The sequence below is a fragment of the Bos taurus genome, chromosome Y, assembly GCF_002263795.3.
Source record: "Bos taurus isolate L1 Dominette 01449 registration number 42190680 breed Hereford chromosome Y, ARS-UCD2.0, whole genome shotgun sequence".
NCBI classification, from domain to species: Eukaryota; Metazoa; Chordata; class Mammalia; order Artiodactyla; family Bovidae; genus Bos; species Bos taurus.
Genome location: NC_082638.1, coordinates 25690048 through 25834226, shown reverse-complemented (window position 1 = coordinate 25834226; position 144179 = coordinate 25690048). Strand labels below are relative to the sequence as shown.

Below are 144179 nucleotides of genomic sequence, written 5' to 3'. Positions count from 1 at the left end.
AATGCTAGAGACGTCTGCTCCAGTATCTAACAGCCCTATTTCATTTCCTTGAATTAAAAGAACTTTTGAAGGCCTAGAAGCTGTAATTTCCTGAACCCCAAAAGCTAGATCACTAGATCCAAATACTCTGTGGCCCCTAGCTTGAGAAGTCAAGTTTTTTACCTTTCTGATAATAACTTAAAAACAAAAGCTGTGTTATTTTTTGACCTTTATTAATTTTCACAGTTTTGGTAAGTGGCAAGATCAAAACTTTAATTTCCCCAATATAATCAGAATCTACTACAACAGGCACCAGTGAAATTCCTTGAAAAGAAAGCGAGCTACGCCCAAGCACAAATCATACAGTACTCTCAGGTAGGGGGCCAGCCACTCCGTTGCAATTGGAGTAACCAGCATGTCCGGGGTTAATATTGTTGTTAAAACCCCTTACCATTCCGCTTCTCTCCTAGCCTGGGTGAGGCCCCCCTGAGGGGTTTTCTCCAAGGAGTATGCTCTGCATATTGTGTATGTGTATGCTTTAATAGTTCTGTTGTGCAAAACACTTTTTATCTTCTTCAGCTTTAGGCAAGACCTTTGGAGGCTTTGGGAGGCGCAAACGGAGGTGGCAGCAATCACCTTAAATCAGAAAGTGGTGGATAAGTCTTTAAAGGTTTGTGCAGAGGGGGAGGGGGCTCACCAGGGCACCTGACCGTAGCGTCCTGTAAGCCCCCTCCTGTTCATCAATGGCAGAAAATATGATCTGCGCAAAAGTGGAGACCCACCACCGACCGCTATAGCCTCCCACATAGGCTGTCTAACAGCCTCATGACAAGGGTCCAGGACATTTCTAATCATGTTTCACAGAGCAAACGCATCTAAAGGAATATTTTCTGGCCTATGCAAAGTATAAAACAAACAGAAATTTAGACAGTCTTCCTGTGGTTTTTTTAATGCCTCTATTGACCAACATGTGAAGTAATACTTCAATAAACATTTGTCTATTCTTAGATGCAGAGAAACCTATTTTTCTAGATAATATTCTTATTCATTCTGTACCCTCTTCACCCTGCTGGCAGTTAGGCAGGTACAATCCTAACCGCCCCACATTATGGTCTCAAATTATTTACTCTTCAGATTTATGAGCAGGATCTAAAGAATCCTTAATCATATTAAAAAGAGAAAGGGTGTCAGTGGTTACTTTTTCTGGGCAATGCAAAGTGTAATAAATTTTTACCTGTTTCCCTACATTTTCCCAGGTATCTAGGATATCAGTGCCCTCTTCTGGAAATCAAAGACATTGCTCTTGTACAAATGTAAAAAAGGATTGAATACTAGCCTTCTTAACTTTAATTCCTCTTTTATTTAACAATTGCAAGATTACTCCTATAAAGAGTTGTTGTTCTTTTGATTTGTTGTTACCCGTGTCAGTGATTTCTGTCTTCAAGGAAAGATTCAACACTATCCACTCTTCCTCACCCTACCTATCTTATGCAAAGTGGTTTGCAGCACCCTAAGTGGAGTCCTAGCCGTCCCAAAAACTGGACAATGGGGAGACTTAACTTCAGGTTTCTGTTCTGGGTGCCACTTGCCGGGGTCCAGCCCCAGCAGGATTCAGGGATACCCTCAGCAAGAGAGAAAGTAAAGGAGAGAAAAAGAGGCTGATACTCCTTGGTTTACACAGAAAGGCAATAAAGCCCCTGACACAGCACTTGCTGTGTTCATGGAGGTCACAGGCACCCTCTCGATGGAGCGAAGTTGCAGAGCACCTTCTCGATTGGGTGTTCGAAGCCTGGGCAAAAAAGTGAACTCAGAGAGCCTCTGTGCTCTAGGGAATCTGGCTGAGAAAAAGAGAGAGAGAGAAAGAGAGAGAGAGAGGAGAGAGAGAATGACACAGGGGAGACCCAGCTTAGGTGAAACGGGTCTTGCAGCTTTATTTTCAAAAGGGGCTTTTATACTCTGAGTTACACATTTCCAGAAGTGAAAGATACAAAGTCATGCAGAATCAGCTCAACATTCCATCAGTTTTACCTTTATCGAAACCAGGACATTTTTTTGCAAAGCTTTCACAAACAAGGGTCTTATGTTATGTACATTATCTTCTGGCCCCGTGGCCTGTTAACATTTTGTGACTCTTTCTTGATAAATGTTGGTCAACCTGAAAACCTACTTTCCCTTTATCTTTCCAGTCTGTAGTCCCCCCTCAGGAAACAGAGTTACATTCTTATGGAGCAAAGGTGCAGTGGGTTACAACAAAGAAAGTACTTATTAACTCAAGGGTCTAATGTTGTAAATACCAAGGCTACTGCTTGTTTTTCTTGCATACCAACTATATTAGCTAATATCCTCCCAGGCGCAAATTGGGTAAAGGACAAGGAAATTCAGGAGGAAACATTGGCTCAACACTGCAGTATTATTCTAATAAAGGTTTTTTTTTTTTTTTTTACTCAAAGATTATGCTTGGGGTGTTGTGAACAATCATGTGCATTAGTTACAAGAGTGTAGATAAACCTGCCAAGGAAGTTAAAATAGTAACAGAGGGGTTTGAATTAAAATGTTCCTTTCAAGCCCAGGAGACTTATTAACTAGAGCCTTAAGTTGATTTTCTTCAGAGAAAGGTGGTCGGGGAGAGCCCCCTGTTAATGTCAAAATAATTGGTGAAAGGCCTAATATAGTAAACAGTAGAGACAGATTTTGGTTTCGGGCAGATGCTTGAGCAGGTCCAGGTAATCCCTCGAGTCCTGATCCACCTTTGCCTGTCAGGTCTTCTCTGCATGACCTTTGCATGAATGGGATCTCCTGAGGTGGTTCACAGCAAATGTGGTTCTGTTCTCCATGTGAGAACACACCCAAGCCTGCCTAGTTGCCCAAGCCTGTGGGGCCGGGAGCAGTAAGAGGATCAAGCTAAGCCATCCATCCTGTAGTCCTGATACCAATATATGTGTTCTGCAAAGAGTTCAATTAGTGATGTTTCAAACTGGAAGACTCTGCAGGTAGCAGGTCCTTATGCTGCACTTCTGGTCCATCACTGAAAGCACACAAAAAAGGCAAACCTTACTCATGCTCATGGCAAGGTCAGGGAAAGTATGCCTGGCACTTCAGAAGGACAGAAAGGCCCTTGTAGCCGGGTGGTCAAGGGGTTGTGTGGTCACCCACTTTGGCTTCTGTGTCTGAGGCTGCTGTCTGTTCTGTGGCTTGGAATCTTTGAACTCTCACTGGTCGCCCACAGGCACTTTCCTCCTGCCTCTCCTTTCTGCCAGGCATCCTTGGTGCACCATTCTGACTCCACTTAGAACTTGCTTGCTCGGTGGGATAACAGAGATTGGTACCCTGACTTCAGTGCTTCTGCTGGCTGGAGTCTAGGTGGAGTCTTTCCCTATGACGTTCATGCTTTGCTATTCAACTCCCATTACCTGGTTAGGTCACTTCCGACAGCTTATACTCATAAGCGTACTGGCAGGTGGTTCTTTGTGTGCATGTGCATGTACACAGTAACATCCCTGAGAGGAAACTTGCAGATATGCAGAAGTACACACTTTCTTCTCCAGGAACATGAACTTTGGTAAGCATCCAACTTTCTTTGTCCTGGTTATTTTCTTTCACTTGCTCATCTCAGGTTGCACTTCTGACTCTGTACCTTAGCGCCAAGAGGGTTTGAACCACCCAGACTTCACTGATTGACTAAATGCCAAGACTCCCTTTCAGTTGCTCTCATTAGGCCCAGAGCAGTCTTCATACAATCAGGTATATCTGCTTTCCTATACAGCCAAAGTGCCAATGAAGCCTGTCCCTGGTTGGGCCCAAAGACATCCAAGACAGTCACCTGGAAGGCAGGGTCCCACTGAGTGTCACCGGGTGCAAATCCCCTATGATAAAATCAGAGAATCTGCTCCAGAGAGAGAGAGCCAGAATCCTCTCTCAGATGCAGATGCACACCTTTGCCCCTCTAGACCCCAGAGCCAGGGGCATGACCCCAGAGGAAAGAAGGAATTCACGTCAGGACTTTCAGCACACACCATGGGGTATCTTTGGCAGGACGGCTATTGCCTAGACCCTGGTCCCTGAAAACCAGCAGGCTTCAAATTACCCCCAGGGGCTTCCCCATCTCCCACTCCCCCGAGTTCCCTTGGGACATGCAATAAGCTCACCACCCTTGCTTCCTCCCTGTTCCCTCCCTCACAGGCACAACACAGTGGAGGGCCACACACGTACACTAAGCCCTGCACTTTCTTTGCCTACCTGCACTGCCAGGGAGGCTGGAAGTGCCTGGAGGCATGCCACGCTCACATCCTGTCTCTCCTAGGATGCCTGTCGTTTTGCACAGACAGCCTGCCTTAACTTATCTTCTGTTTTGTGTCACATCGTGTCAGTGTGTGCCACTCTCATGGAGACAGCATGCTGGCTTTTGGGCAGATCCTGGGCAGCACAGCCCAGGACCTTTCCAGTTCTCCTTACGTGTGTGGAACAAGTCTCCAGTGCAGCAGACAATCTGTGGCTCTTTCTCCTTCAGGTCTCTGCCCTTTTCTGCAGGACCTTAGCCTCCTCACCATCCCAGTCCTGCCATAGCCACATCCACCATTTCCAAAGGCCGGCCCATGTGACCACAGGCTGAGGGCTCTAAAGCCAGTGGTCTCAAAGCCCTACCCCACCTGATTTGTCCTGGGTGAATCCTCAGGCCATGCATCCCCTCTTCCCGGTCCAAAGACACACAACAACACAGTAGAAATGGTGAGCTTGTCTTGTATTTGGTCTAATTGCAGATTTCTGGAGCCACGGTCTGGAGTTATCACTGGCCATCTTTTCCTCGTTCCCATCCTGTACAGGGTACTGCAGATATACGGCGACCAACCTGCCTTAAACTGGGGACACCTCGTGCCTCCTCTTTTGGTTGCTTGGCACCTCCTCTCCTGTCTCCTTCATCTCTGTGTCTGCCCTAGGCCACACACACACACACACACACACACATAAACACAGCTCACACAAGCACACACATGTATACACACAAATGCTCGGCACAGGAACACAAATGCAAACAGGAAACTCATGTGTTTCAGAAGCCCGTGTTCCCTGATTGTGTTTGTGTCTCCGTGCCGAGCATGTGTGTGTATACACGCATGTGCTTATGTCGGCTGTGTTTGTGTGTGTGGCCCAGGGAAGACACAGAGATGAAGGTGACAGGAGAGGAGCAGCCTAGTTACCATAAGTGGAGGCATGAGGTGTCCCCAGTCTAAGGGTGGGTGGTCTCTGCAATATTAGGGATGTAGTCGGTGGGCACCATGCCCTGCCCTTGTGGCTCCATGTTCACGTCCTCCACGAGCTCTTTCCTGTTCACCTCCTCCACGAGCTCTTTCATATTTTCCCAAGGTAGCCTGAAGCCGCTTCCAGCACAGCATGTGTGGTGCTTGTGAGCCACCAAGCGGTGCATGTGGAAATTCACAGAAGAACCCAAAGTCAGCACACAGGTGCACTGGGATCCCAGACAGGATGCCCTTTCAATGATAGATCTTCCCAGGTTAAGGGGCGGGAATGAAGGGCCCAGGCAATGTCAAACTCAGTGAGCAACAGGAGGCCAGAGGACGGGAGGACCCACAACAGGATGATTCTGAAAAAGAAACTTACTTCACCCTGCCTCTAGTAGTATCACCTAGGAGTCTTATGCTGCAACCACAACTGATTTGAGGGAGACTTGTTTCACTCACGGACACACTGAATGCTCAGGCCCTAGCCTCAGCAGGCGACCTGCTATATGCATGGCCCAAATTCATGCTCCTCAGCCAGCTTGCATGAGCCTGAGCATCCCCATTTGGGAAAGGAAAGTGTCACGACTCCAACATGGCTGTCCCTTCACTGCCCACCTCCAGACACTTTACCTCATGTGTCTCTGTCAGTTACCACTCACGGAAGAATCTTCCCTGCTGGGGTAGTACTTCAGGGGATCGTCCTACTCGTCTTAGCTGATTATCTGGTGGCAACACAAGCCAGGTCAGCTCTGGGCTGACCAGGACCCGAACCTTCCCATGAGCAGCCAAGAACTCTAACATCAAGCATCAACTGTATGCAGGACCAAATCTAGTCTACCTCAACAATCCTGTTTGATTCTGGGCAGTTGTGGCCTGACAACCAGTTGAGAAAATTAAGGTTCCTGGTGACCAGCCTGCAGCTGGGTCCTCTCTGTTCAAAGTCCCAGAGCCAATGGACTGGTGTGGAATGATGTGCCCTTTACCCTGAAGAATGACAGGGGAGACAGGTGCGGATCCCGCAGGTGAATCATACACACCCTTGCACACCCACACTCATCATCCCAGGAGCCACGTTTTACCAGTGATATCAAGGTAATACTCCTTAATGATCACTGTGTTCAAAAATTAGGGGTTATACCGAAAGGAAAAGATCAACTTGCTGTTGGACCAGGGATGGCTCGCACCTGTACCTGCTAGGATAGGGAGAAGAGAAAGGTGCAAGATTCTAGGGACCTCAGCTTGCCTCCCATTTACAGCTTCCACGAAGCCTCTCCAAACTCTCACAGTGTAGGAACATGGATAACATGATCCTCTCACTCCACACCAAGTCCCATACCCACCCGTCTTCAGTCTCCCTCACTGGCCTGCAAATTGATCAGGTAGCTGAGAAAGTCTTTATCTTGGTCGCTGATGATGACAGAAACTTGAGAGTGGTTCATAATCTGCTTTAGGTCAAGGAGCCATATTAGCCACATACTAGGCCAAGAAGAGCCAGGAACATCAGCCCTAGTCTGGGGTGGAAGGACACTGGAACAGGCATTGTCAAGGATGCTGGGCACTTCTGCTTGCCCAGCCACCACGGTTGTCCTCAGGCCCTGCCATACCATCAGGCACGCTCATGGCTCTGGATTCCTTGTGGTGTTCTGTATCCGAGGTGGTCTGCATTCCCCAAGAAGGGGCTGTTTCTGATCCCTACTCTTCTCCAGACTTGTGTATGCTGAGTAGTGGCATGTCATTGCTTACGTGGTCAAACAACTTGCAGTCGTTGTAACAAATCATGTCCGAAAGCAAAGGAGTTGGTGTGTGTTTGTGTATGTTTATGTGTGTGTGTGTGTGTGTGTGACTCCCATGTCAGTTATTTTTGGGATCATCCACATTTATAATAACTGTCCGCTGAGGCTGCTCTGGGGTACTGACTCTGGTCATTCCTGACTTAGAGGCTTCCGAGCTGCTCCTCCTCAGATGCAGGCCTGAAGTAGACACACAAAGTCATGACTGCAACACTCACAGGTGAGGCCCTGCCTGAACTCTACTCAGCTGTGCCTTTGGGGCCTGCCAATTGCCCAGTACCACACTTCCTTCAGGGTCCACCAGCACGCATCCTGCGCCCTCGCCCCCACCCATCCTCCTGCTCCTGCCCCTGCACCTCCTCCTCCTCCTCCTGAGCAGCAGACCCCAAGGAGCAGCAGAAAGGATACCACTTTGACCCAGAAGCCAGGGATGCCCTGGATAATGGCACTCCTCTGAGCCAAGTCACACTTCCTCCTCTGATGGCTCTTGCACATGAACTAAACTTAGGCCCTGCAGTTTTTCTCATGGTCAGAGCTCAGTTCCACTTGCAGGGTGGCCAGAGCCTGAAGCGCATCTAGCGCCAGAAGTTCATTCAGGCCTCCCGGACGTTGCTGGCCTTGATCCTCTAATATCTTCTCATCCAAGTCTTGGGAGGACCCCTGTTGCTGCTTCTCAGCAGCCAAAACCTCCACCTCCTCCATGATGTCTTCGATAAGCAGCTGGAACATCCGCCTGATCCGCACCATGTCTCTGTCCACCAGGGCAGAGGTCCTGTCCAGCAGGTCCCCTGCTGCCTCCACACTGAAGAGAGTGGCATCTTCGCCTGGTGTGACAACTGGTGGCTGCAAGGTCGCAGCCATGCACAGCATCACAAGGGCAGGCTTCAGGGCCCCATCCCCATGAGCACCCGGGCTCACAATTAAGAAGGTCTGGGGTCCCAGGACACTCCAACATTCCTCTGACCACCTCTCATGCTCTTCTTGGCCCTGACCATGACCCCAGACTGGGTCAGATGTGAAAGGATGGGACATAAGAGCACCAAAGCAAGTGGTGTGCAATGGCGGCCCAGGCTGCAATAAACCTGTGGGGCCAACTTGCTTTTTCGGGGTGGGGAGTGAGAGGCATGGTCGGGAGGCAGTGGCTGGTGTGTCTGTGGTGGACTGAGGCTGAAGAAAGGGGTGGTGGTCAGCCCAGGACCGGGTGAACAGGCTCTGGTACATCAGCCAAACAGGCACGGCCCTAGGCTGTGAGCCACGCACATGCTTCTGGCCCAAATCTAGACCAATGGCTGAGAGGGTACTGGACGGCACCCTTATGGACACGCCCCTAGACCGGAGGACATCTTCCGCGGTCCCGGGGCTCCAGCTCCACGACGTGGCCAGATTCTGCTCTAGGGAGCTAGCAGATTTTGCATCTGCCGCTACCCCAGGCGCTGTCATTGACCTGCATTTGGAAATTTCAACCACGGGTTCCTGCTCCGCAATCTGAACAACACACTCCTGTGTCCCACAGGACCTTCAATAACCAAGAGCTCTCCCTGAGTATCCAAATGATACACAGGGGCTTCAAGTGGCTGGATACTTTTCTCCATGGGACAGAGTACCTGTTGCTGTCCAGATGCTAGCGGAGTAGGGAAAAACCCAATGGTTTGCAACAGTTGATCCCCATTGTTCAGGGACACCAGAGCCTTAGGGTACAGAGTTCACTCTGTGTCTCTTTATCTCTGCTTCTGGCATAGCACTGTTTTGGGCAATCCTTCTATGTATGTACCAGGGCTGGTGTCTATGGGTCTCTGTCTCTTTAAGTGGTGCTGTTCCCCTTTGCCACTGTCTGGACACCAGCACTCATAAAAGAAGCTTATCCTTGCCGTGAAGGCAAGCCCTTCTCCTCCTGAGTGATTTGCACTAACCTAAGATCAGACTTTTTTTTTTTTATTTAAATGTATTTATTTTAATTAGAGGTTAATTACTTTACAATATGGTATTGGCTTTGCCATACATCAACATGAATCCGCCACAGGTGTACACGGTCTGACTTTTTTAGTCCACACGTTTGGAGAGTGCTTTCTCAAACTTGAAAGCCAACAGTGGGCGGTCACTGCTAAACCTCAGAAGGGGTCGTGTTACCCTCCCTCCCTCGCTGGACAGACATGAACATTGCAGAGGTCTGCAGCGTCTTGGCCACACTTTGCACAGAGGGAGAAATGGGGCATGCTCTGCTGGCATGAGGAAATTCTTTGAACCTTGTTCAAACACCTACCAATGAGACACGAAGGACAACTCCCTGTTAAGTTTCATGACTCCCTGGTGACCGAGACATGCATGTCTGCCCATTTACCCTATCGAGGCCCTTTCAAAGTGCTTCTGTTATCCATGTGAGAACACGTAACAGCCTGCCCAGTTGCCCAATCCTGTGGGGCCAGGAACAGCAAGAGGATCAAGCTAATCCATCCATCCTATAGTCCTTACCTCTGATATATGCATTCTTCAAAGAGTACAAACAGTGATGGTTCAAACTGATACAGGTAGCAGGTGCTCATGCTGCAGTGGTGGTCCATTTCTGAAACCTCAGAAAAAAGGCAAAGGATGCTCATGCTCATGGCAAGGTCAGGGAAAGAAAGCCCAGAGTTTGATAAGGATAAAAAGGCCCTTGTAGCTGCATGTCCAAGGGGTTATGGGGTCACCCACCACGGCTTCTGTGTCTTGGGAGTGCAGCCTGTTCTGTGTCTCGGATCCTCTGCACTCTTACTGCTCACCCCCAGGCACTTTCTTCCTGCCAGGCATCCTGTGTGCACCACTGTAATTCCACTTAGAAATTGCTCACCCAATGAGATAACAGGGATTGGTACCCTGGCTCCAGTGTTTCTGATGGCCAGAGTATGTATCTTTCCCTATGACCTGCATGGTTTTGCTATCCAACTTTCATCACCTGGTTAGGTCAGTTTCTATACCTCATACTCACAAGCGTACTGTCAGGTGCTTTTCATGCACATATGCACACACATGCTTGTGTACACACCAACATCCCTAAGAGGAATTGCACATATGCAGAAGTACAAACTTTCTTGTCCAGGAGCATCAATTTTGGTAAGCACCCTATTTTCTTTGTCCTGGTTATTTTCTTTCACTTTCTCATTGATCATTGAAGGTTGCACTTCCAGCTCTGTGACTTAGCCTCAAAGGTTACAAAATTTTGGCATTTGCTCCTGACAGGGACCGATCTGCAGAGCATTGTGCAGGGTTGGAAGACATGTGCCTGCATTCTGCATTTTCCCATCACCTTGGACAGCTTCACAGTACCAGTCATGCTGGCCTGATCCATTGCCTGTGCATTCCTTCAGGAGACCAGAAAACAAGGATGTCTGGGCTCAGCTGACTTGGAGAACTGCTTTCTCAGTGTGTTCCTATCTAGGTCATTCCTGGTCAAAGTTGTGTCCCGATTGCTAGCCTACTACCCCCAAAATTCTGAGTGAGGCCCCCTGTTCTTTCTACCTGTGTAGCTTTCTATTTCACCTGTCTACCTGTGCCTCCAAGAGCTACCTCCCTTTAACAGGAAAAGGCCAAAGAGATGCCCGAGCCTCCAAGGGCCCCCAGAGTCTGTGACAGGCCTGGGTGTGATCCAATATTGTGAAGAAGGTGTACATAGATAGAGGGTCTCTTCTGATACAAGGCATGAAACCCGAGCCATAATGGTAAGGTGGCATTCCTACAGGTGGTCCCTTCTGTTTATTCCTACCCAGACCCATGGAGTCCCCAAACAGATGATGATCTGGGAATCCTGCCCTTTCTGGGCCCACAGCTCATCCCTCCCTTGGGCAGAAAGCAGCTTTTCTATCTCAAAAACACCAAGAGGGCTTGATTCCACCCAGGCCTCATTGATTTGCTAAATGCAAATACTCTCTTTCATTGGGTTCATTAAGCCCCGGTAGGACTCCCTACAGCCAGGCATCTCTGCTTACCTACACAGCCCAAGTGCCAAGGAAGCCAGTCCTTGGTTGTGTACACGGACATCCAAGACGGTCACCTGGAATGCAGCTTCCCTCTGAGTGTCACCTGGTGCAGATTGCCTACAACAAAATCAGAGATTGTGGTCCAGAGAGACTGACAAAATCCTCCCCTAGGTGCAGACACTCACCTTTGCCCCTCAGGCCCCCAAAGCCAAGAGAAAGACCCAGAGGAAAGAAGGAAAGAGGGAATTTATGTCAGGGTTTTCTGCACGAGCCATGGGGTATCTTTGGCAGGACTGCTATTGCCTTTCCCCTGGACCCTGAAAACCAGCAGGCCCCGAACTGCCCCCAGGGGCTTCCCTGTCTCCCACTCTCTTGAGTTCCCATGGGACATGCAGTAAGCCCACCATCCTTGCTTCCTCCCTGTTCCCTCCCTCATAGGCAAGGCACACCCCAGCAGAGGAGCACACACGTACACCAACACCTGCACTTTCTTTGCCTTTTTGCACTGCCAGGGAGGCTGGAAGGGCCCGGAGGCATGCCACGCTCACACCTTGTCTCTCCTAGGATGCCTGTGGTTTTGCATGGACAGCCTACCTTAGCATGTCTCACATTTTGTGTCACATCGTGCCAGTGTTTGCCACCTTCATGGAGAGGGTGCCGGCTGATGGGCTGATCCTAGCAATCACTGGCCCAGGACCTTCCCAGGTCTCCTTCTCACGTGTGTAGGACAAGTCTCCAGGACAGCAGTCAATCTGTGCCTCTTTCTCCTTTGAGTCTCTGTCCTTCTCAGCAAGACCATAGCCTCCTCAACCATCCCAGGCCCTCGGTATCCACATCCACCACTTCCACAGGCCAGCCCATATCCACACAGACTGTGGGCTCCACAGGTGGGGGTTTTAAAGCCCCACCCCACCTGATTTGCCCTGGGTGAATCTGCAGACCATGCATCTGCTCTTCTCGTCCAAACACATACAAGAACATGGTAGAAATGGTGAGTGTGTTTTTGTATTTCATCTCGTTGCAGATTTTTGGAGCCAAGGTCCTGAGTTATCTCTGGCCATCCTTTCCTCATTCCCATCCTGGACAGGGTCACTGCGGAGATAGGGCGACCTACCACCCTCAGACTGGGGACACCTTGTGCTGCCTCTTCTGACTGCTTGGCTCTTCCTCTCTTGTCGTCTTTATCTCTGCTTTTTCCCTGGGCCGGACACACACACACACACACACGCGCAAACACAGGCGACACAAACACACACATGTATACATACACAGGCTTGATATGGGGACACAAACGCAAACAGGGAACACAGGTGTTTCAGGAGCTGAAGACTCCTGTGTCCAGCAATATCAGAGATGACATGAGCAGGCACCATGTTCTGCACTTTGAGCTCTCTGTCCACCTCCTCCCCAAGCACTTCCATATTTTCTGAAGGCAGCCAGAAGCCTCTTCCAGTGCAGCAAGTGTGGTCATGGTGAGACGCTGATTGGTGAATGTGCAAAATCACAGAAGATCCCAAAGTCAGCACATAGGTCCGCTGGGACCCTTGAGAGGACGCCCTTTCAATGATAGGCCTTCCCATGGTAAGGTTAAACTCAGTGAGAAACAAGAGGCCGGGGGATGGCAGGACCCACGGAAGGATGATTCTGACAAAGACACTTAATTCACCCTGCCTCTAGTAGTATCACCTAGGACTCTCACACTGCAACCACAGCTAAATTGAGGGAGTCTTGCTTCACTCATCGACACACTGAGTCCCAAAGCCCCAGGTCTCAGCAGGTCATCTGCTATATGCATGACCCAAAATCTGGCTCCACAGATAGCTTGCATGTGCCTGAGCATCCTCACTTGGGAAAGGACAGTGGCCCAGCACTATGCTACAGGGCACACCTCCAGACCCCTTTCATCACATGTGTTTCTGTCAGTTACCGCTCATAGCAGAACCTTCCTTCCTAGGATAATATTTCACATGATCGTCCCCCACATCACCAATGATCTGCTGGCAGCACAAGCAAGATCAGCCCGGGGCTGACCAGGGCCCCAACCCTCCCGTGAGCATCCAAGAACTCCAACATCAATCGACACCTGTATGCAGGCCCAAAGCAAACCCACCTCAGCAATCCTGTTTGACTCTGGGCAGTAGCGGCCAGACAACCAGTTGAGAAAGTTAAGGCACCTGATGTCCAGCCTGCGGCTTGTGCTCCTCATTCAAAGTCCCAGAACCAGTGGACTGGAGTGGAATAACGTGCCCTATAACCTGCAGAAAGACAGGGGACACAGGGGCGGATTCCACAGGTGGATCATCCACCTCCTTACACACCTACACTCACCACCCTGGAGCCACATTTTACCAGTGATGCCAAGGTAATACTCCTTAATGATCATCGTGTTCCAGAAGTAGGAGTTGTCCCAAAAGGAAAAGATTGGCTTGCAGTGGGACCTTCTCTGCACCTGCACCTGCCAGGATAGGGACAAGGATAAAAGTGCAAGCTTCTAGGTGCCTCAGGTTGCCTCCCAGGCAAGCATTAAAAACTTCCATGATGCCTCTCCAAAGTCTCACAGTGCAGGAACATGGCTAACACGATCTTCCCACTCCCCACCAGGTCCCATACCCACCCATAATCAGTCTCCCTCAATGACCTTAAAGTCGATCTTGTAGCTAAGAAAGTCTTTATCTTGGTTGCTGATCATGATGGAATTGAGGGTGCTTTAGGTCAAGGAGCCATTCAGGCCACATGCTCGTCCAGAATATCCAATAGCAACAGCCCTAGTCTTGGTTGGAAGAAGCACACTGGAACTGAGTTTCCAAGGATGCTGGGTACTTCCACATGCCCAGCCAGCACTGATGTGCTCAGGTCCTGCCATACCATCACACAAGCTCATGGCTCCATGTTCCCTGTGGTGTTCTGCATCTGAGGTGGTCTGTATCCCCTAACCAGGGGCTGTTTCTCACAGCTACTGTACTCCTGACTTGTGTGTGCTGGCAATTGTCATGTCACTGCTTACCTGGTCAGGATTTAGCAGTCCCTGTTGCACACTGTGTCTTCAAGCAAGGGGGTGGTGTGCATGTGTATATGTGTGTGTGTGTGTGTCTGTGTGTGTCTTCAGCAAGAAAACCCTGGGTCTCTGACCTGTTCCCTGTCTTCACAACGGATGGCAGGCATGTGTCTGAATTCGTCTGGCACTCAGAGGAGATGAGAACAGCAGCCCCTTCCAGTTCCACCTTGCTTGTGGGCCACCTCATGCCTTTGCACTGCTCTAGTGAGTGCAACTACAGTGAGTCTGACTGATGGGTATGGGTCTTGGGACTCCCGCTCTCTCAGCTATTTCCTGGGATCATCTATATTTACAACCATAACTGTCTCTGGTGGCTGCTCTGGGGTACTGTCTCTGGTCATTCCTGACATAGAGGCTTCGGGTGCTGCTCCTTCTCAGATGCAAGCCTGAGGGAGACCCCCAAACTCATGGCTGTGACACTTACAGGTGTGGCCCTGCCAGATTCTTCTCAGCTGTGTCTTTGGAGCCTGCCTCTCCCCCGGACCACACTTCATTCAAGGGTCTCCCACACCTTCCCTCTTCCCTTGCCCTGTGGCCTCACCTGTTTTAGGAGGATCTTTAGCACAACCATCTTGAAGGTGTTTTTGCCATTCTTTAATTTGGCTATAAAGCTCACAAATTTTAACAGCACAGTAACACAATTTTTCTAATGTGCTCTGTTACAGTTTGGTGAGCTCTTGGTGAGTTTCTTGGTTTCAGTTAGAAAGCCCTGCATTACTCTTAGGGCTGTAAAATCTTCTGAAACTGAAGGAAAGATTACAAATATTCCAGGCTAAATTGATTATGATACATTTTTCTAAAGACTTAAACAGTTTCTGCTTCCCCACCTCCCAAAAAATTACCCCTAACTCCTTAGGATCTTCATGATTTTATTGTGGGAATCTGGTAGAATTGAGATTTCTCAGTGCTTTGTAATTTCATCAGTAAGCTTTTCTGAGGTAAAACCACATTGGAATTAGTTTTTAAATTAGTCCTAGACACAGCAAACAGGGGGAAAGGAAATAAAAGGAATACATATTGGAAACAAACAAACAACAACAACAAAAAAACTATTCCTGTTAAAAGATGGCATGACCCTTCACACAGTGAATACTAAGGATGCCAGCAGAAAATTACTCGAGCTAATCAATGAATAGAATATAGCTGCAGAATACAAAATTAATCCTCAGGAATTGCTTTCATTCTGATACACCAGCAATGAAAAATGAAAAAGAGAACTTAAGGAAAGTATCTCATTCACCATCCAATTAAGAGACTCAAATATTTAGGAATATATTCCCCCAAAGAAAGTAAGGACCTGGTACAGAAAACTATAAAACCATGTTGAAAGAAATCAAAGATGGCACAAATTGATGAAGAAGTATACCGTATCCTTGGATCTGAAGAATCAATATAGTGACCATCAGTATACAACCCAAGGCAAACTATTGGTACATTCATTCACCATTGATATTCTTGGATTCAACTGTGGAATCCCTATAAAAACACCAACGGTGTTTTTCAATGAACTAGAACAAATAATTTCACAATTTGTGTGGAAATGCAAAGGATCTCCAATGAGCAAATCACTCTTGAGAAACAATGGAAATGGAGGAATCAGCCTTCCTGATTTCAGACTATACTACAAAGCTACAATCATCAAGATAGTACGGTACTGGGCCAAAGACAGAAATACAGATCAACGGAACAAAATAGGAAGTCCAGAGATGAAGCCACACACCCACGGCCATCTTGTCTTTGACAGAGGGGGCATAAATATGCAATGGAGAAAAGACAACCTCTTGAACAAGCAGTTCTGGGAAAACAGGTCAACCACATTAAAAGAATGAAATGTTTTCTAATGGCATACACACAAATAAATGCAAAATGGATTAAAGACCTAAGTGGAAGACCAGAAACTATAAAGTTCTTAGAGAAAAACATAGGCAGAAAACTCTCTGGCAGAAATCACAGCAAGATCTTCTCCTCTATGTCCCACCTTCTAGAGTAATGGTAATAAAAACAGAAGGAAACAAAAGCGACTGATTGAAACTTCTAAGCTTCTCCAGAGTGAAGGAAACTATAAGCAAGGTGAAAAGACAGCCTTCAGAACTGGAGCAAATTACAACAAATCAAACAACTGCCCAAGAGTTAATCTCCCACATATACAAGCAGCTCATGCAACTCAATACCAGAAAAACAAACAACCCGATTAAAAAGTGGGCAGTAGAAATAGACATTTCTCCACAGAAGATATACAGATGGCTAATGAACACAGGACAAATGCTAAACATCACTCATTATCAGGGAGATGAAAGTCAATACCACAATGAGATGTCATCTCACACTGGTCACAATGACCATCACCCAAAGTCTCAAATAAGAAACTCTCGAGAGGGAGTGGAAAGGTAACCAGCTTACACTATTGGTAGGAATGAAAACTGGTATAGCCACAATAAATCGTATGATGTCTAAAAAACTTGGAAATAGAACCGTTGTATGACCCAGCAATCCCACCGCTTACATACACCCCAAGGAAAGCAGAACTGAAAGAGACGCATGTACACCAACATTCATCCCACGACTGTTTATGATAGCTAGGACATGGAAGCAATCTAGATATTCACTGCAGATGAATGGACAAGAAAGTGGTGGTATATCTATACGATGGACTATTACTCAGCTGTGAAAAGGAATGCATTTGAGTCCATTCTAAAGAGGTGGGTGAAACAGGAGCCTGTTCTACAGAATGAAGAAAAGTCAGAAAGAGAAATACAAATACTGTGTAGCAATGCATATGTGTGTAATTTGAAGAGATGGTCACAATGATCCTACATGCTGGGCAGCAAAAGAGACAGAAATGGAAAGAACAGACTTTGGAGCTCTGTGGAGAGGGCAATGGTGGGATGATTTGAGAGAATAGCACTGAGACATGTACATGACCATACGTAAACAGATAACTGGTGCAAGTTCAGTGCATGATGCAGGGCACCCAAAGCCAGTGCTCTGGAACAACAAAGGACAATAGTCTGGGGAGTGAGGTGGAAGGAAGGTTCTGGATGTGGGAACACATGTTTACTGCTGACTGACTCTTGTTGATGTAAGGCAAAAACTAACCCGATATTGTAAATTTAATATCTTCCACTAAAATAATTTGAAAAAATGAAAAGGTTGCTTTCTGGGGTTTCAGTGTTGGGAGTACATGGTACAGCATATCTTCTGAACCTATGTAACAATGTCTGATTTGAATGAGGGAAGTATCAGATTTTGATGCCAAGGACTGTGTTCCAATACTCTCAAATCCCACAAAACAGAACTGTTAGGTTTCCATTAAAATAGTACTTTGTGCTCCCCTTCAGGACATCTAACAGAATGTTTCAAGTGACTGGAGAGGAAACAAAAGAGATTACTCACTTTTTAACACCAATTAATGTGGGACATTCAATTGGAATAAAGTTTCTAGGCCTAACAAAAATGTACCTATACAATTTCTACATGACATGCATCAAAATAATTCTTCCATAGAAAATTACACATAAGCAACTCAAGAGGAACACTGCCTCATAGTTACTAGACAGTGAGAATGAAACATGTTGTCACCAGTGTGTCACTTCATTCAAGTTCTTACGACAAAATACTACAAACTGGCTCCTCAACAATGGAAAGTTTCATTTACAGTCATGGGAAGTCTAGGATCAGTGTGCTGGTAGGGTTAGGGTTCTGGTGTAGATCCTCCTCTGATTTGCAAACTGCTGAGTCCTTGCTGCCTCTGCTCATGGCGGGCCCTCTGAGGTCTCCTTCATACGCGGAGAGATTCCTTTCCCAACAGTTCCTCTATGGTGGCATAAGGACATCCCAGAGGATCTGCTTCCCAATACTATCATCTTCTGGGGTTAGGGCATCAGTATACAATTTTTAGGAAGATAAAAACAAACAACAACAACAAAACAAGCATACAACAATCAAATTTCCAGTTCTAACTTTCTTCCTGGCCTGCATACAGATTTCTCAAGAGGCAGGTCAAGTGGTCTGGTAATCCCATCTCTTTGAGAATTTTCCACAGTTTATTGTGATACACAATACACAAGTCAAAGGCTTGGCCATAGTCAATAAAGCTGAAGTAGATGGTTTTCTGGAACTTGCTTGCTTTTTTGATCATGCTGCAGATGTTGGCAACTTGGTCTCTTGTTTTTCTGTCTTCTTGAAAACCAGCTTGAACATCAGATAGTTCACAGTTGAAGTATTACTAAATCCTGACTTGGAGAATTTTGAGCATTACCTTTCTAGTGTGTGAGAAGAGTGCATGTGTGCGGTAGTATGAACATTCTTTGGCATTACCCTTCTTTGGGTTTGGAATGAAAACTGACGTTTTCCAGTCCCCTGGCCACTGCTCAGTTTTCCAAATTTGCTGGCATAATGAGTGCAGCACTTTCATAGCATCATCTTTTAGGTTTTGAAATAGATTAAGGGGAATTCCATCACCTCCACTACCTTTGTTCATAGTCATGCTTCCTAAGGTTCATCACATTCCAGGATGTCTGGCTCTAGGTGAGTGGACATTCTATCATGATTATCTGTGTTATGAAAATCTTTTTTGTACGGTTCTTCTATGTGTTATTGCCACCTCTTCTTAATATCTTCTGCTTCTCTTAGGTCCATACCATTTCTATCCTTTATTGTGCACATCTTTGCATGAAATGTTTCCTTAGTATCTCTAATTTTCTTGAAGCGATATCTAGTCTTTTCCATTCTATTGTTTTCCTCTATTTCTTATCTGAGGAAGCTTGAGACAAAAAGTCAATGTGGGTATATATTTTACTTTAATACAAAACTTACCTTTGTGAATTCTTGAAGACTTCAAAAATAGTGATTTATGTGGCAATATAAATCCATAAAATTAGAAAATCCTCGATAACTTTCATAATAGGATTTATATTTAGAAAGAATGATTTGTGACACCTAGGCTGGATTTATGCCAGATATGTTTGCACTTGAGGAAACAGACAAATTCTGTGTATGAAACAAATGTCCTAGACTCTTAACAAAAATATTAACCCATGAAAGAAAAACAGAAAATTATTTTTAAGACAAAATGACTCTAATTGCTAATTAACTATATAGAAAAGGCAGAGGAACCAGAGATCAAATAGCCAACATCTGCTGGATCATGGACAAAGCAAGAGAGTTCCAGAAAAAAAAAATTTATTTCTGCTTTATTGACACTGCCAAGCCTTTGACTGTGTGAGTCACAATAAACTGTGGAAAATTATGAAAGAGATAGGAATACCAGACCACCTGACCTGCCTCTTGAGAAATCTGTATGCAGGTCAGGAAGCAACAGTTAGAACTGGACATGGAACAACAGACTGGTTCCAAATAGGAAAAGGAGTACATCAAGGCTGTATATTGTCACCCTGCTTATTGAACTTCTATGCAGAGTACATCATGAGAAACACTGGACTGGAAGAAACACAAGCTGAAATCAAGATTGCCAGGAGAAATATCAATAACCTCAGATATGCAGATGACACCACCCTTATGGCAGAAAGGAAAGATGAGCTAAAAAACTTTTGAGGAAAGTTAAAGAGGAGACTGAAAATGTTGGCTCACCATTCAGAAAATGAAATTCATGGCATCCGGTCCCATTGCCTCAGGGGAAATAGAGGGGGAAACAGTGGAAAGAGTGTCCGACTTTATTTTTTGGGCTCCAAAATCACTGCAGATGGTGACTGCAGCCATGAAGTTAAAAGATACTGACTCCTTCGAAGGAAAGTTATGACCAACCTAGACAGCATATTAAAAAGCAGAGACATTACTTTGCCAACAAAGGTCCGTCTAGTCTAGTCTATGGTTTTTCCGGTGGTCATGTATGGAGGTGAGAGTTGGACTGTGAAGAAAGCTGAGTGCCAAATAATTAATGCTTTTGAACTGTGGTGTTTGAGAAGACTCTTGAGAGTCCCTTGGACTGGAAGGAGATCCATCTAGTCCATTCTGAGAGAGATCAGCCCTGGAAATTCTTTGGAAGGAATGATGCTAAAGCTGAAACTCCAGTCCTTTGGCCACCTCATGCGAAGAGTTGACTCATTGGAAAAGACTCTGATGCTGGGAGGGATTGGGGGCAAGAGGAGAAGGGGACTAGGGAGGATGAGATGGCTGGATGGTATCACTGAATCGATGGACGTGAGTCCGAGTGAACTCCGGGAGTTGGTGATGGACAGGGAGGCCTGGTGTGCTGCTATTCATGGGGTCCCAAAGAGTCGGACATGACTGAGTGACTGAACTGAACTGAACTGAACTGATAGTGTATGGTCCATCGTAAGACTTGGATTTGTAACAACAGCTGTAGGTCCTGTTAGGAACATTTGAAATTGAAACATGATAGACCATCTTATTTAGTAACTTTGGCATATTTATTGACCACTTTGTTTAAAAATTCTTTCAACCCTAATTTTTTGGATTAAAAAATCCTTTTGTTCTCTTGAATCATTCTTTTCCAGTTAGTGATTTGGGGCCTGAACTGATGTAGATTGGTAATGGATGGCTATATTTGTGTCAATGGGTTATTTTCATTTGTTTAAAATAACTAAAAATTCGCAGAGCGATTTGTGAATAAAAGTCATTTATGTGACAAGAACTATGATTTTGTAATTTTAAAAGACTTTAGTTGAAGTAAAATTATTGTATTTATTAATAGACTAAATTAGAAAATTTGACCCAAACTGAACTGCCTAACTTTAGTTTTTGCTTAATATATTGTCTCTATCTATAACTAGACTTTGTCTCATAGGCATGAACACACACACACATCATATACACATACCTGCACATGCACACAAGACACATACACACCCCCATACACACCCCACACATCTGTAGTTTTCCCCTAAACCTTAGCAGACAGTTTTCACACAGTCTGTGAACTGTACTTTTTGTATCACGTTAAGTATGGCTTAACACCAAACACTATTTTTTGTTTGTATTTTAAATGTAATATACTGTGAGTTTTATTTAAATACTTCAGATATTATATTGATTGGTCTTTGAGACTATCAGGTAACAACTACACTTAAATTTATATTGTTCTTGAATTTAGGAATCATTAATATCATTATTTCTCTGATGTGATAAAATGCATTTGACCTGTCCTAGCCAGTTATGATTCTCATCCTTCTGGCATAAAAATTTGTTACAATTCACTTATGTTTAAGATGATAGGATTCTGGCTGACTTACGGTATACGTGTTCTCTGGGAAGACTGGTTGTTTCTTTTCTTATTTTAAATATAATATGCAATACATATTCTCTTATCATTTTGGATAAATACTACAGCTCATCATTCTGTATACATTTAAAGTCCAAGTGTATTCAAAGCTTCGTGCTAGATTTTCAGGGTTTATGCTGCAGGCTGACTTTTTCAGGTTTCTGTAGTAAAACAAGAAGATATCATTGTATTTTATGAAATATATTTCACAGAGCTAGATTATTCATTTTCCTTTCAATTTTTTTTTCTTTAATTTTTGACAGCACTGCAAGCTTGTGGGATCTTAGTTCCCCAGTCAGGGATTGAATCCAGAATACTGCTGTGAAAGCCCTGAATCCTAATGTTTGGACCACCAGAGGACTCCCTCCAGTTTTACATTTTAAATATTTTTGAAAAATGACTTTTGCTGAAATAAGAACAGTAGCATATGACAATGATTTTCATTAGTATTCTCATTCATCAAAAGAAAAAAATATTAGTAAGTTTATATTGGGTTCTCAGTTATGATTTTAAAATTTAAAGATCTCATTTCCAAGTTTGAGAAACCACTGCTGTAGATGATTCAATTAAATAAGGCAAAACCTCTATCTCCAAAAAAGGTTTTTTGGGGCTTATAGGAGAAAGGTAAGTCATAGACTAGAGCTTTTAAAGTGTAAGTTATAAATCTGAGATGGATACTTAGAGAACTACTTGGTAGTTGCCCACTATTATCTCAATGTTTGAAATATGACTTGTGAGACAGAAATCCTTCTGATTTCTGGGTCAAACCCATCACTTGTGCTTAAGTAAATTTTGAGTGAAATAATTACTGTTTCTCTCTATTTTGTTATCAGGTCATGTTTTCTGTAAATACCTAAGACTTTCTGATTTGTAAAATTTCAGTCTTCTCTTTCCTTGTTGATTTTTTGGTGTGGTTGTTCTATTAGTGATCTACAGAGACAGTTTGAAGTCAGCCACTCCACTTTTCATCTCCACAGGTTTTCTTTTAAAGAATCTGTATGTCCTGGTTCTCTAGTGAAATATTCTTGACAATTTAAATACACACACATGAACACACACACACACACGCATATTGTTTCTCGTATTCTTTTTATCTATACTACCTGATGTAAAGTCTCCGTTAAGTCCAGCTTCTAGGCTTTCTGAGCCATGCTTTGTATTAAGTACTTATTTCCTTATATGTGACCAGACACCTTCTCCTATTTCTTTGTGCATCTCGTGTTTTGTTGTTGTTGAAAACTAGAAAATGCAGATATAACATGGTGAGATGGAACATCAGATTTCTTCTCCCTGAGCTTTTTCTTGTCATCATTTGTTGGATGATTTCTGAAACAGATTCTGTATGGTATGTATTTTTTCCTTGTGTGTGGCCACTGAATGCTTGTTTATAACCTAGCAGAAAGCCCATGTTTGAGGTTTCATTAAAAACCAGCAGACCTCTCAACCTCTGTTTTTAGGCTCTGTGCATGGTGAGGCATATCTTATATACTCAGCCAGGCAACTGATAATCCTTCTCTTCATTTCAGGCTTGTGCAGAAAATCCAGGTCACTCAAAGCTGAGCAATTAGGAGCATCCCTGAACTTTGATGAGTTTGTGTTCAGTCCTGATTCCACATATAAATGAGGTCCTGCAGTGTTTGCTTTCTCTGTGTGACTTGTTTTTCTTAGCACACTACTTTCCAGGTTCATCCATGTTGTTGCAAATGGCAGGGTTTATCTACCTTGGATGTTAATCCCTTATCGGTCATATCATTTGCAAATATTTTTACCGACCTAGTACACTGTCTTTTGTTGTTGTTGTTGACAGTGTCCTTTTCCGTGAAAAATCTATTTAGTGTGATATAGTTTCACTTACTAGGTTTTGCTTGTGTTGATTATGGGTTTGGTGTCCTATACCAAAAGCAAAGAGCAGGGTGGAATTTGGTAGTTGTACACTGTGTTCTCTTGTAGTAGTTTTATGGGTTCAGCTCTGTGTTTAAATCTCTGATCTATTTCAGGGTAATTTTAGGTAGATTCTAGTGTAACAAAGGGGGTCTACTTTTATGTTAAGTATTCTGTTTCCAGTCCTGTCTCTTGGAGAGGATGTGTTTTCTACACTGTGATCTTGGTTCCTTTCATAAGTGTTAGTTGGGTGGTTTTGAAAAATTGTATTTCTGAGTGTTCAGTTTTGTTCCAGGATCTGCATTACTGCTGGAATGTCAGTGCCATATTGTTTGAACAGTTGTGTTTCAAAAGCAGGAAGTGTGTGTCCTTGAGCTTTATTCTTTTTTATTTATTTTATTATTGTTGTTATTATGTTTTTAATTTACAATATTGTATTGGTTTTGCCATACATCGACATGCATCTGCCACGGATATACATGGGTTCCCCATCCTGAAACCCGCTCCCACTTCCCTCCCCATACCATCCCTCTGGGTCATCCCAGTGCACCAGCCCCAAGCTTCCTGTATCCTGCATCAAACCTGCACTGGCGATTAATTTCTTATATGATATTATACATGTTTTAATGCCATTCTCCCAAATCATACCCCCTCCATCTCCCACAGGGTCCAAAAGACTGTTCTATACATCTGTGTCTCTTTTGCTGTCTTGCAAACAGGGTTGTCATTACCATCTTTCTAAATTCCATATATATGTGTTATTATATTGTATTAGTGTTTTTCTTTCTGGCTTACTTCACTCTGTATAATAAGCTCCAGTTCCATCCACTCATTAGAACTGATTCAAATGTATTATTTTTAATGGCTGAGTAATATTGCATTTTGATATGTACCACCACTTTCTTATCCATTCATCTTCTGATGGACATCTACGTTGCTTCCATGTCCTGGCTATTAAAAACAGTGCTGCGATGAACCTTGGGGTACACATGTCTCTTTGAATTCTGGTTTCCTTGGTGTGTATGTCCAGCAGTGGGATTGCTGTGTCGTATCGCAGTTCTAGTTCCAGTTTTTAAAGGAATCTCCACACTGTTCTCCATAGTGGCTGTACTAGTTTGCATTCCCAACAAGAGTGTAAGAGGGTTCCCTTTTCTCCACATCCTCTCTAGCACTGGTCAACGACTTATGAAAGAATGAATCTAGAACACTTTCTAACACCATACACAAAAATAAACTCAAAATGGATTAAAGATCTAAACCAGAAACTATAAAACTCCTAGAGGAGAGCATAGGCAAAACCTTTCCATTTTTTGTATTGCTGACTAAAAACATAGAATCTGTCCATAAAACTGTATCATTTTCATGTCCATTTATTTTAGTTTAACTTCATATAACCCCACAAATGGATCAAATGATAGTTAATTCCCAGTTAAATCCTCTGTTTGATGGGTGGTGTAACCACAATTATATTAATCCCTTAAGGGATTAAAATATAACTGTAAAGTGATAGCCACAAATAGCTCTTCTGATTTTTAATCAGTTGTGGATAATTACAAACCCTTGGTACTCACATCATAATCTAAAGATAATAGCAGCATCACTACTCTATGGAATTGTATGAGCAGGTTATTAGCTTATCTCTTCACTACTGAGTTACACTCAGAGTTTTAACAACATACCTATGTGTTTTTGGTACACATTGTAGTGTGAGAAGCGTTGGTTTGTATTACACTGCAGTTTTATGACTGATATTTTCAGTTGTCTTTCTTTAGGCCTTTTCTAGCTTAATTGTAAGCATTCAGAATGTTTTCCTCTGTCAGTGACTCAGCTTCTTTAAAATGGAGAACAGTGAACTCCCTAAAATGCAGTAATTCTCAAGCATATTTGCATCATAAACATACAAAAACTTCACTTCAGGCCTCTCAGGGTTTAGGAAGATATGGTATCTTTTTTAAAAGCACCACAGATAATTCAAATCGGTAAGATACTCTAAGAACTATGGGTTATAGAAAGATATCTCTTAGGTAATAATACCACTTTCAGTTTGAACTACAGTGTTAGAGTGTGGACAAGGACCGCATTGCCACCCCACCTGTTTTCTTTTCTTTCTTTGATTCAGTGCATTGTATACATAACTTTCCTAGTCTATACTTTATTTGGTCATGCATGCAAACTTCATCACGAGGATTGTGTGTGTGTGCAGATGACAGAGGAGGTCTAAGTGTGTTTAATTTGAAAGGAATTTATGAGACAAATGATGATTCTTTGCATATTCTTTGCATTGATTCTTTGCAATTCTTTGCATTGATTCTTTGATCCTTCCTTGTTTTTCTCCAAGGACCACAAAGCTGATGTAATTTTAAAGTACAATGCAGATGAAGCTAGAAATATGAAAGCTTATGGAGAGCTTCAGAAATATGGTAGTTAATATCAAAGTTATTACATTTCCCTGTCTTTTCATAGTATTTGCTACTTGGTATTTAGGTGAAATGGTCGTTTCAGAATTCTCTTTTCTGTATTTTTGCATAGATGCTTAAATTTGCTTTAAGTAGGTATTAAATACTTCAGAATATTAACAACTTAGTAATGGATTCTCTCCCTAATATATGTTCTTTTGGTGGGGAATTAAAAGCTTACAAGTCCTAGACTTGTACATAATAATTGTTAAAGGAATGCCTCTTTTACACTCTTAAAAACAACTCTTAAGAGATCATACCTGTTTTCAGCTAATCAAGGACAACATTTATGGTACTGGTATTGATTTTTTTGGAAAAGAGTATTCAGTTTTTCTTAGTGTATAGAGTACTGTTGTGGAGCTTTGTGGACAGTGTTTTTAAATCCCTTTTATTTCTTAGAGACAAAAATATTTTATTCTTCCTCTAGTAAGCTTGGGAAAATTAAAATAAGTTTTTAGTAGAAAAAAAAGAGGAAGTGTACTAAACTCACATTTTGAACATGATAGCATTTTTTTATTCTGTTACAGTGCATTTTATTATATAAATTATGAGGTGTTTTGTTTGTTTTGTTTTGTTTTTTTGCTTCCCTTGTAGCTCAGTTGGTAAAGACTCTGCCTGCAGTGCAGGAGACCAGGGTTCGATCCCTGGGTTAGGAAGATCCCCTGGAGAAGAAAGTGACAACCCACTCCAGTATTCTTGCCTGGAAAATCTCATGGACAGAGAAGCCTGGTGGGCTGCAGTCCATGGGGTCGCAAAGCGTTGGGCACGACTGAGTGACTAACACATTAACGTGAGTTTTTGAGTAAGAGTGAAGATTCTGATGATGTATAGGTCATTTAAGAAATACTAAGATAATTGGGAATCAGATAAATAATTACTTGGCAGTGAACTTCTTTTAGCGGTTTCATTGTGAGTTTGTTCTCTGTGATATTTGTGTAGTTAGGAAGATTTTTCTGGAATAAAACTGTTGAACCGAAGATTTATTACAAGTAGTTTCTTGTACAGTTCAGTGTTTTAGTATTAATCCAGTATTATTTCCTTAAATAGACAATTAATCTAATAACATCTAGATTTTATATCTTTAAGAGTATGCTCTTACTCTTTTTAGCTGAACTTAATGAAACAGACACCTTTGACCCTGAAGATGATGATGAAATCCAGTTTAAGGACCCCGAAGGTGAGGATGAAGACATTAACTCCAGGCTGGACCATGTGTATGTGTGCTTTTTACTGTTTTATATATGAAAGTAGTCAATTCTCTCACCGTCTTTGGTCTCAGAAGGTTGAACATTGAATTGAATATATATTGAGGATTATGTATCCATGATGGAGAAGGCAATGGCAACCCACTCCAGTACTATTGCCTGGAAAATCCCATGGACAGAGGAGCCTGGTAGACAGTAGTCAATGGGGTCGCTAAGAGTCGGACACGACTGAGCGACTTCACTTTCACTCTTCTCTTTCATGCATTGGAGAAGGAAATGGCAACCCACTCCAGTGTTCTTGCCTGGAGAATCCCAGGGACGGGGGCGCCTGGTGAGCCACTGTCTATGGGGTCACACATAGTCGGACACGACTGAGCAGCAGTAATAATCCATGAATTTGAATATTCATTAATATTCAGAAGCCAGCTTGGCAACCTTCCTAAATTTTCTAAAACTTTATAATTCTTTGGATCCTCTTTTTTTTTTTTTAATCAGTTAGGTCTGACACTGGGTACTCCATAATGACACTTTATTAGACAAGGGGGTCTACAGTGATAGTAGTAAGAAGTTTAACAGGCAGTTTTAAAATGTATCATCTCCCAAGGCTGGTATATTAAAAGAGGAAAAGCAAACTGCAGCCATCTTGCTGAAGTATTGGAATTCCAGTGTACTCCAAAGCATTCTTAAAATGAAGGCCTGTTTTGTTGCCCATGGATTTAGAGGTTACATTAATTGTCTGGTATCACTCTAGGACAAACGTTTGGTTTGGAATTTGTGGGAAATGGTTGTTTATCTTGGTAAGGAAATAGTGATGGTAGGAGTTTAAATGCCTCACTTTTCTGCTATGGACATATTTAAGTAAACATTTTATTGATTTGTATCTCTTGATTAGACAGGCATATCAAGTAATTGGAATGACAGTATGGCTTATACTCTTGTAAGCCCTGTTAGACTTCTTCTTATTCTTTTGGTACTTCTGTAGTAAAAATGCACTGTAGAAACCAAACACACAAAAGAATCAATGAGTGTTTGATTGAAAAAGCAGAAGTTTAGAATTCCAGGAGCAGATTTTACGAAGTCTAAATTGTATCACTGACCTAGAACACGGATTTCAAGATCTTTCAGTCACCAACATTCTTATGAAGAGCATTTTCAGACACTCAAAGTGAATTTTAATTTGAAGTGAGCAATCACATATTCACCAAGATTATACAGTTTACAATCTTCTACTCAGTGTGTCCCATCTATCCTGTTCATATCAGTCCATATTATTTGTTGATGGATTTCCAAATCATTTAAGAAATAAAACCAAGACACTACCCTGGTGGTCTAGTGTTTTAAGATTCTCACTGCAGGGTTCATGAGTTCAGTTCCTGGTTGGAAAAGAATGGTTCGCATCCTGCGGTGTCATGGTCACAAATAACAATGAAAACCCTAGTTGTTTCAGATTACTCACAACATGAATTAGAACAGCTGAATATGTATCTTTAATAGTGGAACTGTTACCAGAATTTTTTTAACCATATTTTACAGATTTTTTAAAATATCATAATATTCTACTGAAGTGAAAGTGAAGTTGCTCAGTCGTGTCTGACTGTTTGTGACCCCGCAGACTGTAGCCTCCCAGGCTCCTCCGTCTGTAGGATTCTCCAGGCAGGAATACTGGAATGGGTTGCCATTTCCTTCTCCAGGAGATCTTCCTAACCCAGGAATGGAACTCGGGTCTGCATTGCAGGCAGACATTTTACCTTCTGAGCCACCAGGGAAGCCTAATACTCTACTGATGTTATAATGCATTCTAAAGCACACGAGAACTATGAAATGAAAAAAGATTAGAAAAATATTGTTGAAATATCATTAAATGTTTTGAAAATTTCCCTGTTCCACTTCTGCTATCATTTATCAGAGGCTCTAAAAATTTAACATACCTGTTTATTTTATGAATTTATGATGTTTTTGTCATCATCTTTTATGTATTTGGAGTTATGAATTATGTAAATGTTAAAATGAACATCTTAAAGACGTCAGTTAAATCTTGGCTTTAAAAAAAAGGCACTTTTATTTGAAAAAGTGGACCCCAGGTTTTATGAATCAGTTGCAAATCAGAAAGTATAAAACGATTATATACAAAGAAAGAATCCAGTAATGAAATGCGTATTAAGATGTCTATTTAGTGACGACTTTGTAGTTTATATGTCATTTGTAATACTGACAATGGATTTCATAGAAGTGCTCTCCTCTCTCTCTAACATTTTGTTCAGTTTTTCCAGAGATTCCTTGTGGCTAAGTTAATACTGTGGAGGTACAACTGACAGTTATTTTCTGTGGTAAGAATGTAAAATGCACCAGTGGCATAGTATGTTATTTGAGACCTGAAGGTTGTCACCACTGAGCTGGAGTTGAAAGCAAGGGATCTAACCAAAGGGAACACGTGAATACCAAGCCCCACAGAAGAAGGAAAAGAGAATAGCTTTCTGGAGCTGTGACTAAGCAGCTCAGTTGGGGAAAAGACTAAAGACAATAGTAATGAAAAAAGTCTGCGTTAGTTTGGAGATTTTGTTTATCTTTATAAGTTTTATGTCAGAATCCCAGTTCTTGCCAAAGTCAGTTATCCTGGTGATTTACTAGAGTACCACTCTTGTGATGAATTGAGTCAGAAGAATTTGATTGATTACCACCTTCTCTCTTTATGAGGAAATAAGATGCCAAACTCCAATTAAAATGAATGCTGTTGCTGCTGCTGCTTGTAAGACGATTCAGTAGTGTCTGACTGTGTGACCCCATAGATGGCAGCCCACCAGGCTCCTCTGTTCTTGGAATTCTCCTGGCAAGAATAATGGAGTGGGTTGCCATTTCCTTCTCCAGTGCATGCATGCATGCATCCTAAGTCGCTTCACTCGTGTCTGACTTTGTACAATCCTATGGAGAGCAGCCCTCCAGGCTCCTCTGATCACAGGGTTCTTCAGGCAAGAATACTGAAGTGGGTTACCATTTTCTTCTCCCATTAAAATGAATGTTTATTTAAAACATTAAAAAAAAGAATAGCGTGTATAACATGTGATGTTCTCATGTCAATCATAGAGATTTGGTGAAAACAGGAATTGAGAAAACAATCTGGTTGGTGTCCTTAACTTTAGTTCAAAAGGACTGATTTTCTAAGTAGTGTAAAGAAGATCCCATATGTATTATTAAAAGAATTAATTTTTATGTAGATCAGGTGTTCTTGTCACTTACAGATCTGAATTGAACTCAGAGATCTGAGCATCGTGCTACAGTTTGAATTTTGGTCATCACCTGTGAAAAAGAGTAAAACTTCAATATGAATGTTGTTTAAAGCACACTGTACCTTAAATAAACAACAGTGTGTTTTCATTGTTTTAAAGTATCATATTTCTTTTAAAAACGAATGAGGCTGAATTATTTTGAGGAAAATGTCAACTCTTGGTTCTTTCAATATAATGGAACTTAGGGGTAAAACCAAAATATCTGCTGTGAAAACACTGGGAAGAAAGAAAGAAGAGAAAAGATTTCTCTCCGGTTTTGCCTCCAGTCAGTCACCAGTACACATGTGTTCCCACATCCAGAACCTTCCTCCCACCTCACTCCCCAGACTATTGTTCTTTGTTGTTCCAGAGCACTGGCTTTGAGTGTCCTGCATCATGCACTGAACTTGCACAGGTCATCTGTTTACGTATGGTCATGTACATGTCTCAGTGCTATTCTCTCAAATCATCCCACCATTGCCCTCTCCACAGACTCCAAAAGTCTGTTCTTTCCATCTCTGTCTCTTTTGCTGCCCTGTATGTAGGATCATCGTGACCATCTCTCCAAATTGCATACATATGCATTCCTACACAGTATTTGTATCTCTCTTTCTGACTTTTCTTCATTCTGTAGAACAGGCTCCTGTTTCACTCACCTCTCTAGAATGGACTCAAATGCATTCTTTTTCACAGTTGAGTAATAGTCCATCGTGTTTATATACCACCACTTTCTTATCCATTCATCTGCAGTGGATATCTAGATTTCTTCCATGTTCTAGCTATTGTAAATAGTCGTGAGATGAATATTGGTGTACATGTGTCTCTTTCAGTTCTGCTTTCCTTGGGGTGTATGCAAGCAGTGGGATTGCTTTGTCATGCTGCTGCTGCTAAGTCGCTTCAGTCATATCCAACTCTGTGAGACCCCATGGACTGCAGCCTACTAGGCTTCTCCGTCCATGGGATTCTCCAGGCAAGAACACTGGAGTGGGTTGCCATTTCCTTCTCCAATGCATGAAAGTGGAAAGTGAAAGTGAGGTCCCTCAGTCATGTCTGACTTTTAGTGACCCCAGGGACTGCAGCCTACCAGGGTCTTCCATCCATGGAATTTTCAAGGCAACAGTACTGGAGTGAGGTGCCATTGCCTTCTCCCTGCTGCGTCATATGACAGTTCTATTTCCAGGTTTTTAAGAAATCATATGGTTTATTGTGGCTATACCAGTTTTCATTCCTATCAACAGTGTAAGCTGGTTACCTTTCCACTCCCTCTCCAGGGTTTCTTGTTTGAGACTTTGGGTGATGGTCCTTGTGACCAGTGTGAGATGACATCTCATTGTGGTATTGACTTTCATCTCTCTGATAATGAGTGATGTTGAGCATCTGTCCTGTGTTCATTAGCCATCTGTATATCTTCTCAGGAGAAATGTCCTATTTAGTTCTTTTGCCCACTTTTTGATCGGGTTGTTTGTTTTTCTGGTATTGAGTTGGATGAGCTGCTTGTATATGTTGGTGATTAACTCTTGGGCAGTTGTTTGATTTGTTGTAATTTGCTCTAGTTCTGAAGGCTGTCTTTTCACCTTGCTAATAGTTTCCTTCACTCCACAGAAGCTTAGAAGTTTCAATCAGTCACTTTTGTTTCCTTCTATTATTTCCATTACTTTTGGAGGTGGGACATGGAGGAGAAGGTCTTGCTGTGATTTCTGTCAGAGAGTGTTCTGCCTATGTTTTTCTCTAAGAACTTTATAGTTTCTGGTCTTCCACTTACGTGTTTAATCCACTTTGCATTTATTTTTGTGTGTGCCATTAGAAAACATTTCATTCTTTTGATGTGGTTGACCTGTTTTCCCAGAACTGCTTGTTCAAGAGGTTGTCTTTTCTCCGTTGCATATTTATGCCCCCTCTGTCAAAAATGAGGTGGCCGTGGGTGTGTGGCTTCATCTCTGGACTTCCTATTTTGTTCCGTTGATCTGTATTTCTATCTTTGGCCCAGTACCTTACTATCTTGATGATTGTAGCTTTGTAGTATAGTCTGAAGTCAGGAAGGCTGATTCCTCCATTTCCGTTGTTTCTCAAGATTGATTTGCTCATTGAGGTCTTTTGTGTTTCCACACAAATTGTGAAATTATTTGCTCTAGTTCAGTGAAAATCCCCGTTGGTGTTTTTTATGGGGATTCCACAGTTGAATCCAAGAATATCAATGGTGAATGTATGTACCAATAGATTGTCTTGGGTTATATACTCATGGTCACTGTATTGATTCTTCTGATCCAAGAATATGCTATACTTCTTGATCTATTTGTGCCATCTTTTATCTCTTTCAACATGGTTTTATAGGTTTCTGTACCACGTCCTTGCTTTCTTTGGGGGAACATATTCCTAAATCTTTGAGTCTCTTCATTGGATGGTGAATGAGATACTTTCCTTAAGTTCTATTTCTCATTTTTCATTGCTGGTGTATCAGAATGAAAGCAATTCCTGAGTATTAATTTTGTATTCTTCAGCTATACTCTATTCATTGATTAGCTCGAGTAATTTTCTGCTGGCATCCTTAGTGTTCACTGTGTGGAGGGTCATGCCATCTTCTAACAGTAATAGTTTGTTGCCAATCTGTATTCCTTTTATTTCCTTTCCCCCTGATTGCTTTGTCTAGGACTAATTTAAAAACTAATTCCAATGTGTTTTTCACCTCAGAAAAGCTTAATGATGAAATTACAAAGCACTGAAAAATCTCAATCCTACCAGATTCCCACAATAAAATCATGAAGATCATCAGGAGTTCGGGGTCATATTTTGGGTGGTGGGGAAGAAGAAACTGTTTAAGTCTTTAGAAAAATGTATCATACTCAAATTAGTCCGGAATATTTGTAGTCTTTCCTTCAATTTCAGAAGATTCTATGGCCCTAAGAGTAATGCAGGGCTTTCTAACTGAAACCAACAAACTCATCAAGAGCTCCCCAGACTCTAGCAGTGCACATTAGAAAAATTGTGTTACTGTGTTGTTAATATTTGTGAGCTTTATAGCCAAATTAAAGAATGGCAAAAACACCTTCAAGAGGGTTGTGCTAAACATCCTGCTAAAACAGATGAGGCCACAGGGCAAGGGAAAAGGGAAGGTGTGGGAGACCTTTGAATGAAGTGTGGTCCGGGGGAAAGGCAGGTTCCAAAGGCACAGCTGAGAGGGGTCTGGCAGGGCTACACCTGTAAGTGTCACAGCCATGACTTTGGGTGTCTCCCTTAGGCCTGCATTTGAGAAGAAGCAGCACCCGAGACCTCTAGGTCAAGAATGACCAGAGACAGTACACCAGAGCAGCCATCAGAGACAGTTATTGATATAAATGTGGATAATCCTGGGAAATAGGTGAGAGTGGGGGTGTCCTAAGACCCATGACCGTCAATCAGAGCCCCTGTAGTTGCACTCATTATTGCAGTGCAAAGGCACCAGGTGGTCCACATGCAAGGTGGAACTGGAAGAGGCTGCTGTTCTCATCTGCTCTGAGTGCCAGACAAATTCAGACACATGCTTGCCATCCGCTGTGAAGACAGGGAGCAGGTCAAAGACCCAGGACTTTCTTGCTGAAGACACACACACATACACACATACATACCCATGCATACCACCCCCTTTTTGGAAGACACAGTGTGCAACAGGGACTGCAAATCCTGACCAGGTAAGCAGTGACATGACACTACCCAGCACACACAAGTCAGGAGGAGTACAGTAGCTGTGAGAAACAGCCCCTGGTTGGGGAATGCAGAACACCTCAGATGCAGAACACCACAGGGACATGGAGCCATGAGCGTGTCTGATGATATGGCAGGGCCTGAGCACATAGTGCTGGGAGTTGAAGAACCCAGTCCTTGGAAACTCCTGTTCCAGTGTGCTTCTTCCACCCAAGACTAGGGCTGTTGCTATTGGATCTTCTGGCCCAGCATGTGGGCTGAATGGCTCCTTGACCTAAAGCAGATTATGAACCACTCTCAACTTTCCATCATGATCAGCAACCAAGCTAAAGACTTTCTTAGCTACAAGATCAACTTGAATGTCAGTGAGGGAGGTTGAGGATGGCTGGGTATGGGACCTGGTGGGGAGTGGGAGGATCATGTTAGCCATGTTCCTGTGCTGTGAGACTTTGGAGAGGCATCATGGAAGCTGTTAATGCCTGACTCGGAGGCAATCTGAGGCACCTAGAAGCATGCACCTTTACCCTTTTCCCTATCCTGGCAGGTGCAGGTGCAGAGACATCCAAGGTCCCGCTGCAAGCTGATCTTTTCCTTTTGGGACAACTCCTACTTCTGGAACATGGTGATCATTAAGGAGTATTACCTTGACATCACTGGTAAAACGTGGCTCCAGGGTGGTGAGTGTAGGTGTGTAAGGAGGTGGATGATCCACCTGTGGAATCCGCCCGTGTGTCCCCTGTCTTTCTGCATGTTATAAGGCAAGTTATTCCACTCCAGTCCACTGGCTCTGGGACTTTGAATGAGGAGCACAGGCCGCAGGCTGGACATCAGGTGCCTTAACTTTCTCAACTGGTTGTCAGGCCACAGAATCGAACAGGATTGCTGAGGTGGGAGTTGGCAATTGATGTTGGAGTTCTTGGATGCTCACAGGAGGGTTGGGGGCCTGGTCAGTCCTGGGTTAATCTTTCTTGTGCTGCCAGCAGATCATTGGGAAAGATGTGGGGGATGATCCTGTGAAGTAGTACCATAGGAAGGAAGGTCCTGCCATTAGCGGACCACAGAAACACATGTGATGAAGGGGTCTGGAGGTGGGCCCTGTAGGGACAGCCGTGTAGTGGCCGGGACACTGTCTTTTCTCAAATGAGGATGCTCAGTCGCATGCAAGCTGTCTCTGGAGCCAGATTTTGGGTCATGCATGTAGCAGATGATCTGCTGAGACCGGAGCTTAGGGACTCAGTGTGTCCTTGAGTGCAGCAAGTCTCCCTCAATTTAGCTGTGGTTGCAGTGCGAGAGTCCTAGATGATACTACTAAAGGCAGCGTGAATTAAGTATCTTTGTCAGAATCATCCTTTTGTGGGTCCTGCCATCCCCTGGCCTCCTTTTGCTCACTGAGTTTAAGATTGCCTGGGCCCTACACTCAGGCACCTTACCTTGGGAAGGCCTATCATTGAAAGGGCGTCCTCTCCAGGGTCCCAGTGCACCTGTGTGCTGACTTTGGGATCTTCTGATTTTGCACATCCACCGATCAGCGTCTCACCATGACCACACTTGCTGCATTGGAAGAGGCTTCAGGCTGCCTTCGGAAAATACGGAAGTGCTCAGGGAGGAGGTGGACAGAGAGCTCCAAGTGCAGGACGTGGTGCCTACTGATGCCATCTCTGATACTGCTGGACACATGGGCGTCTTCAGCTCCTGAAACACCTGTGTTCCCTGTTTGTGTTTGTGTCCCTGTATCGAGCCTGTGTGTGTATACACGTGTGTGCTTGTGTCACCTGTGTTTGCGTGTGTGTGTATGTGTGTGTGTGTGTGTGTGTGTGTGTGTGGCCCAGGGAAATATCAGAGAAAAAGGCTACAGGAGAGGAAATGCCAAGCAATCAGAAGAGGAGACACAAGGCACCCCCAGTTTGAGGGTGGTTGGTCGCCCTATCTCTGCAGTGACCCTGTCCAGGATGGGAATGAGGAAAGGATGGCCACTGATAACTCAGGACCTTGGCTTCAGAAATCTGCCATGAGATGAAATACAAAAACACACTCACCATTTCTACCGTGTTCTTGTATGTGTTTGGACCAGGAAGAGTGAGTGCATGGTCTGTGGATTCACCCAGGGCAAATCAGGTGGAGTGAGGCTTTAAAACCACCGCCTGTGGAGCCCACAGCCTGTGGGGACATGGGCTGGCAGGCGGAAATGGTGGATGTGGATACAGAGGACCTGGGATGGGTGAGGAGGCTAAGGTCTTGCTGAGAAGGACAGAGACCCGAAGGAGAAAGAGGCACAGATTGACTTGTGTACTGGAGACTTGCTCTACACATGTGAGAAGGAGACCTGGGAAGGTCCTGGGCCAGTGCTTCCCAGGATCAGCCCATCAGCCAGCACCCTCTCTCCATGAGGGTTTCACACACTGGAACGATGTGACACAAAATGCGAGACATGCTAAGGTAGGCTGTCGTGCAAAACCACAGGCATCCTAGGAGAGACAAGATGTGAGTGTGGCATGCCTCCAGGCACTTCCAGTCTCCCTGGCAGTGCAGAAAGGCGTAGAAAGTGCAGGTGTTTTACGTGTGTGCTCTTCTGCCGAGGTGTGCCTATAAGGGAGGGAACAGGGAGGAAGCAAGGATGATGGGCTTATTGCGTGTCCGAAGGACCTCATGAGAGTGGGAGACAGGGAAGCCCCTGGGTGCAGTTTAGGGCCTGCTGGTTTTCAGGGTCCAGGGGAAAGGCAATAACGCTCCTGCCAAAGATACCCCATGGCTTGTGCTGAAAGTCCTGATATAAATTCCTTCTTTTCTCTGGGTCTTTCCCCTGGCTTTGGGGACCTGAGGGCAAAGGTGTGTGTTTGCACCTGGGGGAGGATTTTGGCAGTTTCTCTGGAGCATAATCTCTGATTTTGTCGTAGGGGATCTGCACCAGCTGACACTCAGAAGGAAGCTGCATTCCAGGTGACAGTCTTGGATGCCCCTGTGGCCAACCAAGGACTGGCTAACTTGGCACGTGGGCTGTGTAGGTAAGCAGGGATGCCTGACTCCAGGGAGTCCTACCTGGGCTTAATGAACCCAATGAAAGAGAGTATTTGATTTAGCAAATCAATGAGGCCTGGGTGGAATCAAGCCCTCTTGGTGTTTTTGAGATAGAAAAGCTGCTTTCTGTCCAAGGGAGGCATGAGCTGTGGGCCCAGAAAGGGCAGGATTCCCAGATCATCATCTGTTTGGGGACTCCATGGGTCTGGGTAGGAATAAACAGAAGGGACCACCTGTAGGAATGCCACCTTACCATTATGGTCTCGGGCTTCATGCCTTGTTTCAGAAGAGACCCTCTATCTATGGGCACCTTCTTCACAACATTGGATCACACCCAGGTCTCTCACAGACTCTGGGGGCCCTTGGAGGCTCAGGCATCTCTTTGGCCTTTTCCTGCTAAAGGGAGATAGTGCTTGGAGGCACAGGTCTTTTCCTGCTAAAGGGAGATAGTGCTTGGAGGCACAGGTAGACAGGTGCACACAGAAAACTACACAGGTAGAAAGAACAGGGGACCTCACTCAGAATGCTGATGTGGTAGGCTAGCAATAGGGACACAGTTTTGACCAGGAATGACTTAGAAGGGGCACACTGAGAAAGCAGTTCTCCAAGTCAGCTGAGCCCAGACGTCCTTGTTTTCTGGTCCCCTGAGAGAATGCACAGGCAATGGATCAGGCCAGTGTGACTGGTACTGTGAAGCTGTCCAAGGTAATGGGAGAATATAGAATGCAGGCAGAACTCATTCAGCTGTCCAGGGCGAGCATTTCCAACCCTGCCTGAAGCTCTGCAGATCGGTCCTTGTCAGGAGCAAATGCCAAAATTTTGTGACCTTTGAGGCTAAGTCAAAGGGTTAGAAGTGTAACCTGACAGGATCGATGAGAAAGTGAAAGAAAATAATCAGGACAAAGAAAGTCAGGTGCTTACCAAAATTGATGTTCCTGGAGAAGAAAGTTTGTATGTCTGTATATGTGCAAGTTTCCTCTCAGGGATGTTAATGTGTACACACGCATGTGTGTGCATATATGCATGAAAAGCGCCTGATAGTATGCTTGTGAGTATGAGGTGTAGAAACTGACCTAACCAGGTGATAGAAGTTGAATAGGGAAAACATAAAAGCCATAGGGAAAGGTACATGCTCTGGCCATCAGAAGCACTGGAGCCGGGTTGCCAATCCCTGTTATCTCACTGAGTGAGCAACTTCTAAGTGGAATCACAGTGGTGCACCCAGGATGCCTGGCAGAAAGGAGAGGCAGGAAGAAAGTGCCTGGGGGTGACCAATGAGAGTGCAGAGGATCCGAGACACAGAACAGGCTGCAATTCCAATACACAGAGGTCATAGTGGGTGGCCCCACAGCCCCTTGGACATGCAGCTACCAGGGCGTTCTATCCTTCTAGAACACTGGGCTTTCTTTCCCTGTCCTTGCCATGAGCATGAGCACCCCTTGCCTTTTTTTGAGGTTTCAGAAACGGACCAGCACTGCAGCATAAGCACCTGCTACCTGCATAGTCTTCCAGTTTGAAAAATCACTCTTTGTACTCTTTGAAGAAGGCATATATCGGGAGTAAGGACTATAGGATGGATGGATTAGCTTGATCCTCTTGCTGCTCCTGGCCCCACAGGATTGGCCTATTGGGCAGGCTGGTACGTGTTCTTACATGGAGAACAGAACCATTTTGAAAGGACCTTGGTAGGGTAAATGGGCAGACGTGCATGTCTCGGGCACCAGGAAGTCCTGGAACTTAACAGGGAGTTGTCCTTAGCATCTCACTGGTAGGCATTTGAACAAGGTTCAGGGAGTTTCCTCATGCCAGCAGAGCATGCCCCATTTCTCCCTCTGTGCAAAGTGTGGCCAAGACGCTGCAGACCTGTGCAGTGTTCACATCTGTCCAGTGAGGGAGGGAGGATAAACCGGCCCCTTCTGAGGTTCAGCAGTGACCGCCCACTGTTGGCTTTCAAGTTTGAGAAAGTACTGTCTGAAAGTGTGGACTAAAAATGTCTGATTTTGTACACCCGTGGTGGACTCATGTTGATGTATGGCAAAACCAATATAATATTGTAAAGTAATTAGCCTCTACTTAAAATAAATAAATTTAAATTAAAAAAGAGTCTGATCTCCCGTTAGTGAAACTCACTCAGGAGGAGAAGGGCTTGCCTTCATGCCAAGGATAAGCTTCTCGTATGAGTGCTGGTGTCCAGACAGTGGCAAAGGGTAACAGCATCACTTAAAGAGATGGAACTACATAGACACCAGCCCTGGTACACACACAGAAGGATAGCCCAAAACAGTGCTATGCCAGAAGCAGAGATAAAGAGACACAGAGCGAGCTCTGTACCCTAAGGTTCTGGTGTCCCCGAACAATGCAGATCAACTGTTTCCTCTCAGGGATGTTAATGTGTACACACGCAAATGGTGGGGATTTTCCCTACTCCCGTAGCATCCGGACAGCAACAGGTACTCTGTCCCATGGAGAAAAGTATCCAGCCACTGGATCTTTTGGATACTCAGGGAGAACGCCCAGTTATTAAAGGTTATTAAAGGTCTTGTGGGACCCAGGAGTGTGTTTTTCGGATTGCGGAGCAGGAACCCGTGGTTGGAATTTCCAGATCCAGGTCAATGACAGCCCCCGGAGAAGCGGCAGATGCAAAACCTGCTAGCTCCTTGGAGCAGAATCTGGCCACGTGGTGGAGCTGGAGGCCAGGAACCAGGGAAGATGCCCTCCAGTCTAGGGGCATGTCCATAAGGGTGCCGTCCACTACCCTTTTAGCCATTGGTCTAGATTTGGGCCAGCAGCCTGTGCGTGGCTCACAACCTAGGGCCCTGCCTGTTTGGGTGATGTCCCAGGGCCCGTTCAGCCTGTCCTGGGATGTCCACTACCCCTTTCTTCAGCCTCAGGCCACCCCAGACACACCAGCCCCTGCCTCCCAACCATGCCTCTCACTCCGCACCCCGAAAAAGCAAGCGGGCCCCACAGGTTTACTGCAGACTGGGCCTCCATTGCACACCACTTGCTTTGGTGCTATTATGTCTGTCCTTTCGCTTCTGACAGCCAGGGGTCATGGCCAGGGCCAAGAGGAGCGTGAGAGGTGGTCATAGGAAGACGGGAGCGTCCTGGGACCCTGGACCTTCTTAGTTGTGAGCCCAGGTGTTCAGGGGGATGGGGCCCCGCAGCCTGCCCTTGTGATGCTATGCACAGCTGGGACCTAGCAGCCACCAGTTGTCACACCAGGCGAAGATGCCACCCTCTTCAGGGTGGAGATGGCAGAGGATGGCAGGGCCCTGGTGGATGGAGATGTGGTGGGAATCAGGTGGGTGTTCCAGCTGCCTGTGGAAGACATCATGGAGGAGGTAGAGGTTTCAGCTGATGAGGAGCAGCAACAGGGATCCTCCCAGGAGCTGGAGGAGAAGATGTTGGAGGAGCAGGGCCAGGAAAGGCCTGAATGAGCTTCTGGTGCTATATGTGCTACAGGCGCTGGCCGCCCTGCAAGTGGAACTGACATCTTAGCATGAGAAAAACCGCAGGGCCTATGTTTGGTTCATGTGAAGAGCCATCAGAGGAGGACTTGGCTCAGAGGAGTCCACCATCCAGGGCATCCCTGGCTTCTGGGACAAAGTGGTATCCTTTCTGCTGCTCCTTGGGGTCTACTTAGGAGGAGGAGAAGGAGGTGCAGAGGCAGGAGCAGGAGGAGGGGTGGGGGCGAGTGCTGGTGGACCCTGAAGGAAGTATGGTACTGGGCAATTCGCAGGCTTCAAAGGCACAGCTGAATAGAGTCCTGGCAGGGCCACACCTGTGAGTGTCGAAGCCATGACATTGTGTGTCTACTTCAGGCCTGCATCTGAGGAGGAACAGCTCCGAGGCCTCTAAGTCAGGAATGACCAGAGACAGTACACCAGAGCAGCCTTGGCAGACAGTTATTGTTGTAAATGTGGATGATCCCGAAAATAACTGAGACATGGGAGTCACACATACACACACACAGACACACATACACATACGCAAACACACACCAACACCTTTGCTTTCAGACACGATGTGTTACAACGACTGCATGTCTGACCATGTAAGCAGTGACATGCCACTACCCAGCATACACAGGTCTAGAGAAGAGTAACAATCAGAAACAGTCTCTGCTTGGGGAATGCAGACCACCTCAGATGCAGTACACCAAAAGGAACCCAGAGCCATGAGCGTGTCTGATGGTATGGCAGGGCCTGAGGACATCAATAGTGGCTGGGCAAGCAGAAGTGCCCAGCATCCTTGACGATGCCTGTTCCAGTGTCCTTCTTCCACCCCAGACTAGGACTGTTGTTCCTGGATCTTCTTGGCCTAGTATGTGGCCTAAATGGCTCCTTGACCTAAAGCAGATTATGAACCACCCTCAAGTTTCTGTCATCATCAGCGACCAAGATAAAGACTTTCTCAGCTACACGATCAACTTGAAGGTCAATGAGGGAGACTGAGGACAGGTGGGTATGGGACTTGGTGGAGAGTGGGAGGATCATGTTTTCCATGTTCCTACACTGGGAGAGTTTGGAGAGGCTTCATGGAAGCTGTTAATGGGAGGCAAGCTGAGGCCCCTAGAAGCTTGCACCTTTTCCCTTCTCCCTATCCTAGCAGGTACAGGTGCGAGCCATCTCTGGTCCCACAGCAAGCTGATATTTCCTTTTTGGGACCACCCTTACTTCTTGAACAACAGTGATCATTAAAGAGTATTATCTTGACATCACTGGTAAAACGTGGCTCCTTGGGTGATGACTGTCAGTATGAAAGGGTGTGGATGATTCACCTGCGGGATTCGCACCCTTCTCCCCTATCTTTCTGCAGGGTAAAGGGCACATAGTTCCACACCAGTCCATTGGTTCTGGGACTTTGAACAGGGAGGAGCCAGCCACAGGCTGGTCACCAGGAGCCTAAACTTTCTCAACTGGTTGTCAGGCCACAACTGCCCAGAATCAACAGGATTGCTCAGGTGGAGTTGTTTTGGTCCTGCATACAGTTGATGATTGATGTTGGAGTTCTTGGCTGCTCATGGGAAGGTTCGGGTCCTGGTCAGCCCAGAGGTGACATTCCTCGTGTTGCCACCAGATCATCAGCTAAGACGAGTGGGACGATCCCCTGAAGTGCTACCCCAGGAGGGAAGATTCTTCCATGAGTGGTAACTGACAGAAACACATGTGGTAAAGGGTCTGGAGGTGGGCTGTGAAGGGACAACTGTGTTGGAGCCGTGACACTGTCCTTTCGCAAATGGGGATGATCAGGCTCATGCAAGCTGACTGAGGAGCATGGATTTGAGCTATGCATGTAGCAGGTGGCCTGCTGAGACTTGGGTCTGGGCATTCAATGTGTCCGTGAGTGAAACAAGTCTCCCTCAAATCAGCTGTGGTTGCAGCATGAGACTCCTAGGTGGTACTACTAGAGGCAGGGTGAATTAAGTATCTTTTTCAGAATAATCCTGCTGTGGGTCCTCCCATCACCCGGCCTCCTGTTGCTCACTGAGTTTGACATTGCCTGAGGCCTTCATTCCCGCCCCTTAACTTGGGAAGGTCTATCATTGAAAGGGCATCCTCTCTGGGATCCCAGTGCACCTGTGTGCTGACTTTGGGATCTTCTGTGAATTTCCACATGCACCACTTGGTGGCTCACAAGCACCACCCATGCTGCGCTGGAAGTAGCTTCAGGCTACCTTGGGAAAATATGCAAGAGCTCGTGAGGAGGTGAACAGGGAAGAGCTCGTGGAGGAGGTAAACAGGGAAGAGCTCGTGGAGGAGGTGAACAGGGAGCCACAAGGGCAGGGCATGGTGCATACCAACTACATCTCTGACATTGCAGAGACCACCAACCGTTAGACTAGGGACGCCTCATGCTTCCACTTATGGTAACTCGTCACCTCCTCTCCTGTTACCTTCATATCTGCGTCTTCCCTGGGCCACACACACAAACACATACACACACTCACAAACACAGCTGACGTAAGCACATGCGTGTATACACACACATGCTCGGCACGGAGATACAAACAAAATCAGGGAACACGGGCTTCTGAAACACCTGTGTTTCCTGATTGCATTTGTGTTCCTGTGACGAGCATTTGTGTGTATACATGTGTGTGCTTGTGTCGGCTGTGTTTGTGTGTGTGTGTTTGTGTGAGTGTGTGTCTGGCCCAGGGCAGACACAGAGATGAAGGCGACAGGAGAGGAGGTGCTGAGCAACCATAAGAGGAGGCACGAGGTGTCCCCAGTCTAAGGGCGGTTGGTCGCCATATCTCTGCAGTGACCCCGTACAGGATGGGAACGAGGAAAGGATGGCCAGTGATAACGCCAGACCATGGCTCCAGAAATCTGCAATTAGACCAAATACAAAAACAAGCTCATCATTTCTACCATGTTGCTGTGTGTGTTTGGACCGGGAAGAGGGGGTGCATGGTCTGAGGATTCACCCAGGACAAGTCAGGTGGGGTAGGGCTTTGAAACCACTGGCTATAGAGCCCTCAGTCCGCGGTCACATGGGCAGGCCTTTGGAAATGGTGGATGTGGCTATGGCAGGACTGGGATGGTGAGGAGGCTAAGGTCCTGCAGAAAAGGGCAGAGACCTGAAGGAGAAAGAGCCACAGATAGTCTGCTGCACTGGAGACTTGTTCCACACACGTAAGTAGAACCGAAAAGGTCCTGGGCCTGTGCTGCCCAGGATCAGCCCAAAAGCCAGCATGCTGTCTCCATGAGGGTGGCACACACTGACATGATATGACACAAAATGCAAGATAAGCTAAGGTAGGCTATCCGTGCAAAACGACAGGCATCCTAGGAGAGACAGGGTGTGAGCATGGGATGCCTCCAGGCACTTCCATCCTCCCTGGCAGTGCAGGTAGGCAAAGAATGTGCAGGGGTGAGTGTACGTGCGTGGCCCTCTGCTGGGATGTGCCTGTGAGGGAGGGAACAGGGAGGAAGCAAGGATGATGGGCTTATTGCATGTCCCAAGGGAACTCAGGAGAGTAGGAGATGGGGAAGCCCCTGGGGGCAATTTGAAGCCTGCTAGTTTTCAGGGTCCAGGGTCTAGACAACAGCTGTCCTGCCAGAGATACTCCATGGTGTGTGCTGAAAGTCCTGACTTGAATTCCTTCTTTTCTCTGGGGTCAGGCCCCTCGCTGTGGGGTTTAGAGTGGCAAAGGTGTGCGTCTGCATCTGAGGGAGCATTCTGGCTCTCTCCCTGGAGCAGATTCTCTGATTTTGTCATAGGGGATTTGCACCAGGTGACACTCAGAGGGACCCTGCTTTCCAGGTGACTGTCTTGGATGTCTTTGGGCCCAACCAGGGACAGGCTTCATTGGCACTTCGGCTGTGTAGGCAAGCAGGTATACCTGATTGTATGAAGACCGCTCTGGGCCTAAGGAGACCAACTGAAAGGGAGTCTTGGCATTTAGTAAATCAATGAAGTCTGGGTGGCTCAAACACTCTTGGTGCTAAGTTACAGAGGCAGAAGTGCAACCTGAGATGAGCAAGTGAAAGAAAATAACCAGGACAAAGAAAGTTGGGTGCTTACCACAGTTCATGTTCCTGGAGAAGAGAGCGTGTACTTCTGCATATGTGCAAGTTTCCTCTCAGGGATGTTACTGTGTACATGCACATGCACATGCAGGACCACCTGCCAGTACGCTTATGAGTATGAGCTGCCGCAAGTGACCTAACCAGGTAATGGGAGTTGAATAGCAAAGCATGAACGTCATAGGGAAAGACTCCACCTAGACTCCAGCCAGCAGAAGCACTGATAACAGTTCCTGTTATCTCACCGAGAGAGCAAGTTCTAAGTGGAGTCAGAATGGTGCACCAAGGATGCCTGGCAGAAAGGAGAGGCAGGAGGAAAGTGCCTGTGGGCGACCAGTGAGAGTTCAGAGGTTCCAAGACACAGAACAGGCAGCAACCCCAGACACAGAAACCAAAGTGGGTGACCACACAACCCCTTGACCACCCGGCTACAAGGGTCTTTCTGTCCTTCTGAAGTGCCAGGCATACTTTCCCTGACCTTGCCAAGAGCATGGGCAAGGTTTGCCTTTTTCCTGTGTTTTCAGTGATGGACCAGAACTGTAGCATAAGGACCTGCTACCTGCAGAGTCTTCCAGTTTGAAATATTACTAATTGTACTCTTTGCAGAACACATATATTGGGTATCAGGACTATAGGATGGATGGCTTAGCTTGATCCTCTTATTGCTTCCCTCCCCACAGCCTTGGGCGACAAGGCAGGCTTGGGTGTGTTCTCACATGGAGAACAGAATCGCATTTGCTGGGAGCCACCACGGGAGACCCCATGCATGACAAAAGTAATGCAGAGAATATCTGACAGGCAAAGGCGGATCAGGACTCGAGGGATTCCCTGGACCTGCTCAAGCATCTGCCCCCAAACCAAAATCTGTCTGTCTACTGTTTACTATAGTATGCCTTTCAACAGTTCTTCTGACATTAACAGGGTGCTCTCCCTGACAATCATTCTCTGAAGAAAATCAACTTAAGGCTCTAGTTAATAAGTCTCCTGGGCTTGAAAGGAGCATTTTAATTCTAACCCCTCTGTTACTATTTTAGCTTGCTTGGCAGGTCTATTCATACTCTTGTATTTAACGCACATGATTGTTCACAACAAAACCCACGTATAACCTTTGAGTGATAAAACAGCATTATTAGAATAATACCGCATTGTTGAGCCAATGTTTCCTTCTGAGATTCCTTGTCCTTTACCCAATTTGCACCTGGGAGTGCATTAGCTAGTATATTGGAATGCAAGAAAAACAAGCGGTAGCCTTGGTATTAGCAACGTAAGACTCTTGAGTTAATAAGTTTGTTCTTTCTTGTAACCCACTGCACCTTTGCTCCATAAGAATGTAACTCTGTTTCCTGAGGGGGACTGCAGACTGGAAAGATAAAGGGAAAGCAGGTTTTGAGGTTGACCAACATTTATCAAGAAAGAGTTGCAAAATGTTAACAGGCCACAGAGCCAGAAGATAGTGTACATAACATAAGACCCTTGTTTGTGAAAACCTTTGCAAAAAATGTCCTGGTTTCGATAAAGGTAAAACTGATGGAATGTTGAGCTTATTCTGCATGACTTTGTATCTTTCACTTCTGGAAATGTGTAACTCAGGGTATAAAAGCCCCTTTTGAAAATAAAGCTGCAGACCCGTTTCACCTAAGCTGGGTCTCCCCGTGTCATTCTCTCTCTCTCTCTCTCTCTCTCTCTCTCTCTCTCTCTCTCTCTCTCTCAGCCAGATTCCCTAGAGCACAACGGCTCTCTGTGTTAACTTTTTTGCCCGGGCTTCTAAGACCCAATCTAGAAGGTGCTCTGTGTCTTCGCTCCATCGGGAGTGCGCCTGTGGCCTCCATGAACAGAGCGAGTGCTGTGTTAGGGGCTTTATTGGCTTTCTGTGTAAACTAAGGAATATCAGCCTCTTTTGCTCTCCTTTACTTTCCCTCTTGCCAACGCCATTCATCCTGAGAGTATCCCTAAATCCTGCTGCGGCTGGACCCTGGCAAATGGCACCCAGAACAGGAACCTGAAGGTAAGTCTCCCCATTGTCCAGTTTTTGGAACGGCCAGGGTCCCACTTAGGGTGCTGCAAACCCCCTTGCATACGATAGGTAGTGTGAGGAAGAGTGGGTAGTGTTTAATCTTTCCTTGAAGACAGAAATCACTGACACGGGAAACAACGAATCAAAAGAACGACAGCTCTTTATAGGAGTAATCTTGCAATTGTTAAATAAAAGAGGAATTAAAGTTAAGGTTAGTATTCAATCATTTTTTACGTTTGTACAAGAACAATGTGTTTGGTTTCCAGAAGAGGGCACTGGTAACCTAGATACCTGGGAAAATGTAGGGAAACAGGTAAAATCTTATTACACTTTTGCATTGCCCAGAAAAAGTAACCACTGACACCCTTTCTCTTTGGAATATGATTAAGGACGCTTTAGATACTGCTCATAAATCTGAAGGGTAAATAATTTGAGACCATAATGTGGGGCGGTTAGGATTGTACCTGCCTAACTGCCAGCAGGGTGAAGAGGGTACAGAATGAATAAGAATATTCTCTAGAAAAATAGGTTTCTCTGCATCTAAGAATAGACAAATGTTTATTGAAGTACTACTTCACATGTTAGCCCATAGAGACATTAAAAAAAGCACAGGAAAACTGTCTAAATTTCTACATTGTTTTATACTTTGCATGGGCCAGAAAATGTTCCTGTAGATGCTTTGCTCTGTGAAATATGATTAGAAATGTCCTGGACCCTTGTCATGAGGCTGTTAGACAGCCTATGGGCGAGGCTATAGTGGTCGGTGGTGGGTCTCCACTTTTGCGCAGATCATATTTTCTGCCATTGAAGAACAAAAAGGAGACAGACTGTGCTCTACCTCCCGAGGAAAGAGGGGGCTTACAGGATCCTATGGTCAGGCGCCCTGGTGAGCCCCCTCCCCCTCTGCACAAACCTTTAAAAACTTATCCACCACTTTCTGTTTTAAGGTGACTGCCGCCACTTCCATTTGCGCCTCCCAAAGCCTCCAAAGGTGTTGCCTAAGGCTGAAGAAGATAAAAAGTTTTTTGCACAACAGAACTTTTAAAGCAGACACATACACAATATGCAGAGCATGCTCCTTGGAGAAAACCCTCAGGGGGGCCTCACGCAGGCTAGGAGAGAAGTGGAATGGTAAGGGGATTTAACAACAATATTAACTCCGGACATGCCTGTTACTCCAATTCCAATGGGAGTGGCTGTCCCCCTACCTGAGGGTATTGTAGGATTAGTGTTTGGGCGTAGCTCGCTTTCTTTTCGAGGAATTTCACTGGTGCCTGTTGTAGTAGATTCTGATTATATTGGGGAAATTTAAGTTTTGATCTTGCCACTTACCAAAACTGTGCAAATTAATAAAGGTCAAAGAACAGCACAGCTTTTGCTTTTAAGTTATTATCAGAAAGGAAAAAAAAAAAAAAAAACTTGACTTCTCAAGCTAGGGGCCACAGAGTATTTGGATCTAGTAATCTAGCTTTTTGGGTTCAGGAAATTACAGCTTCTCGGCCTTCAAAAGACCTTTTAATTCAAGGAAATGAAATAGGGCTGTTAGATACTGGAGCAGACGTCTCTTGCATTGCTGGACTTCCACCTTTAGAAGGGACAATTTTAGTTTTCACAGATGATTCCTCTAATGTTAAAGCAGTCACAATTATTGATAAAATATCCCATGTTCAGGTAACTGAAGTGACATCTGCCCAGAGAGCTGAGTTATGAACAGTTATTTGGGCTCTTCAACATTTAAGAGACCACACCTTCAATTTTTTGACTGACTCCCGATATACTGTAGGGTTGATTCCTCATATAGAGACCGCTAATATCCCCCCAAAATAAAACTACTATATTCTCCTTGTTATCTGGTTTACAGAAAGAGATTAAACACAGAGATAAGAAATACTTTGTGGGACATATTAGAGCCCATTCTGGCTTGTCTGGCCCTTTACATGAAGGAAATGCTTTGGCAGATGCATTGACTAAAGTAATTGCTTTAAACTTACAGAAAAAGATGGACAAAGCCAAAAATTCTCACAAAAGTCACCATCAAAATGCAACTGGTTTAAGGTATGAATTTCATATCCCTAAAAGAAACAGCTAGACAAATGGTAAAGTTATGTCCAAATTTCCCAATATTTAATCCATCTTCACTGTTAGGAGTAAATCTCCGAGGCCTTAGGCCTAATGCTCTCTGGCAAATTGACGTAACCCTATCCCGACCAAAAAATGAGTCTGCTTATTTTATTTTAGCTTGCCTACCCTCTCCCTATGTTTTTCTCTTCACTAATGACTCCAAAGGACTTAATATACAAATAAATTATTCAGGTGGACCTAACATAGTATCTTGTGAACAATGTACGCTCTCATCTTGTGTGAACCCTCAATATAACGTTTGTTCCTTTGCAGTGTTGCGAAGTCCACCCTATCTTATGGTGCCTGTGACTGCACTCACTTATTGGTATGATAACTGTGGTCTTGCTGTGCTGCAACAATTACAAGATTTGATGTGATCATGACTGTTTGTGAGCTTGCCTTTCTTGAGAATATCAGCTTTAATAACTGCAATTACCTCTATCACTCTGGCGGCAGTATCATTGACTCAAAAAGTGCATACTGCTCAATATGTTAATACTATGTCTAAAATTGCCTGGAAAATCCCATGGACAGAGGAGCCCGGTAGGCTACAGTCCATGGGGTCGCAAAGAGTCGGACACGACTGTGTGACTTCACGTTCACGTTCTCGTTCACGTTCATGTCTAAAAATGGCTCTTTAGCTTTGGCAGGAAGTTATAGATAGGAAACTAGAAATGGAGGTAGATGCCCTGGAGGAAGCAGTAATGCATATTGGGACTGAATTACAGGCATTAAAAGTAAACCTGTCACTGTCCTGTCATGCCGACTACTGGTGGATTTGTGTAACACCCATGAAAGTAAACGAGACAGATTATAACTGGGAGAAAATTAGAAATCATATTTCGGGGGTATGGAATAGCTCCAGCATTAGTTTAGATTTAGGAAAACTTCACACTCAGATAAAGACCATGGAACATTCCCATTGGATTTTTCCACCTCAGGAGCAGCAAATGACCTTTTTTCTTATATTTTTGAACCTTATTTCAGGAAAACAACATTCTGTCTACGATTTTTAGCTATGCCGCTGTGGCCACTCTAATTCTGCTTCTCATAATTATTCTTCCTTGTATTGTCACAACTCTTGGACAGAGCACTCAGAAGCTCGTGACTGAATTACATCTGGCTGTTTTAAAAAAATAAAAAAAGGAAAGATGCCAGGAGCCAGGAGAAGACCTGACAGGCAAAGGCGGATCAGAAGTCAAGGGATTCCCTGTACCTGCTCGAGCATCTGCTCCAAAACCAAAATCTGTCTCTCTACTGTTTACTGTATTATGCCTTTCACCAATTCTTTTGACATTAACAGGGGGTTCTCTCCAACCACCTTTCTCTGAAGAAAACCAACTTAGGGCTCTAGTTAATAAGTCTCCTGGGATTGAAAGGAACATTTTAAATCTAACCCCTCTGTTACTATTTTAGCTTGCTTGGCAGTTTTATCCACACTCTTGTAACTAATGCACATGATTGTTCACAACACCCCAAGCATAACCATCGAGTGATAAAAAAGAAAAGCCTTATTAGAATAACACTGCATTGTTGAGGCAATGTTTGCTATCGAGTTTCCTTGTCCTTTACCCAATGTGCACCTGTAAGTGCATTAGCTAGTATAGTTGGTATGCAAGAAAAATAAGCAGTAGACTTGGTATTAGCAACATAAGACTCTTGAGCTAATAAGTACTTTCTTTGTTGTAATCCACTGCACCTTTGCTCCATGAGAATGTAACTCTGTTTCCTGAGGGGGACTGCAGACTGGAAAGATAAAGGGAAAGCAGGTTTTCAGGTTGACCAACCTTTATCAAGAAAGAGTCACAAAATGCTAACAGGTCACAGGGCCAGAAGATAATGTACATAACATAAGACCCTTTTGGGGGGAAAGTTATGCAGAAAATGTCCTGGTTTCGATAAAGGTAAAACTGATGGAGTGTTGAGCTGATTCTGCATGACTTTGTATCTTTCACTCCTGGAAATGTGTAACTCAGGGTATAAAAGCCCCTTTTCAAAATAAAGCTGCAGACCCGTTTCACCTAAGCTGGGTCTCCCGGTGACATTGTTTCTTTCTATGTCTCTCTTTTTCTCAGGCAGATTCACTTGAGCCCAGAGGCTCTCTGAGTTCACTTTTTTTGCCAGGGCTTCTAAAACCCAATCGAGAAGGCACTTTGCATCTTCGCTCCATTCAGAGGGCGCCTGTGGCCTCTGTGAACAGAGCAAGTCCCGTGTCAGGGGCTTCATTGGCTTTCTGCGTGAACCAGGGAATATCAGCCTCTTTTTCTCTCCTTTACTTTTCTCTTGCTGGCACCGTTTTTCCTGAGGGTATCCCTGGATGGTGCTGGGGCTGGACCCTGGCACACATTGAAAGGGCCTCAATAGCGTACATGGGCAGACGTGCATGTCTCTGGCACCGGTGGGTCGTGGAAGTCATAGGGGAGCTGTCCTTACTGTCTCCCTGGCAGGTATTCGAGTAATGTTCAGGGAGTTCCCTTATGCCAGGAGAGCATGCCTCATTTCTCCATCTGTGCAAAGTGTGGCCAAGTCACTTCAGGCCTGTGCAGCATTCATATCTGTCCAGCAATGGAAGGAGGGTCGCCAGGCCCCTTCTGCAGTTCAGCAGTGACCACCCACTGTTAGCTTTCAAGTTTGAGAAAGAACTATCTGAACGCATGGACTAAAAAAATCGGATCTCCCATTGGTGCAACTCACTAAGGAGGAGAAGGGCTTGCCTTCACGCCATGGATAAGCTTCTCATATGAGCACTGGTATCCAGAGTGTGCCAGACAGCAACAGCGCCACGTGGAGAGATGGAGACACACAGACACCAGCCCTTGGTACACACATAGAAGGATTGCCCAAAATAGTGCTATGCCAGAAGCAGAGATAAAGAGACACAGACTAAGCTCTGTACCCTAAGGCTCTGGTGTCCCTGAACAGTGGAGATCAACTGTAGCAAACAGTGGGGTTTTTCCCTACTTCCCTAGCATCCAGACAGGAACAGGTTCTCTATCCCATGGATTAAAGTATCCAGGCACGTGGTGCCCCTGCTTATCCTTTGATACTCAGGGAGAGTTCCCAGTTATTGACGGGCCCGAGGGACACAGGAGTTTGCTGTTTGGACTGTGGAGCAGGAACCTGTGGTTGGAATTTCCAGAGCCTGGTCAATGACTGTGCCTGGGCTAGCAGCAGATGCAAAACCCACTACCTCCCTGGAGCAGAATATGCCACGTGGGTGGGCTGCAGACCAGGAACCGTCGAAGATGCCATCTGGTCTAGGGATGTGTCCGTAAGGGTGCCACCCACCACGCTCTCAGGCTTTGCACTAATTTTTGGCCAGCAGCTCGAGAGTGGCTCACCGCCTAGGGCCCCGCCTATTTGGCTGATATCCCCAGAGCCTGTCCACCATGTCCTGTGCTGTCTTCCAACCCATTCTTCAGCCTAAGGCCACCCCACACACACGAGCTCCCATCTCCCTACCATCCCCCTCACTCCCTGCCCCCAAAGAGCTAGTGGGTCCCACAGGATTACTGCAGCCTGAGCCACATTTGTGCACCACTTGTTGTGCTATTATGACCCATCCCTTCGTATCTGCCCCAGCCTGGGCTTGCGACCAGGGCCAAGAGGAGTGTGGGAGGCGGTCAGAGGAATGCAGGAGTGTCCTGGGACCCCAGACCATCTTAGTTGTAAGCCCTGGTGTTCAGGTTGCTGGGGCCTGTGGCCTGCCATCCTGATGCTTTGCATGGCTGGGACCTTGGAGCCACTAGTTGTAATGCCAGGCAAAGAGACCACCCTCTTCAGGTTGGAGGCAGTGGACGACAGTGAGCCCCTGGTGGACGGAGATGCGGCAGGGATCGGGCGGGGGTTCCAGCTGCCTGCAGAAGACATCATGGAGGAGGTGGAGGTTGTGGCAGATGAAGAGCAGCAATAGGGGTCCTCCCAGGAGCTGAAGAGAAGATGATGGAGGAGCAGGGCCAGGAAAGGCCCAGGAGATCAACTGAGCTTCTGGGGCAAGATGCACTGCAGGAACTGGCCGCCATGAAGGTGGAACTGAGGTCTGAGCATGAGAAAAACTGCAGGGCCTACTTTCAGTTCATGCGCAAGAACCATCAGAGGAGGAAGCCTGACTTGGCTCGGAGGAGCGCCATCATCCAGGGCATCCCTTGCTTGTGGGCCATAGCTTTATCCTTTCTGCTGCCCTTGGAGTCCGCTGCTCAGGAGGAGGAGGAGGTGCAGAAAACTTTTCCCTCCTCCCTACCCTGGCAGGTGCAGTTGCAGAGCCATCCATGTTCCCCCTGCAAGGTGATCTTCTCCATTCAGGACCAACCCTACTTCTCGAGCACAGTGATCACTAAGTATAGTTACCTTGACATCGTTGGTAAAACATGGCTCCCAGGGTGAAGAGTGTGGGTATGCAAGGGTGTGGGATCCGCACCCATCTCCCCTGTCTTCTGCAGGGTATAGGGCACATCATTCCACTCCTGTCGACTGATTCTGGGGCTTCGAATGGGGAGCACCCAGCCACAGGCTGGACACCAGGAGCCTTAATTTTCTGAGCTGGTTGTCAGGCCAAAACTGCCTAGAATCGAACAGGATTGCTGAGGTGTGGTGGTTTGAGACCTGCACAGTTAACGATTGATTATGGAATTCTTGGTTGCTGGCTCACCTTACTCATTTTGCCAGCAGATCATCAGCAAAGATGTGTGGGATGATCCCCTGAAGTAGTACCCTGGGGAGGAAGGTTCTTCCATGAGCGTAAGTGACAGAAACATATGTGGAGAGGAAGTGTGGAGGTGGGCCCTGAAGGGACAGTCGTGTAGTATCTAGGACACTGTCCTTTCCAAAATGGGGATGCTCAGACTCTTGCAAGCTGGCTTTGGAGCCTGAATTTGGGTCGTGCATGTGCAAGTGACCTCCTGAGACTGTGGATTTGGGGATTCGGTGTGTCCGTGAGTGAAGCAAGTGTACCTCAAATCAGCTGTGGTTGCAGTGACAAAGTCCAGGTGATACTATTAGAGGGAGGGTGAATTAAGTTTTTTTTTTTTTTTCAGAATCATTCTTCCATGGGTCCTGCCATCCCCTGGCTCCTGTTACTGTTACTCCTGTTACTCCAGGGTCCCAGTGCACCTGTGTGCTGACTTTGGGATCTTCTGTGAATTTCCACATTCACCACTCAGCATCTCACCACCACCACACATGCTGCGCTGGAAGCAGCTTCAAGCTGCCTTGGGAAAATACAGAAGAGTTCGGGGAAGGTGGACAGGGAGCTCCAAGGGCAGGACATGGTGCCTACTGTCACCATCTCCGACATTGCAGGACTCAGTTGTGTTAACCTTCTGAAACACCTGTGTACCTTGTTTGTGTTTGTGTCCCATGCTGAGCATGTGTGTGTACACATGCATGTGCTTGTGTCGGCTGTGTTTATGTGTGTGTGTGTGTGTGTGTGTGTGTGTGTGTGTGTATGTGTGGCCCAGAGCAGATGCAGAGATGAAGGCTACAGGAGACAAGGTGCTGAACAACCATAAGAGGAGGCAGGAGCGTCCCCAGTCTGAAGGTGGTTTGTCACTGGATCTCTGCAGTGACCCTGTCCAGGGTGGGAACAAGAAAAGGATGGCTAGTGATAACTCCAGACCGTGGCTCCAGATATCTGCAATTAGGCCAATTACAAAACACACTCACCATTACTACTATGTTGTTGGGTGTGTTTGGACTAGGAAGAGGGGGTGCATGGTCTGAGGATTCACAAAGGGCCAATCAGGTGGGGTGGGGCTTTGAAACCCCTGCCTGTGGGGCCTTCAGTCTAGGGGGCCATGGCCGGCCTATTGAAATGGTGGACGTGGTTATGGCAAGACCCAGGATGGCGAGGAGGCTAAGGTCCTGCCGAGTTGAGCAGATACCTGAAGAAGAAGGGCATAGATTGCCTGCTGCACTGGAGACTTGTTCCACACATGTGAGAAGGAGAACTGGGAAGGTCCTGGGCCAGTGCTGCCCAGGAGCAGCCCATCAGCCAGCACACACCCTCCCTGAGAGTGGCACAAACTGCGACACAAAACGCGAGACATGCTAAAGTAAGCTGTACCTGCAAAACCACAGGCATCCTAGGAGAGACAGGGTGTGTGTGTGGCATGCCTACAGGCACTTCTAGCCTGCCTCCCTGGCAGTGCAAAAAGGCAAGGAAAGCGAAAGGGGGTGTAAATGTCTGACCCTCTGCCCGGATGAGCCTGTGAGGGAGGAAACGGGGAGGGAGCAAGGAAGGTGAGCTAATTGCATGTCCCAAGGGACCTCAGGAGAGTGGGATACAGGGAAGCCCCTGGGGGCAGTTAGAGGCCTGCTGGTTTTCAGGGTCCAGGGTCTAGGCAATAGCTGTCCTACCAAAGATACACCATGGTGTGTACTCTAAGTCCTGACGTGAATTCCTTCTTTCCTCTGGGGTCTTGCCTCTGACTCTGGGGGCCTGAGAGGCAATAGTGTGTGTCTGCATCTGAGAGAGGATTCTGGAAGTCTTGCTGGAGCAAAAGCTCTGATTTTGTCATAGGGGATCTGCACCCGGTGACACTCAGAAGGAAGCTGCCTTCCAGGTGACCATCTTGGATGCCCCCGGGCCTAACTGGGGACTGGCTTCCTTGGCACGTGGGCTGTGTAGGCAATCAGAGATGCATGCCTGTAGGGAGTCCTACCTGGGCCTGAGAGCAACTGAGAGTTTTGGCATTTAGCAAATCACTGTGGCTTGGGTGTTTCAAGCCCTCTTGGTGCATTTGAGATAGAAAGCTTCTTTCTTCCCAAGGGAGGCATTAGCTGTGGTCCCAGAAAGGGAAGGTTTTCCAGGGCATCATCTGTTCGGGGACTCCGTGTGCATGGGGAAGTGTTAAACAGAAGGGAAGACATGTAGCGAGGCCACCTTACCTTTATGGCCTCAGGTTCCATTCTTTGTATTGGAAGAGACCCTGTATCCATGAGCATCTTTTTCACAACATTGGCTCAGACCCAGGCCTATCACAGTCTCTTGGGGCTCTTGGAGGCTCAGGCGTCTCTTTGGCCTTTTTCTGCTATATGGACATAGCACTTGGTGGCACAGGTATATAGGTGCACGTAGAAAGCTACACTGATAGGAAGAACAGAGAGCCTCACTCACAATGTTGTGGGCCATAGCCGGTGGTAAGCTAGCAAGAGGGCCACAACATTGACAAGGAATGACCTAGGTAGGTGCACACCGAGAAAGCGATTCTCCAAGTCAGCTGAGCCCAGAGGTCCTTGTTTTCTGGTCCCCTGAAGGAATGCACAGGCAATGGATCAGGCCAACGTAGAGACTGGTACTGTGAAGCTGTCCAAGGTGATGGGAGAATGCAGAACACACACACATGTCATACAGCTGTTCATGGCGAGCGCTGCAGGTCGATCCCTGTCATAAGCAAATGTCAAGATTTTGAAACCTTTGAGGATAAGTCACAGAGTTAGATGGAGAAGGCAATGGCACCCAATTCCAGTACTCTTGGCTGGGAATTCCCATGGATGCAGGAGCCTGTTAGGCTGAAGTCCTTGGGGTCGAGAAGAGTCGGACACGACTGAGCAACTTCTCTTTCAATTTTCATTTTCATGCATTGGAGAAGGAAATGGCAACCCACTCTAGTGTTCTTGCCTGGAGAATCCCAGGAACTGGGGAGCCTGGTGGGCTGCCGTCTATGGGGTCACACAGAGTTGGACATGACTGAAGTGACTTACCAGCAGTAGCAGCACAGAGTTAGAAGTGCAAAGTGACATGATTAATGAGCAAGTGAAAGAAAACAACGAGGACAAAGAAAGTTGGGTGCTTACCAAAATTCATGTTCCTGGAGAAGAAAGCTTGTATTTCTGCATATGTGCAAGTTTCCTCTCAGGGATGTTACTGTGTACACACACATGTGTGCACATAGAGTTCCCTGCCAGTACATTTGTGAGTATGAGCTGTCGGAATTGATCTAGCCAGGTGATGGAAGTTGGATAGCGAAAACATGAAGGTCTTAGGGGAAGGTACATAGACTCCGGCCAGCAGAAGGACTGAAGCCAGGGAATCAATCCCCGTTATCTCACTGAGCAAACAAGTTCTAAGTGGAATCACAGTGGTGCACCCTGGATGCCTGGCAGAAAAGAGAGGCAGGGGAAAGAGCCTGGAGAGTGGGCAGAGGAAAGGCCACTACACCTGCATTTTATGAAAAGTAGAAAATGTACCTAATGACCTGGAAGGAGAAACTGTATCTTATTTATTGAGATATCTAGCCAAGGAGAATTCCAGCCAAACAGCCAAAAGTGCTTCCTGGTTTCTTGCTGCCTATAGTAAAATATGAAGGGAAATTAAATGAATAAATAAATAAATATGAGAAAGACTATTTAAAAATAAGACAGAACTTGCTGATTTGGAAATTTTCCAGTCTTTTAAGATGACAGAAGATGCGAAAATTAATGGCTCTGAAGCAAGGTCATATACAAGGCATTGATATAAGATGGTCTAAATATAACATTTACATCACGTATAGGTCATTCTTATTTTTTTTTTTTAAATAAAGGTTGTCTAAAGATGAGTGTGACTGTAAAATTCTTTGTTAAGCCTCAGAAAGCTGGAAGGGGATGCTTCATGGCATTATTTAGGCAGGCCAATGCCCTCCAAAGAGTTTAGGGGTGTCACTCAGAGATCATTTCAGTCAAACAATAAGATTTCTACCAAGTTTCAGGGTGTTATCCCTCAGCTATCTCAGCAGAAAACCAAGACAGAGAAGGACTTTTTATGAAAACATGTGTGATTGTGGCTTTCGGGTGGAGTGCTTTACCATGAAAACCAGTAAGATTATCAGGAGACATACCAAGATTTTAAGATAACATATTTAAGTTCAGCTTGGACTGAAAGGACCAGCAATAGTACAAAATAAGAGAGCTCTGGACTTCTACCTTTGACAAGCAGGAAGCAGGCTAGGGAGACTGTTTCACTGTAACCATATACTACCCACCTTTCCTGCAATGGAATCATGTCAGAGAGCAGAATTAAAAATTCAGAGACTGAAGCCTAGGAGGTTTCCAGGCCTTAAATGCTAATCAAAGGACTGCCAAAAAGAACCCGTGGGATTTCAGAACTGCTACTATTGACTCCCACTCCCCTCCCCTTTCTGGAACAGGAGTGTCTATAAAGGTTATCTATGCCTGACCCAGCACTGTATGTTGGCTGTGAAAGTGAGCAGAATAATTCATCTCTTTTGTTTACAGATCATCAGGTCTAGAGGAACTACACTTGTATAATTTGATCTGATGTGTTGGAGAAGACTTGAGAGTCTAGTGGACTACAAGGAGATGAAACCAGGCAATCCTAAAGTAAATCAGTCCTGCATATTCATTGGAAGGACTGATGCTGAAGCTGCAGTTCCAATACTTTGGCTACCTGATGTGAAGAACTGACACATTGGAAAAGAGCCTAATGGGGGAAATATTGAAGGCAGGAGAAGGGGACGGCAGAGGATGAGATGGTTGGATGGCATCACCAACTCAATGGACTTGAGTTTGAGCAAGCTCCTGGAGTTGATGGTGGACAGGGAAGCCTGGCGTGCTGCAGTCCATCGGGTCGCAAAGATTAGAAAACAACTGAACGACTGAACACTTGAGATATTGCACAAGTAGACCCTGATCCATATCTGAAACTGACTTAGATGACAAGGTCCTGAACTACAAGTTAATGCTATAATGGATAAATTATTTGAAAGCATTGGCAGGAAAATGCATTTTGGACATACAAGTATGTAAACAATTTTGTGGCCATGTGTGTACCACGTGGTTTTAAAGGATGTCCACAAGTCCTTTCTTTCAAGGGTGGATCTTTATACTCCCCTTCACATGTGGGCTGGACTTAGTGGCTCACTTCTAATGTTAGAATATTGTAGAAATGAAAATGAAGTGTCTGAGACTAGGTCATAAAAGACACTGCAGCCTCCTTGCTCATCCTCTTGGATCACTCTAGAAGCCAGCTTAGGAGTATCTTGACAACACTCATGTAACCCAGTAGAGGGGCCCATGGGAAAGAACTGAGGCTTCCTCCCAACAGCCAGCAAAGAAACTGGTTTCAACAGCTATGTGAGTAAGCCATCTTGGAAGGAAATCCACCAGCCTGTGTCAAGGCTTCAGATGACGACAATCTCATGAAACCCTGAGCCAGAACACTCAACTGAATTACTCCTGGATTCCTTTCAGCAGCAGTATGAGATAATATTGTTTTAAGCTGTTAGTTTGGGTAATTTGTCATGTACCAGTAGTTCATTAATGCACTGCCAACTTTGTGCCATGTCTTTATCCCGGGGCGCCTGCCCATTTAGTCCAATCTAAGCTGTCAGTTTGGGGTAATTTGTTATGCAGCAGTAGTTCATTAATGCACTGCCCACTTTGGGCCATGTATTTATCCCGGGGCGCCTGCCCATTTAGTCCAATCTAAGCCAGAATCTGCTAGTTCAGTTTAGAAAACATACCTCACCCTTGATCTGACCACCCTCAGTATCAGATCAAATTCCTTATCACTCGCCTCTATATCTTATCAGCCTTGCCTAGCCTCAGCAATGATCCTCTCAGTTGAGCCAGAATCCACCCTCACCCTTATGGCCCTCTTAATAAGTTTCCATTCACTGACACCCACTCTGTTGTTGTTGTTCATTGCAGTCTCCTAGTCTCTATTTGCAATCCCATGGACCCATCCTGTTCCATAGCTATAAATCCTAGTTGTGTCCCTACTGGAGTCAGACTTAAAGCTCAATCTCTCCCGTATTATAAGACCCAGCTCTAGTACTCTTACTTTGAATAAAGTTTTTCTTACCACTTTTAGTAAGTGTTATGCATAATTTTTTAACATTTCCAAGTTCTGTTAGTAGGGATTATTCTCAAAGGAATAGTTTTATACCTTTACTTTTTATACTGTATTCATTTGGGGAAACAAATTTTTAGAATTAAAACATTTCATGTTTTTACCATACAAACAGAAAATAGCTTTAAAATACATTTATATATACTAAAAAAAATGTAGTAATCTGAAAAGGATGTGTATATAGACATGTCAGTGTATATAAACACATACCCTCAGAGCTCCAAGGAAAACTTAATTCTCAGTAAACTATAAATTAAAACATTCAGCCTGCAAAGAGTGAAATCTTTGGAATTAACTTGCCAAAAAATTGTAGAGAATGAAATATTAGTTTAAAAATGTATACATAAAAATATTTGGGATTTAGACAAAATTTGCTATTTAAATAAAGTTAGGTCAAGCCCTAAACAATCTATTTAAAAAAAGAAAGAAAGAAAGACTCTGCATCACGTAATAACCTATATTGGAAAATAACCTAAAAAAGAATAGATATGTATCTGTATAATTAAATCACGGTGGTATACATCTGAAACACAACATTGTAAATCAAATATATTTCCATTAAAATTTGTAAAGAAAGCCTTTAAAAGACAAGGTTATAAGGAAAAAATCGTAAGGAAAGTAGAAGGTATATATGAATTGAAACAAAAATAGAAAACAACAAAAATAAAACTTGTTGGGATAAGAAAACAAGAGCTGCTTCTTGGAAAAACAAAATCAGAAACACTGATACAACTGTGGCAATCTAATAAGGGGAAGAGGAGGTTAATTCCAGTACTAGAAATGAGAAATGGAATGTGGTTCTGAAACGATAATGTTCAAATCTGAGTGGAATTACTTTTGTTTCAGGAAAGATCCAGTCAAGCAAAACCCTGGGGAAAGAAAGGGAAGGAAAGAAAGAGGAAGAGAGTCAGGGGAAGAAAGGGAAAAAAAGGAAAGGAAGGGAGAAAGATAGAAAAGGAAATGTCTCAACAGATATTGTAAACTTTCCAATAAAACAATTCTCTTTAAAATCTAAAAACAGAAATAGAAATTCATTAAGCCATATCCTCATTGCCCTTGATGGTACTAAGAACAAGAAAACCCATTTACACATCAGTGTTTAGAATTTGTGGCAAACACAATAAGATTATGAAAAAAAAATAGAAATATGCCATGTTATTTGTAAAAATATGGACAGCAGAAATATTTTTGTAAAAAACATTTTATTTCTATAAATAGTAATTTTACTTAGAATGTTTTGGCAACATTAATAAAACAATAAATTTTACCTGAAAGAACAAGCAAAGTAGACAAGGAATTCACAAAGGGCAATAACAAAATTGTGATCTTGACAGATATTCAATACATTTGTAAACAAAACAAAGTGTCATTGCCTGAAAAAAAATACAGAGGTATCAACAGAAAAACAGAGGAAGCTCCTGAAAGAACTCAACTCACTATTAACTATATTTTATTTGCAGGCACAGAAACTGACTCAAGCTAATTCTAAGACGCAAAGCCCTGATGTTATTATCTCTTCTCAGTTTGTGTGTGTGTGTGTGTGTGTGTGTGTGTGTGTGTGTGTGTGTGTAAAGTAGGAAATTTAGGCTGGAGAGGTAAGAAGAGGGTAGAGACTTAAAGTGCCTTGAAGGAGGAGGAGGAAATGGAGGGGGTTGAGGATTTCATTGTGTGATTTGAACAGCACTGGTGAAGCTCAAACAAGGGAGGTAGCAAGCCATGCAGGCCTAGGGGAAGAGCATTTCCAGAAGAACAGCAGTTGCAAAGTTTTTGGATTGGGAAGAAATGTATTTGCTTAAGGAAAAGCAAGGCCAGTGTTGTCAAAAACAGGGCACCAGTGGGGAAAACAGTAGAGTAGAACGACAGAGAATGGAAGAGAGGAAGTAGTCAAGGACCATATCCCTGGGACCTTTTTATTTGGCAATAAATACAACTTGTACTCCTGCTGAGCATATTTCAGAGCAAACAACAGTAACTGTGTTCAAAATATTAAGCAACAATAAAAACATATAAATAAAACATTTCGTATTTTTACTACAGAAATAGAATAAAGGAGATAAGAATGCAATAGTCTGTACATTTATTTATACATAGAGTTCTCACATAAGATCAGAACACACACACACACACACACACACATTTTATACAACTAAAAGTGGTTTAAGCTGACACTTTGCAAAGTGCTTTGGCCCAAGAAAATTACCTGGAAAGGCCTAGCAAACCAATCAATCAAGCATTGAATAAATAAATACAATCTACTTGTATTTGAATTTACACTCAAGAAATTACCTAAAATGGAGATAATAGGCTTACTATAGCTTAGTCATCTGTACTCCTTCCTCTTCCGTTCTGAGATGGATGCTAATACCTTGGTGATTACCACTTCCCAGGGTTTTGTGAAAGCTTAGAGCATTTAAATAAATTGTGGAAGGGGAAAAAATAGTGGGGAGAGACAAAGAGGAGGAGAAAGGGAGAGGAAATGGAGAGATTTCTCCTGGCATAGGTATACAGCCAGGATCCCAGGTTCCTTGAATGGTGCACAGAGATTGCTAGGTAACTGTGCCAGAAGTGGAGAAAGTATGGCACTCAACTCCAGGAGGAGACTCAACTCCAGGAACACACAGAGGAAGCCAAGTGTGCTGATGTTCAGGAACCAATATTTAGAGGGTACCCTGCAGGTCTGTGAAAGAGCTCTTGGAGACCGCAAGAAAAAAGGTTTCCACAAGTATAATCACAGACTAGATAGCTGGATAGAGTAGAGGAAGGATAATAATTCTATGACCTGATAATTACTGAAATAAATGAGACAATTCCTGCACATTAGACGGTGTCAAGTAAGACAGAAAATCAGTATTAGTTTGATAAAATGGGAAATTACCCACACAAAGAATTAGCTGTTAACTGCAATACATTCGTGTTCAAGGCAAGATAAGATACAAAACTGAAATCTTCACATGTTCAACTAGGGTAAGATACATGTAACTGGAAAAGGTAAGGAAAAGTTCTATAGAGGGTTTAATCACCCTGGACCCTTCGTATCCACTACATTTACTATTCTCAGACAACTCCATTGTAGCTTAAGGGTAAGAGAACTAAATTTAGCCCAATTCATAAACTGAACAGATTCCCTGTGTTTGATCCTTTTCAGTTAAAACTATGGGTCCACTACAAATCAAACTGGATGTCAAGGCTTTTTTACTTGGGAATCTTAACTTGCTTTACTTTTGTGACTGAGACAGATATGGCTACTTCACTGTGACTAAAGGCTACCCAAATGGGAAAGGGGATGGAATGAATCAAAATTCCCCTTTTGATCACTCAACAGGAGGTCCACAGGAACCATGCCTCATTCTATTAACTATCTCTGCTTCCCCAACTGCAGTCAATGATAACACAGGGCCTGCTTGATGCTTGCAGGGGCCTCTCACCAAACACAGGCATTTAAATGGTTGGCTTCCTTGAGATGTCCCTGGGCTAGGTAAAGATACTCTGAGACAGTGTTCCTTCTGCCTTGGCTCCATGCCTGGAGGGAATGCATACCTCTTCCTCCAATGGGACAAGAAGCCACAGCTCTCCACTGACTAAATCCCATGTCTGGTCCCAACTCACATCATAGCTTCTCCATCAACTTCTCCACACCAGGCTTTTGGAGCCAGGTTATCTTAGATCAGCACAACAGAGGCACTTCGGAGAGTTCAGCAGCACAAGGGAACATACAATAACAAAGCCATTCCAATCTGGCTATATAGTTAATATTGAGATAGTCAAGGCATGAAAACAGTTGAAAATTACGTTGCTAAAACACTCTACAGATTATACGTATAGCAGAGCTTTCGAACTTACAAATAACATGAAATACCAAAATAGGCTGTTACTTTTCCTTTCGCCACCTCTCTCGTTCTCTCTCTCTCTCTCACACACACACACGCACACATACTTTTTAGTGCTAAGACAACTGTATGAAAAACAGGTACTATATTTTTAAATAACATCTCAATATTCAAACAAAACTATATTTCATGTATTTAAAACAAAAACACATAAATTACGCATTGGTTTCTCTGTATTTATTATTGAATAATGCTATAGTTGAATTTTTTGTTTTTAATATATATATTTAACTTTATAACTTTGAAATACTTGCTTCAGACTTACTTAAAGTAGAATTAACTGGGTTTTTTTGACCTCCTACTTTTAGATTTGGGGGGTGATGGTTCAGAATCAGATGCGTTCACAGTAATGGATGCTACTTCCACCAATCCTGGTTGAAGGGGTTCCAGTGATACCTGAATAACAACTTTTGTTTCAGGAGGTAATCCTTCTAGCTGCTTAGGCTTCTTAAACATTTGATGACACTGGGTCTTGTGCTCCCTTTTCTCTTTACAAGTTAAAAATTGTAGCCGACATTTGGAACACTGGTGAAAACTCTTTGCCCAGTGCTGTCTATAATGACATATGTATAGTGCTTCAGTTTTAAAAATTTGGAGACAAAAGGGGCAAAGTAAATTCTTAGTGTTACCATGGTATGCTCTGAAATGTGCATCCACATCTGCAAAGAATGATGATCTGTAACTGCAAACCTGGCATACATAGGGCATTTCACCAGGCTTATGATTGTCTTTCATGTGCTGTAAGAGAACCTGATCTGCCTCAAAGGACAATTCACAGATTTTACAGACTGTGCAGGGCTCCTGGGAAGTGTGGACACTTTCACTGTGACACTGCAGCTGGAAGGGCGTAGGAAACTGGCGGTGGCAGTGCTGGCAGGTGGTGTGGTATTTCCAGCTGTCACATCTCAGCCTCTCAAGTTCCAAATGGTGCTTCATGTGATTCATAAACTCAACATTTTTTAGAACCTTCAAGCAGCTGTGGCATTTAAAGACTGTGTGAGTTTTCGGTTCTGGCTGCCCATCTCCTATATGCTGTCCATAGTAGAAGTCACGAAGTAACACAATCAGATTGCCTTCTGTGGGATCAGCAAACTTATTTTGACTTGATACACTTGGAAAGTCAGTTTTTGTCAATACATTTCCCCCTAAAGGACTTACAGGCTTGCAATGAACATTGTCCTTTGGAAAAGCTGTTGGACAAGGTTCTCCACTCTGAACATGGCTTAATGAGTTATGAACACTGTCTGGTGTGCTTTGCTGAGTAGTCACTGTATGAAAAGTTCCTGAAAGGGACAAAGCTAAAGAATGTTGTCCTATAATTCCATCACTGAGTGTAGGCCTTTTGGGACTTGTGCTATTTGTTTCAGAAGTGGAAAGTCGCTTTGATACACGAGGACTTTTATCCATATCTCCTGCAGAAACTGCTGTTTCTACTGGATGCTGCAATGAATTTGTGAAGGTAATCAAAGGAGAACATAACTCTGAAAAGCTATTAGGCACTATTTGTGGTGAAATATTTTTAGAATCCGCTTTGGACAAAGGCTCAATAATAATAGGACTATCTGTTGATCTTGATTCAGAGACAGAAAGTGGCAAGACAGTCTTTGCTTCTGATGTAGGAGTCACATGACTAACAGGCTGTAATTTCTGAGCATTATCTTTCCTGAAGTGACCATACCTATTTCTCCTTGAACAAGAACCTGGGGTAACTCTGTTCAGTACGTTTGAAATGACTGGTTTTGAATTTGAGGTCATCCCAACAAAGATCACATCATCATCCTCATGTACATGTTCCACTCCAACCAAGATGAGTTCAGCATCTTCATCATTTACTAGTTTGGTTTCTCCCTCACTTTTCTGTGGTTCTGGCTCTTGTTCTTCTTCACATGACATCCATGGTGGTTCCATATTTTAAATACTTTTTTGTTCTTGGAGGGTGTGACCACAAGTCCCAGTGCTTCCTTTAAATAAACTGCCACCTAGGTATAAATATACTACATATTAGTTAAGTACAGAAAAATGTGCTATTTGGTTATCTCCAAAACTCTATGGTAGTTATAAACACCCTTATCTTACAAATAAAGATACTGAGCATCAAAGAGACTAAATGAAAGATGAATAACCTATGACTACAAGTCTACATGACTCAAGAATAATAGCTTTGTTCCATGTTGATTTTAATCTCTTCTAAGTAAAAAAAAAGAAAGAAAAAGAAAAAACAGAATACCACCACTGATCATTAGGAGAAATCACATGTAAAGCACGAGTATTTTTACAACTGCAATATTGTACAGTGTTTAGAAACATGGACTTTGGAGTCAAAGAAGATTAAGCTGGAATTCTAAGTTAATCACACACCAGCTGCATCTTTTTGGGCAAATTTATAACTTTTAAATGTGTTTCCGCACCTTAAAGACAAACATGCTTATTTCTTAGACTTAAGGTTAAGCTCTTTTTAAAAAGCGTCAGCTATTTAATGGCATCTTGTTTTGTAGTAAAATTGGAAAAAAAGTTATCTTAAATGCACATTACAACTGATTCACACATACTAATTTCATAAATGTTAATACAGAAAATAGGTAGCAAATTCAAATATAAAGTATCTATACACAGTTAACAAACAGCATAATTCAATGTCAAGCACTTAACACAGGCCTAGAAAATTGAGAATGAACTCTCTTGATAATCTCACCCCCAAAGCCACACTTATACATCCTAAATTTCTCCCTCTAATCCTGACTAAACTTAAATCCAACAATGCTTCATCCTTCATTCCACATTTCTCTTCCCCACATATCAGGCAAAGTCATGACAGTATTTCTCTAATACCAATATCAGACAGAGACATCAAACACACACACACACACACACACACAAGGATATTCTGTATGAATACAGATGCAAGAGTCCTCAACAAAATACTTGCAAACAAAACCTAACAACATATAAAAAAGATTATATACCATGATCACGTGGGATTTATGGAGGTATGCAAAGTTGGTTCATTATATGAAAGTCAATCGACATTATGCCATTTTAACACAATAAAGGACAAAAAACACATCTGCCTGCAGAAAAAGCATTTCCCTGAATCTAGCACCTTTTCATAATAGGGGTTAAAGTAAACCACTTAATAACTAAGAACAGAAGAGAACTTTCTCAAAGGGTACCTGTAAACGACCCACAGCTAAATCATACTTAATAATGAAACACTGAAAGCTTTCCCTATAAGAGTGGGAACAACATAAGGAAGTCTATTCCACACTTTGGTTCAATATTATACTGGCAGTTCTATAACCAGAGCAATCAGGTAAGAAAAAGGAATTGTTGTTGTTGCTTAAAACAAACAAACAAACAAACAAAAAAACAGGCTTCAGAATGGAAAGGAAAAAGTCAAAGTATATTGGAGATACCATACTTTTATATATAGAAAATCCCAAAGAAACCACAGGTATTAGAATTAATAAAAAGCTTGAAGAATATAAGATAAATATTTTAAAAGTCAATCACATTTCTATACAGTAGCAACAAATGTTCTGAAAATGAAGTCAAGTAAACACTTGACTCTACATTAGCATTAAAAATAATACTTAGGATGTCAGAAAGAGAAAGACAAATATCATATGGTATCACTTACATATGGACTATAAACTATAACACAAATGAACTCATCTGTGAAACAGAAACAGACTCACAGACATAGTGAGCAGACTATGTGATTACCAAGAGAGGAAGGGTGGGGGAGGCACAGATTGGGAGCTGGTGACTAGCAGATGCAAACTATAATGTTAATATATAGAATAGATTAAAAAAGATCCTACTGTGTAGCACAAGGAACTATATTCATAATTTGTGATAAACAGTAATGGGAAAGGATATGAAAAAAATTGTTCGTGCATGTGTGTGTGATTACATATGAAGGAAAGGAAAGGTAAAAGGAAGGAAAGGAAAGGAAAACTCTTGGCAAGTATGTACAGAAACCGGACCTTGTGTGTTATGGATAGATTTTAAAATGGTGCAACTGCTACAGAAAACAGTCTAAAGCCTCCTCAAAAAATTAAAAATAGAACTACCACATGATTCATCAATTCCACTTCTGAATATAAATTCAAAAGAAGTTAACATGGGGTCTTGAGATATTTGCATAGCCATGCTCAAAGCAGCACTAATCACAACAACTAAGAGGTGAAAGCATCTAAACATCTATCAAATGTGATACATACATATAATGGAACATTATTAAGCCATATAAAGGAAATTCTGCCCCAAGCTACAACTTCATGATCACTTAAGACATCAAGCCAAAGGAAATAAGCCAGTCATAAAAAAGACAAAAGTGTATGTTTCCACTTATATGAAATATCTAATATAGTCAAGCAATAGAAAGGAACAAAGTGGAATGATGGAGTCCAGGGTCCATGGAAACAGGGAAGAAAAGAGGAGTTGTTGTTTAATGGGACAGGTGATGGGTACAGAGTTTCAATTTTGCAAGATGAAAAGGTGTAGAGATCTATTTCATAGCAATGTGATAAGGAATTCCATGATATTTCAGAGGTTAGGACTCCAAACTTTCCTATCAGGGGCCTGGGTATGATTCTCAACCAGGAAACTGTCATTTAAGCTGCATAGAACAGCTAAAAAAATGACAACAACAACAACAAAACAACACTGTGACTCTGTGTGTGTGTGTGTGTGTGTGTGTGTACTTGTGTGAGTTGCTCAGTCGTGTATGACTCATTGTGTCCCCATGGACTGTAGCCCACCAGGCTCCTTTGTCGATGGGATTCTCCAGGCAAGAATACTGGAGTGGGCTGCCATTTCTTTCTCCAAAAAAGCTGATGAAATTGTGTGAAATACTTAGCACGTAAAAATGGTTAAAATGGTAAAAATTTAAGTTAGATGTTTGGTTTTTTTACAACAATTAAAAAAAAAATCTAACAACCAGGAAAATAATTTGAATGGACTTTTCACCAAATATGATATGCAAATGGCCAACAATCACAAAAAATACTGCTTAACATGATTGAAAGTGAAAGAAAGTGAAGTCACTCAGTCATGTCCGACTCTTTGCGACCCCATGGATGGTAGCCTATAACGCTCCTCCATCCATGGGATTTTCCAGGCAAGAATGCTGGAGTGGATTGTCATTTCCTTCTCCAGAGGATCTTCCCAACCCAGGAATCGAACCCAGGTCTCCTGCATTGCAGGCAGACATCTTACCTTCTGAGCCACCAAGGAAGCCCGTAACAAAATGTAAATCAGTCTCAGTGAGATACTACTTCACACCTATTAGGTTGCTGCTGCTGCTAAGTCGCTTCAGTCCTGTCTGACTCTGTGCGACCCCATAGACGGCAGCCCACCAGGCTCCCCTGTCCCTGGGATTCTCCAGGTAAGAACACTTGAGTGGGTTGTCATTTCCTTCTCCGATGCATGAAAGTGAAAAGTGAAAGTGAAGTCGCTCAGCCGTGTCTGACTCTTAGTGACCCCATGGACTGTAGCCCACCAGGCTACTCCATCCATGGGATTTTCCAGGCAAGAGTACTGGAGTGGGGTGCCATTGCCTTCTCCTACCATTAGGTTGGCTGTAATCAAAAAGAGGAATAACAACAAGTGCTGCAGAGGATGTGGAGAAAAGGAATCTTCATATATTGTTGATGTAATTGCTGTAAAATAGTACAATCACTTTGGAAAAGTGGTTTGTCAGTACCTCAAAAATTAATATAGAGTAGCCATATGATCCAGAAATTTCACTCTTTTGTATATATCCATAAAAAATGAAAATGTTGAGTCCATGCAAAAACAGTGTTCACAGCAACATTATTCACAATAGCCACAAAGAATACACCATCCAAATATTATCCATTAGTTGATGAATGGATAAATAAATGGTGGTATATGCTCACAATGGACTACAGGTAAGCCACATACCATATTGATATACCATATTCAGCCATAAAAAAAAATGTGCTGCTATACAGCCAAGAAATGGATGAATCTTGAAAATACACAAACTAGGGGACTTTCCTGGAGATCCAGTGTTTAAGACTCTGCACAGGTTCCATCCCTGGGCTAGGAACTAAGATCCCACATGCCACATAGCTAGATAAATAAATATTTGAAAAGAAAACATGGAATCTGAATAAAGCCAGACACAAAGGTCACACATTGTATCTGGAAGAACTGTACATAGAAGAGAAGCAGGAAAGACAAGCATTCTATAATCCAAATGAAACATTTTTTTTTTCAGGGAGGAGTAAATGAACTGCTCTAATTAAGGCTGCCAGTAAATTAAATAAAATAACAACCTCAGGCTCTACTACAAAGCCACAATCATCAAGACAATATGGTACTGGCACAGAGACAGAAATATAGATCAATGGAAAAAAAACCAGAAAGCCCAGAGGTAAACCCACACACCTATGGACACCTTATCTTTGACAAAGGAGGCAAGAATATACAATGGAGAAAAGATGATCTCTTTAACAAGTGGTGCTGGAAAACTTGTCAATCACTTGTAAAAGAATGAAAGCAGAACACTTTTTGGAGAAGGCAATGGCACCTGACTCCAGTACTCTTGCCTGGAAAATACCATGGACAGAGGAGCCTGGAAGGCTGCAGTTCATGGGGTCGCTAAGGGTCAGCCATGACTGAGTGATTTCACTTTCACTTTTCACTTTCATGCACTGGAGAAGAAAATGGCAACCAACTCCAGTGTTCTTGCTTGGAGAATCCCAGGGCCTGTGGAGCTTGGTGGGCTGTCTGTCGTCTATGGGGTCGCACAGAGTCGGACACGACTGAAGTGACTTAGCAGCAGTAGCAGAACACTTTTTAACACCATACACAAAAATAAACTCAAAATGGATTAAAGATCTAAACATAAGACCAGAAATGATAAAACTCCTAGAGGAGAACATAGGCAAAACACTCTCCGACATACATCATAGCAGGATCCTCTATGACCCACCTCCCAGAGTATTGGAAATAACAGCAAAAATAAACAAATGGGACCTAATTAAACGTAAAAGCTTCTGCACCACAAAGGAACTATTAGGAAGGTGAAAAGACAGGCTTCAGAATGGGAGAAAATAATAGCAAATGTAGCAACTGAAAAACAGCTAATCTCAAAAATATACAAGCAACTCCTGCAGCTCAATTCCAGAAAAATAAATAACCCAATCAAAAAATGGGCCAAAGAACTAAATATACATTTCTCCAAAGAAGACATACAGATGGCTAACAAACACATGAAAAAATGCTCAGCAATCACTCATTATCAGACAAATGCAAATCAAAATCCACAATGAGGTACCATGTTACGCCAGTCAGAATGACTGCAATTCAAAAGTCTACAAGCAATACATGCTGGAGAGGGTGTGGAGAAAAGGGAACCCTCCTACACTATTGATGGGAATGCAAATTAATACAGCCACTATGGAGAACAGTGTGGAGATTCCTTAAAAAAAATAAGAAAAAAAAAAAAAAACCTGGAAATAGAACTGCCATACAACCCAGTGATCCCACTGCTGGGCACACACACTGAGGAAACCAGAATTGAAAGAGACATGTGTATCCCAATGTTCATCAAAGCACTGTTTATAATAGCCAGGACATGGAAGCAACCTAGATGACCATCAGCAGATGAATGGATCAGAAAGCTATGGTATGTATAAACAATGGAGTATTACTCAGCCATTTAAAAGAATATATTTGAATCAGTTCTAATGAGGTGAATTAAACTGGAGCCTATTATAAAGACTGAAGTAAGCCAGAAAGAAAAACACCAATACAGTATACTAACACATATATATGGAATTTAGAATGATGGTAACAACAACACTGTATGCAAGACAGCAAAAGAGACACAGATGTATAGAGTAGTGTTTTGGACTCTGTGGGAGAGGGAGGGGAGAATGATTTGGGAGAATGGCATTAAAGCATGTATAATATCATATTCGAAATGAATCGCCAGTCCAGGTTGAATGCAGGATACAGGAGGCTTGGGGCTGCTGCACTGCGATGACCCAGAGGAATGGTATGGGGTGGGAGGTGGGAGGAGGGCTCAGGATGGGGAATACGTGTACACCCATGACGGGTTCATGTTGATATGGCAAAACCAATACAATATTGTAAATTTAAAATAATAATAATAATAAAATTTTTAAAAAATAAAAAAAAATAAAAATTGACCACTGAGTTAAACATTTGGAATTCACTGGTGATCTTGACAAGAGTGGATTTAAAGGAAAATGAGAGAAATGGAGATAAAAAATTCTACAAACAACTCTGCAGAAGTCCATAATAAGAAAACATAAAATAAAAAAAGCAGAAGCAGGATGTGTCACAAAAGACAGATTTTTAACGAGAGGTGACATTATAGTCAGTCTGTTTGCTGATGGGAACCGTCCAGAGAAACAGAAAACTTAATCCAGGACAAAGAAGAGACTTGCTAGAATATCACTGAATAAACAAGAATTGAGTAGAAAATGGCAACCCACACCAGTACTCTTGCCTGGAAAATCCCATGGATGGAGGAGCCTGGTAGGCCACAGTCCTGGGGTTTTCCAAGAGTCAGACAGGGCTAAGAGACTTCACTTTCACTTTTCACTCTCAGGAATTGGAGAAGGAAATGCCAACCCACTCCAGTGTTCTTGCCGGGAGAATAACAGGGCTGGGGGACCCTGGTGGGCTGCTGTCTATAGGATTGCACAGAGTCAGACATGACTGAAGTGACTTAGCAGCAGAAGCAACAGCACACAAGAAGTGAACACAAGCCAAATAATTTGCTCACAGTAACAAGACTGAGATCATATGCAGAAAGGCTGTCATGGTGGATTAATGGGTATGGTCGCCAGCCTTCAAGATGACCCTGTGAATCACATCTTCTGATATTCCCACCCCTATGTAGTTCTCTCTCAAACTATCACAGGGTTGACCTGTGAGACTAAGCAAATACAGAAGTGAAGATGTGTAACGTCTGAAAAAAGACTGCACTTTATCGTGGGTGCAAGTTCTTTCCTGAATCACTCATTCTGGGAAAAGACAGCAGCCTCCACACGAGCAGACCCTTGGAGAGGCCCACAGAAGGAGGAACTGAGGCCTCATGAGTACAGCCAAGTGAGAGAACTTATATTCAATAAGCCAAGTTTTCAGAGGTTGCCAAACCAGATAAAAGCTTGACTACCACCTCAGGAGGGACCCTGAGGCTAAACTACCCAACTGGATTCTAGACCAATAGATATCAAGTGTAAGTTTTTTCAAACTATTCAATTTTGAGATAATATGTACAACACAAACAGTTCGAGGTATAATATCATTCACATCATACTTACACACAGAAGAGTTCTCCTATAAATACGGTAAAACTTAAAAAACACAAAACAAACAAAAACACCTAAAAACAGGAGTTGCCTGGCAGTCCAGTGGTTTGATTAGGACTCAGCTCTCTCACTGCCAGGATCCTGTGTTCGATCCCTGGTTGGGGAACTAATATCCTATGAAGCCACATGTTGTGACCAAAACAAAACATGCTGTCAAGTTCAAAGCTGTACCAGCAATAGATAACTATGCAACAGAGCTGTAGGCACAAGTTGCTGGGCATAAAGCTACCTATCATCTTGTTTACTGGCATGAAATGAACTCAGATGCTCCCCCACCCCCATCCAGTGGAGTTCAATTACTTAATGAAATAAAGCTCTTACAGGTGCAAAAATGAGCAAGTAATCCCATGTAAACATGTTAAATCACAACACATTTTCTCTGAATGAACCACTTTATTCATTTGGCCACGCTGCTTGGCTTGTGGGGTCCCAGTTCCCTGACCAGAAATTAAATCCAGACCACTGCAGTGAAAGCCAAGAATCCTAATCTCCAGGCCACAAGGGAATTCCCATACCTTCATTACTTTGCTTTTGTAGCTAAAACCTTAGGATATGTGCATTGCCCCATTTTAGCCTCATCAAGTGGTAGGAGTCAGCTCTACACAGCTTAAAACCCATGGTGCTCTTACTTTTTTTTTCTTTCAAGAATGCAGGAGAAAGCAAGCCAGTAGCCTCCCTGCCTGCTTTTAATGTTTCAACTCAGAGAGCTTCAGAGTGACCTGAAACCATGATTGCCCTGAAGTCACCACCCGCAATCAGGGTCAGCTAATCCCCAGAACTCTCTCTCCACAGCAACATGTCAGCCCATGAATGAAAGGAGAAAAACGGAAGGCAAGAAAGACACAACTTTGTTCCTTATTGTAAAAATGTCTGTCACCTTACCTCAGGGGCACACTGAAAACCTGAGTGCCCTTCCCAGGCAGGAGAAGGTCACATCCTGGGGTCGGGCAGAGGGAAAGGTCAGGGTGAGTCACGTCTTCCTGAAACATTCTATCCCCCAGGCCCTACCTGGTCCTATCCTACAGATGCTGACCAGGTGTCTCACACTCAACCAGAGCAAGTGATTGAACTCCTCTTCCCTGAGCTTCTTCCTCCCACCTCCCTTCTCTCAGTAACAAACAAACAGACAAACAAACAAATACCTCATCTGCCACCTTTCTGAACCAAAGGCCTGAATCTCGGGGCCCCCAGGGACAGGGGCAGCCCTGGAGTCCGAGGAGAGGCAGAGCAAACAGGAAAACGACCAAAGCACCGCGGCAGTGGAGAGGCCACTAGATTGATTTTTTGTTTTGTTTTGTTTTTTTGCTGTGCCCGCCTGACTGTGTCTGGTTGCAGAACCGGGTTGGGCCCGAGTCATAAACCCGCGTGAAGATTTGTGTATGTGTGTGTGTTTAAATATATTAAGTTCCACAGGAGACCTGGGAGGGGCGGGGGGCTGGGGGCATGACAGGCCCTTTCCGCGAGCTGGCTCGTCTCACCCCTAGGACAGGAAGGCTGCTGGAGAGCTGCTCCCACCCAGACTAGAGAGGGGAGAGGGCGAAAGGGGCCTGGGGCCTGTAGGCCCGGCCTCAAACTCCCTCCTGGGCCCTCAGAGGCCGTCCCGCCGAGCAAGGCCCCGCCAGATTGGGGATCTGAGAAACCCTTCCCTGGGCACTCCGGCACCGCTTTGGCCGCACCAGGCCCCAGTCCTTACCGGTCCCCGTGGGCGGCGATGCCAGAACTGCCGGCAGCTCACCTGCACCTAAACAGTCCCTGGGTTAAGTCTGAGGAGGCAGGCCCGAGGGAACAATGCCTCCTCAGGCCTGGGACTCCGCTTCAACTGCCGGCGTGTCTACTGCCAAGGACGATTGGTTGCCAGGTGTTGACGCCTGCAATCGGATTGGCCGCTAGGCCGAGTTCCGCGCATGCGCGCGCGGTGGCCCCCTCTGGAGGCAACTGCTGGGGGTGTAGTCAGGCTGAACCTGAATCTGAAGTCTCTTGGGTCTGTCAAGATTGCGCAGCTCACCAAAGGGGAAAAAAGAAAAACAATAGATTGCACAGTCGCCAGGGCACAGGGCTGAGAACGACCTCCGAGTCTACCAGGGGACTTCAATGACGGTGTCTAGCACTCACAGCCCTCAGGGGTGACCTGCCCCTTGCTTAAGAAACTTGACCGTACACCTGGATCTTGAAGCCCCTTCTCTTGGAATTCCATTTTGCTCAATGCAGGGCAGCCTGCCCCCGATTTTGCACAGCTAGAGTGAGCTGAGCCGAGAAGACAACGGCAACCCACTCCAGTACTCTTGCCTGGAAAATCCCATGGACGGAGGAGCCTGGTAGGCTGCAGCGCATGCGGTCGCTAAGAGTCGGGCACGACTGAGCGATTTCACTTTCACTTTTCACTTTCATGCATTGGAGAAGGGAAGGGCAACCCACTCCAGTATTCCTGCCTAGAGAATCCCAGGGACAGAGGAGCCTAGTGGGCTGCTGTCTATGGGGTCGCACAGAGTCAGACGGGACTGAAGCGACTTAGCAGCAGCCTAGTTAGCTGAGAATGAGCTTTACTTCTTTTTCTTTTTTTTTTTAATTTTAGAGCCTACACTTTTTAATGGCTGAGGAAAACCGAAAAGCATATTATTTTCTGACGTGAAAATTGTGTGAAGTTCAATTTTTGGTGTCCTTAAAGTTGAAACAGGGACTTGCCAGTTCCTTTGGTTATTGTCTATGACTGAAAACTTAATCAATCGTCAAAGATCATATTCGCAAAGCCTAAAATAGTTCTTTTTGGGCCCTTTACAGAGTCTTTTTAAAATGCTCTGTTCTGCTGGAAGTCTCCTAGTAGTCATATGGGGGAATAAAGTCTTGGTTTTGTTACAATATTTTCTTCTCTATTATATTCATTTTTCATTCTTTATTAATTGCATTCCTTCTTATCGCTATAAGTTTGTTCTGTTGTGCATCTTTACAACTTTTTGAGATAGTTATTTGTAACTCTCATTTCTCTTATATGTAATACTATAAGTTTACTTTAATTTGTTGTTGTTGTTGTTCAGTCCGTCAATCATGTAGGACTCTTTGCAACCCCATGCACTGCACGCAGCACACCAGGCTTCGCTGTCCTTCACTATCTCCTGGAGTTTGCTCAGACTCATGTCCATTTAGTTGGTGATACTATCCAACCATCTCATCCTTTGCTGCCCACTTCTTCCTGCCCTCAGTCTTTCCCAGCATCAAGGTCTTTTCCAATGAGTTGGCTTTTCACATCAGGTGGCCAAACTATTGGATCTTCAGCTTCAGCATCAGTCCTTCCAGTGAATATTCAGAGTTGATTTCCTTTACAATTGACTGCTGAATCTTGCTGTCCAAGGGACTCTCAAGAGTCTTCACCAACACCACAGATCAAGAGCATCAATTCTATGGCACTCAGCCTTCTTTATGATCCAACTGTCACATCCATACATGACTGCTGGAAAAACCATAGCTGTGACCAGATGGACTTTGTCAGCAAAGTAATGTCTCTGTGTTTTAATATGCTGTCCAGGTTTGTCATAGCTTTTCTTCCAAGGGGCAAATATCTTTTAATTCCGTGGCTGCAGTCACCACCCACAATCATTTTGGACCCCAGGAAAATAAAGTCTGTCACTGTTTTCATCGTTTCTCCATACAACTTTAACTGTGTCTCACAATTTTTGCTGCATAGTTTGTTCATTATCATTCACTTCAAGTATATCCTAATATTCTCTTCTTAAGACAAAGATTATATATTGTATGGGCTTCCCTGGTACCTCAACTGGGAAAGAGCTTTCCAGCCAATGCAGGAGACACAAGAGGCCTGGGTTCGATCCTGGGTCAGGAAGATTCCCCTGGAGAAAATAATGGCAATCTGCTCCAGTAGTCTTGCCTGAAAATTCCATGGAGATATATATTATGGATTAATGTAGTTAGTGATATTTTCCAAATGAATGGCATTTTAAAAGATGTTTCTTTGTCAATTTCTCATGATTGCATATGGTCAGATCACACAATATAAATATTATTGATCCTTTGTATTTGAAGATTTCAATTCAGTTAAGTGTACCATACTTTAGATTTCCATTCCAGTGAAGTCAAAATGAAGAGGGTGTGATGTAGACAAAATACTTGCAATGTCTAAAATATATATCTGTGAAATGACCTCCATTAAGCCTCACAATTATTCCAGCATCTTTCAGTAGGGTACCTTTAACTAAGTTCCAGGTTTTATGCAAATTTTACCAGTTTTTCCAAAAATGTTCTTTTCCAGTTTCATATTCCCATACAGGATACTGAACTGCATGAGGATATATAGCCAAAAGCTACAGATACCTCCCTTAGTTTACTCTGGTCTATAGCAGTTTCCTAAACTTTCCTTGCTTTACATGACTTTTGACAATTCTCAGGAGTCCTTCAGGGACAGGCATTTTGCACAATGACTCTCAATATGGGTTTGATATGTTTCTCCTGGTTGCACTGTGGTTTATATATTTTTAGAACTATACCTCCAAGGCAAAATATCTTTCTTATCACTTCCCATCAAGGATTCATACTATCAATATGACTTACCACTAGTTCCTCTGCTATAAAGTTATCTCCTTCCCTCTGACATATTCTGTTCTTTAGAAACAAGTCACTAAACCCAGCCTACACTTGGGGAGGGGCATGGACTCTCATCTTGAGGAAAATATCTAAGAGAAACACAAGTTACTGAGTATACAAATTAATTGAAACTCATTTATAAGGAAGATCTGGTTCTTCTAGCCATATCTTTTCATTTTAAATTAATTTAATTAAAGTAAAGTAAAGATTTAAGAGGTTTCCCAGGTGGTGCTAGTGGTAAAGAACTTGCCTCCCAATGCAGGAGATGTAAAAGACACCCAGGTTCAGGAAGATCCCCTGGAAAGGGAAATGGCGACCCCTGCCCATATTATTGCCTGGGTAATCCCATGGAGAGAGGAGCCTGGCAGGCTACACTGATGAGGTCACAAAGAGTCAGACAAGACTGAAGCTGCTGAACACACACAAAGATTTAATACCTCAGTCACACTAGCTACATTTTAACATCTCCAAAGTGGCATATTAGACAAGGACATAGAAAACATATTCATTGAGAATTCCCTAGTGATCTGGTTGTTAGGGCTTTGTGCTTCCACTGCAGGGGGCAGAGATTCCATTCCTGGTTGAAGATCTAAATCCCTTAATCCTCACAGCAAAGCCAAAAAAAAAAAAAATCCTACCAGATGAACACTCCATCTGAAAATTCAGATAAAGGATATAAACAGGTAACCTCAGAGAAGAGAAACATACGCATTTATATATGTGAAAAGCTGGTTGTCCTTATTAGGGCATACATGTAACAATTATTTAAGTTTTCTATTGCTGCAGAAACTTCTGGGAATAACACTGACTTAGATCATTGTTTTGCCAACCTTTCTTCTTTTCAAATGTAATGCACATTAACACATGAAACTGCTTTATCTCCATCTCAAAAATTTTCTGTTTTCAATATCATTCAGCTTAAATATTTTATTTTTCCCATAACAATTTCTCTCAGGACCAGTAAGTTATTCAGGTTCAGAAGCAGGAGTAGGAGGAGCCTAAACCACAATATTAAAGAAGCTTGTGAGTTACAGATGGAGAAGGTAATGGCACCCCACTCCAGTACTCTTGCCTGGAAAACCCCATGGACAGAGGAGCCTGGTAGGCTTCAGTCCATGGGATCCCTAAGAATCTGACATGACTGAGCGACTTCACTTTCACTTTTCTCTTTCATGCATTGGAGAAGGAAATGGCAACCCACTCCAGTGTTCCCAGGGATGGGGGAACCTGGTGGGCTGTGCGACCTATGGGGTTGCACAGAGTCAAACACGACTGAAGTGACTTAGAAGCAGTAGTGAATTACAGAGGTGCCACTTTTGCACTTTGGGTTCCTGGCAATCCTTAATCTATCTTCAGCCTGGGTGAAGTTATATTGCTTCATTTTCAAACTTTGGGAGTTATTTCCTCCGTATTTATCTTTCTAGGTTTTTGTTTGGCCATGCCACGGAACCTGTGGGATCTTAGTTCCATAACCAGGGTGTTGAACCCTGGCCATTGGCAGTGAAAGCATCAAGTCCTAACCACTGAACCACCAGGGAATTCTCATATCTTTTTCTTTCTTTCTTTCAAATATTTATTCATTTACTTGGCTGTGCTTGGTTTTAGTTCCAGCACAAGGACTCTTCAGTCTTCACTGTAGCATGTGGGAGGCAGGATTTTTAACTGTCACATGCAGTATTTTTAGCAGCAGTATGTGGGATCTAATGCCCTGACCAGGGAATGAATTTGGACTCCCTAATTGGGGAGCACTGAGTCTTACTACTGGACTACAGAGATGTCCTTCCCATGGTCAAACCCAGGTCTCCCACATTACAAGTGAATTCCTTACTGTCTGAGCCACTGTGGCTTTGACTATAACAACTTTGGTCAGCAGAGTGATGCCTTTGCTTTTTTTTTTTAATGCTATCTATGTTTGTCATAGCTTTTCTTCCAAGGAGCTAGCTACTTTTAATTTTGTGGTTACATTCACCATCCACAGTGATTTTGGAGTTCAAGAAAATAAGATCTGCTGTTATTTTCACTTTTTCTCCATTTGTTTGCCATGAAGTGATGGGACCAGATGTCACAATGTTCATTTTTTGAATGTTGAGTTTTAAGCCTGCCTTTTCACTCTCCTCTTTCCCTGTCATCAAGAGGATCTTCATTTTCTGTTATTAGTGTGGCAGCATCTACATGTCTGAGGTTGTCGCTATTTCTCCCAGAAATCTTGATTCCAGATTGTGCTTCATCCAGCCCAGCATTTTTAATGATGTACTCTGCATATAAGTTAAATAAGTAGGGCAACAGTATACAATCTTGACATACTACTTTCCCTATTCAGAACCAGGCTCTTGTTCCATGTCCAGTTCTAACTGTTGCTTCTTGACCTGCATACAGATTTCTCAAGAGGCATGTCAGATGGTCTGGTATTCCCATCTCTTTAAGAATTTTCCAGAGTTTGTTGTGGTCCACACAGTCAAAGGTCTCATCACTTCATGGCAAATAGACGAGGAAACAAAGAATCAGTGACAGACTTTATTTTCTTGAGCTCCAAAATCACTGCAGATGGTGACTGCAGCCACGAATTTAAAAGATGCTTGCTCCTTGGAATAAAAGCTGTGACAAACCTAGATGGCATATTAAAAAGCAGAGACATTACTTTGCCAACAAAGGTCAGTGTAGTCAAGGCTATGGTTCTTCCACTAGTCATGTATGGATGTGAGAGTTGGACCATAAAGAAGCCTGAGCACCAAAGACTGGACACTTTTGAACTGTGATGTTGGACAAGACTCTTGAGAGTCCCTTGGACTGCAAGGAGATCCAACCAGTCAATCCTAAGGGAAATCAACCCTGAATATTCAGTGGAAGAACTGATGCTGAAAGTCCAATACTTTGGCCTCCTGATGGGAAGAGTCAACTCATTGGGAAAAAAAAAAAAAAAAAACCTGATACTGGGAACTATTGAAGGCAGGAGCAGAAGGTGTGACAGAGGACACGATGTTTGGATGGCATCAGCAACCCAACGGAACGAGTTTGAGCAAGCTTCGGGAAATGGTGATGGACAGGGAAGCCTGGCATACTGAAGTTCATAGGGTCACAGGGAGTCAGACACTACTGAGAAACTGAACAACAAAAGCCAGGCAAGGTCTCTATGTACAGCTGACTGAACCTCAATAGGGCTTTTTTGAATTTCTGGAGGTGGGTAGAACTTAATTTTTAGCCAGATCCCTTGCTGCAATACGTCTGGAATATTTTGTGTTTGTAGTCAATCTTCTTTGTAGTTTTTCTGGGTGACACTTGGGAGTCAGTGTTCCTCACAATGATGGATGCTGTCTCTCTCAGTCCCAGCTGAACTGAAGTTTGGATCATGACCTCTGTTTCAGGAGGCAACCCTCACAATTGCTCTGGCTTTTTGAAAGACTGATGATTCTTTGTTTGGTGCTCTGTCTTTTCCTTCATTTTCAAACACTGTAGCCAGCACTTGGAATATGGAAAGACCCTCTTATTTCAGTGCCTCCAAGTGTGATTTATGAAGGATGTCACCAGTTTGAAAATTTCGAAGCAAAACAGACAAAGCAAATTGTTCATGTTTCCATGCCACATTCTAAAACGTACCTCTACATTGGCCAAGGCTGACAGTCTGTAATTGCAAACACGGCACACATAGGGCATTTTGCCAGGTTTGTGACTGTCCTTCATGTGCTATAAGAGAACCTGATCTGTTTTGAAGGACAATTCACAGATATAACAGACCGTGGAGGGCTCCCGGGAAGCATGGACACTTTCAATGTGACACTGCAACTGGAACAGGGTGGGAAACTGGTGGTGGCAGTGCTGGCAGGTAGTGTGGATTTCCCAGCTGTCACCCTTCTGCCTCTCCAGGTCCAGATGGTTCCTCACATGGGTCATAAACTTAACATTTTTTAGAACTCTCAAGCAACTGAGGCATTTAAAGACTGTGTGAGTCTTCTGTTCTGACTGCCCATCTCTTGTATGCTGTCCATAGTAAAAGTCATCAAGTAACATGATCAGATTTCCTTTCATGGGATCAACAGTCTTGCTCTGACTTGCAAGAGTCAAAAAGTCCATTTTCTCCAGCCCCTCCAACTACATGTTCTGTCTGGATCCATAAGACTGAAGCATGCCTGGTCATTTGTGTGAGTCCGTGAAAATGATGCCCCGCGGTGAACATGGCTCGGTGAGGTCAGGAGACCTTCCAAGGTCATAATCCTGTCCTTTGTAGGAGAGATACCTACAGGGGCCATGGTGGAGGCAGGTCCCCCTGGGATTCCATTGCTGAGTTTGGGTCTTTTGGGATTCCCACTGTTACATTTTACATCTGAAGTGGGACATTGCTTTGAATTAAGAGGACTTTCATCCTTGCCTGCTATTGAGAGACTAGCTCCAGATAGACAATGAGGCCTCAGAGAGAGCAATTCTGAATTGTGAAGCACAGCTTCCAGAGAGCTCGTTTTATAATCAGGTTTAGATGAAGGCTCGAAAATAACAGGACTGTTTTTTCCTCCCCATTCAGACTGAGAAGCTAATGATACAGCCACTGGTTCTGATGCTGGGGTCCTGAGATTTGCAGGTTGCATTGTGCAGGAGGGATCTGGACTCACGTGGCCCTTCTTTCTTCTTGAAGATGCATCCCTGGTCACTCTGTTCAAAATGTTAGAAATGACTGGCTTTGAACTTGAAATCACTCTGACAAAGAGAGTTTCAGCATCCTCATTGACATGCTGCACTCCAACAAAGATGACCTCAGCATCATCATTATCCTCATCTCTGGGTTTGGACCCTGCGGTCTTTGTCTCGGGTTGTGGTCGTGCTTGTGCTTCCTCACACAGGAAGAGATGGGCCATTTTACAATCACTTTTGGCTTCAAGTGGCCATTTCCAGTGTATTTTCCACCTAAAGGCAACCACAGAACAAGGTCATCCCCTCTGATCTCAGGTGTCACTTTCTGTGGTTTCAGTTAACCCTCAGTTGTTCACTGAAAATATTAAATGGAAAACTCCAGAAATACATAACTCATAAGTTTTAGATTGCATGTCATTCTGAGGAGTAGGATTGGAATCTCACACCATCCTGCTTCCTCCTGCCCAGAAATGTGAATCGAACTTAGTCCTGCACATCTCACCCATTTGTCACTTGGTTACCACAATGACTGTTGAGATGTCACAGAGCTTGTGACCAAGTCACCCTTATTTTACTCAATAATGGCCCCAAACCGTAAGTGGAGTGATGTTGGTTATTTAGATATGCCAGAGAGAATCCTTTAAGTGCTACCTTTAAGTGAAAAGATCAAAGTTCTCAATTTGATATAAAAAGAAAAAAAATGTATGCTGAGGTTGCTAATATCTGTGGTGAAAGTGAAGCAGAGAAAAGAAATCTGGGTTAGTTTTGCTGTCAAACTGCAAACTGCAAAAGGTATGGCCACAGAGCATAGTGCATAGTTAGGGTGAAAAAAAAATCACTAAATTAGTTCAGTAATATATTTTACATAGAGACTACATTCACAAAACTGTTATAAAAATATGTTGTTATAATTGTTCTATGTTATTATTACACCTTCCCTGGTGGCTCAGATGGTAAAGTGCCTGCTACAATTCAGGAGACCTGGGTTCCATCCCTGGAGAAGGAAATGGCAACCCAATCCAGAATTCTTGCCTGGGAAATCCCATCACAGAGGGGCATAGTAAGCTGCAGTCCATCAGGTCGCAAAGAGTTGGACACGACTGAGCAACTTCACTTTCACTTTCCTGTTATTATTAGGAAGTTGCCAATCTCTTACTGTTCTTTTATAAAATAAACTGCATCACAGGTATGTTTGTATAGAAAAACCATTATGTATATAGGGTTTGATACTATGTGTGGTTACAGATGTCCACTGGGGGTCTTGGAACTTATTCTCTGCAGATAAGTGGTGATGATTATATTTCTTCCAAAAGACAAAATTAGTACCTGATTTAATCATCAGCTGAAACATTGAGATAACTATTAACACCCTTAGACATAAGGAAACATCTCAAACTCAGTTAAGTGACATGATCATTTTAAACTTCCTTCTCCAGACCCTACTTTTGCCTTGTCTCCCCATAGTGGCCCCAGTGCTCCTGTTAAACTCTACAGGAGAGCTGGTAGGCACCACTTTGCTTATAGATCTCCAATCTCACTCAGAAATGCTGACCAACATAAAATGTCCAAAAGAGCCCCCAGCTGTCCCTTGGGGGTGCCCCTCACTCCCTCCACTCTCCGAGTCCAGAAGGCACCAGACTCTATACATGGATCAAAAAAAAAAAAAAAAATTCCAGAAAGTTCTCATAGCAAAATTTGAACCTGCCTCATGCTGGCAACTATATATACATATACATACATACACACATACATACATACATACAAAATACATACATATGCATATATACACATATATGTATATGCATATACATATATGTGTATATATATAGCATGTACATTGTACTTGAAACTATTTACACAGCATTGGCATTGTATTAGGTATTACAAGGAATGTGGAGATGATTTAAATCATGTGGGAGCATCCCCTTAAGTTACATGCAAAGACTATACCATTTTATATAAGGAACTTGAGCATCCATGGATTTTGGTATCTGTGGGTGCAGGGTTCCCAGACCCAATCTCCCAAGGGTACCAAGGAGAGAGGACAGGGCCTTCTCAGGACTTCTGCTACTCCCCCTGCCTTGGACACTGTCTCAAGAACTGTCACCCAACTCCTGACCTGCTTCAGTCCACAGTTTCTCTGCCAGGCTTCCCTGACCCTGATGTCAGAAATCACAGCCTCCCCCAACTCACATGCCGTATTCAACTCCAGAGCTATTGGGTTGCTGTATTGTTGTTTCTAGAACAAGTTCTGGTGTCTGTCAGTGCTACATGTCTGCTGCATAAATAAACAGTAGCTGTTATGAATACAATCTTTTATCTGTGCCACAGGCTTGACCCACCAATTCCTGGCTCCCCAGGTTCTTACACTTGATCTTAGCAAAGAAGCTGACAAGCAATTTCTCCAAGCATTTAATGAATTCCAAATCTTAAGGAATTAAAAGTATCATGCAAGGGAGAAAGTCAGCCAGTATGTAGTTGGATGCTGACAGGGGCAGTAGTGGTCATTGAAATAAAAGGTTTGTAACACAATTTCTCTCCATATAATACATTTGTTGATAGATTCCACGCCGTTAACATGTTTCATTGACATTAAGGGACATTCTACAGTTTACATTTGACCATTTCTGATACCAGATCACATTTCATCAGCAGCATATTATAGTTTGTTTGGTTGTGTATAAATGATAGCCCTAGTGGTAAAGGTCTCTCCTGACAATGCAGAAGATGTAAGAGATGCAGGTTCCACCTCTGGGTCAGTACGACCCCCTGGAGGACGGCATGGCAACCCACTGCAGTATTCCTGCCTGAAGAATCCTATGGACAGAGGAGCCGGGTGGACTACAGTCCATAGCGTTGCTGCTGCTGCTGCTGCTACTAAGTGGCTTCAGTCGTGTCTGACTCTGTGCGACCCCAGAGATGGCAGCCCACCAGGCTCCACTGTCCCTGGGATTCTCCAGGCGAGAACACGAGTGGGTTGCCATTTCCTTCTCCAATGCATGAAAGTGAAAAGTGAAAGTGAAGTCGCTCAGTCGTGCCCGACTCCCAGCGACCCCATGGACTGCAGCCCACCAGGGTCCTCCATCCATGAGATTTTCCAGGCAAGAGTACTGGAGTGGGGTGCCATTGCCTTCTCCAAATCCATAGTGTTGCAAGGAGTCAAACGTTACTGAAGCAACTGAACACACACACATACATATGTATATACATGTATATTTTATAGTGGTATGAAAAATAATTCTGTGGGACTTCCCTGGTGATCCAGTATTTAAGACTCCTCATTTCCAGGCCAGGGTCATGGCTTCAATCCCTGTCAGAGACCTATGATCCCACATGCCACTGGGTGTGGCAAAAAAAAAAGAAAAGGAATAATGCTGTATTTTACAGCTGATGTCATCTTAGATTTAATGGAAATTTCTGTTTTTCATAAGCAGAATCCAGCCTACTAAATTCATGCCACAAGTCACTAATGGGATGCTAGCTGCATTATATAGGCAAATGGTTTAAACAGGAATTTACAAATTGGCTTGCTTCCTGTTTGCTTTTTCTCCCAACCAGCAAGCTAAGAATGATTTTTAGGTTTTAGGTTTGTTTTGTTTTTTTTTAACTTTTAAAAATATATTTAATATTTTTACATTTTTTTAATTTGGGGGCAAACAAAGGAATGTTTTGTGATATGTGAAAATTATATGATATCTAAATTTCAGTGTCACAAATAAAGTTTTATTGGAACACAGCCGTGATCATTTGCTGCTGCTGCTGCTGCTAAGTCACTTCAGTCGTGTCCGACTCTGTGTGACCCCATAGACAGCAGCCCACCAGGTTCCCCTGTCCCTGGGATTCTCCCGGCAAGAACACTGGAGTGGGTACCCGAGGCTATTTCACTCTGCTAATGGCAGAGACTTCATTGGCGCTTAATGCCCGTTTACTCTCTAGGCCTTTACAGAGCAATTTTGCACACTCATGGCTGTAGAGAACAAAATGAAGCATTCCAAACCCCATGGCTCACCAGCTCCTGAAGTCCAGTTGACTCAGTGCAGCTAAACACTTCCTATTCTGAGTCCCACTGGAGGATGAAGCTGGAGTATCTCTGTCTCCATGCCCCAGAAAGATTTCTCTGGAAATATCAGCACTGTTTCCTGTGTCCAGTGTCCGTGAAACTCCTACCTGGCTCTCCAAAAGCCTTTTCTCAGTGAAGCTGGATCAGGAGATTCCAAGCCTTTGAAAGCCCATTCTAATCCAATCCATAATATCCAAATGGTGCTCCAATCAGGTTTCTGAGCCAGTTTTTCCCCATGGGATCTTTCAACTAGAAACCTTTCTACCAAATTGTTAAAGAGAGGAAAGAATGTGGGTGCGGCTGCAGGGCCCCACCCAGGGGCTGTTTTCCAGGTCTCAGGGTGGTGAGAGTCCCCACTTCCCTCTCTGGCATCCAGAGGCCCACCATCTTATCTCCAGTTTATCTGCATCTTTAGTTATTTGGGATTCAATAGCTTAAGGGCAGGGGAAAGTGGTCCACACAGCTATTCCAACAGAGCTCGGGCTGATATCAGGAATGGAAAAAAGCAGGGGTTCTCCTCCAATACCAGAAAATTCTCCAGCTGCAAACAGCAAACCCCTGTCCTCTTCTGGGAGCAAGGGTGGTGGGTTGGGGGCAGGTGGGCATGGTGAGGAGAGCAGAAAGCAAGCTTACTCCCAAATGATCTGCACTTGAAGACTCAGCACCCGCTGGATTTCAGGGGTCCTCACTGTGGATCTTCATGCTGAACCCCAGGAGCTTTTTCTAGGCAGGGGCTCATGCTTTCTTAAACCAGGTCAGGGGTGTCAGGTCACACCCTGGTCCCCATCCTTCTGCCTTCCTCACTCACTCCCTGTCTTCTCTCTCCTTCCCCTTTGCACCACCAAGATTATATCTCAAGCTTTCCTTCCCACTGCCTTTACAGCCCTGTGCACACAGATACATAGAAGGAGGGAGGGTTTCAGAGTAGAAATATGTGTATTTCCATTCCTTATAAGGTAACAGAGTCACTGAATTAGAACAAAAATGAAGTTCACTGATGAACGTGATCTCAAGTGTTGTAACCAGATATAACATCAAAAACACTGTTCTTATCAAATCAACATGTGTTCACCTTAAATTTACACAATATGTGTCCATTACATCTCAATGAAGCAGGGAAAAAAATACAGAACTGACCATTAGAAAGAGCTCGTTTTAGACTCTTTTAAGACGGTTGATGGTGAGTGCTGTGCCTAGTTGCTCAGTTGTGTCTGACTTCTTGAGACCCCATAGACTGTAGCCAGCCAGGCTCCTCTATCCATGGACTTCTCCAGGCAAAAATGCTGGATTGCCTTGCCATGGCCTTCTGCAATGTTGGTGAGTATCAAAACCCAAGGCTAGGGACTTCCCTCGTGGTCCATGGGTTGAGAATCTGCCTTCCAATGTAGGGAATGTGCGTTTAATACATGGTGGTTAAGATCCCACATGCCAGAGGGCAGTAGAAAGGACAAAGGATCCTGCATGCCATGACTAAGACTCGAGGCAGCCAAATAAATGAATAAAAATATATATATTTTTGAACTCTATGCTCTTTACATTCTTCTGGATGCATTTGTAAGCATGATATTAACAGTTTTATTTATTTATGGACACACCATGAGACTTCCTGCAGGATCTTAGTTTCCTGACCGGGGACTGAACCCAGATCACCAGAGTGATAGCATTGAGCAGTAAACGCTGGTTTGCCAGGGAATTCCTAGTTTGATTTACTTAAAGGGTTTATTTTTATTGTATGCCCAAAGGTACATCCTTTGCTGTGTTTACACTTACAATAAAAACATTTTGGATGTCAATTTTAAAATGTTTGCAAAAACTTAGGGGAAAGGAAGGAACATGTTGACTACATATTTATGCTTCTAGGCTTCCCTAATGGCTCAGACAGTAAAAAGTCTGCCTGCAGTAGAGGAGACCGGAGTTTGATCGCTGGTTCAGGAAGATCTCCTGGAGAAGGGAATGGCTATCCACTTCAGTATGCTTGCCTCGAGAATTCCATGGATAGAGGAGCCTGGGGAACTACTATCCATGGGTTTGCAAAGAGTCAAACACAACTGGATGACTAACACTTTCATTTTCATATGCTTCTAAAGATTGTTCAAATCTCAGAATCACCTGGGACATTATTAAACATAGAGATTCCAGGGCTGCATATCATACCTAAGAAACTAAAATTGCCTGAGGAGGGGGCCTGGGCATCTGAAAGTTCAATGTTTGCCTCACTTGATTCTGATGTGACGTGAGTCCCAGGGTGTAAAATCATCCAATACTTTGGGAAAGATTGATCTCTGGTGGTTCAGCAGTTAAGAATCCACCTGTTAATGCAGGAGACCTGGTTTCAATGAAAGGGTTGGAAAGATCTCCTGGAGGAAGAAATGGCAACCCAGTCCAGTATTCTTGCCTGGGAAATACCATGGACAGAGGGGCCTGGCAGGCTACAGTCTATGGGGTCACAAAAGACTCAGACACAACTTAGCAACTAAACCACAACAGTGAAAGTGAAAGTCCCTCAGTCGTGTCTGACCCTTCCTGACCCCATGGACTATATACAGTCCATGGAATCGTCCAGGCTAGAATACTGGACTGGGTAGCCTTTCCTGTCTCCAGGGGATTTTCCCAACCCAGGGATCAAACCCAGGTCTCCCACATTGCAGGCAGATTCTTTACCAGCTGAGGCACAAGGGGAACCCAAACAACAGTAAAAACATGCTTAAAATATCCAAGAATCTACTCCTTCAGGAGACCCTGAGGGTTGAGGGTCAGGAATTAATTTTTTCTTCATGTGACACACTGAGCACCTGCCTTGGGAGAAGCGTGTTATTGGTAATTCAATAAACCAATCAGATGTTGTAGCTTGAGCTGGGAGCTTCATCCTCCCCACCACTCTTCAGAGATTCTAGGACCTCCACACTCTGTCCTGGGGCTTCTGGATGTCCTTAGTACTAAAGGAAGTTAGGGTATAAGCAAAGCTCAGAGATCTGGATCCAAACTTCTCAGTTTGGGCCACACTTGCAAATCTCCTGGGCTGTGCTTTGTAACCCTCAGTGAATCTAAGGATTTCCCTACGTGTCTTGTGTAAAAACATATTCTCGTCCAACAGTTGTGAGTGGGGCCTGAGAGTCTTGAGTTTCTCACAAACTCCAGGTGTTGCCCAGGCTGCTTAAGGTGTCCATATTAAACAGTGAGTACTAGAGAGTTTTGAAAAGTACTGATTGATTTTGAAAAGTTCTGGTTGATTTTGCCGATCTTACTCCATACCCACAGAATAAGTATCTCCAGGAATGGGACAAGGGAGTCAACGTTACTAAGCATCTCAGATATTTCTAAGGAGCAGGTAGGGTGCAATGTGAAGCTACACCACAATGTGTAGCCAGGCACATCACCCTACCATCAACCCTGTTTTGGGCTTCATTGTGTCCTACAAAATCCATATGTTGAGGGGACTTTCCCAATGATCCAGTGGCTAAAGCTCTCCACTCCCAGTGCAGGGGGCTGGGCTTCGGTCCCTGGTCAGGGAACTAGATCCCACGTGCTGCCAGGAAGTCCAAAGACCCCACATGCCACAACTAACAATTGGTGCCATCAAATAAATTAATTCATTTAAAAAATTATCTGTAGAAGTCCTAACCCCCTACACTTTGGAATGTGACTATATTTGTAGATTATATTCTTAACAAGGTAGTTAAACTCAATGAAGTCACTAGGGTAAGCCCTAGTCCAATCTGATGGTTCTCTACATAAAAAGAGAGAGAGAATTCCCTGCAAGGCCAGTGGTTAGGGCTCAGAATTTTCACTGCCAAGGGCCCCATTTCAATCCCTGGACTGGAAACTAAGACCCAGAAGTGAAGCAGCATGGCCAGGAAAAAAAAAAAAAAAGGAAATTAGGACACACAAGACATCAAGGATGCATGGACATAAAGGGACAGGAGGACACAAGAATGCAGCTGTCTGTGCATCAGGGAAAGAGATCTCCCGAGAAACCACGCTGTCAACACCTTGATCCTGGACTTCTAGCCTCCAGAACTGAGAGAAAACAATTTCCTTTTGTTTAAGTCTCTCGTATATCTTGTGGCCACCTTAGTACATTAATGCGTTCTTTAGATCAGGAGTCCCTGGAGAGGGCTCACCTCAAGGACAGGTGGGGAGTATGCAGGTGATGACTCAGCTCCCAGGTGACTTCTAAACATCAACAAATAACCACCCACCCAGATTTTCCAGGACACAGCCTGCTCTGTGGGCCCCTTCTTGCAGACCACTGCTGCTAAAAGTCCCCACCCAACTCTCGTTCTGGCCCCAACTTTCTTTACTTCTCTTCTAGACTGTGAGGGACAGAACCTTGAGAACAGAGCAAGGCCTGTGCTCAAACCATCCTGGTTCTGAAGGGGAGTATGTGTTTTAACAAAAAAAGAAAAAAAGGAAGAAAACCCATAGCTGTCTAGCAGAAGCTTAACACTGGATGTACAGAAAAGCCTTCACATGTTATGTTAGGAAGAAGCAGAGCACATGATTTCAACCTTTTCTTCAGGGAAGGTTTCCAGGAAGGAGGACAGCATGCTTTCTGTAGATGGGTTGAGAGCAGATGAATTTATTGGAAGGCCTTTGGGTCTGTAGCCAGGAAAGGAATATGAGTGGGGAGGGGGTATGTCGTCCTTCAGTTCTCTCTACCTCCAGAAGTTTCTATGATATGGGCCATGGTCATAGGGCTCCCAGAGATCAGGGAGAGAGGGATGTTTTGTGACTTCACCCAAGCCTCACCCATAGAAGGCTGCCTCTCAGCAGCCAATGTCAGACTTCTGGGCCATCTGCCAGACTCAAGAAATGACCTACTAGGAACTCTCTGGTAGTCCTGGAGTGGTTAGGACTCTGCACTTTCACTGCTGAGGGCAGGGATTCTATACATAGTTGGGGAACTAAGATCCTGCAAGCTGCACTGGCTGGCCAACAATAGAAAACAAACAAACAAACAAACAAACAAAAGACAGACATGACCTTTCCCACCTTTCCTTCCATAGACAACCCCAAGGCTGAGTCCAGTTCAGGTCCATTGCTGTGGTCAAGGAGGAAGCTCCCTTGGGCTTGTGGCTGTGGAGTGACATGTGGTCAGCCTGAGCATCCACCAACAGGGCTGGGCATCTCACACCAACCGAGAACCTGGTACCCAGTAGGAGGTCAGGCCCTCAGGACACATGCTGGTGCCTGCTGACTACAGATCAGGGCTGTGTGAGAAGTGGACTCTACAAGGTGGCCAGAAGGCACACCTTTCAGGAGAGCACTAATCCAGGTGGCCAGACTCTTCCCACTTCCTCCGTCTCTAGGGGAGAACTTGGCGCTTCCATTGTTCTCACAAATGTTTTCCTCTTCTACTCCCCCTGGAACAGCTTTATCTCAAGAAATTGTTGTTGTTCATTTGCCCAGTTGTATCTGCAACCCCATGGACCACAGTGTGCCAGACCTCCCTGTCCCTCACCATTTCCTGAAGTTTGCCCAAGTTCGTGTCCATTGCATTGGTGATGCAATCCAGCCATCTCATTCTCTGTCACCCTTTCTCCTTCAGGCCATCTCCACATAACCAACAACAGTCCTCTCCCAGGATGGCACTCTAAATCCTGTGTCCAGCTTCCAGACCCCATGCACACTGGTTGAGCTGCATTGCAGTTTGGGCCATATAGAGCCACGACACACATTATCTGTGTAACTTTTGCTCTACATAAATAATATTTCATCAGCTGTCTTACCTTGCTTCCTTTCAGTCCAAAGCAATTTACCCTTTACTGAAGGGGCTTGCCTCATTCTGGAAATCTCTTCCCTGCTTCTCCATCTCCCACCACAAGGCTCAGGTTTTGTTTTGCTTCCTCTTATACTTCTTTTCCCATCTTAATTCCTTCCCACCCAGGTATGTCTGAAACCCACATGGAACACTCTGGGGCCTAGGGTCTTCTGCTAGTATTTATCTGATGCTCTGGGAAACCTATTGACCATGTAGAAGTGTTACTTCTGATCTATACATTGAGAGAGGTGCATTTCATATCCTTCTACATTTCTGCCTTCTTTGAACTTCTCAGTGTTTCCTGGAAAGCTCTATTATTCTTTTTCCTTGACAGCAAAACATGAAACATTAGTGGACATGAATTACTCTGTTTGATGGGACGTTGCTTACGTACACACGTAACTGGCATTACTTTGACTTCCAACATGCAATCAAGCACATTTGTTGTTGTTGTTGTTTTCCCCCTAGAAAATTTCTCTTAATGATAAATTGTCATCAGCATGAAGAAATGCAGAACATTCCACATAAAATATAATAGCATAACTGGGCTCAAAAAGTCAGCACTTGAATATATCTAGCTATATTTTGAATGTTCCTGACATTTTCCCAGAGTACCGATGTCTGATTTCAAATCTCAAAGCTTAATTCCATTCAGTGAGTCTCAAGGGTCAGAGACTGCCATGAGCATAATTTAATTCCTGTAGAATAAGTTGGCAAGTTCATACTTGACTTGACTACTTGGTACTTGACTACTTGATAAAGAGAGAAAACAACAATAACAACAATGACCAAAAAATAAACAAACAAAAAAACACAGAAATGTGTAGTTAGTGATTCAGTCATAACAGGTACACATAAATTGATGTATAGACTATACAATCATCTATATCTGCTTAATTGTTTCTGCTAATGACTTGGACACTGTGAATCACACACAAACCATTGAAAAAGAAAAGTAATTTTGGAAAATTCTTAGAGAAAAGAACATCAGAATTCCTTACCTGTCTCCTGGGAAATGTGTACGCTATTAAATTTGCAACAGTTAGACCTGGACACGGGACGATGAAGTGATTCAAAATCGGGAAAGGAATAAGTCAAAGCTATCTAGTGTTGCCCTGGTTATTTGACTTCTGTGCAGAGGACCTCATGAAAAAATAAAATCCTAGATGAAGCTCAAGCTAGACACAAAATTTATGTGGGCAATATGATAACTTAGTTATCCAGATGACAACACCCAAATGACAGAAGAATAATAGGAATTAAGGCGCCTCTTGATGAAGGTATTATCTGTTTCAAGTACAGACATCTGAAATGACATAGTCCTTCTTAAAAGATGAAATTCTCAGTTTCACATTTGAAAATCTAGATGTATATTCCAGAATGTGAAATATAAAATTCTCTATTAGTCACATATACAAATCTGGGGACAATTTTTCCAACTTGAAATGTGGAATTCTCTGTACATCTCACATGAAAGTATACATACAATATTTTCTGCATAAAATGTGGAATTTTTCACATTAGAGATATGAAAATCAGGATGCAGATTCTTTGACAGGAAATATGAAAATGTCTATTTCACATATCAAAATATGGTCACAGGATTTCTCACATGAGATATGGAATTTTTTCATATTTCTCATTTGAAAATCTTTGTGCTGTCTTTCCTTCATGAAATATTGAATACTGTCTATTTCACATTTGAAAAAAGTGCATTCATTCTCCTACAAGAAATGTAGAATTTTCCCACAGATTTTCATGCTTGAGCTCTGAAATTCTGTATATTTCCATCAAGAAAGCTTGAATGAAGGTCTTCTGATATGAGACTTGGAATTCTGTGTATTTCACATTTAACAATCTGGGGAGAAATGTTCTCATATGAAATATGAAATCTCGACTGTTCACATATGAAACTTTTTCTAGATTTGTACACATGAAACCTATATGCAGGTTAGGAAAAAACAGTTAGAACTGGACCTGGAACAACAGACTGGTTCCAATTAGGAAAGGAGGACCGCAAGCCTATATATTGTCACCCTGCTTATTTAAATTACATGCAGAGTACATCATGTGAAACAGTGGGCTGGAAGAAGTGCAAGCTGGAATCAAGATTGCTGGGAGAAATATCAATAACCTCAGATATACAGATGACACCATCCTTATGGGAGAGAAGAGGAACTAAAAAGCCTCTAGAAGAAAGTGAAAGAGGAAAGTGAAATAGTTGGCTTAAAACTCAACATTAAGAAAACGAAGATCATGGCATCTGGTCCCATCACTTCATGGGAAATAGATGGTGAAACAGTGGAAACAGTGTCAGACTTTATTTTGGGGGGCTGCAAAATCACTGCAGATAATGACTGCAGCCATGAAATTAAAAGACGCTTACCCCTTGGAAGAAAAGTTATGACCAAGCTAGATAGCATATTCAAAAGCAGAGACATTACTTTGCCAAGAAAGGTTCGTCTAGTCAAGGCTATGGTTTTTCCAGTCTTCATATATGGATGTGAGAGTTGGACTGTGAAGATTGCTGAGCACTGAAGAATTGATGCTTTTGATCTGTGGTGTTGGAGAAGACTCTTGAGAGTCCCTTGGACTGCAAGGGGATCCAACCAGTGCATTTGGAAGGAGATCAGCCCTGGGATTTCTTTGGAAGGACCGATGCTACAGCTGAAACTCTAGTACTTTGGCCACCTCATGCGAAGAGTTGACTCATTGGAAAAGACTCTGATGATGGGAGAGATTGGGGATAGAAGGAAAAGGGGATGACAGAGGATGAGACGGTTGGATGGCATCACTGACTCGATGGAAGTGAGTTAGAATGAAGTCCAGGAGATGGTGATGGATAGGGAGGCCTGGCATACTGAAATTCATGGGGTGGCAAAGAGTCAGACACGACTGAGTGACTGAACTAAACTGAACTGAACTGTACACATGAAATAGAGAATTTTCAATGAATCAGAAATTTATATCTGAGCTAAAACATCAAATAGGTACAGCTATATTTCATGTATTTCCTGAATAACAGAAAGAGTTCTCTGTATTTCTTTGAAAAAAGTCTGGGTGAAGATTTCTCTGCATGAAATAGGGGATTAGCATATTTTACAGGTGCAAAATCAAAACGCTTATGATCATACAGTGGAAGTGATAAATAGATTCAGGGGATTCTATCTGATAGACAGAGTGCCTGAAGACCTATGGGTGGAGGTGTGACATTGTACAGGAATCAGGGATAAAGACCATTCCCATATAAAAGAAATGCAAAATGACAAAGTGATGAGGCCTTACAAAGATCTGAAAAGACCAAAGACGCTAAACAAAAACGGGAAAATGAAAACAATACCCATTTGAATGCAGAGTCCCAAAGAATAGCAAGGAGAGAAAAAACCTTCCTCAGTTATCAATACCAGTTCATAGAGGAAATAAATAGAATGGGAAATCCTACAGATCTCTTCGAGAAAATCAGAGATACCAAGGGCAAATTTCATGCAAAGAGGGGCACAATAAAGGACAGAAATGGTACGGATGTAACAGAAGCAGAAGCTATTAAGAAGAGGAGGGAAGAATACACAGATGAAATATGCACAAAAGATCTGCATGATCCAGTTAAGCACAATGGTGTGATCACTCACCTAGAGCCAGACGTCCTGGAATGCAAAGTCAAGTTGGACCTTAGAAGCATAACTACAAACAAAGCTCGTGGAGGTGGTGGAATTCAGTTGAGCTCTTTCAAATTCTAAAAGATGATGTTGTGAGTGTGCTGCCCTCTATATGCCAGCAGATTTGGAAGACACAGCTGTGGCCAGACCACTGGAAAAGTTCAGTTTTCATTCCAACCGCAATAAAAGGCAATCCATCGAATGTGCAAACTCCTACTTAACTTCACTCATCTCACACATTCGCAAAGTACTGCTCAAAATTCCCAAAGCCAGGCTTCAACAGAATGTGAACCATGAGCTTCCAGATGTTCAAGCTCGATTTAGAAAGGTCAGAAGAACCTGAGATCAAATTACCAACACCCATTGGGTTATCAAAAAAGCCAGAGAACACCAGAAAAACATCTACTCCTTTTTGACTATGTCAAAGACTTGTTTGTGTAGATCACAACAAAACATTTTAAATTCTTCTAAACATGGGACTACTAGAGTATGTTATATGCCTCCTGATAAATCTGTATGCAGCTCAAGAAGCAACAGTCAGAAAAGGAAATGGAACAACAGACAGGTTCTGAGTTGGGAAAGGAATATTTCAAGGCTGTACTGTCAACCTCTTTATTGAACTTACATGAAGAGTTCATCACACAAAATGCCAGACTGAATGCAACAGGGTTTGGAATCAACTTTGCTGGGAGAAATATCAATAACATCAGATATGCAGATGACACGATTCATGTGGCAGAACATGGAAAGAACTACGGAGTCTCTTGAGGAAAGTAAAAGAGGAGAGTGATTCCGGTGACTTAAAACTCAACATTCAAAATGAGATTCATGGCATCTGGTCCCATCACTTTCTGGCATAAAGATGGGAAACCAACGGAAACAGTGAGAAACTATTTGGGGGGAGCAGGTTCCAAAATCACTGAAGATGGTGACTCTGTTCAGGAAATTAAAATATGCTTTCTCCTTAGAAGAAAAGTTACAACCAGGCTAGACAGCACATTATAAAGCAGACAAAGGTCAGTCTAGTCAAAGCTACGTAAAGAGATGAGAATTGGACCTAAAGGATCTTGACCTCCAAGGAATCGATGCTATTGATATGTGGTGTTAGAGAAAACACTTGAGAGTCCCTTGGACTGCAAGGAAATGAAAGGAGTCAATTCTAAAGGAAATCAGTTCAGAATATTGATTGGAAGGGCTGATGCTGGAACTGGATCCTGGATATTTTGGCCACCTGAAATGAAAGGCTGACTCATTGGGAAAGAACCTGATGCTGAGAAAGATTGAAGTGTGGAGGAGAGGGTGACGACAGAAGATGAAACGCTTGGTGGCATCACGGAATCAGTGGTTATGGGTTTGAGCAGGCTCTATGAGTTGGTGATTGACAGGGAAGCCTGTCATGCTGCAATCCATGGGATCAGGAAGAGTCGGACTTAATGATACTCACCAAACTTACTTAGGTTCTCAGTGAAATGAAAATGGTAAAGAACTCTCTTACCCATCAATTGATAATCCTCACAGATTCCTAATGCCCCCTAAGATTTTTAACTGTTTCTTCAGAGATTCAGCAAGGATGGCCATTCTTTCCATTATATGGGTAAATATCCCCTAGGAAATAATGGAAGGGGCATAATTTACAGAAAGTTGTAGAAGAAAGTACACACATCAGCAAGTCAGCATGACCTTGCCAAAAACATATAGTATGATCCTTTAATCCTTCACACTGATTTCCTTCTGAAACCTGATGATAGGACCTCACCAATCCTGAGGAATGGTCATTGCAAAGGGATGTTATCTAGAACAATTTCTGCCTATTACTTTAGTGATGACACAAAGCAGGCACATTATGGTAATCATGCCTCCGTTAACCTCCCCTAACCAAGACAATAGGCTGCACTAGCCATTGGGGAGCTTACAGGATCACAAGGTCTCCCGAAAATGGTTGGAGCCACCTGGGCCTTTCCCACAGAGGGTTTGCAGGTGTGATGAGGTCACCTTTTCCATGGCAAAAATTATCATCTATGGCCACCAGTCTTACTGCCAGTCCTCTGGATTTGTGAGAACCCCACAAGACCAATTCTAGCTTGCAAAGTATGTATCTGCTTAAAAAAACAAACAAAAGGATAAAATCCAGTCCAAACTGAAGTGCCTAAGGATAATCAAATGGTCCTCAGCTCTATGAAGGGCCATTAGGGCCACAAAAGCATGGGTCTAGGCAAGTTCATTGTTAACACCTGCAGCCCTTCAAAGGACATGTCCTGGTAATGGATAAAGATTGTAGATTGTAAGTCCTCTACCAATTTGAGAAATTGTGTCAACAAGACGTCTGAACCTCCCATCTTAGCCAAGCCTAAAAGACGGAATATGTGCATATCAGGCCCAAGGCACATTCAACTGGGAATATTTGGAGGTAACAGTACCAGATATAGGACACTATAGAGAAGGTGTACACAAAAATGAAATAAGAAAAAAAAAAAGCCTTTTGTGCCAGTTTCAGACTGAAAATGTGCATTTCCCAGATGACCAAGTTAACAGGATTCAAGTCAGTAATAACACTCAACGTAGCCACATGTCAATGCAGATTCCCATTAGGTAACTTCAGAAGCTTCTGTGCAGGCCTGTCTTCAGCCTCTGCTTTCCATTCATAAATTGTGTTCATTCAATCAGCAGACAGTATGAAATATAGGCAATGGGTAGGCACTCAAGGAAGATGATGAAGACTGTAAGAACAAAGTATCTTTCCAGGGCAAGGGACAGACAACACCACAGGTTGGTGATAAGATGGAGGAAGTTGGAGAGGAGAATGGAGGGCAGATTTCAGATCTAGCTTCTGGACATTTAGGGTGATGGCAGCTGCCCCAGACCTGGCTGCAGGCCTTGCGGAGATATTTCCAAATGTAATAATAAATTAATGTGGTCTCTGTCCTCTATGTACTTTTACAACCTTAAAGCCTCAGCCTATGATACTATACCAAGTATAGAGTCATAGCTTAGAAATTCAAGAGATATTAATTTAGGAAGGGTGTGTGAGACTTGTAGGAGATGTGTTCTATCAGACATGTTCTAACATTTAGCATAATTAACTGGGCTTGAGCCAGGACTTACTTATATGCATGTAGACTGCTATCTTCGGAAAATTCCCATTATGAGATCATATAACCTGATATCTGGGATTTCTCTTTCTTGGTGAGTACTTCTCCACTTATGAAAAAGGAAGATAGCACTAGTTTAGAAGGTACATCTTTGTACTAGGACTTTTCTATCAATTTCCCAACTCTACCAATTGTTCTAGGTAACTTCCTGACAGTAGGAAATATGGACAACTATATAGTATCTCCTCCTGCCATACTAGAGGCACTACAGTAAGTGTAAAGACAGATAACACACAAAAGTACATTTACAGCTCATGATTCTTTGCTAATTTTCTTTTCAGTTGATGTATCCATAGGTGTGAGTCAGGTATTAAAGACCCCCATTATAATTGTGGTACTGTTAATTCCCCCTTTCCTACTTCCTTGCATTTGCCTTGCATCTTGAGGTGCTCCTAAATGGCACAATGGACTAGTTACACCTAATTGTTATATATAGGCATTACACTCATTAGTAATGGAATCATATTTTTTTCCAGTGCAGTCCTGAGCCCACATCTTGGTCCCTGCACAAAAGCAGGCTGTATCCTTCCCATGTTCAAGCCCTGAGAAACATTCCTGAGCCCACATCTCGGTCACTGCACTGAACTAGGCTGGGTCCAGCACTTGCTCAACCCCCTAGAAAATACTCATGAGTCCACATCTCAGTCACTGCACTGAACCAGTCTAGGTTCTGCCCTAGTTAGTCCCCTGACACATACCTCTGAACCAACATCTCGGGCCCTGCCCTGAAGCAGGCTGGTCCTTCCCATGTTCAAGCCCCGACAAACGCTCCTGAGCCAAACTCTTGGTCACTGCACTGAACTAGGCTCGGTCCTACACTTGTTCATGACCCCGGCAAACACTGCTGCGCCCAAATCTCCTGCCCTGCACATGATCCAGTCTGTGTCTTGCCCTTGTTAGATTCCCCCAACACATACACCTGAGCCCACATCTCAGTCCCCGCACTGAAGCAGGCTGAGTCCTGCCTTTGTTCAAGCCTCCGGCAAACAACCGTGAGCCCACAACTCACTCCCTGCCCCTGAAATTAGGTCTGTCTTGCTCTTGTTCAATCCCCCAGAAAACACTCCTGATCCCACATCTCACTCCCTGCCCTGAACCCGCCAGGGTCCTGCCCTTGTTCAAGACCCCGACAAATACTCCTGAACCTACATCTTGGTTCATGCACTGAACCAGTCTAGGTCATGCCCTTGTTAGATCCACCAACACATACTGCTGAGCGCATATCAGTCCCTGCACTGAACTAGGCTGGGTCCTTCCCTTGTTCAAACCCCCGACAAACATTCCAGAGCCAACATCTCTGTCCATGCACTGAACCAGGATGGTTCCTGCCTTTGTTCAAGCCCCTGGCAAACAATCCTGAGCTGACACCTAGCTCCCTGCCCCTGAACTAAGGTGTGTCCTCCCCTTGTTCAACTCCCTGCCCCCCAGGAAACACCGCTGATCCCACATCTCACTCCCTGCACTGAAGCCACCTGGGTCCTACCCTTGTTCAAAACCCTGACAAATACTCTGGAACCCACATGTCAGTCCCTGAACTGAAGCAGATGAGTCCTTGCCCATGTTCAAGCCACAACAAATACTCCTGAGCCCATATATCACTCACTACAATGAACTAGGCTGGGTCCTACACTTGTTCAAGACCTGACAAACACTCCTGAGCCCACATCTCGGTCACTGCACTGAACGAATCTGCTGCTACCACTGCTAAGTCTCTTCAGTTGTGTCCGACTCTGTGCGACCCCATACATGGCAGCCCACCAGGCTCCCCCATCCCTGGGATTCTCAAGACAAGAACACTAGAGTGGGTTGCCATTTCCTTTTCCAATGCATGAGAGTGAAAAATGAAAGTGAAGTCCGTCAGTCGTGTCCAACTCTTAGTGACCCTGTGGACTGTAGCCCACCAGTCTCCTCCATCCATGGGATTTTCCAGGCAAGAGTACTGGAGTTGGGTGCCATTGACTTCTCCGACTGAACGAGTCTAGGTCCTGCCATTGTTCGATCCCCCAACACATACTCCTGAGCCCACATCTCAGTCTCAGCACTGAACTAGGCTGGGTCCTGACCTTGTTCAAACCCCCAACAAACACTCCTGAGCGTGCATCACGGTCCATGCACTGGGTCCTGCCCATGTTCAAATCCCCGACAAAAACTCCTGAGCCAACATCTCCATCCCTACACTGAATCAGGATGGTTTCTGCCTCTGTTCAAGCCCTGACAAACAATCCTGAGCCAACAACTCGCTCCCTGCCCCTGAATTAAGGTGAGTCCTCCCCTTGTTCAAACCCCAAGAAACACTACTGAGCCCTCATCTCACGAACTGCACTGAACCAGGCTGGGTCCAGACCTTGTCAAAACCCTTGACAAAAACTCCTAAGCCCACATCTCAGTACCTGCACTAAAATAGGCTGGGTCAAGCCCTTGTTCAAACCCCCGACAAACACTCTTGAGCCTGCATCACTGTCCCTGCACTGAACTAGGCTGTGTCCTGCACTTGTTCAAGACTCTGACAAACACTCCTGAGCCAACATCTTGGTTCTTGCACTGAACCAGGATAGTTCCAGCATTTGTTCAAGCCCCGGCAAACGATCCCGAGCTGACAACTCTCTCCCTGCCACTGAAGTAAGGTGTGTCCTCCCCTTGACCAATACCCCAGGAAACACTACGATCCCATATCTCACTCACTGCACTGAAGTTCGCTGGTCCCTGCCCTCGTTCAAATCCCTGACAAACACTCCTGAGCCAACATCACCATCCCTGCACTGAACTAGAATGGTTTCTACTTTGTTCAAGCCCCCAGAAAACCATCCTGAGCTGACAACTCACTGCCTGCCCCTGAACTAAGGTGTGTCCTCCCCTTTTTCAATCCCCCTGGAAACACTCCTGTACACACATCTCACTCCCTGCCTTGAAGCCGCCTGGTTCCTGCCCTTGTTCAAGACTTTGATAAATGCTCCTGAAACCACATTTTGGTCCCTGCACTTAAGCAGGTGGGTCCTGCCCACGTTGAAGGTCTAACAAACACTTCTGAGCCCATATCTCGCTCTCTACACTGAACTGGGCTGAGTCCTACACTTGTTCAGATTAGATCAGTCGCTCAGTCGTGTCCGGCTCTTTGCAAACCCATGAATCTCAGTATGCCAGGCCTCCCTGTCGAACATCAACACCCGGAATTCACTGAGACTCACGTCCATCCAGTCAGTGATGCCATCCAGCCATCTCATCCTCTGTGGTCCCCTTCTCCTCCTGCTCCCAATCCCTCCAAGCATCAGAGTCTTTTCCAATGAGTCAACTCTTCGCATGAGGTGGCCAAAGGACTGGAATTTCAGCTTTAGCATCATTCTTCCAAAGAAATTCCAGGGCTGATTTCCTTCAGAATGGACAGGTTGGATATCCTTGCAGTCCAAGGGACTCTCAAGAGTCTTCTCCAACACCACAGTTCAAAAGCATCAATTTTTTGGCGCTTAGGCTTCTTCACAGTCCAACTCTCACATCCATACATGACTACAAGAAAAACCATAGCCTTGACTAGACGAACTTTTGTTGGCAATATAATGTCTCCGCTTTTGAATATGCTATTTAGGTTGGTCATAACTTTCCTTCCAAGGAGTAAGTGTCTTTTAATATCGTGGCTGCAGTCACCATCTGCAGTGATTTGGAGCCAAGAAAAATAATGTTTGCCTCTGTTTCCACTGTTTCTTCATCTATTTCCCATGAAGTGATGGGGCTGGAGGCCATGATCTTCGTTTTCTGAATGTTGAGCTTTAAGCCAACTTTTTCACTCTCCACTTTTACTTTCATCAAGAGTCTTTTCAGTTTCTCTTCACTTTCTGCCACAAAGCTGGTGCCACCTGCATATCTGAGGTTATTAATATTTCTCCTGGCAATCTTGATTCCAGCTTGTGTTTCTTCCAGTCCAGCGTTTCTCATGATGTTCTCTGCATATAAGTTAAATAAACAGTGTGACGATATACAGCCTTCGCATATTCCTTTTCCTATTTGGAACCAGTCTGTTGTTCCATGTGCAGTTCTAACTGTTGCTTCCTGACCTGCATACACATTTCTCAAGAGGCAGATCAGGTGGTCTGGTATTCCCATCTCTTTCAGAATTTTCCACAGTTTATTGTGATCCACACAGTTGTTCAAGACCCTGACAAACACTCCTGTGCCAATATCTTGTTCCCTGCACTGAACTAGGCTGGGTTCAGCACTTTCTGAAGTCCCCTGCAAATACTCCTGAGCCCACATCCTGGTCCCTGCACTGAAGCAGACGGGGTCCTGCCCTTTTTGAAACCCCTGACAAACACTCCTGAGCCCACACATCAGAAACTGCACTGAACCAGGCCAGAAACTACACATGTTCAAGCCCCCGACCAACTGTTCTGGGCCTGCATCTGACTCAAAGGCTGGTTTCTGGTCTTATTTAAGCCCGCAGCAAGCAATCCTGAGCCCACAAATCGCTCCCTGTCCCTGATCTAAGGTGTGTGCTCCCCTTGTTCAATCCCCCAGGAAACACTACTGAGCCTGCATCTCACTCGCTGCCCTGAACAAGGGTGGGTCCCGCCAAAGTTGAAGCCATGACAAATACTGTTGTGCCAACATCCCAGTCCCTGCACCAAACCAGGCTGTTTCCTGCCCGTATCAACCATGACAAACACTCCTAAGACCACATCTTGGTTCCTGCACTGATAGCGGCTGAGATCCTGGCCATAGTCAAGCCCAGACAAACATTCCTGACCCCATTTCTCGCCCCTGAACTGAACTAGGCTAGGTCCTACACATGTTCAAGACCCTGACAAACACTCCTTGGCCTGCATCTGACTCTCAGGCTGATCTCCTTCACTACACTGAACTAGGCTGGGTCCAGCACTTGCTGAAACCCGTGGGAAATACTCCTGAGCCTATATCTGGGTCCCTTCTCTGAACCAGGCCAGGTCCTGCCCTTGTTTAAGCACTCAAAAAACACTCCTGAGCCCACATCTCGGTCCCTGCACTGATCGCGGCTGGATCCACCCCTTGTTCATCCAGACAGACACTCCTGAGGCCACATCTCAGTCGCTCCAATGAACCAGGCTGGGTCCTGCCTTTGTTCAAGCCCCCAACAAACACTCTTGAGCCCACATCTCAGTCCTTGCACTGAATCAGGTGGGTCCTGCCCATGTTCAAGCTCTTTGTAGAATGCATATATCATATATCAGGAGTATAGGATGGCTGGCTTAGCTTGGTCCTCTTGCTGCTTCAGGCCCCACAGGCTTGTGTGATAGGGCAGGCTGGGATGTGTTCTCACATGGAGAACAGTACCACTTTGAAAGGGCCTCAATAGGGTAAGTGGCAGACGTGCATGTCTCCGACACCGGTGAGTCATGGAACTTAAGGGGAACTGTCTTTAGAGTCTCCCTGGCAGGCATTCGAACAAGGTTCAGGGAGTTCCCTCATGCCAGCAGAGCGGGCCACATTTCTCCCTCTGTGCAAAGTGTGGCCAAGCCACCTCAGGCCTGTGCAGTGTTCACATCTGTCCAGCGAGGGAGGGAGGGTCGCACGTCCAATTCTGCAGTTCAGCAGTGACCGCCCACTGTTGGTTCTCAAGGTTGAGAAAGCACTCTCCGAACGTATGGACTAAAACCGTCTAATCTCCCATTGCTGCAACTCAGTCAGGACCAGAAGGGCTTGCAAAGGATAAGCGTCTTTTCTGAGAGCTGCTGTCCAGAGAGTGGCAGACGGCAACAGCACTACTTAGAGAGACAGAGACACACAGACATCAGCGCCTGGTACACACACAGAAGGATTGTCCAAAACAGTGCTATGCCGGAAGCAAAGATAGAGAGACAAAGAGCAAGCTCTGTACCCTAAACCTCTGGTCTCCCTGAACAGTGGAGATCAACGGTAGCAAATGTTGGGGTTTTTCCCTATTCCCCTAGTATCAGGACAGCAACAGGCTCTCTGTCCCATGAAGAAAAGTATCCAGCCACTTGGCACCCCTGCATATCCTTTGGATAGTCAGGGAGAGCTCCCAGCTATTGCCGGTCCCAGGGGACACAGGAGGGTATTGTTTGGATTGCGGAGCAGGAACCCGTGGTTGGAATTTCCAGAGCCAGGTCAATGACAGCGCCTGGGGCTACCCCAGCCACATGCAAAACCGTCTACAATCCTGGTGCAGAATCTGGCCACGTGGGGGCACTGGAGCACAGGAACCGCGGAAGATGCCCTCCAGTCTAGGGGCATGTCCATAAGGATGCCGCCCACTACCCTCTCCACCCTTGGTCTAGATTTGGGCAAGGAGCCTGTGCTTGCCTCACAGCCTAGGCTCCTGCCTGTTTTCCGCTGATGTCCCAGGGCCTGTTCACCCTGGCCTGGGCTGTCCGGTACCTCTTTCCTTGGCCTCACACCACCCCCAACACACCACTCCCCACCTCCCGACCATCCCCCTCACTCCCCGCCCCCAAAGAGCTAGTGGGTCCCACAGGTTTACTGCAGCCTGGGCCGCCATTATGCACCATTGTCTGTGCTGTTATATCGTGTCCCTTCACATCTGCCCCAGCTTGGGCCAAGAGGAGCGTGAGAGGCGATCAAAGGAAGGCGGGAGCGTCCTGGGACCCTTAGCTGTGAGCCCCAGTACTCAGGGAGAAGCCCCCACCCCTCATCCCGCGACCTGCCATCCTGATGCTGTGTGCAGCTGGAACCTTGCAACCACCAGTTGTCACGCCAAGTGAAGAGGCCATCCTCTTTAGGGTGGAGGCAGTGCAAGACAGCGAGACCCTGGTGGACGGAGATGTGGCAGGGATCCGGCGGGAGTTCCGGCTGCTTGCAGAAGACATCATGGAAGACGTGGAGGCTGTGGCAGATGAGGAGCAGAAACAGTGGTCCTCCCAGGAGCTGGAGGAGAAGACGGTGGAGGAGCAGGGCCAGGACAGGCCGGGAGGTCCGAGTGAGCACCAGGCACTAGATGTCCTGAAGGCACTGGCCGCCCTGCAGGTGGAACTGAGCTCTGAGTGTGAGCAAAACCACAGGGCCTACCATCAGAGGAGGAAGCATCACTTGGCTTGGGGGAGTGCCATCATCCAGGGCATCCCTGGCTTCTGGGCCAAAACTGTATCCTTTCCGCTGCTCCTTTGGGTCCACTGCTCATGAGGAGGAGGAGAAGGGGCAGGAGCAGGAGGAGGGGGAGGGGCCGAGGGCACAGGAAGGGCTCTGGAGGCCCCTGAAGAAAATGTGGTCCTGGGCAATTGGCAAGCTCCAAAGGCCCAGCAGAGTTGGGTCTGGGCAGGGCTACAGATGTACGTGTTGCAGCCATGCCTTTGAGTGTCTCCTTCAGGCCTGCATCTGAGGAGGAGCAGCACCTGAGGCCTCCAAGTCAGGAATGACCAGAGATGGTACACAAGAGCAGCATCTGCACACAGTTATTGCTGTAAATGTGGGTGATCCTGGCATATAGCTGAGACATGTGAGTCATTCACATACACACACAACACACACACATGTACACACACACACACACACACACACACACACAACCCCTTTGCTTTCAAACACGGATTGTCACAGGACTGCAAATCTGACCATGTAAGCAGTGACATGCCACTACCCAGCATACACAGGTCTGGAGGAGAACAGTAGCGGTCAGAAACCAGTCCCTGCTTGGAGAATGCAGACCACCTCAGATGCACACCACCACAAGGGACCCAGAGCCATGAGCGTGTCTGATGGTATGGCAAAGCCTGATGACATCAGGGGTGGCCAGGTAACAGGCAGTACCCAGCTCCTTGCAGATGCCTTTTCCAATATCCTTGTTCCACCCCAGACTAGGACTGATGCTCCTGGCTCTTCTTGGCCTGGCATGTAGCTCCCTGAATGGCTCCTTGACCTAAAGCAGATTATGAGCCACCCTCAAGTTTCCGTCATGATCAGCGACCAAGATCAAGACTTTCTCGGCTACATGATCGACTTGAAGATCAGTGAGGAAGACTGAGAAAGGATGGGTATGGGACCTGGCAGGGAGTGGGAAGATCCTGTTAGCCATGTTCCTGTGCTGTGAGACTTTGGAGAGGAGTCCTAGAAGCTGTTAATGCCTGCCTGGGAGGCAAGCTGAGGCCCCTAGAAGTTTGCACCTTTTCCCTCCTCCCTACCCTGGCAGGTGCAGGTGCGGAGCCATCTGCAGTCCCGCTGCAAGCTGATCTTTTCCTTTCAGGACAACCCCTACTTCTTGAACACCATGATCATTAAGGAGTATTACCTTGACATCACTGGTAACACGTGGCTCCCAGGGTGATGAGTGTGGGTGTGCAAGCACGTAGATGATCCACCTGTGGAGTCCACCCCAGTCTCCCGTCTTTCCGCAGGGAACAGGGCATGTCATTCCACTCCAGTCCCCTGGTTCTGGGACTTTGAATGGGCATCCCCCAGCCAGTCTGGACACCAGGAGCCTTAATTTTCTCAACTGGCTGTCAGGCCACAATGGCCCAGAATTGAACACGATTGCTGATGTGGGGTTGCTTTGGGCCTGCACACAGGTGATGATTAATGTTGGAGTTCTTGGCTGCTCATGGGAGGGTTCAGGGCCTGGTCAGCCCTGGGTTGACCTTGCTGGTGTTGCCAGCAGCTCATCAGCAATGACATGTGGGACGATCCCCTGAAGTACTACCTCGGGAAGGATGATTCTTCCATCAGAGATAACTGACAGAAACACATGTGGTGAGGCGGTCAGGAGATAGGCCCTGAGGGACAGCCTTATCGTAGCTGGGACACTATCCTTTCCCAAATGGGGATGCTCAGGCTCATGCAAGCTGGCTGCAGAGCCAGAATTTGGGTTATGCATGTAGCAGGTGACTTGCTGAGACTGGGGGCATGGGGGACTCGGTGTGTCCGTGAGTGAAGTAAGTCTCCCTCAAGTCAGCTATGGTTGCAGCACAAGAGTCCTAGGTGATACCTAGGTGATACCCTATTCCTCTAGAGTCCTAGAGGTAGGGTGAATTAAGTGTCTGTGTCAGAATCATCCGTCCCTGGGTCCTGCCATCCTCCAGCCTCCTGCTGCTCACTGAGTTTGAGATTAACTGGGCCCTTCACTCCCGCCCCTTACCCTGCGATGGCCTATCATTGAAAGTATATCCTCTCGGTGGTCCCAGTGCACCTGTGTGCTGACTTTGGGATCTTGGGTGAATTTCCACATTCACCACTCGGATCTCACCACCACCACCACACATGCTGCACTCGAAGTGGCTTCAGGCTGCCTTGGGAAAATCCGGATGAATCTGGGGAGGAGGTGGACAGGGAGCCCCAAAGGCAGGACATGGTGCCGACTGACACCATCTCCAACATTGCTGGACATGGGCGTCTTCAGCTCCTGAAATACCTGTGTTCCCTGTTTGCATTTGTGTCCCTATGCCAAGCATGTGTGTATACACGCATGTGCTTGTGTTGGCTGTGTTTCTGTGTGTTTGTGTGTATCCGGCCCAGGGCAGATGCAGAGATGAAGGCGACAGGAGAGGAGGTGCTGAGTAACCAGAAGAGGAGGCACGAGGCGTTCCTAGTCTGAAGGAGTCTGTCGCCATATCTGTGCACTGACCCTGTCCAGGATGGGAATGAAGAAAGAATGGCCAGTGATAACTCCCGACCATGGCTCCAGATATCTGCAATTAGACAAAACACAAAACACGCTCACAATTTCTACTGTGTTGTTGTGTGTGTTTGGACCAGGAAAAGGGATTCATGGTCTGAGAGTTCACTCAGGGCAAATCAGGTAGGGTGGGGCTTTTAAACCACTGCCTGTGGAGCTCTGAGTCTCGGGGGGCCATGGCTGGCCTGTTGAAATGGTGGATGTGGCTATGGCAAGACCCAGGATGGTGAGGAGGCTAAGATTGCCTGCTGCACTGGAGACTTGTTCCACACATGTGAGAAGGAGAACTGGAAAGGTCCTGGGCCAGTGCTGCCCAGGAGCAGCCCATCAGCCAGCACATTCCCTCCCTGAGTGTGGCACACACTGTGACACAAAACGCGAGACATGCTAAAGTAAGCTGTACCTGCAAACCCACAGGCATTCTAGGAGAGACAGGATGTGAGTGTGGCATGCCTCCAGGCACTTCCAGCCTGCCTCCCTGGCAGTGCAGAAAGGCGAGGAAAGCACAGGTGGTTGTACATGTTTGACCCTCTGCCCGGATGAGCCTGTGAGGGAGGGAACAGAGTGAGTAAGGAGTAATTGCATGTCCCAAAGAACCTCAGAAGAGTGGGAGACAGGGAAGCCCCTGGGGACAGTTCGGGGCCTGCTGGTTTTCAGGGTCCAGGGTCTAGGCAATAGCAGTCCTGCCAAAGATACCCCATGGTGCATGCTGAAAGTCCTGACGAGAATTCCTTCTTTCCTCTGGGGTCTTGCCACTGGCTTTGGGGGCCTGAGGGGCAAAAGTGTGCATCTGCATTTGAGAGAATTTGAGCAGTATCGATGAAGCAAAATCTCTGATTTAGTCATAGGGGATATGAAACCAGGTGACACTCAGAGGGAAGGGTGACCGTCTTGGACACTCCTGGGCCCAACTTGGGGCTGGCTTCCTTGGCATGTGGGGTGTGTAGGCAAGCAGAGATGAGTGACTGTAGGGAGTCCTACCTGGGCCTAATGAAGCAAATGAAAGGCAGTCTTGACATTTAGCAAATCACTGTGGCCTGGGTGGTTCAAGCCCTCTTGGTACCTTTGAGCTAGAAAAGCTGCTTTCTGCCCAAGGGAGGCATGAGCTGTGGGCCCAGAAAGGGAAGGTTTTGCAGGGCATCATCTGTTCGGGGACTCTGTGTTCATGGGTACTGTTAAACAGAAGGGAGGACGTGTAGGGATGCCACCTTACCTTTATGGTCTCAGATTCCAATCTTTGTATCTGAAGAGACTCTGTATCCATGTGCACCTTTCTCACAACATTGGATAAGACCCAGGCCTATCACAGTCTCTTGGGGCTCTTGGAGGCTCAGGTGTTTCTTTGGCCTTTTCCTGCTATATGGAGATAGCCCTTGGGGGCACATGTAGACAGGTGGACACATAAAGCTACACAGATAGGAAGAACAGAAGGCCTCACTCAGAATGTTGTTGTCCATAAAGGGTGGTAGGCTAGCAAGAGGGGCACAACATTGACAAGGAATGACCTAGATAGGTGCACACCGAGAGAGAGGTTCTCCAAGTCAGCTGATCCCAAAGGTCCTTGTTTTCTGTCCCCACATGGATCAGGCCAATGTGACTGGTACTCTGAAGCTGTCCAAGGTGATGGGAGAATGCAGAACGCAGGCGCATGTCATACAGCTGTTCATGGCAAGTGCTTCCAACCCTGCTTGCTGCTCTGCTGGTCGGTCCGTGTCATTGGCAAATGCCAAGATTTTGTAACCTTTGAGGATAAGTCACAAAGTTAGATGGAGAAGGCAATGGCACCCTACTCCAGAACTCTTGCCTGGCAATTCCCATGGACAGAGGAGCCTGGTAGGCTGCAGTCCATGGGGTCGAGAACAGTCGGACATGACTAAGGGACTTCCCTCTCACTTTTCACTTTCATGCATTGGAGAAGGAAATGGCAACCCACTCCAGTGTTCTTGCCTGGAGAATCCCAGGACAGGGGAGCCTGGTGGGCTGCTGTCTATGGCATCACACAGACTCAGACTTCACTGAAGTGACTTAGCAGCAGTAGCAGCACAGAGTTAGAAGTGCAAGGTGATATGATTAATTAACAAGCGAAAGGAAACAACCAGGAAAAGAAAGTTACTTTTTGTTTGTGAGCACAAAGGTACTGACCAAAATTCATATTCCTAGAGAAGAAATCTTGTAGTTCTGCACGTGTGTGTTTCCTCTCAGGGATGTTACTGTGTACACGCACATGTGTGTGCACACATGGGCATAGAAGTCCCTGCAAGTGTGCTTGTGAGTATGAGCTTCTGAAATTGACCTAGCCAGGTGATGGAAGTTGGATAGCAAAAACATGAAGGTGTTAGAGAAAGGTACATATGCTCTGGCCAGCAGAAGCACTGAAGCCAGGGATTTGATCCCCGTTATCTCACTGAGCAAACACGTTCTAAGTGGGATCACAGGGGTGCACCCAGGATGTCTGGCAGAAAGTAGAGGCAGGAAAAAAGAGCCTGGGGAATGTGCAGAGAAAAGTCCACTATATCTGCAGTTTATGAAAAGTAGAAATGTACCAGGAAGGAGAAACTGTACTTAATTAATTGAGATATCTAGCTAAGGAGATTTCCAGCCAAACAGCCAAAAGTGCTTCCTGATTTCTTCTTGCTGCCTATAGTAAAATATAAAGGGAAATTTAAAAAAATATATTTAAGAGAAACTATTAAAAAATAAGACAGAACTTGCTGAATTCAAAATTTTCCAGTCTTTTAACATGACAGAGGATGCTAAAATTAATGGCTCTCAAGCAAGGTTCTATCCAGGGCATTGAGATACGGTGGTCTAAATATAACATTTTATAACACCTATACATCAATTCTTATTTATTTATTTATTTTTAATAAACGTGGTCTAAAGATGAGTGTGAGTGTAAAATTCTTTGTTAAGCCTCAGAAAGCTGGAAGGGGATGCTTCATGGCATTATTTAGGCAGGCCAATGCCCTCCAAAGAGTTCAGGGGTGTCACTCAGACACATTTCAGTCACACAATAAGACTTGTACCAAGTTTCAGGGTGTTATCCCTCAGCTATCTCAGCAGAAAACCAAGACAGAGTAGGCCTTATTATGAAGACATGTGTGATGGTGGCTTTGGAGTGGAGTGCTTTACCATGAAAACCAGTAAGATTATCAGGAGACACACCAAGTTTTTAAGATAACATATTTAAGTTCAGCTTGGACTGAAAGGACCAGCAATAGTACAAAATAAGAGAGCTCTGAACTTCTACCTTCGACAAGCAGGAAGCAGGCTAGGGAGACTGTTTCACTGTAACCATATACTACCCACCTTTCATGCAATGGAATCATGTCAGAGGGCAGAATTAAAAATTCAGAGACTGAAGCCTAGGAAGTTTCCAGGCCTTAAATCCTAATCAAAGGACTGCCAACAAGAACCCGTGGGATTTCAGAACTGCTACTGTTGACTCCCATCTCCCCTCCTCTTTCTGGAACAGGAGTGCCCATGAAGGTTATCTATGCCTGACCCAGCACTGTATGTTGGCTGTGAAATTGAGCAGATTAACTCATCTCTTTTGTTCACAGATCATCAGGTCTAGAGGAACTACACTTGGATAATTTGAACTGATGTGTTGGAGATGACTTGAGAGTCTCCTGGACTGCAAGGAGATCAAACTAGTCAATCCTAAAGTAAAGCAGTCCTGCATATTCATTGGAAGGACTGATGCTGAAGCTGCAGCTCCAATACTTTGGCAACCTGATTCTAAGAACTGACGCTTTAGAAAAGACCCTGATGCGGGAAAGATTGAAGGCCGGGGAAGGGGACAGCAGAGGATGAGATGGTTGGATGGCATCACCAGCTCAATGGACTTGAGTTTGAGCATGCCTCTGGAGTTGATGGTGGACAGGAAACCCTGGCGTGTGGCAGTCCATCGGGTCGCAAAGAGTAGGACACAACTGAGTGACTGAACACTTGAGTGTTCAGTGCACCAAGTGCACCCTGGTCCATATCTGGACTTGACTTCGATGCCAAGGTCCTGAACTTCAAGTTAATGCTATAATGGATAAATTATTTGAAAGCATTTGCAGGAAAATGCATTTTGGACATACAAGTATGTAAACAATTTGTGGCCATGGGTGTACCATGTGGTTTTAAAGTATGTCCACAAATCCTTTCCTTCAAGGGTGGTCCTTATACTCCCCTTTACATGTAGGCTGGACTTAGTGGCTCACTTCTAATGTTAGAATATTGTAGAAATGAAAATGAAGTGTCTGACTATGACTCTTTAAGTCATAAAATGCACTGCAGCCTCCTTGCTCATCCTCTTGGATCACTCACTCTAGAAGCCAGCTTAGTCGTATCTTGAGAACACTCAGGTAGCCCAGTAGAGAGGCCCATGGGAAAGAACTGAGGCTTTCTCCCAACAGCCAGCAAGGAAACTGGTTTCAACAGCTATGTGAGTAAGCCATCTTGGAAGGAAACCCACCAGCCCATGTCAAGGCTTCAGATGACGACAATCTCATGAAACCCTGAGCCAGAACACTCAACTGAATTACTCCTGGATTCCCAACTTTCAGCAGCAGTATGAGATAATATTGTTTTAAGCTGTTGCTTTGGGATAATTTGTTATGCAGCAGTAGTTCATTAATGCACTGCCAACTTTGGCTCATGTCTTTATACCGGGGCGCCTGTCCATTTAGTCCAATCTAAGCTAGATTCTGCTACTTCAGTTTAGAAAACATACTTCACCCTTGATCTGACCACCCTCAGATCAGATCAAATTCTTTATCACTCACCTCAATATCTTATCAGTCTTGCCTAGCCTCAGGAATGATCCTCTCAGTTGAGCCAGAATCCACCGGCACCCTTATGGTCGTCTTAATAAGTTTCCATCCACTGACACCCACTCTGTTGTTGTTCATTGCTTTTCAGTCTCCCAGTCTCTCTTTGCTATCACATGGACCCACCCTGTTCCTTAGCTATAAATCCCAGCTGTGTCCCTGCTGGAGTCAGGCTTAAGCTCACTCTCTCTCCCGTATTATAAGACCCCCGCTGTAGTACTCTTACCTTGAATAACATTTTTCTTACCACCTTTAGGAAGTGTTATGAATCAGTTGTTTAACATTTCCAGGTTCTGTTAGTAGGGATTATTCTCAAAGGAATAGTTCTATACCTTTACTTTTTATACTATATTCCTTAGGGGAACAAATTTCTAGAATTAAAACATTTCATGTTTTTACCATACAAACAGAAAATATCTTTTAAAATATATTTATATATCTTAAAAAATGTAGTAATCTTAAAAGGATGTGTATATAGACATGCCAGTGTATATACACACATACCCTCAGACTTCCAGGGAAAACTTAATTCTCAGTAAACTATAAATTAAAACATTCACCTGCAAGTAGTGAAATCTTTGGAATTAACATGCCAAAAAATCATAGAGAATGAAATTTTAATTTTAAAAATGTATACATAAAACCATTTGGAATTCAGACAAAATAGGTTATTTAAGTAAAGATAGGTCAAGCCCTAAACCATCTAGTAAAAAAAAAAAAGAAAGAAAGAAAAGAAATAGTCTCATATAATAACCTATAATGAAAAACAACCTAAAAAATAGACATGTATATGCATAACTAAATCACTCTGATATACATCTGAAACACAACATTGTAAATCAAATATATTTCCATAAAATTTGTAAAGAAAGCTTTTACAATGTATGATTATAAAGAAAAAATCCTAAAGAAAGTAGAAGGTATATACGAATTGAAACAAAAATAAAAAACAACAAAAATAAAACTTGTTGGGATAATAAAACAAGAGCTGCTTCTTCAAAAAAAAAAAAATCAGAAACATTGATACAACTGTAGCCAATCTAATAACGGAAGAGGAGGTTAATTCCAATACTAGAAATGAATGACACATGGAATGGGATTTTGAGATGGTAATATTCAACCCTGAGTGGAATTACTTTTGTTTCAGGAAAGGTCAAGCCAAGCCAAAACCTGGGAAAAGAAAGGGAAGGAAAGAAAGAGGAAGACAGTCATGGGAAGAAAGGAAGAATAGGAAAGTAAGGGAGAAAGAAAGAAAAGTAAATGTCTCAACAGATGTTGTAAATATCCAATGAAACAATTCTCTTTAAAATCTAAAAACAGAAGCAGAAATTTATTAAGCCATATCCTCATTGCCTTTGATGGTACTAAGAACCAGAAAACCCATTTACACATCGCTGTTTAGAATTTCTGGACAACACAATAAGATTATTTTAAAAAAAGAAACAAACAAAAAAAATGCTATGTTATTTGTAAAAAGATGGACAGCAGAAATAAGTTTTTAAAAAACATTTTATTTTTATAAATAGTAATTTTACTGACAATGTTTTGGCAACATTAATAAAACAATAAATTTTACCTGAAAGAACAAGCAAAGTAGACAAGGAAATTCACCAAAGGCAATAACAAAATAGTCATCTTGACAGATATTCAATACATTTGTAAAAAAAAAACAAAGTGCCATTGCCTGAAAAAACTATAGAGCTATCAATAGAAAAAGAGAGGAAGCTCCTGAAAGAACTCACCTCAGTATTAACTATCTTTGTTCTGCAGGCACAGAAACTTACTCAAGTTAATTTTACGAAGCAAAGCCCTGATGTTATTATCTCTTTTCAGGTTTTGTGTGTGTGTGTGTGTGTGTGTGTGTGAAAATCTAGGAACTTTAGGCTGGACAGGAAAGACGAGTGTAGAGACTTAAAGTGTCTTTAAGGAGGAGAAGGAAAAGGAGGGGTGTGAGGAGGATTTCATTGTGTGATTTGAACAGCATTGGGGAAGCTCAAACAAGGGATATAGCAATGCTCTTCTTACCAGAAGAAGAGCATTTGCAAAGTCTTTGGATTGGGAAGAAATTGAATTTGCTTAGGGAAAGCAAGGCCAGTGTTGTCAAAAACAGGGCAGCAGTGGGGAAAATAGTAGAGTAGAATGACAGAGAATGGAAGAGAGGAAGTAGTCAGGGACCATATCACTGGAAACTTTTCATTTGGCAATAAATACAAGTTGTACTCTTTAGGAGCATATTACAGAGCAAACAACAGTAACAGTATTGATAATCCTAAGCAACAATAAAAACATATAAATAAAACATTTCATATTTTTACTATAGAAATAGAATAAAGGAGATAAGAATGCAATAGTCTGCACATTTATACATAGAGTTTTCACCTGAGACCAGAAGACAAACACACACACACACACACACTCGTTATACAACTAAAAGCAGTTTAAGCTGACACTTAGCAAAGTGCTTTGGCCCAAGCGAACTAACTGGAAAGGCCTAGTAAAATATTCAAAGTGCAAACCAATCAATCAAGCATTGAGTAAATAAATACAATTTACTTGTGTTTGAATTTACACTCAGGAAATTACCTAAAATGGAGACAAGAGACTCACTACAGCTTAGTTATCTGTAGTCCTTCCTCTTTTGTTCTGAGAGGGATGGTAACCCCTTGGTGATTATCACTTTCTAGCATTTTGTGAAAGCTTAGAGGATTTAAATGAATTGGGGGGGGGGCGGGCAGAAAGAGTGGGGAGAGACAAAGAGGAGGAGAAAGGAAGAGGAAATGGAGAGATTTCTCTTGACATAGGTGGGTCTACAGCCAAGATTCCAGGTTCCTTGAATGGTGCACAGAGATTCTAGATATCTGTGCTAGAAGTGGAGAAGGTAGGGCATTCAACTCCAGGAGGAGACTCAACTCCAGGAACCCACAGAGGAAGCCAAGTGTGCTGATGTTCAGGAACCAATACTTAGAGGGTACACCACAGGTCTGTGAAAGAGCCCTTGGAGATCACATGAAAAAAGGTTCCCACAAGTATAATCACAGACTAGGTAGTTGGATAGAGTAGAGGAAGGATGATAACTCTATGACCTGATAATTACTGAAATAAATGAGAAAATTCCTGCACATCAGACTGTGTCAAGTAAGATGGAAACCCAGTATTAGTTTGATAAAATGGGAAATTACACAAAGAATTAGCTGTTAACTTTAATACATTCGTGCCCAAGGCAAGTTAAGATACAAAACTGAAATCATCACGTGTTAAACTAGGGTAAGACACATGTAACTGGAAAAGGTAAGGAAAAGTTCTATAGAGGGTTTAATCACCCTGGACCCTTCGTATCCACTACATTTACTCTTCTCGGACAACTCCTTTGTAGCTTAAGGGAAAGAGAACTAAATTTAGCTCAATTCATAAACTGAAAAGATTCCCTGTGTTTGATCCTTTTCAGTTAAAACTATGGGTCCAGTACAAATCAAACTGGATGTCAAACCTTTTTTCTTCGGGAATCTTAACTTGCTTTACTACTGTGATGGAGACCGATAGGGCTACTTCACTTTGACTAAAGGCCAGCCAAATGGGAAAGGAGATGGAATGAATCAAATTCCCCTTTTGATCACTCAACAGGAGGTCCACAGGCACCAGGCCTCATTCTATTAACTGTCTCTGCTTCTCCAGCTGCAGTCAATGATACACAGGTCCTGCTTGATCCTTGCAGGTGCCTCTCACCTAACAGGCATTTTAATGGTTGGCTTCCTTGACATGTCCCTGGGCTAGGTTAAGACACTCTGAGACAGTGTTCCTTCTGCCTTGGCTCCATGCCTGGAGTGCATGCATGCCTCTTCTTCAACTGGGACAAGAAGCCACAGCTTTCCACTAAATAAATCCCGTGTCTGGTCCAAACTCACATCATAGTTTCTCCATCAACTTCTCCACATCAGGCTTTCGGAACCATTTTATCTTAGAACAGCACAACAGAGGCACTTCACAGAGTTCAGCAGCACACAGGACCATACCATAACAAAGCCATTCCAATCTGGCTATATAGTTAATACTGAGATCTTCAAAGCATGAAAACAGTTGAAAATTTCATTGCTAAACACTCTACAGATTACATGTATAGTGGAGAAGGCAATGGCACCCCACTCCAGTACTCTTGTGGGAAAAATCCTATGGATGGAGGAGCCTGGTGGGCTGAAGTCCACGGGGTTGCTAAGAGTCGGGCACGATGGAGTGACTTCACATTCACTTTTCATTTTCATACATTCGAGAAGGAAATGGCAACCCACTCCAGTGTTCTTGCCTGGAGAATCCCAGGGACAGGGTATCCTGGTGGGCTGCTGTCTATGGGATCGCACAGAGTCAAACATGACTGAAGCAACTTAGCAGCAGCAGTAGCAGCAGCAGCAGAGCTTTCAAACTTGCAAATAACATGAAATACCAAAATACGTTGTTACTTTTCCTTTCTCCACCTCTCTCTTTCTCTCTCTCTCTCACACACACACAATTTTTACATGTTAAAACACTTATATGAAAAACAGGTACTATATTTTTAAATAACATCTCAATATTTAAACAAAGCTGTACTTCATGAATTTAAAACAAAAACACATAAATTACACATTGGTTGCCCTATATTAGATATTATTGAATAATTCTAAAATTTCAATTTTTTTGTTTTTAATGGGGTTTTTAACTTTGACTGAAATACTTGCTTCAGACTTACTGAAAGTAGACTTAACGGGTTTTTTTTTTTTTTTTTTGCCTCCTACTTTTAGATTTGGGAGATGGTGGTTTAGAATCAGATGTGTTCACAGTAATGGATGCTACTTCCACCAATCCTGTTGAAGGGGTTCCAGTGATACCTGAAAAAAAACTCTTGTTTCAGGAGGTAATCCTTCTAGATGCTTAGGCTTCTTAAACATTTGATGACACTGGGTCTTGTGCTGTCTTTTCTCTTTAAAAGTTAAAAACTGTAGCCTACATTTGGAACACTGATGAAAACTTTTCCCAGTGCTGTCTATAATGACATATGTATGGTGTTGCAGTTTTAAACATTTGGAGACAAAAGGGGCAAAGTAAACTCTTAATGTTACCGTGGTAACTTCTGAAATGTGCATCCACATCTGCAAAGAATGATGATCTGTAACTGCAAACCTGGCATACATAGGGCATCTCACCAGGCTTATGATTATCTTTCATGTGCTGTTAGAGAACCTGATCTGTCTCAAAGGACAATTCACAGATTTTACAGACTGCAGAGGGCTCCTGGGAAGTATGGACACTTTCAATGTGACACTGCAGCTGGAAGGGAGTAGGAAACTGGCAGTTGCAGTGCTGGCAGGTGGTGTGGTATTTCCAGCTGTCACCTCTCTGCCTCTCAAGCTCCAAATGGTGCTTCATGTGATTCATAAACTTGACATTTTTTAGAACTTTCAAGCAGCTGAGGCATTTAAAGGCTGTGTGAGTTTTCGGTTCTGGCTGCCCATCTCCTATATGCTGTCCATAGTAGAAGTCACAGAGTAACACAATCAGATTGCCTTCTGTGGGATCAACAATCTTGTTTTGACTTGCTACACTTGGAAAGTCAATTTTTGTCAGTCCATTTTACCCTAAAGGGCTTATAGGTTTGCAATGGACATTGTCCTTTAGAAAATGTGTTGGATAAGATTCTCCATTCTGAACATGGCTTAATGAGGTATGAACACTGTCTGGTGTGCTTTGCTGAGTAGTCACTGTTTGAAAAATATCTGGAGGGGACAAAGCTAAAGAATGTTCTCCTATAATTCCATCACTGAGTTTAGGCTTTTTGGGATTTGTGCTATTTGTTTCAGAAGTGGAAAGTCACTTTGATACATGAGGACTTTTATCCATAGCTCCTGCATAACTGCTGTTTCTACTGGATGCTGCAATGAACTTGTGAAGGTAATCAAAGGAGAACATAACTCTGAAAAGCTATTAGGCACTATTTGTGGTGAAATATTTTTAGAATCTGCTTTGGACAAAGGCTCAATAATAATAGGACTATCTGTTGATCTTGATTCAGAGACAGAAAGTGGCAAGACAGTCTTTGCTTCTGATGCAGGAGTCACATGATTAACAGGCTGTAATTTCTGAGCATTATCTTTTCTGAAGTGGCCATACTTTTTTCTCCTTGAACAAGAATCTGGGGTAACTCTGTTCAGTATGTTTGAAATGACTGGTTTTGAATTTGAGGTCATCCCCACAAAGATCACACCAGCATCTTCATTTACATGTTCCACTCCAAAAGGATCAGTTCAGCGTGTTCATCATCTACTTATTTGATTTCTCCCTTGCTTTTCTGTGGTTCTGGCTCTTGTTCTTTTTCACATAACATACATGGTCGTTCCATATTTTAAGTACTTTTTTCTATTCTTGGAGGATGTGGCCACAAGTCCCAGTGCTTCCTTGAAATAAACTGCCACCTAAGTGTAAATATACTACATATTATTTAAGTACAGAAAAATGTGCTATTTGTTTGTCTCCAAAACTCTAAGGTAGTTATAAACACCCTTATCTTACAGATAAAGATATTTAGCACCAAAGAGACTAAATGACAGCTGAAAAACCTATGACTACAAGTCTACATGACTCGAGAATCGTAGCTTTGTCCCAGGTTGATTTTAATATTTTCTATTTAAATAAATAAAGAAAAAAAAAAAAAAAACCACTGATCATTAGGTGAAATCACATGTAAAGGACAATTTTTTTTACAAAAGCACTATTTTACAGTGTTTAGAAATATGGACTTTGGAGTCAAAGAAGATTAAGCTGGAATTCTAAGTTAATCACACTCCAGCTGCATCTTTTTCAGCAAATGTATAATTTTTAAATGCATTTCCGTATCTTAAAGACAAACAAGCTTATTTCCTAGACTTAAGGTTAACAACTCCTTTTTTTAAAGCATCAGCTATTCAATGGCATCTTGTTTTGTAGGAAAACTGAAAAAAAAAAAAAACCTTATCTTAAATGCACATTACAACTGATTCACAAATACTAATTTCATAAATATTAATACAGAAAATAGGGCACAAATTCAAAGTATATAGTATCTCCACATAGTTAACAAACAGCATAATTCGATGTCAAGCACTTAACACAGGCCTAGGAAATTGAGAATGAACTCTCTTGATAATCTCACCCCAAATCCACACTGATACATCCTAAATTTCTCCCTCTAATCCTGACTAAACTTAAATCCAACAATGCTTTATCCTTCACTCCACATGTCTCTTCCCCATAAGCAGGCAAAATGAGGTCAGTATTTCTCTAATACCAAGATCAGACAGAGACATCACACACAGACACACAACCAATGTCCCTTATGAATACAGATGCAAGAGTCCTCAACAAAACACTGGCAAAAAAACCCCTAACAACATATAAAAAAGGTTATATGCCATGACCACATGGGATTTATGCAGGTATGCAAAGTTGGTTCATTATATGAAAGTCAATCGACACTATGCCATTTTAATACAATAAAGGACAAAAAACATATTTGCCTGCAGAAAAAGCATTTCCCTGAGTCTAGCACCTATCCATAATAGGGGTTAAAAACACTTAATAACTAAGAACAGAAGAGTACTTTCTCAATCAAAGGGTACCTGTAAAAGACCCACAGCTAACATCATACTTAATAATGAAAAACTGAGAGCTTTCCCCCTAAGATTGGGAACAACACGAGGAAGTCTATCCCACACTTTGGCTCAATATTATACTGGCAGTTCTATAACCAGAGCAATCAGGTAAGAAAAAGGAATTATTGTTTTGGTTGTTTAAAAAAAAAAAAAGCCTTCAGAATGGAAAGGAAAAAGTCAAAGTATATTGGAGATAACATACTTTTATATGTAGAAAATCCTGAAGAAACCACAAGTATTAGAAGTAATAAAAAGCTTGCAGAATACAAGATAAGTATTTTTAAAATCAAGCAGATTTCTATACAATAGCAACAAACATTTTGAAAATGAAATGAAGTAAACACTTGACTGTACACTAGCATTAAAAAGAATACTTAGGATGTCAGAAAGGGAAAGACAAATATCATATGGTATCACTTACATGTGAACTCCAAAATATGATACAAACGAACTTATCTATGAAACAGAAACAGACTGAGAGACATAGAGAGTAGACTATGTGATTACCAAGAGGGGAAGGGTGGGGGAGGCATAGATTGGGAGCTGGTGATGAGCAGATGCTAATTATAATGTTAATATATAGAATAGATAAACAAGATCCTACTGTATAGCACAAGGAAATATATTCATAGTTCGTGATAAATAATAATGGAAAAGGATATGGAAAATATTGTGTGTGCATGTGTGCGTATTTACATATGAAGGAAAGGAAAGGTAAAAGGAAAGAAAGGAAAGGACAACTCTTGGCAAGCACGTACAGAAAGTGGATCCTTGTGTGTTATGGGTAGATTTTAAAATGGTGCAACTGCTACAGAAAACAGTATAAAGCCTCCTCAGTAAATTAAAAATAGAACTACCACATGATTCAGCAATTCCACTTCTGGATATAAATTTAAAAGAAGTTAACATGGGGTCTTGAGATATTTGCACAGCCATGCTCAAAGCAGCACTAATCACAACATCTAAGAGTTGGAAGCATCTAAACGTCCATCAAATGTGATATATACATACAATGGAATATTATTTAGCCATATAAAGGAAATTTTGCCACATGCTGCAACATGCATGATCCTTTAAGACATCACCTATAGGAGAACATAGGCCAAACACTCGCTGACATATATCACAGCAGGATCCTCTATGACCCACATCCCAGAATATTGGAAGTCAAAGCAAAAATAAACAAATGGGACCTAATTAAACTTAAAAGCTTCAGCACAACAAAGGAAACTATAAGCAAGGTGAAAAGACAGCCTTCAGAATGGGAGAAAATAATAGCACATGAAGAAACTGACAAACAACTAATCTCAAAAATATACAAGCAACTCCTACAGCTCAATTCCAGAAAAATAAATGACCCAATCAAAAAATGGGCCAAAGAACTAAATAGACATTTCTCCAAAGAAGACATACAAATGGCTAACAAACACATGAAAAGATGCTCAACATCACTCATTATCAGAGAAATGCAAATCAAAACCACTATAAGGGACATTTGCACTCCAGTCAGAATGGCTGTCATCCAAGTCTACAAGCAATAAATGCTGAAGAGGGTGTGGAGAAAAGGGAACCCTCGTACACTGTTGCTGGGAATGCAAACTAGTACAGCGACTATGGAGAACAGTGTGGAGATTCCTTAAAAAACTCGAAACAGAACTGCCATATGACCCAGCAATCGCACTGCTGGGCATACACACTGAGGAAAACAAAATTGAAAGAGGCATGTACCCCAATGCTCATTGCAACAGTATTTCTAATAGCCATGCCATGGAAGCAACCTAGATGTCCATCAGCAGATGAATGGATAAGAAAGCTGTGGTATATATACCCAATGGAGTATTACTCAGCCATTAAAAAGAATACATTTGCACCAGTTCTAATGAGGTGGATGCAACTGGAGCCTATTATACAGAGTGAAGTAAGCCAGAAAGTAAAAGCACCAATACAGTATACTAACACATATATATGGGATTTCAAAAGATGTAACCATAACCCTGTATACGAGACAGCAAAAGAGACAGAGATGTATAGAACAGTCTTTTGGACTCTGGGAGGGGAAGAGGGTGGAATGATTTGGGAGAATGGCATTGAAACATGTATAATATCATATATGAAACGAGTTGCCAGTCCAGGTTTGATGCATGATACTGGATACATGGGGCTGGTGCACTGGGACAACCCAGAGGGATGGTACGGGGAAGGAGGAGGGAGGAGAGTTCAGGATTGGGAACATATGTATACCTGTGGTGGATTCATTTTGATATATGGCAAAACCAGTACATTATTGTTGTTAAAAAATAAATAAAAAATAAATTCACTTAAAAAATAAAACATCCAGCCAAAGGAATTAAGCCAGTCATAAAAAAAGACAAATACTGTAAGTTTCCACTTATATGAAATATCTAACATAGTCAAGCAATAGAAAGGAACAAAGTAGAATGATGGAGTCCAGGATCTAGGGAAACAGGGAAGAAAAGAGGAGTTGTTGTTAAATGGGACAGGTGATGGGTATAGTTTCAATTTTGCAAGATGAAAAGGTGTAAAGATATGTTTCTTAACAATATGATAAGGAATTCCATGATAGTTCAGAGGTTAGGACTCCACGCTTTCCTATCAGGGGCCTGGGTAGGGTTCTCAACCAGGAAACTGTCATTCAAGCTGCATAGCATAGCGAAAACTATGACAACAACAATAAAACAACACTGTAACTGTGTGTGTGTGTGTGTGTGTGTGTGTGTGTGTGTATTAGTTGCTCAGTCATGTATGAGTCTTTGCTTTCACATGGACTGTAGCCCATCAGGCTCCTTTGTCCATGGGGTTCTCCAGGCAAGAATACTGGAGTGGGTTGCCATTTCTTTCTCCAAAAAGGCTGATGAAAGTATGTGAAATACTTAGCATGTAAAAATGGTTAAAATGGTGAAAATTTAAGTTAGATTTTTTTTTTACAACAATTAAAAACTTTTAACAACCAGGAAAAGAATTTGAATAGACATTTCACCAAAAATACTGCTTAACATGATTGAAAGTGAAAGAAATTAAGTCGCTCAGTCCTGTCCGACTCTTTGCGACCCCATGGACTGTCACCTATCAGGATCCTCCATCCATGGGGTTTCCAGGCAAGAGTGCTGGGGTGGATTGTCATTTCCTTCTCCAGGGGATCTTCCTGGCCCAGGAATCAAACCCAGGTCTCCTGCATTGCAGGCAGACACTTTACCTTCTGAGCCACCAGGGAAGCCCTTAGCAAAATGTAAATCAGTTTCATTGAAATACTACTTCACACACATTAGCTTGGCTATAATCAAAACCAGGAAAAATAACAAGGGCTGCAGAGAATGTGGAGAAAACGAATCTTCATATATTGTTGAAAAATGTTGAAAATATACTGCTGAAATATATTGTTGAAAACATATTGCTCTAAAATGGTACAACCACTTTGGTTTGTCAGTACCTCAAAAATTAAATATATAGTAGCCATATGATCCAGAAATCTCACTCTTTTGTATATATATAAAAAAAAATCCCTGAAACTATTAAGTCCATTCAAAAACAGTGTTCCCAACAGCATTACTCACAAGAGCCACAAAGAATACACCATCCAAATATTATCTATTAATTGATGAATGGATAAAAAATCGTGGTAATTGTTCTCAATGGAGTTCATGTAAGCCATATACCATATTGATGTACCATATACAGCCATTAAAATGCATTGCTATACAGCCAAGAAGTGGATGAATCTTGAAAATACACAAACTAGGGGACTTCCCTGGAAATGTTTAAGTGTTTAAGACTATGCACAGTTTCCATCCCTGGGCAGGGAACTAAGATCCCACATGCCACATAGCAAAATAAATAAATATTTTAAAAGAAAACGTGACATCTGAATAAAGCCAGACACAGAGGTCACACATTGCATGTGGGAGAACTGTAGGTAGAAAAGAAGCAGGAAAGAGAAGCATTCTGTAACGCAAATGAAACATTTTTTTCCAGGGAGGAGGAAATGCACTGCTCTGATAAAGGCTGTCAATAAATTAAAGAAAATAACAACTAAAAATTGACCACTGAGTTAAACATTTGCAATTCACTGTTGACTTTGACAAGAGTGAATTTAAAGGAAAATGAGAGACCTGGAGATAACAGATTCTACAAACAACTCTGAAGAAGTCTACCATAAGCAAATATGAAATAAAAAAAGCATAGGCGATGTGTCACCAAAGGACAGATTTTTAATGAGAGGTAAGATTATAGTCATTCTGTTTGCTGATGGGAACCATCCAGAGAAACAGAAAACTTAATCCAGGACAAAGAAGAGACTTGCTAGAATATCACTGAATAAACAAGAATTGAGGTGGCAAGAATACACAGAAGAACTGTACAAAAACAGATCTTCATGACCCAGATAATTAGGATGGTATGATCACTGACCAAGAGCCAGATATCCTGGAATGTGAAATGAAGTGGGCCGTAGAAAGCATCACTATGAGAACAGCTAATGGAGGTGATGGAATTCCATTTGAGCTATTTCAAATCCTGAAAGATGATGATGTGAAAGTGCTGCACTCAATATGCCAGCAAGTTTGGAAAACTCAGCAGTGGCCAAAGGACTGAAAAAGGTCAGTTTTCATTCCAATTTCAAAGAAAGGCAATGCTAAAGAATGCTCAAACTACTGCACAATTACACTCATCTCACATGCTAGTAAAGTAATGCTCAAAATTCTCCAAGTCAGGGTTCAGTAATATGTGAACTGTGAACTTCCTGATGTTCAAGCTGGTTTTAGAAAAGGCAGAGGACCCAGAGATCTAGTTGGCAACATCCGCTAGATCATGAAAAAAACAAGAGTTCCAGAAAAATACATTTATTTCTACTTGATTGACTATGCCAAAGCCTTTGACTGTGTGGATCACAATAAACTGTGGAAAATTCTGAAAGAGTTGGGAATACCAGACCACCTGACCTGCCTCTTGAGAAATCTGTATGCAGGTCAGGAAGCAACAGTTAGAACTCATCATGGAACAACAGACTGGTTCCAAATAGCAAAAGAGTAAGTCAAGGCTGTATACTGTCACCATGCTTATTTAACTTCTATGCAGTGTGATATCATGAGAAACTCTGGAGTGGAAGAAGCAAAAGCTGGAATCAAGATTGCAGGGAGAATTATCAATAACCTCAGTTATGCAGATGATACCACCCTTATGGCAGAAAGTGAAGAGGAGCTAAAAAGCCTCTTGATGCAAGTGAAAGTGGAGAGAGAAAAAGTTGACTTAAAGCTCAACATTCAGAAAATGAAGATCATGCCATCCGGTCCCATGTACTTCATGGCAAATAGATGGGGAAACAGTGGAAGCAGTGTCAGATTTATTTTTGGGGGATGCAAAAGCACTGCAGATGGTGACTGCAGCCATGAAATTAAAAGACACTTACTCCTTGGAAGGAAAGTTATGTCCAACCTAGATAGCATATTCAAAAGCAGAGACATTACTTTGCCAACAAAGGTCCATCTAGTCAAGGCTATGGTTTTTCCTGTGGTCCTGTATGGATGTGAGAGTGGGACTGTGAAGAAGGCTGACCACTGAAGAATTGATGCTTTTGATCTGTGGTGTTGGAGAAGACTCTTGAGAGTCCCTTGGAAATAGATCCAACAAGTCCATTCTGTAGGAGATGAGTCCTGGGAATTCTTTGGAAGGAATGATGCTGAAGCTGAAACTCCAGTACTTTGGCCACCTCATCCAGAGTTGACTCATTGGAAAAGACTCTGATGCTGGGAGGGATTGGGGGCAAGAGGAAAAGGGGATGACAGAGGATGAGATTGCTGGATGGCATTACTGACTCGATGAACCTGTCTGAGTAAACTCCGGGAGTTGGTGATGGACAGGGAGGCCTGGCGTACTGCTATTCATGGGGTCACAAAGAGTTGGACATGACTGAACAACCGAGCTGAATTGACCCTTAGAAAATGGCCAGGTATGGCATGCCAACAAACAAACAAACAAACAACAACAACAACAACAAAAACGGGCGCAAACCACATTTCAGGAAGGAAACATCTACAGGTAAATACTTAGTCAATGCTTAGAAAAAAGCCTCTGGAAATGTGCCTCATTTGCTCTATTATCAGTGAATTGAAAACTTAAACTGCAAGGCAGTATCACTAATGGGAAACCAAAATGGCCATTATCCAAAAGTCTACAGACAAGAAAGAGTAGAGCAATGTTAGTAAAGGGGAACCCTGTATGCCATTGGTGGGAGGTAAGGTAAGTGCTCAGAGACTTTATAAGCATGGCTGCCAAAGTACCTAGGAATCACAAAATGATGTAGATGATGTCATATGTCAGCTCCACTTCCAGAGTATTTGAGCAATCAACAGATCGTGAAAAACACACACAACACCCCCACCTCTACAAACATACCCTGGAGCAGCAGTCACAATGCCCAAGAGATGAAAGGAAAGAGAATCGCTGGCTGCAAATTAAAAGAGAAACATATGGGACATAGAGACACAATAAATATGAGTCTGACATTATGAAAATGCCAAAAAAAAAAAGCCATTTGCAGGAATATGCAGAAACCTAGAGTGAATCACAGTAAGTAAAGAAAGGCAGATTAAAGAGATATTACAACATATGCCTTCCAGAAGGGATTAAAAAACATATTGATGGGATGAGTACCCAAGGAAAAGTGAAATGGACTTACACTCCTGGTAAGAAAATTACAGTTGGCAAAGGGTTTTGGTGGGTGAGAGGCCAACAGGTCAAGGCTGGAATAGACTTATACCCACAAATACCTATGCAATTCATAATCCACATGGACCTCCTGTATCAAGAGATATGTACTCAATAGATTCCAAAAGATACCTCTGACAATAACCAGAGCTAAATTCCTCCAAGTGTCTATGGAAAGGAAGGTGGAACTGTTTCTATGCAACAACTACAACGGTGTTAATAGTCTTAAAAAATATATAGTTTCGCTTTAAAAAAAAAAAATCAAAGAGTAAACAACCAAAACTTTTGGTGACTACCTGTGTCTCATTTTACTCTCATTTACAACCAGACTTGGGAATAACACAGAGGCTGCTGTTACCATGGGTACAAGAGGAGGGAATGAAGAAATGCTGTCACCTTGTGGACATTTTCTCTAACAGCAACCTTAAAATTCTTGCTGATGGCCACAATATTCACAAGGGTGCTGAGCTCTAACTGATATCCACCCTTAACAAATTTTCAGGGTTCACAGAGGGGAAAATAAGTAAAGTAAACTTGGGAGAAGCTAACAGGAAGAGGATATGAACAGCTAAACATAATTCCGTGTTTCTTTAAAAAAGCACATGACACATAGGGTGAATTCTAAGAGATACAGACATCTAAACTCTGAGGACATTATCACCTCCGCCTGAGCATGGAAAAGGGCCACTGTCAAATCCTGGACGTGGCATCAATGGCAGAGTAGGAGTAGTACAGTGGACGCTTTAAGGTAATGCTTTAATGGACCTGGTAAGAGCCACTATGGACATGACTAGAAAGGTGCACTCCCATGAAAGAAAAATAAATAAATAAAGAGGTCATGACAGCATGGTAAATCAGATCCTCTCCTGCAGTATTTCAGACATGAACAGATTTCAAACACCACACACCCCAAACTAGATCCTGCTGCATCATTCAGAACATCAAAGCAATGAAAGGTAAGATAGTGTACTTGGATAGAGGAATGGATAAAGAAGTGTGATATAGGTCTGGAATGAAGCTTTAATCAGGACTGAAATTTGAAAGTAGGCCCTCTTCACCGATAGAGAGAAATCCAGAGATCGTCACACTAAATGAAGGAACATTTCAAGAAATATCATGGGATACATTGGAGTGGTGGGATACAGAAATCCACTGCAGTGTGTGCCCACACAAATGTGATGTGGACATCCAAACTGGCAAGAAACTTATGGTAGCCAAGGACCTTGGTGGATGGAAGGGATAAATCTGGAACTTGGTATTAATTTCTTCCCACAGATACATATTAAATACAAAATCCGTATAAACCTATTGCAGCAAGAGTGGTAGACAAAACAATTTCTAATAATATGTAGGGAAAAGCAAGCACCGCTGAATACATAATGTCATCTCAGTGTTTCAGAACAAGAATCTGTACATGTAAAACCAACTCATCCTTGTCTTCAACTTAAAGAGAATATGAGCACTTACTTCAAAGATCCAAAAGTGAGGATACATCAGGTTTCATGGCAACCTTTGGCTCATTCTGCTCTAATGTACTCCCAGGCCTGACAAAAACACTCAGACATCACAGGCCATCCTAAAAAGGAGCAAATAATAAAGTCTTGCAGCATAGAGTTTTCTCTGTAACAGCAGCCTTAAAACTATCACTGATGGACATCTGATATACACAGGGTCCTATTGCTGGACTTGATATGACACCTACCCTTGAACATGACAGTAGTCACTCATCAAAAAAATAAATAAATAAATAAGTGAAAAAGAAATACAGGACACTCTTAAGAAGAAAATATCAACATTTAAATACAGCTCAAACTGCTTGGAAAAAAAAAAAAGAGAGACTCCCTTAATATTCCAAAGGCTTCTGAGCTTTAAATATATCTGTCTTTAGAGGAGAACATAGACAAAATACTCTCTGACATACATCACAGCAGGATCCTCCATGACCCACCCCCCAGAATATCGGAAATAAAAGCAAAAATAAACAAATGGGACCTAATTAAACTTAAAAGCTTCTGTACAACAAAAGAACTATAAGCCAGGTGAAAACACAGCCTTCAGAATGGGAAAAAAAAATAATAGCAAATGAAGCAACTGACAAACTAAACTCAAAAATATACAAGCAACTCCTACAGCTCAATTCCAAAAAATAAATGACCCAATCAAAAAATGGGCCAAAGAACTAAATAGACATTTCTCCAAAGAAGACATACAGATGGCTATGAAACACATGAAAAGATGCTCAGCATCACTCCTTATCAGATAAATGCAAATCAAAACCACAATGAGGTACCACTTCACACCAGTCAGAATGGCTGCGATCCAAACATCTACAAGCAGTAAATGCTTGAGAGGATGTGGAGAAAAGGGAACCCTTTTACACTGTTGGTGGGAATGTAGATTTGTATGGCCACTATGGAGAACACTGTGGAGATTCCTTAAAAAAAAAAAAAACAACTAGAAATAGGACTGCCATAGGGCCTAGCAATCCTGCTGCTGGGCATACACACTGAGGAAACCAGAAGGGAAAGAGACACGTGTACTCCAATGTTCATCGCAGCACAGTTTCTCATACCCAGGACATGGAAGCAACCTAGATGTCCACCAGCAGATGAATGGATAAGAAAGCTGTGGCATATATACACAATGGAGTATTACTCAGCCATTAAAAAGAATACATCTGAAGCAGTTCTAATGAGGTAAATGAAACTGGAGCCTATTATGCAGAATGAAGTAAGCCAGAAAGAAAAACACCAATACAGTATACTAACACATATATATGGAATTTAGAAAGATGGTAATGACAACCCTGTATGCGAGATAGGTAAAGAGACACAGATGTATGGAACAATCTTTTGGACCCTGTGGGAGAGGGAGTGGGGGATGATTTGCGAGAATGGCATTAAAACATGTATAATATCATATTAGAAATGAATCGCCAGTCCAGGTTCCATGCAGGATAAGAGAAGCTTGGGGCTGGTGCACTGAGATGACCCAGAAGGATGGAATGGCTAAGGAGGTAGGAGGGGGTTCAGGATGGGGGAAATGTGTACACCTGTGGCAGATGCATGTTGATGTATGGTGAACCACTACAATAGTGTAAAGTAAAAAATAATAAGAATAAAATAAATAAATACATAAATACAGAAATGAAAACAAAAAACCAAAATTGCTAACTCTTTTGTGTGGATGAAAAATGTCAAATAGCACACCATATCTGGAAGAAAATACCAACAGGTAAATACAGTTCTCAGTATTTATTTAAAAGCACATGAAAGACACTCATTATAGTGAATTACTAAGAACTCTTTTAGCTTCACCTTTTTGTGATCCCGGAGACCATAGCCCAACAAGTTCCTCTGTCCTTGGGATTTTCCAGGCAAGAATTCTGGAGTGAGTTGCCATTTCCTCCTCCAGTGGATCTTCACAAATCACATCTCCTTTGACTCCTGCCTTTGCTGAAAGATTCTTAACAACAGTGCCACCTGAGAAGCCCAGTGTATTACATAGATAATCCAACTATGCTAATGAGTTATCACCTCTGAGTAGTGAAAAAGTACCAAATACTATACAGAGAAGACATGGTAGAGAAACATTGTTAAAGGGGAATCTTTATGGTACTAGTGAGATATATTTGGTAGGAGTCATTATAAATGTCACTACTAAGTGCCCTTTATTTTTTTTAATTAATTTTATTTTTCATCTTTACAATATTGTATTGGTTTTGCCAAATATTGAAATGAATTTGCCACAGGTATATATGTGTTCCCCATCCTGAACCCTCCTCCCTCCCCATACCACCCCTCTGGGTCGTCCCAGTGCACTAGCCCCAAGCATCCAGTATTGTGCATCGAACCTGGACTGGTAACTCGTTTCATACATGATATTTTACATGTTTCAATGCCAGTCTCCCAAATCTTCCCACCCTCACCCTCTCCCACAGAGTCCAGAAGACTGTTCTATACATCTGTGTCTCTTTTGCTGTCTCCTTTACAGTGTTACTGTTAACATCTTTCTAAATTCCTTATATATGCATTAGTAAACTGTATTGGTGTTTTTCTTTCTGACGTACTTCACTCTGTATAATAGGCTCCAGTTTCATCCACCTCATTAGAACTGATTCAAATGTATGATTTTTAATGGCTGAGTAATACTCCATTTTGTATATGTGCCACAGCTTTCTTATCCATTCATCTGCTGATGGACATCTAGGTTGTTTCCATGTCCTGGCTATTATAAACACTGCTGCTATGAACATTGAGGTACACGTCCCTCTTTCCCTTCTGGTTTCCTCAGTGTGTATGGTGAGCAGTGGGATTGCTGGATCATAAGACAGTTCTATTTCCAGTTTTTTAAGGAATCTCCACACTGTTCTCCATAGTGGCTGTACTAGTTTGCATTCCCACCAACAGTATAAGAGGGTTCCCTTTTCTCCACACCCTCTCCAGCATTTATTTCTTGTAGGTGTGTGGATCGCAGCCATTCTGACTGGTGTGAAATGGTACCTCAGAGTGGTTTTGATTTGCATTTCTCTGATAATGAGTGATGTTGAGCATCTTTTCATGTGTTTGTTAGCCATCTGTATGTCTTCTTTGGAGAAATGTCTATTTAGTTCTTTGGCCCATTTTTTGATTGGGTCATTTATTTTTCTGGAATTGAGCTGTAGGAATTGCTTGTATATTTTTGAGATTAGTTGTTTGTCAGTTGCTTCATTTGCTATTATTTTCTCCCATTCTGAAGGCTGTCGTTTCACTTTGCTTATAGTTTCCTTTGTTGTGCAGAAGCTTTAGAATTTAATTAGGTCACATTTGTTTATTTTTGCTTTTATTTCCAATATTCAAGGAGGTGGGTCATAGAGGATCCTGCTGTGATGTATGTCGGAGAGTGTTTGCCTATGTTCGCCTCTAGGAGTTTTATAGTTTCTGGTGTTACATTTAGATCTTTAATCCATTTTGAGTTTATTTTTGTGTGTGGTGTTAGAAAGTGTTCTAGTTTCATAGTTTTACAAGTGGTTTACCAGTTTTCCCAGCAGCACTTGTTAAAGAGATTCTCCTTAATCCATTGTATATTCTTGCCTCCTTTGTCAAAGATAAGGTGTCCATATGTGCGTGGATTTATCTCTGGGCTTTCTATTTTGTTCCATTGATCTATAATTCTGTCTTTGTGCCAGTACCATACTGTCTTGATGAGTGTGGCTTTGTAATAGAGACTGAAGTCAGGTAGGTTGATTCCTCCAGTTCCATTCTCTTTCTCAAGATAGCTTTGGCTATTCGGGGTTTTTTTTTGCATTTCCATACAAATTGTGAAATTATTTGTTCTAGCTCTGTGCAGAATACGGTTGGTAGCTTGATAGGGATTGCATTGAATCTATAAATTGCTTTGGGTAGTATAGTCATTTTCACTATATTGATTCTACCAATCCATGAACATGGTATATTCCCCCATCTATTAGTGTCCTCTTTGATTTCCTTCACCAATGTTTTATAGTTTTCTATATATAGGTCTTTAGTTTCTTTAGGTAGATATATTCCTAAGTATTTTATTCTTTCCGTTGCAATGGTAAATGGAATTGTTTCCTTAATTTCTCTTTCTGTTTTCTCATTATTAGTGTATAGGAATGCAAGGGATTTCTGTGTGTTGATTTTATATCCTGCAACTTTACTGTAATCATTGATTAGTTCTAGTAATTTTCTGGTGGAGTCTTTAGAGTTTTCTATGTAGAAGATCATGTCATCTGCAAATAGTGAGAGTTTTACCTCTTCTTTTCAATTTGGATTCCTTTTATTTCTTTTTCTCCTCTGATTGCTGTGGCCAAAACTTCCAAAACTCTGTTGATTATTAATGGTGAAAGTGGGCCCCCTTGTCTTGTTCCTGACTTTAGAGGAAATGCTTTCAATTTTTCACCATTGAGGATAATGTTTGCTGAAGGGTTTGTCTTATATAGCTTTTATTATGTTGAGGTATGTTCCTTCTATTCTTGCTTTCTGGAGAGTTTTTATCATAAATGGATGTTGAATTTTGTCAAAGGCTTTCTCTGCATCTTTTGAGATAATCATATGGTTTTTGTTTTTCAATTTGTTAATGTGGTGTATTACATTGATTGATTTGAGGATATTGAAGAATCCTTGCATCCCTGGGATAAAGCCCACTTGGTCATGATGTATGATCTTTTTAATGTGTTGTTGGATTCTGATTGCTGGAATTTGTCTTTTCAAGAATACGAGAGACTGAGCATATGACCTGGCAGCTCCACTCCTAAGAGTATGTATTAAAACAAAACAAAACAGATTTTGAAAAAAACATGTAACTCAACCATGTACTGCAGGGAGATCAACAACATCCTATAATGGCACCACACTACGGTACTCTTGCCTGGAAAATCCCATGCACGGAGGAGCCTGGTAGGCTGCAGGGCATGGAATCGCAAAGAGTCAGACAGGAATGAGCGACTTCCTTTTCACTTTCTACTTTCATGCATTGGAGAGGAAATGGGAACCCACTCCAGCGTTCTTGCCTGGAGAATCCCAGGGATGGGGGAGCCTGGTGGGCTGCCGTCTTGGGGTCTCACAGAGTAGGACACAATGAAGTTGCTTAGCAGCAGCATCAGCATACATGAAAAATCAGGCTTCCCTTGTGGCTCAGCTGGTAAAGAATCCACCTACAAAGCAGGAGACATGGTTTAGACCCCTGGGTGGGAAGATCCCCTGGAGAAGGAAAAGGCTACCTACTCCAGTATTCTGGCCATAGGCTGTATAATCCATGTGGTCGCAAAGAGTCGGACATGACTGAGTGACTTTCACTACCACTACTATACCTGAAAATCAAGAAATTGATGCAGCCACTATTGAAAACAGTAAGCAGGTCTTTTATAATAATTATAATTATTTTTTCTTAAGGGTAATTGCTTTTCAGAGTTTTGTTGCTTTCTTTCAAACCTCAACATGAATCAGCCATATGTATACATATATTCCTTCCTTTTAAACTACCTGCCCATTATCTCCTCCCTTGGTATAGAGTTTTTTTATACTCTAAAAATACAGTTACTATATGATCCAACAATAACACTTCTGGGCATATATCCATTAAGATGAAAACTCCCATCAGAAAAGTGATATGCACAACAGTGTTTATAGTAGCACAATGTACAGTAGCAAAGACATGCAAACGACCTTAAGGCACTTAAATATGTGAGTGGATAAAGACAGATATATTATGCATACAATGGAATATTATCCATAAGAAAGAATGAAATAATGCTATTTTTTCCAACATGGATGGACCTAGAGATGATCATACTAAATAAGTCAGAGAAAGACATGAGGAGTTTAGGTGGGTTCAGCTCACCTTGACACATCCTTTGGACCTCAGTTGATGGGAGATCTTCATCCTTTCCTCCTGGGTATCTAGAGTCAGCTGTTCCAAGAATGATGCTAAAACTGAAACTCCAGTGCTCTAGAGCCTTCCCAGTCACCTTAGTAATTTTGAAGACTTGCAGTGGTCGACTTCAGAGCCCCTGAGTACCCCTATATATACCCTTCCCCAGGTGGCCACACCCTTACACTTTATGAGGTCAGCAAGCCACTTGCACAGCCAATGGAGGCCCTGGTGAGCCTTGACCTCACAAAGCCTCATCCTGACACCTCTAGGGGAGTATGGGGAGCAAGTCAGAGAGCGTTGACCTCTCCCGATTCTTTTAACCACACCCTCTAGCTTCCTAGAGTTTTGGGCCACCTTTAAAATTTCTTATTTTACATGTTCTTTGTCCAGAAGCTTAAAAGGGAAAATTTACATAACTTTTCTTGTAGTAAAACTCCTGCATGACTGAATAGAAAATAAACACGGAATTATAAAATGACAATTGAGAAATATTTGGAAGACAGCTGAAAAATGACTCATTTACCTCATTTATGCAGAGTCCAAACTTAAAATAAGAAAAGATGAAAAACCCAATAGAAGAGAATTGTGAAATAAACAATAATTTAAAAAAAAAAAAACATACAAATTACCCTCCCCCGAAAAAAGGAAAATTACCAAAAATCAGGAAGAAATGTCATACCTACCTGGTAATAAAATAAATGCAAACAAAAACAATAATGGATTATGATTTCTCACCATGAAAACTGCCAAAGTTCAATGACAAAGTTGAAATATACCAAATTTTTCCTCCAAATGGACGATGACAAATTGGAAAAGGAGTGTTTCAGCAGTGTTGTGAGCGCATAGTGTGACGCAACTTTCTGAAGGACAATATGACATTATCTAGTAAATTTATAAATACATAGAGCCACTTGGCAAGACCCTGTTTGGAATTTCCATTTCAGAAATATTCCTGCAGTTTCACCTAGATTATATGTCTAATGCTCATTGAAAAAATAATTTTATTCCCCCATCATCCTAGATAATTTCTTTGGTATACTTCCCCACACTGTCTTTCCCCATGCAACCCCTGTTCTCAGTTCTGTTATTGTAGATTACATCTGCTTCTTTTAGAACATCCTTTAAATGGAGCCTAGAGTATGTACACATATACACATGTAGTTGCTTAACAATGTTGTGTTACATTCTGCTGTACACAAATCACACTAGGTGTACAAGTGTATAAACACAACCTCTTTCATTTAATTTTCTTCTAAATTTAGGTCATCACAGAGCATGGAGGGCAGTTCCCTGTGCTACACAGATAGTTCCCATTAGTTATCAAGGCATTATTTTCAAAAATATGCAAATGGCTACATAGCCCAGTATCAAAAACAAACAAACAAAAAACACCTTCGTAACAAAACAGGCAGATCTAAATAGTCATTTCCCAAAAGAAATCATACAGATGATGAAAAAACACTTGAAAAGAGGCTACGTTCAGGTTAGACACTCAGTCGGGTCTGACTCTTCGCGACCCTATGGACTTCAGCACTCCAGGCCTCGCTGTCCATCACCAACTCCCGGAGTCCTCCAAACTTATGTCCATTGAGGCAGTGAAGCCATCCAACTATCTCATCCACTGTCGTCCCCTTCTCTGTCTGCCCTCCATCTTTCCCAGCATCAGGGTCTTTTCAAATGAGTCAGCTCTTCACATCAGGTGGCCAAAATATTGGAGTTTCAGCTTAAACATCAATCCTTCCAATGAACACCAGGACTGATCTCCTTTATAATGGACTGATTGGAACTCCCTGGAGCCCATGGGACTCTCAAGAGTCTTCTCCAACACCACAGTTCAAAATCATCACTTCTTCAGTGCTCAGCTTTCTTTACAGTTCAACTCTCACATCCATACAGGACTACTAGAAAAAAACATAGCCTTGACTAGATGGGCCATGGTTGGCATAGTAATGTCTCTGCTTTTTAATAAGTTGTCTAGGTTGATCATAACTTTCCTTTCAAGGAGTAAGTGTCTTTTAATTTCATGGTTTCAGTCATCACCTGCAGTGATTTTCGAGCCCCCCAAAATAAAGTCAGCCACTGTTTCTGCCATTTCCCCATCTATTTGCCATAAAGTGATGAGACCATGATCTTCATTTTCTGAATGTTGAGCTTTAAGCCAACTTTTTCTCTCTTCTTTCACTTTCATCAAGAAGCTCTTTAATTCTTCTTCACTTTCTGCCTGCAGAAAGGGTGGTGTCACCTGCATATGTGAGGTTATTGATATTTCTCCCAGCAAACTTGATTCCAGCTTGTGCTTCCTCCAGCACAGGGTTTCTCATGATGTACTCCACATATGAGTTAAATAAACACGACAACAATATACAGCCTTGATGTGCTCCTTTCCCACTTTGGAACCAGTTTGCTGTTCCATGTCCAGTTTTCACTCTTGCTTCTTGACCTGCATACAGATTTGTCAAGAGGCAGGTTAGGTAGTCAGGTATTTCCATCTCTTTGAGAATTTCCTATAGTTTATTGTTATTCACACACTCAAAGGCTGTGGCATAGTCAATAAAGAATAGATGTTTTTCTGGAATTCTCTTGCTTTTTCACGATCTGACAGATGTTGGCAATTTGATCTCTTGTTCCTCTGCCTTTGCTGAAACCTCCTTGAACATCTGGAAGTTCATGGTTCACGTATAGCTGAAGCCTGGCTTGGAGAATTTTGAGCACTACTTTACTAGTGTGTGAGATGAGTGTAATTGTTCTGTAATTTGAGCATTCTTTGACATTGCCTTTCTTTAGGATTGGAAGGAAAACTAATGTTTTCCAGTCCTGTGGCCACTGACGAGTTTTCCAGATTTACTGGCATATTGAGTGCAGAACTTTCCAGCAGCATCTTTGAGAATTTGAAATAGCTCAACTGGAATTCCATCACCTCCACTAGCTTTGTTTGTAGTGTGGCTTCCAAAGGCCCACTGGACTTCATATTCCAGGATGTCTGTCTCTAGGTGAGTGATCAGACCATTGTGATTAAATGGGTCTTGAAGATATTTTTGGTACAGTTCTCCTCTTAGTGTTTTCTGCTTCTGTTAGGTCCATATCATTTCTGTCGTTTACTGAGCCCATCTTTGCATGAAATGTTCCCTTGGTATCTCTAATTTTCTTGAAGAGATCTCTAGTCTTTTCCATTATTTATTTCCTTCTATTTCTTTGCACTGATCACTGAGGAAGGCTTTCTTATCTCTACTTGCTATTCTTTGGAACTCTGCATTCAAATGGATATAGCTTTCCCTTCTTCCTTTGCTTTTGGCTTCTCTTCTTTTCACAGCTATTTGTAAGGCCTCCTCAGACAGCCATTTTACTTTTTTGCATTTCTTTTTCTTGAGGATGGTTTTGGTTCCTGTCTCCTGTACAGTGTCATGAACCTCCATCCATAGTTCATCATCACTATTCATTAGAGAAACACAAATCAAAACTACAATGTGGTATTCCTTCACACCAGGCCGAATAGATAGCAACAAAAATTCTACAAGCAATAATTCCTGGAGAGAATGTGGAAAAAAGGGAACAATCTTGCACTGTTAGTGGGCATGTAAATTGGTACTGCCACTATGGTGAAGAGTATTGCTGCTCCTTTAAAAACTAAAACATATAATCACCTTATGACCTACTCCTGGGCATTTTTTCTGGAAAAAACCTTAAAACCAAAAGATTGATGCACCCTAATGTTCATTACGGTATTATTTCCTGGAGGCACGACATGCAACATTTTTTAATTATAGCAAAAACGGAAAAAAGAAAAAAAAAGAATAAAAAAAGTATAAAGCAAGCAGTCTCTAAAGATGTGGTCAAATTACTCAGTATTTGTAAAAGGAAAATCTTCAGTATAAGTAAACAAAGCAAGAACCACATATCAGAACCAAGTTATTTGCTAAAATTCAAATAACAGAAAGTATTTTATAGTGAAAGAACTAACACACCCTGATATTTTATCTCTCCAGCTCAGGAACTCAGAATTACTTTTTTTGTGTTTTTAAATAAATTTTATTTTATTTTACAATATTGTATTAGTTTTGCCAAATATCAAAATGAATCCGCCACAGGTATACCTGTGTTCCCCATCCTGAACCCTCCTCCCTCCTCACTCCCCATACCCTCCCTATGGGTTGTCCCAGTGCACCAGACCTAAGCATCCAGTATCATGCACTGAACCTGGACTAGAGACTCATTTCATACATGATATTATACATGTTTCAATGCCATTCTCCCAAATCTTCCCACCCTCTCCCTCTCCCACAGAGTCCATAAGACTGATCTATACATCAGTGTCTCTTTTGCTGTCTCGTACACAGGGTTATTGTTACCATGTTTCTAAATTCCATATATATGCTTTAGTACACTGTATTGGTGTTTTTCTTTCTGGCTTACTTCACTCTGTATAATAGGTTCCAATTTCATCCATCTCATTAGAACTGATTCAAATGTATTCTTTTTAATGGCTCAGTAATACTCCATTGTGTATATGTACCACAGCTTTCTTATCCATTCATCTGCTGATGGGCATCTAGGTTGCTTCCATGTCCTAGCTATTATAAACAGTGCTGTGATGAACATTGAGGTACATGTGTCTCTTTCCCTCTGGTTTCCTCAGTGTGTATGCTGAGCAGTGGGATTGCTGGATCATAAGGCAGTTCTATTTCCAGTTGTTTAAGGAATATCCACACTGTTTTCCATAGTGGCTGTACTAGTTTGCATTCCAACCAACAGTGTAAGAGGGTTCCCTTTTCTCCACAATGTCTCCAGCATTTATTGCTTGTAGACTTTTGGATCGCAGCCATTCTGAGTGGTGTGAGATGGTACCTCAGAGTGGTTTTGATTTGCATTTCTCTGATAATGAGTGATGTTGAGCATCTTTTCATGTGTTTGTTAGCCATCTGTATGTAGTCTTTGGAGAAATGTCTATTTAAGGAACTCAGAATTCTGAGCGAGTAGTAAATGAGATCATGGGCGATTTCTTTCTTTCTTTCTTTTTTTTTCTAGGAAATTAACATTTTCTGTTATGATCATGTATGAATTTTTTAATAAAGTTATACAGTATATTTTCTAATATGTGAATAATGCATCTGGATTTTATAAATTTCATTCATAAGCATTCTTCTATTTCTCCATGAGATGGCAGTATAACCACAGTAAATATTTCTTCATACACATTTATATATATGAGTGAATACATTCGGATTTTATAAATTACATTCATTATCATTTTTCTATTTCTGCTTGAGAGGGCATCATATGCATCCATTCAGTTCAGTTCAGTCGTTCAGTGGTGTCCGACTCTTTGGAACCCATGAATCGCAGCAGGCCAGTCCTCCCCGTCCATCACCAACTCCCAGAGTTCGCTCAGACCCACGTCCATTGAGTCAGTGATGCCATTCAACCATCTCATCCTCTGTCGTCACCTTCTCCTCCTGCCTCCCATCCCTCCCAGCATCAGAGTCTTTTCCAATGAGTCAATTCTTCGCATGAGGTGGCCAAAGTACTGGAGTTTCAGTTTTAGCATCATTTCTTCCAAAGTAATCCCAGGGCTGGTCTCTTTCAGAATGGACTGTTTGGATCTCCTTGCAGTTCAAGGGACTCTCAAGAGTCTTCTCCAACACCAGAGTTCAAAAGCATCAATTCCTCGGCGCTCAGCTTTCTTCACAGTCCAACTCTCACATCCATACTTGACCACTGGAAAAACCATAGTCTTGACGAGATGGATTTTTGGTGGCAAAGTAATGTTTCTGCTTTTCAATATGCTATCTAGATTTGGTCATAACTTTTCTTCCAAGGAGTAAGCGTCTTTTAATTTCTTGGCTGCAGTCATCATTTGCAGTGATTTTGGAGCCCCCCAAAATAAAGTCTGACACTGTTTCCACTGTTTCCCCATCTATTTCCCATGAAGTGATGGGACCGAATGACATGATCTTCATTTTCTGAATGTTGAGTTTTAAGCCAACTTTTTCCCTCTCCTCTGTCACCTTCATCAAGAGCATAGTAAACATTTATTCATACGCACATATACATATGAGAGAATACATCAACATTTTATGAATTACATTCATAAGTATTCTATGACTCCAAAAGACGAAACATAAGCACAATGAATATTTTTTCATACCCACATATACTCTGGAGAGTCTCTTGGATTGCAAGGAAATCAATTCAGTCAATCCTTAAGGGTATTACTGTTGGATATTCACTGGAAGGACTGATGCTGAAACGTCAATACTTTGGCTACCTTATCTGAAGAACTGACTCATTGGAAAGGCCCCTGATGCTGAGAAAGATTGAAAGCAAGAGGAGAAGCAGACAACAGAGGATGAGATCATTGGTTCACATCACCCACTCGGTGCATCTGAGTTTAAGCAGGCTTGGGTAGTAGGTAATTGGACAGGGAAGCATGGCATGCCACAGTTCATGGAGTCGCAAAGAGTTGGACTCGACTGGGCAAATTAAGTGAAGTGACAGATACATATAAAATCCTTATACACACTCAAAATGGACATACTATACCAAGAGTGATTTATAAGCACTTTTTAATAATATATTTTAGAAAATAACCATAGATGAATAGCTCCATGTATGGTTAAAAAGATACAGGAATATGTACAGTTACAACAATAAGGCCATTTGAGTCAATATGCAAGGTCTGAGAGCTGATCATACTAAATGAAGTGAGGCACACAGGTAAACATATATACCAAATAATATCATAATATCCAAATGTGGAATCTAAGATATGACACAAATGAACATATGTATGAATCAGAAAGACACTCATAGACATAGAGAATAGACTTACAGCTTCAGGGCAGAGAGAATTGGGGGAGAAATGGAGTAAGAGACTGGGGTTAAGAGATAGAAAACAAATTATATGGAATGGATTGACAAATTCCTACTCTAGAGCACAGAGGACTACATTCAGTATCCAATTATAAATCATAATGAAATGTGATTTTAAAAGGCATATATATATATATATATATATATATATATATAAATTATATATATATATGTCTTCCCTGGCAGTCCAGTGGTTAAGACTGCAGATTTCCACTGCAAGGGAATATATCTCCACACTCAACGTATACATATGTAAATATATGTCTATAACTGAATCACTTTGCTGTAAAGCAGAAATTAACACAAAATTATAAATGGACTATACTTCAGTTCAAAAGTAGCATGACTGAGGAAAGAAAAGATTGCTATATTTCATTGTGTGTAAAGTTAATATCCAAAGAAAATTGCTGTATACAAACATGGCTGACTACTTAATGGCAGGCTTGCTGAGATACTTAAGGAGACACATACTGAAATGCACCAAGGAAAAAGATTGATTGTTGATTGGAAAGAGGGATGGACAAATGGATAGATAGGTGACAAAGAAAGTATGATAAATCGGTTACAAAACCAGGCTTCTATGTATGCTGTGTAAAAGAGATGCACCTGAAACCAAGGGGCATATACAGAGTGAAAGTGAAGGGCTGAGAAAAGGTATTTCATGCAAAATGTGAGCAACAGGAATCAGGAGTAGCAATACTCATATCAGACAAAATAGACATTGAAATAAAGTGTGTGGAAAGAGACAAAGAAGGCCACTACATAATGGTCAAAGGATCAATCCAAGAAGAAGATATAACAATTATAAATATATATGCACCCAACATAGGAGCACTCAATACGTAAGGCAAATGCTAACAAGTATGAAAGGGGAAATTAAAAACAACACAATAATAGTGGGAGACCTTAAGACCCTACACACACCTATGGATAGATCAACCAAACAGAAAATTAGCAAGGGAACACAAACTTTAAGTGATACAATGGATCAGTTAGACCTAATTGATTTCAAAAGAATGTTTCACGCCAAAGCAATGAATTTCACCTTTTTCTCAAGTGCACATGGAACATTCTCCAGGATAGATCACATACTGGGCCACAAATCTAGCCTTGGTAAACTGAAAACAAAAATCAAAATCATTTCAAGCATCTCTTCTGATCACAAAACAGTAAGATTGCATGTCAACTACAGGGGGAAAGAAACCATGACAAATAGAAACATATGGAGGGTAAACAACGTGCTTCTGAATGACCGACATATAACAGAAGAAATCAGAAAAGAAATGCAAATATGCATACAAACAAATGAAAATGAAAACACAACACATACAAAGAGCTGTGAAAAGAAGAGAAGAGAAAAGCAAAGGAGAAAAGGAAAGATATAAACATCTGAATGCAGAGTTCCAAAGAAAAGCAAGAAGAGAAAAGAAAGCCTTTTTTCAGCGATCAATGCAAAGAAATAGAGGAAAATAACAGAATGGGAAAGACTAGAGATTTCTTCAAGAAAATAAGAGATACCAAAGGAACATTTCATGCAAACATTGCCTCGATAAAGGACAGAAATCGTATGGACCTAACAGAAGCAGAAGATATTAAGAAGAGATGGCAAGAATACACAGAAGAACTGTACAAAAAAGATCTTCATGACCCAGATAATCACGATGGTATGATCACTGACCTAGAGCCAGACACCCTGGAATGTGAAGTCAAGTGGGCTTTAGAAAGCATCACTACGAACAAAGAGAGTGGAGGTGATGGAATTCCAGTTGAGCTATTCCAAATCCTGAAAGATGATGCTATGAAAGTGCTGCACTCAATATGCCAGCAAATTTGGAAAACTCAGCAGTGGCCACAGGACTGGAAAAGGTGAGTTTTCATTCCAATCTGAAAGAAAGGCAATGCCAAAGAATGCTCAAACTACAGCAAAATTGCTTTCATCTCACACGCTAGTAAAATAATGCTCAAAATTCTCCAAGCCAGGCTTCAGTAATATGGGAACCATGAACATCCTGATGTTCAAGCTGGTTTTAGAAAAGGCAGAGGAACCAGAGACCAAATTGCCAACATCCGCTGGATCATGGAAAAAGCAAGAGAGTTCCAGAAAAACCTCTATTTCTGCTTTATTGACTATGCCAAAGCCTTTGACTGTGTGGATCACAAAAAACTGTGGAAAATTCTGAGAGAGATGGGAATCCCAGACCACCTGATCTGCCTGTTGAGAAATTTGTATGCAGGTCAGGAAGAAACAGTTAGATCTGGACATGGAACAACTGACTGATTCTAAATAGAAAAAGGAAAAAAAAATAAATAGAAAAAGGAGAACGTCAAGGCTTTATATTGTCACCCTGCTTATTTAACTTCTATGCAGAGTAAATCATGAGAAACGATGGACTGGAAGAAACATAAGCTGGAATCAAGATTGCCGGGAGATATATCAACAACCTCAGATATGCAGATGACACCACCCTTACGGCAGAAAGTGAAGAGGAACTCAAAAGCCTCTTGATGAAAGTGAAAGTGGAGAGTGAAAAAGTTGGCTTAAAGCTCAACATTCAGATAACGAAGATCATGGCATCCGGTCCCATTACGTCATGGGAAATAGATGGGGAAACAGTGGAAACAATGTCAGACTTTATTTTTTGGGCTCCAAAATCACTGCAGATGGTTACTGCAGCCATCAAATTAAAAGACACTTACTCCTTGAAAGGAAAGTTATGACTAACCTAGAGAGCATATTCAAAAGCAGAGACATTCCTTTACCAAAA

At 43.1% G+C, this 144179-nt stretch overlaps 1 protein-coding gene and 1 pseudogene across 1 annotated transcript; one reads left to right on the top strand and one right to left on the bottom strand.

Annotated features, from left to right (window-relative positions):
- Nucleotides 1–7510: 7510 nt before the first annotated feature.
- Nucleotides 7511–8038, bottom strand: LOC132344665 (testis-specific Y-encoded protein 1-like). The gene is made up of 2 exons (XM_059884307.1): nucleotides 7915–8038; nucleotides 7511–7842 (listed from the first exon to the last, which is right to left on the bottom strand). Exons 1-2 carry the CDS (start codon nucleotides 8036–8038, stop codon nucleotides 7511–7513), a joined length of 456 nt encoding a protein of 151 aa, XP_059740290.1.
- Nucleotides 8039–51973: 43935 nt separating this feature from the next.
- Nucleotides 51974–107042, top strand: LOC132344664 (testis-specific Y-encoded protein 1-like; annotated as a pseudogene).
- Nucleotides 107043–144179: the final 37137 nt, after the last annotated feature.

Bases quoted from the DNA above. Each gene is read 5' to 3' on its own strand.
- LOC132344665 (XM_059884307.1), bottom strand. From the start codon at position 8,038: ATGTCCCATCCTTTCACATCTGACCCAGTCTGGGGTCATGGTCAGGGC. The intron at 7,843-7,914 runs GTGCTCATGGGG...TGCAGCCACCAG, and splicing joins CTTCTTAATTGTGAGCCCGG to TTGTCACACCAGGCGAAGAT.